Here is a 130,589-nt window from a genome sequence, read left to right on the forward strand (position 1 = left end):
CTGTCTGTATTGTCGTTTTCCAATATATATTATTCATGCATGCATGCTGAGCCCCGTAACGGGTGTTTTGCTGGAGTGGGTTTATACCGGACCTAACAATGCATTTAATATAAACTAAAATATTAATATGCATGAACCGGTAATGCAAAGTGTATCTTAATTTATCGTATAGTCATGGAGACAAGTTTAGATGAAATGAAGGTATGTTTACCCACATAGATTGTATCGTAATCACATTAGGAGCTGTGTGTTCGTAAATAACCCGAAAGTCAGTCACGATATCAAAAGCCTTTGGCAAATTTTCTGCAAAATTGCGCCTAGCGATTCACTAGCACGATGCAAGCGAGCAAATAGGTCTAACAGTTATGTATTCCTTTAGTGATCCCACGCTAGTTGAAAAATAGCAATTTAACCACTATTAGAGACTTTGTCGTAGCGGATGAAGTTATGTCTCGCCTTAACTGCTGGTTAAAAAGTGTTTGGCGAGATTTCTTCCGCATTACTCTATACTGTGCCTGTTGGTATTCTAATTTGGATAACGTATTTGCCCCATGGAAGGAGAAGGGAAGGAACACTTCGACAACACAATGCCCACTGTGTTGCCAAGGTCGTTTGCTGCTGTCCGCGCCCCCTGGCGCTATTGATTTTTTTTAATTGTGATGCATGTTTGTCATCTCCGTCTTGAAGTATATGGCTATTGCTCTGTGGGATAGGCACAGGTAGGCGTGTGTGCGATAGGGCCGTCATGTTGAGCAGCGCACTTCGTCTTCCTGAAAGTCCGAAAGCTGATTCCTGAACCGGTGATTAAGCTTGAAACATATCCGTTCATTTTCGTTGCTACCAAGGTCTTAATTACAACCATCAGTTTCAATGAGCCATTTTAATGGAGCCAGGGATTCTGATTTAATGAAATCGTTGTAAGCCTAATCAGCTCGTCATGAGTAAGATCCCAGTTTCTCTTCGTGAAAAGGCAAGGATTTGAAATAATCGAGAGAATCGTTCAAGTGTCACCGACAAGCATATTGGCGTTAAAGCTCCAGTGAAAAAAGCTCCAGCTCCTTTCGTTCTTGTGCCGTAGTGCTGAATATGCTATCTACATTAGCATATCAACACGCCCAACATCCAGGAATGCTGCAAAAGTGTTTTCAAGTCTTCTGTACCACAGATGAGCGAGACATTTAATGATGATAACTAAAAACAGCGCATGGCATCCTTTCTTTGGGAATTTTCGCTGAGGCATTTTTGTTGTTTCGCACTGCTTTCAGAAGTAGAAATACCGCACCACATCACCTTTGTTCTAATATTGAAATACAGAACATAATCATGACTCCTGGAACAATAAAATCCTTTATGGACCATATTTAGACTATGACCTGGTCTTGATGCGTGTGTCTTAAGGAACTGAAAATGACTGAGCTTGCTATACGCGGCAATTCAGCCACTCGTTTACAGCAGCTTATATCCAGGGCATGGTTTCCATGTTATCTCATTGTATCACTCACTGTTGTCATATTTAAACTTACAGACTTATTGACTGATGCAATCACTAAGCAAGTTCTTTGACAAGCACATGTTGTGAACTTCCCAAAAAAGTAACTTCATTTGTTCTCTGCACGGGATCGTGCACTTACTCGCTTTTGCAAAATGCAACTTTTCGAGATAATTGCTGAATTGCAATACGCTGTTCACTACATACAAGAATTTTCTGCGATATTTTCGATATTTTCTAAGGATTTGGTAAGCTTACTCAGTTACGCCTCATTAGCAAACTTACAGGTCCTAATACGAATAGGAAATACCTTTTCTGGTCTAACATTTTTTAACTTATACCAATACGGTTTCGTGAGTGAAAGTACGTGCCCGTCAAACCACGGTATAAGTAGAGTACAACAGAGTTCCCCGCTTCCGCGTATTGTGTCATTTTACATTTAAGGAATGTTTATAGTGATGTTAAAAAACAACGTTGTAGAAGCTTTTCTTTTTCAACGCTGCGCTAGCCCACATCTCCAATAGCGCTCTTACGGAAAGGTAGTATGCTCAAATAATTAACTAACATCGCAACGAACACAAACCACACACGACATAATATCAATAATAATACAGTGGTTTAACGTCCGAAAACCACGACCTGATTATGAGAGACGCCGCAGTGGAGGTCTCTGAAAATTTCGACCACCTGGGATTTTTTAACGTGCACCTAAATCTAAGTACACGGGCCTCAAACGTTTTCACCTCCATCGAAAATGCAGCCGCCGCGGCCGGGATTCGATCACGCGACCTTCGGGTCAGCAGTCGAGTGCCATAACCACTAGAACATCGTGGTGGGGCGAACCACACACGACATATTTTCTGCGGTCGACCTGCTTTACTCTCGTTCGTTCGTTTTTTGCCACGCGCAAGCAAAGTGGGCGCCCGAAATAAAATGTGCATCTCTGTCTGAAAATTCCTTTGCGACTTCGCATACGAATTCTCAGTAAAACCTCTGACGGTCGGCGTTAGCTTCATTGTAGTAACACTCGGGAAAAGCTTGGTATAAGAAAGTGCCAAAACAATTGGAACTGGCTATAGCGTGGAGGCGGCTGGTTTTGCAGAACAATGTATGGTCGCTGCTGGGAGAATGGGACAGGCGCACCGGGGTACTGAACGCTGAAACGCCGTCTGTCGCACAAAACGGACTTGTTCGCATTCGTCGCAATCCGCCGTAGTGCGTCAGCTGGGGTAGCCATCTACCATGTGTCCGCGCCAAGAAGGCAATACTTCGGCAATGTGCTAAGCTATCCGTGTGTTCTCAATTTCAAGGCTTTGGCCTAGCGCTCGACGCTTATAAAGGAAATTATGAATACCGGCAGCGTCAGACTTATGAAATTAAAGAAAAAGTTCAACGCTGGAATGAGGGCCATCTTTCAATTTTTGCTAGGGCAACAATGAGTAAGTTTTTTTAATAAGGAAGATATTTTATGTGGTGCAGATCGTACACTGTTCTCGTGTGAGCGTGCAAAAGACGAATGTTTGCTGTCTTCGTGTGGGCTCCAAGGTGGAAACGATGCAGCCGTACTAATATTTTCACGTGTGTCAAAAAATGGAGGACTAACACTGAACCACCTTTTTATAAGCCAAATTGTCAACAGATATATTTCGTTTAGATGTTGAAGATCTTTCCCTGCGTGCTATGCGCACGGAGAAAGAAGTATTCTTGCTCCGTGCTATGCGTTAGTTAAGGCTACAAGCACTTTCTCGGCTTATGATACGAACAGTTGGTATGTCTGGACCAGTTCCCGGATTCTTTAAAGGGGCCCTGCGACACAATTTGAGCATGTCTTTTTCATCGGTTCTTCTGGTACTGTGGAATGCACCGATATTATTGCGCAAGTGGCAACGCCGAAACCGAAGCGGTTATAATTTTAATTCACGGGATAAACTACCCTGATTTAGGACTATGGCGACACGCATCGGCTATTTCTGTTACAGGAAATGACGTGATGTCATGTGATAGTGACGACAAAGACCGTTCGTTTTTATTGGCTTGACGCGACACGTGACGTGCAATATTCATATGGTGGTAGCAGTGCTGGGCAGTATCGAAGATACATGTATCTTAGATACTATCTTAGATACTCTTTAGGTATCTTGTATCTGTATCGCGATACGTCTCGAAAGATGAGTATCTGTATCTGTATTTTCGATATATTCGAAAATGTAACGTGTATCTTAAGATACAAGATACTTCTATCTCAACACAACCATGCGACACAATAATCACTAGCCAAGCTCCGCTTCTCAAGCTGGTACTGGTGCCACTAACCATCTGAATAAGTCTAAGGGCAGTGACGTTATTTTATTTTTACGCCAGAGTCATCCAGTGAGGGTAGAAGATCAGAAGACAAGCGCGCGAACGTCTACGCCCAGCCCACCTACCTTTTGTTTTCTCGATTTCTTTTATTTTTAGTTGCGCCAATGCCGCGACACTTGCTCTTAGCCACTGTCCTGCGCCACGTACTCCACTGCGTGCGGCGTCTGTCGCGCAAATTCTGATCTTGTTACAGTATCGTTATTGAAGATTCTCTTGAGTCTTGCTCCGTAATGAAATGTGATGCGTGCAAGAATGGGGTTGCTTTGCGTCGCATGGATTTTACATATCAGCGATTTGAAGGATCTCGTGCATGTAAGTTTGACTTGCATGCAATGAATTAACATATATGCAAATAAGATTCCAACAACTTTAGCACCACTGGTACTGATGCTAGATCTAATAGAGCAAGCGTTTACCTAACAGAAAATAACTTGGCGTACCATATTTTTCACTTCCATCAACATTTATTCAAAAATTTATGACATCATAATTAGATTATTAGCACAAGTGCTTCCTTAGCTGTCATTTTGCATCACATACATTACCTAGGTCTCTGCACTGTTTTTCCGGTCTGGTCACTGCAGTATATGTCTTTTGTAACGCGCTCCCAAAATAAGATTTCTGCTTTATTCTTCTGTCTGCTTTATTTATACTACTCTTTACACAATTACACATTGCCAAGGCGATCTTGTAAGCAATTATATAAATATGTAGGCTTGCCTTGAGTTTAGAGTACAAAATATTCTGTTTACCGCTTAAGAAAGTAGCGAAATTGAGTTTGAATAATAATAATGGAAATCATTAGGAGCCATCTTAAAGATGTTAGGGAATTCGAGAAACGTTGCTTTACTGAATGCTCCGTTTTGCTCATCAGCGTCTCAACGAGCCGTTTCAGGCAATGTTCCATAGGCAATGAGTTTTCTATTGTCTCAACAGGTAAGTTGACAATACTTCATGCTCATAGCTATTAAGGGCGCCGTCTGTATTGTGTTTCTGTACTAATTTAATGTGAATGTTTGATACACAACCACCTCTATATTGTACTTATATTTATTTTCCTGTTTTAGGCCTTAAATATTTTTCTTATTACTAATCGCCACGTAATGGGAGCTATAAGCGGCAATAGCGCAAATAGCGGCGGTTTCCTGCGACGCTTTGTGCAACTCTACATTACGTCTGAGACATTTCTGTGTTGCACATGTTGTCTCGTTGAAGAAAAATTGCTAAAAGATTGAACGTTAGTGAGTGTATAAACAAAGAATCCCTTACGCTAGCAGCTAAGCAGAACATGAAAATTCATTGCTGTTTTACGTCATCTACGTATACACCAGGGGTCTCAAACTCAGCCTATAGCCGGTGGGCCGCAGTCGCGAAATTTAGCTCCAAGGGCTGGGACAGTGAAGATGGTGGGGTCGGAGAGAGTTTGAACAAAATGACGTTGCCACTTGAAAGGAAGCCTCTCCCATATCTTATATAAAGGTCATTTCTGAAGGGGATTTGGAGTCAGGATTCGAGAAACATCGATGCCGATGTACACAACGAGTGAATTCTGGACGCGGATTCTGAAATATAGAGTTTTTGCTTCATGATTATGTTTCAGCACATGGTGAACACATGTTCCTCACGAAACAAATGCTTGAGACCAGTCATGTCTGTGTAGCTTACGAATATACTTGTTTAGAAAAAAAAAAGGTGGGATGGAGACGGTCATGTGTGCCGGCCGGGCCCCTAGCGTATGGTCTCAAACCCCGTATACGCCATGCGCCCCCCCCCCCCCAAAAAAAAAGTCTACCAGCGTTGTTGCTGCTGTACACCTGTCCGAATATACGGTATTGTGCAAACAAGGTAAAAGTCCACACCGGTATTTGCGCCGTCGTGCGAAGCCTTCTTATTGACGTTATTGGGATTATATGGCAACCCGCTAGCTGGTCGGCAAGTTGAGCAGCGACTCCCATCAATTGCAAAAATGACAAGCAAGAACCGCTAACAGCGAAGTGTATAAAAGAGTTGTCCTGAGAAGAAGCTAAAACAAGCCCCATAAACTGTTTTGGAAGGCAACTAATGCACTTCGAGCAAGAAGGGCAAAAGTTTTGAGATACTAACAGACATTTCATTCATGTGAAACAAAATAAGTCACAGTCAAGAAATTTTCAACAAGACATTTTCGTGTATAGGCGTTTGCTGATACATTATATTGATCTATAATAACAAATTTGAGAATGTATCGAAGTATCTTAAGATGCAATTGCCAAGTATCGTATCGCATACAATTATTGTGGCAGTATCTTGTATCTGTATCTCCAATACTTCTGGCCTGAGTATCTTGTATCGTATCGCGATACAATTTCAAACTATCTTTGCCCAGCCCTGGGTGGTAGCTAGGTCATATTACGGAGCCCTAAGAGGAACAAAACCCCTTTTTATGCTTTCTCAGAAACAAATGATTCCTGTTTCTAACTGATATATTTCCAAAACAACGAACACGACGCTAGGTGCGCTGTGGCACGGCCGCTACATAGAAAAAAACAGGTGCGGCCTGCTGCGTGGCGCCGAAACGGCGTCCGGGGCCTAGTTCTCCTTGCGCCCGCTCTGGCGCCACCACACCGGCCCAGCTGTTCACGGAGAAGCGCTTCGACAGCCGCGTTTGTACGCGCGACACTTACTCCAATCAGGCCGTAGATTACGCGTTTTATAGCTTCACATTACAGGTTGAATATTGAAGTCGTTATTAGAAATGCCAAGATATGCGCAACATCTAATGTGGCTTGGCAGGCCTTATCTACAGGAAAGCTACGTTCTGTGCTTGGTTCTGAGGCCGACTGTGGAACGAACGCTTCGATATCGTCTTTTCACAGGGTGCGAGGAACTTTTGATCTGAGGGCTTTCTCCTGAGCTTTCACAATCACCTGCCCCAACTAGTGCGTCATCCCTGCATTCATTCGCCGGCGTTTCCTGGGCTGCGCGTTCTTTTTTTTTCTTTTGCATGTAGTGTGGATAACCGGGAAACACAGTTGGGACCGCAGTCGGAAGCAAAATGCTAATCTTCGTGTTCTTTTTATAGTCATCCTCAGTGAAATGTAATGCACATACCAGCGACCTGTCGCTTGGCTCCCACTTACTTGCTTTCCCTGATGGCCCTTGCCGAGAAATATTCTTCAGCCACGCTTCGCGACGCTGCAGAGCGCTAGGGAATTCGTGGTACTTCATAGTAGCGTCTCTTCTCGCGTTTGAATTGCACAGCGGCACACAACAGCTTCGCGGCATCTCACCGCTGGAAAAAAACCGTCCGCCACAGACGCGCACACCAAATAAACGCACTCAGGCGCAAGAAACACGAGGAAAGATGCTCACACACACGATCACACAAAAAAGCACACGAACAACGCATAAATTCCGAGCCGACCACATTGTAGCACCACGGCCGCTGCATAATGGTAGCACGAACTGGCCTCTGCTTTGCGGACCGCGCTAGTGGCGTCCTCACCAAAAACTGCGGCCGCAACTGCGAACTCTACCGGGACGCGCTTGCCCATTGACGGCCACGCGACGCAGCAGGCCGCACCTGTTTTAGATGCGAAGTATCTTAAGGCGGAGCTCAATCCGGTGGTGGTGGTGGTGGTGGTGGTGGTGGTGGTGTGCGGCGTGACCACCCTTACTGCGCATGCGCATACCCTCTCCACACACCTCATCTCCCCTTCCCCTCTCCACATTCCCTTTCCCCTTCCCACTTTCCCTCTCCCCTTCCCCTCTCCACTTCCCTCTCCCCTCCCTCTCCTCTCCACTTTCCCTCTCCCCCTCCTCTCTCCACTTTCCCTCTCTCCTTCCTCTCTCCACTTTCCCTCTCCCCTCCCCCTCTCCCCTCCCCCTTTCCACTCTTCCACTGAAACGCGGGCTAGACATGCCGAAATTCTCTCCTGCACAACGCTGCGATGACCTCGAGCGCATGCGCGTCCCCTCCCCTTCTCCCTCCTCTCCTACGCTGCCCCCCCTCTCGCCCGCCTGTCGACCGCGTTCCCCGCTCGCCCTATGAGAATTAACGGCCGGGCTAGATGGAAGATACGACGCGCGTAGCGTCCCTCTTCGCGTTCCACGACGCGAGGTCGGTAGCATGCCCAACGAACGCCAACGAAACGCGATCGTGCAAGTGCTCCGGCTTCGCATCGCCTCATGGTCCCCTTTAGCGGGAGGAGGAGGAGGAGGAGGAATAAACTTTATTAAGGGAAACCAGCAGGTTTAAGTGGCCGGGCCTAGGCCTCCCATGAGGGGACGTCAAGGGCTTGCCTCAACGCCGCCTCACGGGCGTGCTGGGTCGCCCAGGTTTGTTCGTCAAGAGCGGAGCTCCGCAGAGCCTCGCGGAGCCTCGACGAAAGGGTCGTGGTGTTAGTGTGTGTGTACTGTGCCGGGCACTCCCACAGCATATGCGAAAGCGTCGCCGGGTGAGTGCCACAGCACCGGCAGTTGGGGGTAGTGTACACGTCCGGGATGGTGTAATTTTTTTTTTATGTAGCGGCCGTGGCTGTGGAATGGTAATCACTAGTGTGCCTCGATGCGTGCGACAAAACGCGCAACAAAACGCGCATCAAGGCACCCTAGTAATCACACGATACTCTTCCGCGTTTTGCCTTTTGCGGCATCGAGCGAAACCGGCCACACCGGCACTTGCGAAACACGCAACGCTCAGTTCGGCACGATACTGTCAACGAAAAAAAAAAAATTCTAAACGCTTACCGGCCGACGCCTTCCGCGTCATCGGGCGTTAGCGTTTCGTCTGGGCCCATGGAGCCATCCTCGCGTTGCGCGGGGCTCAGCGACGCACTTTCAATTTGTAATGGCATGCACGACATGCAAGGAATCACTGCGTCGCAAGAGCTCGCGCTCGAGGTCTGTTAGGTCTTCCAGACTCATTTTGTGCACTACACGACAAATCATGGGAGCGTATGCTAGCTGACGCACGTGGTTTGTCGTAAGCATGGTAACAACGCCGTCAAAAAGAGGGGTAGCAATGTACTGTGTGAAGGCCACCATGAGGTGACATTTCCGGTATGTCTTTATAAGACGCGCGCGGTGATTGGAACCGACCTTTGATGTCAGCGGGAGAGTGAAATGCGAAAGGGAACGTTTCTCGTCGTCTGCTTGTGTTTTGAATTTGAGGACTAATGCCTTCACTTTTCGTGCACCAATTCGTATAATTCTTTTTGCACATATTTGCGGTGCTGCATAGGGCAGTCGCAAAAGTGTCGCAGGGCTTCTTTAAAGGGCCCCTCACCAGGTTTGACAATTTTGAGCTAACGAGCGCAATGCATACACTGGGCGTTCACGATCACGTCTGCCAAAATTTGCGACGCTACGCGCCGCAGAAATGGATCAAATTTCAAGGTGAACGCTGCTTGCCCTTCCTCTCGCGGGCGCGCGCTTTAGAGAATGAGGGGATGACGTACGTGAGAAAATGACCCTACGTAGATGGTAGTGCTGTGACGTCGCTCCTCTACGTAGACGACTGTGCTCTGACGTCGCCAACAGTAGCACGTGACGCTGCGATAATTATTTGACACGACATGTGTAGTTTGTGTAATTTGTTGCTTGAATAGATTAATAAAACTTGAGAGAAATAATGAGACACACAAAGGGAATGTGTGCGTCTTTTTCATTTTTTTTTTCGTGAATTGCAGCGACATGCGGGGCTAATGTGCCTCCCTTTCCCATGCGTTCGTGTCCCCGCGGTTAGCGCATCGAGCAGACGCCAGCCCTGGAAACGAAAGTAATGTTCTAGCGCGTTCGAGCAGTCATTATGCCCGCTTATTCTACGGCGTCCAAGGAAACGTTAATGCGGCACTGGCTCATGATATCACCACTCTCGTGCCCGTACAAATGTCTCAACTTTTCATGCCCGTCCCGCAGAGACGGGCAGTACACCACAGAGAACGCCGACAAAACGCCCATGGCCGCTACATAAAAAACAAGGTAGCGGCCGTGCAACGCCGCTCGCGCGCTCCGGCTGGCTCCGGCACGTCATGCGCACGTGACCATGCATGCGCATGACGTGTTCATGCGTATGTGTCAAGTGAAGAGGGCAGGTAAGGGATTTGGCTTGCGAAGGCTACACGGGGCGAGTGGCAAGGGTTTGAAACCCGCCTCCTCGCATCATGGTTTCGCGCCGCTACAAATTATTGTTTTTCTCAGCTCGTAATGAACCGATTTGAAAAATTCTTGCGGCATACTGCTCTTCATTCGGCACACAACAACTTCCAGCGTCTAACTAAAATTTGCTATGTGGCCTGGTGAGGGGCCCTTTAAGGAAGCTATAAAAATGTCAGTTTCCTGAGTGTGAGTTTTTCGAATGAGTGTTTGTGCAGAGTTCAAAGAACGAAATGTATAATGACATACGAGACAGCATTTCGCCTGTTCCAATGCACAGAATCATATTTAGTACAGGCCCATCCCTAGACATTCTGAAATTGCTAAAGAGAATGCCAGGTTTACCTGCAATCAATCTATGACAAGTGCAAAGGGCACAGGCGCAGCCATTACAGCATCATGTTAAGTGCAAGAATAGCAACACTTTTTATTGATACCACAACTTATAAAGGCAGATTCCAAGGGCTGGTGTATCGGCCCCCGAAACGCACCACTGAAGCACGGATATTTTAACAATAGGTCGTTTTTGCGCACCAGCGGACGCCCGTTCTGGTCCAAAGGCCGATTCAGAGCCAACCGTGGATAGCACGAACAAAAGTATATTCTTAATTAGGACAGTACGCACATCTCACATAGACTTGGCTGGTTAAACAACAGTACAACTCCGATATTAATGAGAAAATAACAGACAATAATGCCAAATAAAGTATAGGGCATGTTATTCGTTGTAATTAGGATTAAGTGTGAAGAAAGTAAAGTAGCCGAAAAGATAACTTGCCGCCGGCAGGAGGCAAGTTAACAACTCAGAGGAGTTTACCAACAATGTATTACAAGTGATCAATTGCGCACAAACACAAACTTAGGCACTCGAGAATACAAACGTTTTCCGCATAAGCCATCGGTTTGACTTCTGTTGACCGCACTCTCGGGCCGCGGATAGTTTCCTTTTCAATAATAGCCAGACAGAGCATTTCTGTGTAAATGGCAAATAACGGTGGGCTGGGTGGGCAGCCCTGACACACGGAATGACTGATATTCATAATAACCCTCAAAATCAGATTGATTATTTTTGTGGTAGAGCAATTCATGTACGCCACGGCCACCGCGTCATTGATTATGGGACGGAAATTAATATGTTGGACAACGGATAGCGATATCTCCTGTGATACATAATCGAAAGCATCTTCAAGGTCAAGCTGTAGTACCGCAATGCATTCGTGTCTGGCGTCAGAACACTCCAGCAAGCACCTCACCTTGTGAATATTTGAAAATATGGACCTTCCACGACTACCGCTGGTCAGATGGGAGCCACCACTTCTTCGTTTATAGACTGTACATTGCATGTCAACACTTTCATATATATATTTCATATGTTAGTCACCAATATTGGTCTGTAAGATGAAACTTGCGTCAACATTTCTGTATTGTCCATTTTTGGAATAACTATCATATGAAAACGACTGAACCACGGTGATGGCCTTTTCAAAGCATAAACTTCCTTGTAAATAGCTGTCAGAATAGGCAACACGTAACTTTGCAAGGTCTTGGCCCATGTGGCACAAAGAACGTCTGGGCCAGGAGACTTTCCAGCATTTCAGACCCTCGATTGCATGGCTACCTTCCTGTTCTGATAGCGGTTCTTCTAACGAAGTTTTTACTTCGGACAGCTGAAGCATGCCACTAACGAAGAGCTGTTTAAAACGAAGAGACGCTCAAAGTGCCTATAAAAAGCATTACCTTTCTCATTGTTTCCAGTCACACCCGCTCCAGCATATTCTATTGCTTCGATCTGCTTTCGGCGTGTGTGCTCTATTTCCAGTCCCAAAACTCCCTTTGTAGGTGTTTCTACGCTTCTCATCGATGACCTCAAGTTTCTTCTATATATTGCGCATATCGTCATGATAAGCTCCGCGCTCTCTACGCTCCAGTGCCTTCAATGCAGACGGCGTGTTAAGCGCTTTTTTCCCCGCAACCTTGAAACGCTTTTTATTGAAATAAAAAAGTCACAATTTTGCTGCAAGGATGAAGAAACGAATGCGATAGCAACAAATTGCAACGTCGCGCGAAGAATGGCAAGCATCTCGAAACGTGCTGCGCGCTGCTCAAGCACAAAGGACGCGCGAAAGGAACACGCACAGGATGAGCGCGAACAACGTTCACCGCTCGACATTTAAAGCGCGCTGCTCAAACACAAAGAAGGACGCATGAAACGAACGCAAAGATATATACAGGACGAACGCGAACAATTGCCACAGCTGTTACTTTTTTGCGTTTGTGCATGGCACTCCTTTCGCAAACGCGGCCACTGCTGCGAGCGAAGTCACCTTCGTGCGCTTTGTAACTTCAACGTATGCTTCCCGGTGAAAAAATTTTATTCTTTATTTTATTTGCTTCGTTCTCGATTTTTCGCTCACGGACGATTTTTCGCTCACAACCAACGGTCCGACACCGACGCCGACGGCGGAATTTCTGCGACACGAGCTCTCTAACGCTATCGCGTTGACACAAGACGTACAAACCGCTCCCTTCATGAGATAAGCGCGCGCGCGCGCGCCCACAGGCGACCACGCCTTATAGGGCAAAGCACAGGTGGTAGAGGAGGACGCAGCATCGTAACGATAGCGTCGACGACCTTTAAAATTAGTAACTCTATTTAAAATGCGTCCTTCGCGCCATTCGGTGGTAATGCAGAAAGCACGCTGAAATGCCTCCGAGCTCTTCGCCCAGCCAGGGTTAAGTTGTTTATATGAATAGGTTGCCGTTAGTACACTGAACGACGTACGTTCCGTGGCCGAGCCGTCTAACGCCGCGCGCTGCGGAGGGTTCGAATCTGCGCTTCGCGAAATATTTTTCTGAATTATTTTTTTTAATTTTAAATGTATATATGCGTATAGTCGTGAAATATATGAACTGAAACGCAGAAATTATCTTTTAAAGATCATAGTGGCTAAACGCAATTAACTGCAGTGGCTGAACGCAGTTGTATTTGCTATATTTTTATTGTGCTTTGTTTTTGTTTGCCCTGTAAGTGATAATATAGAGTTCTATCCACATCCTGCAAAAATCCCGTAATGGGATTGCAGTATTTCTAAATAATAATAAATAAATTAGGCACAAAGGTGTTCATGACACTGAATGCTCAAGCAGATAGGTATCTGGAAATTCAGTGCGTCACATTCGTATGAGTACATTACACATAATCGGCGTTCCAGCTCATATTGCTCACGATAGTACATATACATATACGGCACATGACGGCACAAAACCAGCTGAGAGTCTCCATATTATTGCTATCGTAATAAAATAAGTGAGCTTGTTCTTGTAGTTCTTGTCAGTATTCCTTGGCGACGACTACCCCTTTCCATTTGGTTGTTAGGATATAAAATATGAAAACAAAAATAATATACATACTTATATACAGTCCTACATTTTGAAGTTAAAGCGTTCTCAATTAAACAGAGCACACATAAAATCGCGCCGCACACTTTCCATGCCGTGCGCTCAATATTCGTCACAAACATTGGTCTCTTCAGAAAAAAACGTTGAAACAGCCTCATTGCTTTGTCGTATATCCTAGATGTCGCATGCAAGAGATCGCATGCAAGAGGTCCGTGGTTCGAATCCCGGTGCCGGACAATTCCCAACCGGATTTTTTAAAAATCCGCGTGATGGTGGAATTGTGTAAAAAGGCCTGGGGTGCAGCCTCACTGGCGACCACAGCCAGCAATGCACTCCCTCACCAGAGCAGGATTGGCCACCCTGGTGTAGTACTTGGCCACTACCTCCCACATGAATACACCAATTAACCCTCGGCCCTCAGTCCCCAGCGGCTGCGAAGCAACTGACCAAGGCGGTGGTCAGACCTGCGACGAAGGAGAGTGTGCTAAGAATCTCTGGGTCCGAACAGGCCGCCATTGGAATCTAAATTTGGCTACGTATAACGCTAGAACTTTATCTAGTGAGGCGATTCTAGCTGTACTATTTGAGGAATTAGAGGGTGTTAAATGGGATGTAATAGGGCTCAGTGAGGTTAGGAGGCCACGTGAGGCTTATACAGTGCTGAAGAACGGCCACGTCCTATGCTATCGTGGCTTAGCTGACAGAAGAGAACTAGAAGTGGGTTTCCTTATTCATAAAAATATAGCTGGTAATATAGAAGAATAATATAGCATTATTGAGAGGGTGATATTATCGTAATTAGGTTTAATAAGAGGTACAAGATGAAGGTGGTACAGGCCTACGCGCCTACATCCAGCCATGATGATCAACTGGTTGAACGTTTCTACGAAGACGTAGAATCAGCAATGAGTAAGGTAAAGACACAGTATACTCTACTGATGGGCGACTTTAATGGAAAGGTAGGCAAGAAGCAGGCTGGAGATCATGCAGTTGGGGAATATGGCATCGGCTCTAGAAACGCCAGAGGGGAGTTACTAGTAGAGTTTGCAGAACGCAATAAATTACGCATCTTGAATACCTTCTACAGAAAACGGGCTACTCGCAAGTGGACGTGGAGGAGTCCTAATGGCGAAACTAAAAATGAAATAGACTTCACAATGTGCGGCCACCCGGGCATTGTACAGGATTTAACAAGATCCGATGCAGTGACCATAGAATGGTAAGATCTAGAATTCAACTAGACATGAGGAAGGAACGGAAGAAACTGATACGCAAGAAGCCGATTAATGAACTAGCTCTGAGAGGGAAAATACAAGAATTCAGAGTTTCACTTCAGAATAGGTACGCGGCTTTAACCGAGGAAACCGACCTTAGCGTTGACGCAATAAATGATAATCTGACTGGTATCATTAAGGAGTGTGCAGTGGAAGTCGGGGGTACAGTCGTTAGACAGGACACTGGTAAGCTACCCCAAGAGACGAAAAACCTCATTAAGAAACGTCAAGCTATGAAAGCCTCAAATGCAACAGACAAAATAGAGCTGGCGGAGCTTGCGAAGTTAATCAATAGGCGTAAAGTAGCCGACATAAGAATGTATAATACGGAGAGAATTGAGCATGCTCTAGAGAACGGAAGAAGCCTCAAAGCTACGAAGAAAAAACTGTGCATAGGCAAAAATCAGATGTATGCATTAAGGGACAAGGAAGGCAAGGTCACAAACAATATGGATAGAATAGTTGAGGTAGCGGAAGAGTTCTACAGAGATCTGTACAGCAGCCGAGACAGTCAGGATGATAACGTAAGAAGCAGTAATAGCGCAGAGGAATCTGACATCCCACCAGTATTGACAGGAGAAGTAAAGAAAGCCTTAACGGGAATGCAAAGAGGCAAAGCAGCTGGTAAGGATCAGGTAACATCAGACCTGTTGAAAGACGGTGGAAAGATTGTTAGAAAAACTGGCCACCCTGTATACGAAGTGTCTCTCGACGGGGAGGATACCAGAATCTTGGAAGAATGCCAACATTATCTTGATCCATAAGAAAGGGGACGTCAAGGACCTGAAAAATTACGGGCCCATAAGCTTACTGTCCGTTGTCTACAAGCTATTTACAAAAGTAATTGCTAACAGAATTAATACGACATTAGGGTTCAATCAACCAAAGGACCAGGCAGGATTTCGTACAGGCTTCTCAACAATAGACCATATTCATACAATCAATCGAGTGATAGAGAAATGCGCGGAATACAACCAACCCTTATACATAGCCTTCATAGATTACGAGAAGGCATTTGATTCGGTGGAGACATCAGCAGTCATGCAGGCACTGCGGAATCAGGGCATTGACGAAGCCTATATAAACATAATGGAAGAAATCTACAGCGGATCCACAGCCACTATAGTCCTCCATAAAGAAAGCGACAGAATCCCAATAAAGAAGGGCGTACGGCAGGGAGACACGATCTCTCCAATGTTATTCACCGCGTGTTTACAGGAGGTTTTCAGGGCCTTAGATTGGGAAGAATTAGGGATAAGAGTTAATGGAGAGTATCTCAGTAACCTGCGATTCGCTGACGACATTGCATTGATGAGTAACGCGGGACACGAATTACAGCTCATGATTACTGAACTGGATACGGAAAGTAGAAGAGTAGGTCTGAAAATTAATATGCATAAAACTAAAGTAATCTGGAACAATCTTGGCAGAGAACAGCGCTTTGCGATAGGTGGCGAGACACTGGCAGTTGTAAATGAGTACGTCTACTTAGGACAGGTAGTAACCGCGGAGCCGAACCATGAGAGTGAAATAACTAGAAGAATAAGGATGGGATGGGGCTCATTCGGCAAGCACTATCAAATCATGAGTGGTAATCTACCACTATCCCTCAAGAGGAAGGTATATAACAGCTGCATCTTACCGGTACATACCTACGGAGCAGAAACCTGGAGACTTACAAAGAGGGTTCAACTTAAATTGAGGACGACGCAGCGAGCGATGGAAAGGAAAATGATATATGTAGCGCCACCGACATCGACGGGATTGCACAGTGAAGAAAGAAGAGGTCGGACGTGACCTCGTGCGGTGCGGCAGCAAGGCTGGCGCGAGGGGCGCAGAAAAATAAAGAAAAGTTAGTTGGTTTTAGGCTTCGGCGCTAGACGGACGTGTCGAGTCGTTTTCTTATGTGTGCTCCACAAATTGGTGACCCGGACGTTTGGATCAAGTAGCAACTTGTGCCTGATCATAACGTGCAACACGAAACAAAAAGACGTGGAGCCATGTCAACCACCGGCAACGAACGCCAGCAAGCCTCGTCCAACTCGGCCAACGCCGAGACCTCTTCAACCGCTGCGGTTATTTCGAACACCATCCGACTGCCAGAGTTCTGGGAACGAAATCCCTCGGCGTGGTTCATTCAAGCAGAGGCCCGTTTTGAACTCTCGCGGATTACGTCCCAGACTCGCAAGTACCTCCTCGTGGTCGACGCGCTTCCAGCGGCCGTCATCGACGAGATTTCCGACCTTCTCCATTCGTTCGCGCACGACCTACCAGAGTCGCCTTACGACGTAATTAAGGCTGCTATACTGGACCGCACGGCAATGTCGGAACGCACACGGTTGCAACAGCTACTCTCAATCGAACAACTCGGCAATCAACGGCCAAGCCAGCTTTTAACTTTAGAAACAGCGCTAAAAGACGGGACAAAGAAAGGACACAAACCACGGCGCTGACTAACAACCAAATGTGTTTTATTCTTCCAGTCTGCATATATATACTCCGCCACAATCTCAAGGAAACAAAAGCACAGAAACAAAGAAAAATTGATTAGCCTGCGCAGAGGCCAAAAAATCCTCAATCGGACAGAAACGTCAACTCCTTCGGAAGGAGGGAGATCGAGGGGAGGCTGACACATGCTGACACAAGAAAGGCAACACTGTAAAGCTCCGCTCAGCGGTTGCTGTCCTTCGAGAAGCCGACCTGAAGCTGCTCCTGTCTGACAAAGAAGGAGGATTCGTGGTGGTGCCTCGTGGTCTGTACAAAGAAAAAGCGGACGCGGCCATTGACGGCAACTTCAACGAAGTGAAAGGAGTGGTTCTTACGAAGGTGAAAACAAGGGCTGTTCAGCTATGCGAAAAAGCAGGACTTGAAAAATTGGCATCATCCGTGAAGGCGTGCAAAGGAACCAGCCTTTCAGCCTTCTTTAGCGCCAAGACTCACAAGCAACTTTGCCCGTTCCGGGCGATCGTTTCTGAGCGCGGAACCTGGCAACGAGAAGTTGGTGTGTTCCTGCAAAGGTTTTTGTGCCTCCTCGACATCGACGACCCTTTCCTCATAAGGACCCCAGGTACCGTTTCTGCCTTTCTCCGGGAAGACTGTCCAGTTGGTGCTTGTGCTTTTTCGGTCGATGTCAAAGACTTATATTATTCGTTACCTCAGAATGATGTGTGTGCCGAAGTTGGTAATTGCATTGACAGATACGGTGTTGTTAAGTTTCAGAACGCATGTGGAATCACTGTAGACAAGTTTTTAGAGTTTTTAAAGTTTTACATGCAATCCACCTTCATCAGTTTCGACGATAAGCTTTTTATTCAACGGAAAGGAGTCTGCATAGGCTCATGCATCGCCCCTGTTCTCAGTGACATTCTACTATAGCCAGCTATGACCGTAACCTCGAGAGCCAGCTCAGACAGACTAGCACGGTAAAGGTGATGCGATACGTGGACGACTTTTTAATTTTTTATAGCACTAACTCTCATGACCTGCAGCCTGCTGCGGAAATTTTTGGCGTGTTCCTCGCGGAATTAAGTCCATTTGAATTGACCACTGAGCATCCTTCAGACAATAGACTACGCTTCTTAGACTTGGAACTTTCGTTCTCAAACAGCCATGTATGTTGGTGTTATGCGCCTAGGTCTCAAAAGAGCCTGCTCCCTTTTTCCTCTGCGCATTCAAAAATTGTCAAGCGCGGTATTGCAAGGGCTTACATGAAGGCGGCGCTTGAGAGGTCCTGTGATCACCAAGTCGAAGCGAGCTTTAGTTCTCAAGTAGCACGCCTGAAGCTTGCAGGTTTTCCAGGAACGCTTTTGACCAGTATCGCAGAAAGCCTCGTGTCCGGTTTTAAAAGCAAGTGCTCACCTACTGTTCAATCAATGACATACCCGCACAAAAAGTAGTGGTCATTCCTTATGTGCACAAGGTGGCACATAATCTCAAGAAAGTGGTCAGCAGGGTAGGCGTTAGACTGTTGTTTTCTGCCAAAAATAAGCTTGGTAGCCTGTGTCAGCAAGTAAATCGAGAGACCAAGACGAAAAGATGCAGCAAGAAGCATCGCCAGAAGTACGTTGAATGTTGTGATAGTGTTGTGTATAAGATACCTCTTTCTTGCGGCCGTTAATATGTTGGCCAAACGGGGCGGTGCGCTAATGACCGCATGCGCAAGCATGCGAACAACGTCCGTAAACAAGCCAGAGATAGTCAATTGTCGCTTCACTGTAATGAATGTGGTTGCCAGCCATCTTTTAAAGATTCCATTTTCCTGTCGAAGTACCATGACGAACGGGCGCGTGTCATTTCTGAAGCGTATCATATCTATAATGACGGAGAAGCATGTGTCAGCCCCCCCTCGATCTCCCTCCTTCCGAAGGAGTTGACGTTTCTGTCCGATTGAGGATTTTTTGGCCTCTGCGCAGGCTAATCAATTTTTCTTTGTTTCTGTGCTTTTGTTTCCTTGAGATTGTGGCGGAGTATATATATGCAGACTGGAAGAATAAAACACATTTGGTTGTTAGTCAGCGCCGTGGTTTGTGTCCTTTCTTTGTCCCGTCTTTTAGCGCTGTTTCTAAAGTTAATCATGAACCAACCAGCCCAAATGCGTACCTTATTCCAAGCCAGCTACTGCGTCGATTCCTTAATCTGCTCGGCCCACGCGTTTCCACTACGGACAGCACCTTCGTCCGTGAGCTATTTCTTCAGCGCTTGCCCACCCAAGTCCAGATGGTGCTGGCAACTGCTTCAACCCAGAATTTGTCAGAGCTCGCTACATTGGCTGACAAGGTTATGGAAGTTGCGAATCCACTTCCAGTGGTTGCAGCTGCGATTCCGGCTTCAGCATCGCACGCCGTCAGCCCTTCACTGACAAAGCGGTCCGAGCCGGAATCACCATCATTTCCCGTCGCTGATTTATGCGACTGACTGGAGAAGCTTCTGGTTGCCACTACTCGTAGGGGCGCTTCTCCTCCTTCACGTCGACGTCGCCGTTCTCCATCTTATCGACGTTTCCCATCCATCGAGAGCCAGCGCAACAGTGCATCACAGCAGTCTGACATCTGCTGGTACCACCGCCGTTTTGGCGCTCGCGCGCGTCGCTGCCTCCTCCCTTGCACCTGGTCGGAAAACCGTCCGGCCGACCGCTAGCGGCGACAAGCGGTCACGGGCCTACCCCATGTCGCCTCTTCTATGTCAACGACAAGGTGACTGGGCAACGCTTCCTAATTGACACAGGCGCACAGGTCAGCATTCTCCCTGCTACACGAATGGATCGCACCGCTACTCCCATGCTGTACTAGCAAGCTGTGAATGAAACGCGGATTCCAGTATTTCGACAACGGTCGCTCACCCTCAACCTGGGACTACGAAGACCGTTCCGCTGGCTGTTCATGGTCGCCGACGTTCCTTCTGCCATTATCGGTGCTGATTTCCTCACCGACCATGGCCTCATTATCGACGTCAAGCGACAACGTCTCCTAGACGCGACAACTTACCTCTCGGTGAAAGGCATTGCTGCGCCGGGAACCACAGATTTAGCCCTCTCTTGTGCTACGGTATCCAATGAACCCTTCGCGGCTTTGCTACGAGAATTGCCTGACATCAGCGCACCGCCTAATTGGAAGGAAACCAGTGTGCCACGACGTACGTCATCACATCGTCACTGTCGGACCTCCTGCTTTCTTCCAGCCACGTCGACTTGCTCCGGACAAACTCAAGGTTGCACGTGCAGAATTTGAACATATGCTGGAATTGGGAATTATTCGCCCGTCCGCAAGTAACTGGGCAGCTCCACTCCACATGGTGCCCAAGAAATCGGGTGACTGGAGGCCATGCGGCGACTACCAATATCTGAACACTAAGACAATTCCGGATCGGTACCCGTTACCCAACATACAGGATTTCACTGCCGCTCTGCACGGCGCCAACATCTTTTCGAAGATTGACCTTGTCCGCGCCTACCACCAAATTCCCATGGCCGAATCAGACATACCCAAGACGGCTACTACAACACCATTCGGACTCTTCGAGTTTTTGCGAATGCCGTTCGGTCTCAGGAATGCCGCTCAGTCCTTTCAACGTTTCATTGACACAGTCACGCGTGGTCTACCCTTTGTTTTCGCCTACGTCGACGACTTGTTGGTGGCCAGCAAATCTGTGGAAGAGCATTTACAACACCTTCGTTGTCTGCTACAACGACTATCTCACCACGGCATCGTCATCAACGCCTCGAAAAGCGAGTTTGGTGTCACTAGCTTAGTCTTTCTGGGACATCGCCTGGACACCAGTGGCATCCGCCCACTTTCATCAAAAATCGAAGCAGTTCAGAGCTTCCCTAGGCCCACAACGATCACGAAGCTGCGGCAATTCCTCGGCATGGTTAACTTTTACCGCCGCTTTATCAAGAACTGTGCCGACATAGTGGCGCCTTTGGACCGTCTGCTTACCAGCAAGAACAAGACGTCCTTACTCCCTTGGGACTCCACTGCTGAAGACACCTTTATCAAGATCAAGGGCGCGCTCGCCAACGCTGCCTTGCTTGCCCACCCCAACCCCACGGCATCTCTAGCCCTCATGAGTGACGCGTCTAGCATAGCCGTGGGAGCGGTTCTCCAGCAGCGTGTTGACAACTCATGGCAACCATTAGCGTTTTTCTCCAAGAAACTCAGCCCCACACAAGCTCGTTACAGCACCTTTGGTCGAGAGTTACTTGGAATTTACCTCGCCATCCGACACTTTCGCCATATCGTCGAAGGTCGACCATTTACAATTTTCACGGACCACAAGCCGTTGACATATGCGCTTAGCAGAGAGTCGTCGACGCACACGCCACGAGAAATCCGCCATCTCTTGTTTATATCTGAATTCTCTACCGACATCCGACACGTCAGCGGCGACCAGAACATACCTGCTGACACTCTCAGCCGGGTGGACGCTGTCACATCACCTGCAACTCCTACGCCACTCGATGTGCCGACGCTCGCAGCACACCAAGCTAACGATCCCGAGCTCATACAACTGCGCTCATCTAAAACAGCACTGCGATTGCACGATATCCTGCTTGATGGCGCCAACCTCGTCTGTGACACTTTTACAGGCACACCCAGACCATTTGTCCCTCGCACGTTACGCAAGCAGCTTTTCGACACGCTGCACCAGCTCGCTCACCCCGGCGTTCGTGCCTCGCAACGCCTTGTTTCATCGCGTTACGTATGGCCCCGGATGAACGCAGACGTACGCGACTGGGTACGTGCATGTACACCCTGCCAACGTGCCAAAGTCCACAGGTACCCTGTTCCCCCAACACGCCAGTTTCTCCAGCCTGACCATCGTTTCGATATTGTCCACATCGACATCGTCGGACCACTACCACCGTGTGACGGATTTCGCTACCTGCTCACAGCTGTCGACCGATATACTCGTTGGCCAGAAGCGACCCCGCTTCCAGACAGCTCTGCTGCAACCGTCGCAGCAGCATTCGTCACAACATGGGTTGCCCGCTTCGGATGCCCTACCAAGATCGTGACTGACAGAGGACAGCAATTCGAGTCTGCCCTCTTTCACGAACTCCTACGCTTGCTTGGCACGCATCGTCTTCGCACGGCTGCCTACCACCCCCAGACCAATGGCCTCGTGGAACGCTTCCATCGACAGCTCAAGGCAGCACTGATGACCCATGGCACGCCATCGCAATGGGTTCAACGTCTGCCACTGGTACTTCTGGGTATCCGCTGCGCTTTGAAATCGGACTTCGGGTGCTCGAGCGCGGAGCTCGTCTACGGCACTCCGCTCCGTCTGCCCAGCGACTTCTCCTCAGAACCACCCTCGGCAGCTCTGTCTACTCACGAATACGTACACCTTCTTAGGGACCTCTTCCGGGATCTTAAACCCTGTCCGACACGTCCTCCTCCAGACCGCACACCGTACATTACATCCCACCTGACCAATGCAACCCACGTTTTCGTGCGCTTTGGACCTATTCGGCCTGCTCTCCACCCACACTACCTCGGGCCCTTTCCGGTACTGGAGGAACGCGAGTCGACATATGTCGTAGATGTTCATGGCAAACCTGACACCATCGCACTGGAGCGCCTGAAGCCAGCCTACTGTGAGACGACTCCCACAGTCGCCTGGCTCAATCCAGTTCCACATGTCTCCGTTCCCGTCGCTGCGGACACTACTTCAATCCGCAGAGTCTCCTGGCAGTGCTGATTTCGTTCGCAGACCATGCTGCTCTCTAGGGGAAGGAGCTATGTAGCGCCACCGACATCGACGGGACTGCACAGTGAAGAAAGAAGAGGTCGGACGTGACCTCGTGCGGCGCGGCAGCAAGGCTGGCGCGAGGGGCGCAGAAAAATAACGAAAAAGTTAGTTGGTTTTAGGCTTCGGCGCTAGACGGACGTGTCGAGTCGTTTTCTTATGTGTGCTCCACAGGTGTAACCTTAAGACACAGGAAGAGAGCAGAGTGGGTCAGGGAACAAACGGGGGTTAATGACATCATAGTTGAAATCAAGAAGAAGAAATGGATATGGGCCAGGCACGTAGCACGTCGGCAGGATAACCGGTGGTCATTAAGGGTAACTGACTGAATTCCAAGAGATGGCAAACGCGTGAAGGGGAGACAGAAAATTAGGTGGGTAGATGAGATTAAGAAGTTTGTAGGCATAACGTGGCAGCAGAAAGCACAGCACCGGGTTGATTGGCGGAACATGGGAGAGGCCTTTGCCCTTGCAGTGGGCGTAGACAGGCTGATGATGATGATGATATCCTAGATGGCCATGAGCCTAGTATTTTAGCCAACGAAAACGTTCACTCCGAGTCCAGCGTGTGGAGTTCCTGTTCGAGTCGCTGTCTATGTGTGTCATGTTTGGGACAGTCGAGCAATAGATGATGCACGCCCTCGTCGTTGTGGCCACACGAACGTGTTGACGATGGTGCACGCTGCATCCGAAATAGAGTCTTTTGTGTAAGCAGTTCAATCTTGGGAGCTGAGGGTCTAATTGGCATTCAAGAGTAAGGTCAACAGCACACAAGATCGATTCCTTCATGCTGTCTGAGAACCAGGTGGATAAGCATAATTCAACGTTTGCTCTGTAAAACTCGGGGTATGTCGCATTGTGACATAGGAATGAGGCGGGTTTGTGCATAAAGAGGAGTGGCTTTCGCCTACTCATCTGCCATTTCATTTCCATTAACCCACAGAAATACCACGTCATATTCTGACATTGTAGTTTTTGAAAGCTCTTTTAAGACAGCATATACTATACGTATATCTATTTATCTATTTTATCTATAGAAGTGTAATACACATTACACTTGTATTCCTATGATTCAGGAAGCTATACTCAAGCGTTGCTTGACCCCGGAGGAATATGCTAACGAAAGCTGCGTGTGATATTCCCATCATCGAATCGTAAAGTGCACTTTGATAATACTGACGTCTGTGCTAGAAAGTGAACGCTGGCAATACGTCAGTCAATAAGTTACCCTTTAAACGCCAGTGTAGTCGACGTGCCTGGTAAAGACACGATGTGCACACAACCACTACGCTTACAAAAACACGTCGATTCACTTCGTAACGCTTCGCTGAAAGCCATAAAATGCAGCATAGACATGTACTCGCTGATTGCTTCGCATGAAACCGATTCCCAAAAGGCGTGGGATCTGCCCATTTTTTCGCTATGGAATTCTTATTGATTTTATGATTCCTATGAACTCCACGTATAATTGAGTTTGGCAGTTTCTAAACCCCATGACTTCCATCGCACATAGCAATGCATATTCGGTAGTTGAGCGATGACAATTCAAAAATAATGGACAAAGAACTGAATAAGGGACGACGGCGTGACTGATTCACTTACGTCAGACCGAAAAGTGCAGTAAGAGTACAACATTCCATTCAAAAGTCTAAGTGCATCCTGCTGCATACTTCAGGAGCATGCTATGCCATATCCAGGAACGGAGTATCACATTCACCGAGCTGCCGATCTCACTCATCAAAAACTTGACTGAAGTCATAGATTTTCAAATGGCAGCGCATATTTTTACACCTTTGTCTCACACAGATATGCGAGTTATCTTGCTGTTGCTCGACTAGCCAAGTGTGTTCCCCATGTCGTATCACTGACACTTGCATTAAAATGATGTTTTGGGATGGCAGGTCTTATTTGAAGCCACAAAAACTGTCCTTGACATGTGCAAATGCGGTGACCATTCTGTGTTCTACGTACACACTTCGCACTTGACTGGTAATGAAGGCCCCTGTGCCAGACCAGCTGACCCAATAACTTACAGGGACTCTGAAACGGTTTTTGAAATTTTGTCAGCGTTTAGGCAACAGCATCATCAAATCATTCGCACCATAAATTAAGCGATTGCTGGCCCGAAGGCCGCGGGATGGAATCCCGGCCGCGGCGGCCGCATTTGCGATGGAGACGCAAATGCCTGAGGCCCGTGTGCTTAGATTTAGGTGTACGTTAAAGAACCCGAGGTTGTCAAAATTTTCCGGAGCCCTCCGCTACAGTGTCCCTCATACTCATATCGTGGTCTTGGGACGTTAAAACACAACAATTGTAATAGTATTACAATTTAAGGGACGCACCGTATACCAAGGCAGCTAGTTACCCTCCTCGTCACTGCTTTGCCTCCTCAACTAATCGAACAGCCAGCCGTCGCTGGCGACCGAAGCGCACTCGAGGGATTGAGCTCCGTCGAGTGTAAGATCCTTAGATTTTTCGCTAGAAAAGCAGGGGAAAATCTAGGGATTTTAGTCGAGTGCGCTCAGCGTGCCCCGTCTGGCAACAGAGACAAAGCGCGCGGAGTGGTTTAGATCTGCTCCGCCAGGTGCCGCCACACTACCAACCGTCGCTATTTTATTGTCCTGTGCGGGGACCATGTGCAAAGGCATGGGGACAAACAAAATGTATTTCAAAACGATCACCGATATGCATAAACTCGGGCAATGTGGTTGTGTCCTCAAAGCTGAAGTTGTAGCCGCAGACCCGTGGATTCTGACGTTGATCGGACAGCGAGAGCCCGGCGCTCACTGTAGCGACGAGCTGAAGCGACTCCACTCGCCAGGTGCCTTGCAAACCTTACACGATGTCGCAGCTTTACAAGTCACCAATCGCTAAATTGGTGGCACGCGACTCAGCTAGGACAACTCGTGGTGTCCGAGAAAATAAACCCCGAGATAAACACTGTCGCGCAGCTCACGTCCACACGGAGTACGTTGTAACACAAGCAGACGATGATTGCTCCCCACCGGAGCTTCAGTGGCATGGACTGGACATATCCAATCAGATCGGTCGCCGGTGCTACGTATCACGGAACAATGCTATATAGAATGGACGCGGAAGGTTGAAAACTCGTTCAGTTGAGCCGCTGCGATCTGTAGCGATTCGCATGTTTTGTATTGTATTGTCGAAGACAATACAATACAAAACATGCGAATCAAGGCCTGTCAAGTATCGCAACTGCAGCGTCTTATCAATCTATGTCACCCATGAAAGAAGTTCTAGTGCTGCCAGGTGTGTTACGCATCAGCTCAGCGAAGGACTCCTGGTTTACTTCGGGCCCTTTCATGAATACGGGCCTCATATGAGGACATATATTTATCCTACTACAAAAGTTGTCCAGTTACTTGTAGCGAGTCATTAGCCGCGTGGTGTCCTCAATTGAGAACCCGCCAATGTTCCTAACTTGTTTCACAGATGGCGCTTGCTGCCCATGACTGGTGCGCACAGTGGTGCTGCTAGAGGACGGACGTGTTTTTCGTGGGCTCCGGAATGACAGCGTCAGATAAGTGCTTTTTTTTTTTTGCATGATTCGAGCTTGTTTGTTTAGTTAAGCCACTAGATTGCAGCTTAATAGAGCTTACAACTTTGTGCTGTTGGTACAAAGTGGTGTGACAGTCGCTTCGGGTGTTTTTTTTTTTAATATTTGTTTTTTTGGCCACCACGTGGCTGAAAGGTGCACAGGTGCTTTGAAGTGTAACATACTTGCGGAGTTTTGTGATATCGTTTGGCTTTAATCTAATCTGCCGCGTGAATGCTCTATAGCCATGGTCAAAAAGACCGTAAAGTGTTCAGGATGCGGAATGGGGCGGAAAATAGAGGTTTGTGAGGATGAGACGACAGAGAGAGCTGACGCCAAGTGTAAGCAATGCGAGTTAGAGGCGAAGATGGAAATAATGATGGCCGCCCAGAATGAGCTCAAGGTGAGAATATCCGAGCTGGAGAAAGCGGTAGCGACAGAGCGGGAAAAAACGATGGCTATGGCGGAAAGGCTTAAGTCAGCCGAGGAGGGATTGGCAAAGGTAGCCATGCCAGCAAATGTAGCCACGGGGAACAGGGAAGCAGGCGACAGCGGGAAAAATGGGGCATCGACCCCCACAGTGGTAGGCGCGAAGGGGGAAACAGGTTTGGAAAAGACAGGTGCAAGGGACACAGGACCCACCTTCCGCGAAGTAGTCTTGGGAACGGGAGGGGACAAAACAACAGCAGTAGCACGCGCTAGTAACAGGTGCAGTGGCCAGGTGCGGGAGAGTCCACCAGAAAAGTCGGATCACGTGATAATCGCCGGGGACTCGAATTTAGCTACATGCGCAGAAGCAGTCAAGGAAAGGGTGAGAGGCGACAAACGAGTTTTAATAGGAAAGTTCCCGGGCCATAGGCTGGGATCAGTGATGAGACAAGCTAACGCAAAACTCGCAGCTAAGTCTAATGGACGTAACCTCGTGATAATCGCGGGAGGTCTAAACGACGTCTTGAGTAACGAATCAGCCGAACAAGCGACCACATTGGCGAAAGGGGTCGATGACATGCGCGCCATTTCCCCTCAGGTGCAGATAGTGGTATGCACAATACCGGAGGTACCGGTGCGTGACGGCAACCTGCAAAGAGCGGTTGTCGACGTAAACAAAGAGATATGGCAGATGAGTAGAGAGAAAGGCATCGAGGTAGTGGAAATAAACAGAGAGGTGCACAGGTGGGGTGGTTTTCGAAGAGACGGAATACACTTCGAGAGGAGGCTTGGCCATGAGGTGGGTTGGCGTCTTGCAGGACGCGCAGTAGCTTTTTTGGGGGGCACGCGGGCCCTTCGGTGCCCATGGTAGCTTGTAATGAGGAAAACAACCAGGGGGACTCTTTGACAGGTAGTATAGCGAAAAAACAGAGAAAAGGTAAAAGAAGGGAGAAGGCGCGTGTTGCAATTAGTTACATTAACATGCAGGGTGGCAGAAAAAAGGCAAAATGGTTAGAGATTGAGGGACAGTTAAACAAGGAACAGATAGGTGTTTATGCGGTTACAGAAACACACCTTAGAGACTTGGAAGAGCCACCACATATTGAAAATTATGTTTGGGAAGGATGTAACAGGATCACATCAGAAAGGAGAGGTGGGGGGGGGGGGGGGGGGGTTGGAATGCTAATTCATAGCAGAACAAAATGGGAGAGAGTGAAACAAACGTGTTCAGAGCACATGTGGGTTTCGGGCACAGTAGGTGGAAAGAAAACGTGGCTAGGTGTAGCTTACTTGTGGACAGGCAATAACTGCAGAGAAAAGAATCTGGAGATAGTGAAATGCATAAGCACCGATATTAAAGAATTTGGTCATGATGCCGAGATAATCCTTCTAGGGGACATGAACGCTCACATTCATGACCTTGACGGATATTCAGACACCAATGGCAAGTTATTGCTAGATCTCTGCGAGCAACATAGTCTTGAGATAGTTAACGTGGGGCCTAAGTGTGAGGGGCAGATCACGTGGGAAGTCAGAAACAGGCAATCGAGCATTGATTACTGTCTCATGACAGAAGGAATATATGACAAACTTAGAGAGATGAGAATAGACGAAGAAGGCATTAACAGCTTGGGTAGTGATCATAAACGCATAATATTACAAATGGGATATAAAACTGAAAATAAGAACATAGAATCAAAGTTTGGTAGCTCGTATCTAAATGACAAACAAATAACAAATATAGCCGCAAGAGTCGAGGATAAAGTAGACGAACTACCAGGCAAAGACTGGAAGTATAGTGAGCTGCTACATGTAATCACGAAAGAAATGGAAATAGAGAAGAAAACTATTTGTTGGAAAGGAAAGAAAAAGCCAAAAAGTTGGTGGAACAAAGAAATCCGGGAAGCGATCGATATGCGACGTCAGGCATCACGGGAGCACAGACAGGCAAAAAAGGAGAAGCGGCCACAGGACGAAGTCAACCAAATATGGGAAATATATTTAGAGCAAAAATCCATTGTGCAGAAATTAGTCGAGGCAAAAATTGAAGGTGAAAGTGAACGCTGGATGACAGAGATTCGCGAAAAGAAGAAGGCCGCGCCTAGGATATTTTGGAGCCACCTAAAAGCGCTGGGTAGGAAGTCTGTCACAATGCAACAACATATGGTAGATGAAGGAGGAAATAAATTGGAAGGATATGAAGCGCTAGGTTATATCCGAAAGATAACAGCCGATTCGTTTAAAAAGGTCCCCCAGGGGATTCCCCCGGTGAGTAAAAGTACGCAAAGGAGTGCAACCGACGAAGATGTAGTACTAGAGAATTTCAATTGGAAGAAGGCCGAAGGAAAAATTCCTAAGCGCACTACTCCGGGCTTAGATGGGGTTCCCGTCAGCCTCATTAACGAACTCGGGCATAACACTAAAGAAGCACTGCTGAAAGCCGTAGAAAAGTGCTTACAGGAGAGGGAAATACCAGACAGTTGGAGAAAAAGTAGAATGAACTTAATCTATAAAGGCAAGGGAGAAAAGGATAACATTCGCTCGTATAGACCGCTAACAATTACATCGGTGCTATACAGGTTGGCGATGCAGGCAGTAAAATTAAAAATAGAAGCGTGGGTAGAACAAAATGATATTTTGGGAGAACTTCAGAATGGATTTCGAATCGACAGGCGGTTAGACGATAATCTGGTTGTTCTTACCCAGTGTATAGAAATATCTAAAATAGAAAACAGGCCCTTATACGCAGCTTATCTAGATATCACCGGGGCGTATGACAACGTTAATCAGGAAATTTTGTGGGATATATTGAAGGAAGTGGGCATAGGTGACGACTGTGTACAGCTTTTGAGGGAAATATACCGAGGAAATACAGTTTGTATAGAATGGGAAGGAATAAGTAGCAAGGACAGCGTTGAAATTAGCAAGGGGCTGAGACAGGGATGCCCTTTGTCCCCGCTGTTATTCATGCTGTACATGGCGAGGATGGAAAAAGCGCTAGAAGGTAGCAACATTGGATTTAATTTGTCACACAAACAGGTCGGAGCGATGGTTGAGCAGAAGCTTCCAGGTCTATTTTATGCTGATGATATTGTCTTATTTGCGGACAGTCAAGATGATATACAGCGACTGGCAGATATATGCGGAAGGGAGTGTGAGGCTCTAGGACTAGGATTTAGTGCAACAAAATGTGGATTGATGGTATTCAATGATCACGGAGACCATACGGTATTAATACAGGGCCAAAAAATACCGAGGGTAAGCGAGTACAAGTACCTCGGAGTATGGGTAAATGAGGGGGATAGATATATGGAGGTACAAGAGAAAACATCGGTAGCAAAGGGAAAGAGGAATGCTGCAATTATGAAGCACAGAGCTTTATGGGGATACAATAGGTACGAGGTGCTTCGAGGGCTGTGGAAGGGTGTGATGGTTCCGGGGCTTACATTTGGGAACTCAGTGGTGTGCATGAAGTCAGAGGTGCAATCAGGAATGGATGTAAATCAAAGGACGGTGGGCCGCCTCGCGTTGGGCGCTCACGGGAAGACGACAAATGAGGCGGTAAAGGGTGATATGGGATGGACAGGCTTTGAAGTGAGGGAAGCGCAGAGCAAAATGAGATTCGAAGAGAGGCTGAGGAAAATGAAGGAGAGTAGATGGGCAGAGAAGGTTTTCAGGTATTTGTATAGAAAAAGCGTTGACACGCAGTGGAGAAAAAGAACTAGGAGGCTCACCAGTAAATATACGGCTGGCATTGCGGGCGATATGGCAACAAGGAGCATTAAGCGGAAGGTCAGAGAGGCGGAGAGGACTTATTGGATGACAGCGATGGAAAAGAAGCCGGCTCTGAGTAACTACCGAAAAGGAAAAAACGAAATAAGGAGGGAAAGGTTTTATGATAATTCAAGGGGAAGCGCTTTACTGTTTGAAGCAAGGTCGGGCTGCCTTAGAACGCGTAGTTATAGAGCGAGATTTAGTAACGAAGAAGAACAATGTACATGCTGCGGGGGAACTAAGGAAACGATGGAACATGTACTGATTGAATGTGGCGATATTCACCCAGGTATACGTGTGGGCACGAGTCTACATGAAGCCTTGGGTTTTAGGGACAACAATGGAAAGCTGAACACGTCCGCGATAGAAATAAGTAAGAGACGGTTAGAGTATTGGTGGCAGAAAAGTAGAGATAAAGAACAAAAATAAATAATGGGGGAAAAATAAGGTCATTCTGCCTTAAGAGGCAGAGAGATGGACCGTGAATTTATATTTTTTGGTATAATAACATAGATTTAATCAATGTAGATAAGGTATTAGGCCAACATGAAACAAGGAAGCTTTTTTTTTTTTTTCTTCGAGCCTGGTGGCAGACATGTCACCGCCCCGTTTTAAAGGGGACGCTCATAGCATCCATCCATCCATCCATCTTGACAACGTTACTAGGTCTCTTGAAGCTCCAGGTTCTTACGGAGAGTAGGCTTGTTTGAGGTCACTGAATGTTCGTAAAAAACAAAAAAAAATTGCGCGACAGGATATGGTGCTTTTGAACTATAAAAAATATGTGTTGAAAGAACAACTCTTGAATTGTACCAGCTCCTTTTGTTGACGTCTTTTTTCTCTCCTCAAGTGAGGACATTATGCATGAAAGTTGCAGACTCATCTGCAGCGCCACTAAATAAAAACGCGCCCGCAGAACGCCAGGCCTGAGCTGAAAGCGCTTGTACTTTCCCGCGCCCCTACGTGCGCGGTTGTCTGCTTTTGCAGGAGTTTTTGGATGGGCATAGGTCTCGCACTTCCGTAGACCGATGGAAAAACGATACTTTTCTAAAATGTCTTCTAAGAGAGGACTGTCCAGGGAAGAAATCGATGCTCTCTTGTACCGCTCATCTGACTCTCATGACGATCCCGAGGCGGATGATTAGGAGCAGCTACTGATCGACCTTGGAACTTCCAGCAGCTCAGAAGAAGAGAGTGATGACAGCGAGCCCGTGCGTGCTAACGGCGCTTCAATAAGCCCTGGTGCAAGGACTCCCTCGAGAACATGAAGCGAAATGTGCAAGACCGATCATCAGCATTTCAGTTTGAAATGTATTTGTTTCTTTCAGTGTTCTAGATATATTTCATGTGTACTGATACCAAGGACTCATATCGGCTTACGGCATATTGTCCTCATATGGGGACACATCAGAAATCTGATACAGAGGCTTTTTATTACTTGAAATAAATTTCTTTCGTGATCTTTGTGGCATCTAGCACTTTTAGGCCAAAAATAATCTTTTTATCCCCTGGATTTAATTCATGCATGACAGGATTAAAGCGAAGCAGTCCTTGCCTCTCCAAGCGGCTTTCCTTGATGCTGTTGTGGCCTAGGGGGCACGCGCCTCCGCAGCAACGGTGGCACCGGTCGTGAGGGAGCGAGAAATGGCTTTCTTCCTTCACTCCACATCGCTATGGGTGCAACTACGCTTCGCCTTCCTATTCTTATGAAGTTCTAAGCATTCCCCCTGTAATTATTTTTCTGACTTCGCAAAGTTTTGTGGCTTTCTGCGTAAACATCACTAAAAGCTTTGCCTTACGTCGATTCCCACCTATGCGTGGGACTCACCTTTTTTTTTTTCTCGGATATATGTCGAAGTCGACGGGGCTAAAAACTCAAGTGGCCTGGTCCATGAAGATCGCTGATTTTTCATTTCGAGGCTGCAGGCCAGCTTCGAGATGTTTACGCATTTTCTTTGTAGACAAAGCACGTAAAGGTAGCTAAAAACTTTGTGCGAAAAATTTCCCCCACTGTGAAAGTGTACTCTCGTTTTTCTAACCGTACGTGTCCTGATGGCGTTTTCCAACCAAACTGGATATGACGCAGCTTATCTCTGAAGTTCCAACTGCAGAAAGTTGAAGCCTTTTCGCAAGCTTTCAGCCAGCCTTCTGCAATCCAAATGGATGAGTTATGGAGGCTCTGCGGCTGCCTATTTTGCTGCAGCGCAACCGCTGCAGGCGGCAATGGGAATATCAATGTGGCTGCTGTTATCATCACACCCTTCCTGATCTCGGAAGACATCTGCATTCAGACAATAGTCCTGCATCCCCTAATCAGGCCGTCTTCCCTAATAACGTAAGGTGGGGGACGCAAAGAGTGCCACATACTTTTACTTAGTCGGGCCTGTCATTGTTTAAAGAACATGCAGGGTAATGGTCGCGCTGGCTTTTGGCGATAACCGCGGCCGAAGGCCCCTCATGTCACATGCCATGAACCATTCACTTCTCATCTTTACTCCCGCAAAGCCAGGGACCAAATGAAATCCATTGTGAGAAGGACGCCATCGTTTCATCATAATTTTTTTATCCATTATGAAGCGCGTTGTCTTTTGGACGCGACCAACAACAAGGGGGCGGGGGGTGCGCTTGCGCTGTGATAAAACTCCCCCCCCCCCCCCCAATCTGGATCCCTGCGCACGCCTATGATTACCAGGAACCAGTGGCGTAAATCCAGCAAAAGCTCAAGGGCGGAACACATCTTGATGCAATGCGGGCATTTTGTATTTCATAAATGTGTTTTCTTTTTCATTATATCAAAACCAAAACACCTTTTCAAATAAATTGTCTGAGCAGCCGATAGATGGCGAAGTTACCAAGTGTAACTCGTAGGTTAGGCTCTAGCATATTTCTAGCTAATATGTTATTAGGACTAAACCATCAACTGAAAATGATAGCACTTTTTTTTTTTTGTAACGCGTAAAGGATAGCTTATCTTTTAAGTTCGGCTCCAATCGTGTATACTGTTAGCCTCCCATGATTTACCCCTGGAATCTTTCTTGTAAAACGATTTTATATTCACCAGTGATTTTTTTTTTTCAAACACAATTATATTCGACCAATCTACTTGTCAATGGCTTCCACCAAATCGTCTGCATAAATAACTACCGGTAGAGATGATCGGGGATTGTTTACTTTGCGCTTTAAAGGCCAGCGTAATAGACATTTGCCGCACAGAAGTCACCTGTAGCATTCAGAAAGCACTACCTCTACAGTGCCCTCTGAAAAAAAAACATGGCTGATTCCAGGGGCGTAGGGGGGGTTCAACCCCGCCCCCCCCCCCGAAATTTTTCAGTTTTGCATACGTATATATACAGGCACACATACAAACGCACGCAAAAACATACATACAGCATGGTTGAACCCCCCCCCCCCCCTAAAAAAATTTCTGGCTACGCCCCTGGCTGATTCCTCTGTCATAGGAATCGGTATAACACGAAAGTGAAACGTGTCTTCACAGACGTAGTTGAGCGTTTGTTGGGCATTCTTTCGCCCCACAGAAATAGCAATAAATTGTAATGTCACGCGAAGAACGGCAAGCAGCTCGAAACTAGCAACGCGTTGCTCAAGCAGAAAGGACACACGGAACGAACATACACAGGATGATCGCGAACTGTCACAGTTGTAACTTATTTTTGTGTGAGCAGCGTGCTCCTTTCGCAGAAGCGGCCGCTGCAGTGACCTTCGTGCTCTCAACCCAAACTTGCGGTGAGAGCCCAAGACGTACAAACCACCGCCATCAAGAGATAAGCGCGCGCACGAGCGACCACGCCCTGTAGAGGCGCGCACTCATCGCGACGCGTGGGGCGTCGATTCTTAAAGCGCGCTCTTCTAGAGTTACTGTATATGCTACCTTTAGGTAGCACAGTTGCGCATAGGTCTGGCTAGCAATCACAGCTATGCGGCGAAGAGGCGCTCCGTTTTTGCAGGCGACATGCCTACCGGGTCACCGATCGGCAAGTTTGGCGTGTCGAAGACCGGTGATTAACTTTACTGTGAATGACTAGTGTTAATCCAGTTCGCTGCAGCGGCGCGATCGAGAAATACAAGAATTCACCCGAGCGTCAACTCCTCCGCAACGCATGGTTGCTAGCGGCGTTTGGAAGACGGATGCGCAACTCTGCTACCTAAAGGTAGCATATGCAGTAACTTTACGCTCTTTGAGCCCTTCGTGCCATCTCGATAGTGATAACGAAAACACGCTGATGTACCACCGATCTCTGAGTACCGCCACCGGCAAATGGTGTATATAAATAGCTCGCCGTTAGCACGGCGAAGAACGTGCAGTCTGTGGCCTAATCTTTTCGCGCCGCGCGCTGCGGAGCGAGGGGTTGTAAGTTCGAGTGCCGGGGATGGAACGTTTTTTTCGTTGCCATCTGTTAGTCTTTATATTTTACAACGTGATATCCGTGACGGAAATACGTCAGTGAAGCAGTGGTAGACCACGGCATAAGACACTTTCGTGTTAAAAAAAAAAGTCGCAGTTTCGCCGCAACAGCGAAGCAATGAATGCGATAGCAAGAAATTAATGCTATACGAAGTGAGGCTCGCCAATGGATACTCTCAGTTTGAACAGCGCTCCTGTTGCAAAGGCAGCCGAAGCAGCGAAGGAAACTAGCGTGCTTCAAGTGTGGAGCTATGACACTCGATAGTTCGCGCTCATCTTCTGTTTGTTCGTTTAGCGGCGTCCCTTGAGCTCGAGTGACTTTCGTATGCTCCGTAACATGAGCGCGGGCATCACGGTGAAAGCGTGAAACATCCCTCTTCCCCTCACCACGAGAAAACCGCGCAGCAGACAGCGGAAGGGCAAGGTTCTCCCTGCACAAATATAAGAAGCGAGCGAGCTCGCCGACGATTTTTAAATGTGCCCGTCGCGCTCCTAGAGCGCACACTTACAAACCCGCTCACACTTACAACCCCGCGCTCTGTCCTGACTTCTTTTCTGAAACGTTTTGCGCACGAAGAACGTATTTTCCCTTTTAGAATGCAGTACCAACCAGCCCAAGTAGTCACCCTACTGTACTATATTTCAAGTACATCGGGATTTTTCCCTTACCCCCCTGTACTAGACAGGCGTACATAAGTTTGATCGCTGATGCGACGCGCAAAGCCAGGCTTTATGCCTTTTCAGTGAAAACGGTTGCAAGTGTGCGCACTGTCCTATCTGACTTCTTTTCTGAAACGTTTTGCGCGCAAAGAACGTATTTCTCCTTTTAGAGATCTATGCATTGACAAGACGGGCCCTGAAAGTGCTATGCACTAAACAGCTTCTGTCTTACTTGGTTCCTAGTCATTGGAAAGGCTTCAAACTTCAGAATTAGCCGCCACGGTGGTCTTGTGGTCATCGTGGTCGGCTGCTGACCCGCATGTCGCGGGATCGAATCCTGGCCGCAGCGGCCGCATTTTCGGTGGAGGCGAAAATTCTTGAGGCCCGTGTGCTTAGATTTAAGTGCACGTTAAAGAAACCCAGCTGGTCTAAATTTCCAGAGCCCTCAAACACGGCGTCCCTCCCAATCCTATTGTTGTTTTGGGACGTTAAACCCCAACAATTATTATTCTGATAGCAATTATATGGACAGTCTCGGCTGGTTTTTGCCGCCGCCGTCATGCACCGTATATGTATTAGTATGTATGTATATATAAAAGTCCCAAAGCAAAATAATTCAGAAGAATGCTTCCGAAGCGCGGAATAGAACCACTGACCGCTCGCTCCGCAGCGCGTGGCGCTAACCACTACGCCACAAAGCGCAGATCATTCAGGTAACTAACGGCGAGCGTTATATACAAACCCTTTACCGCTGGCAGGACTGGGAGACGGCAGGTGCTTATAAGCGTTTCTTCATTACCAGCAACATGGCACAAGGAGCGCGACGGGCGCATTGAAAAGTCGTCAGCCAGCTCGCTCGCTTCTAATATTTACGCAGGGAGAACCTTGCCCTTCCGTGTCTGCTCGCGCGGTAGTTGCTGCCGGGGGGCAGATCTTTCTGCAGCGTAGCAGCACGTCCATCACGGGCCACTTTTCTTGCTATCGCATTCATTACTTCGCCCTTGCGGCGAAACTGACTTTTTTTAACTTCAGAACTTATATTAACCCTTTCACACGCTATGTACACAACTGTGTACACTCCTTGTTTTTGCCATTTGTAACAACTATAGGGGGCTTAGCGAGAGCAAGATGCGTTCAGCATCGGATGAAATGAAGCTCTTGCATAATAAATCTGTCTTCATTTCACTTCATTTTGCAGTGTACTCTTGTATAAGACCAGTTTGCTGAAGTCACTACACCGTTCGACGAGTCGTTCGACGTGCTTCTTCCCACGAGCCACGTCAAAAGTATAATTTTCCTTTGCTCCAAGTGGACATACACGAAAACAAATTTTCACTATATTTCTGACGTAAAATTTAATTCTATTAACGCAATAACGGAGCATGAATGCCTTCACAATAAACAGACATTTAATTACAATTGAATTAGAAATAAATATTATACCACACATAAATTAATGCATTATCACATTATTTTTGTTGCAATACAATGTAGAGTGCCTTGAAATAACGTTTTATCGATTTGACGCATTTACAGACAGTTCTTCATATGTGTCGTCTGAAAGGGTCAAGGTGAGTGCGTTATGCTTAACTGCCAAGCAATTCAAATATGATACTTCAAAGGTAAATCTCAAGGAGGGACTCTTGCAAGGGGTGTGTCCCCCAGCATGAATACAAGGGAGGTCTGGACTCCCCCTCCCACCCTCCCCATTATGGTTTGCGCCACTGGCAGGAAAACAGGAAGACGTCACACTCCGGAGTTTCGCAAGACGCGTAGCGCCACCTGTCGTAGCGAGAAGGAAGTGTTGACTCCCTAGCAAAGTTTGCTGTGGAACCAGGTGCAACTAGCGAGTGCGAAATAGAGCACTGCACGGGCCGATTTTTCCAGCCCGGGCCCGGCCCGGCCCGAAAATGCCATGTCCGGCCCGCCCGAGCCCGGCCCGGTGTTCTTAAATGTGGCCCGTACCCGGCCCGAGCCCGAAAGGTTTGGGCCCGGCCCGGCCCGTTTCAGCTAGTTATGCCTTGAGCATAAAGGAGGCACTGTCCAACCTTCGCTTATTGTGAAGATACCTGCGCACACAAGATATTTTCTACAGATTGTTTTAGGAACTTCTTTCAGTGTCACGACTTTCACTGGCACTGTGTATACTTTCGGTGAATTACGCGCGTAACACTCTTGCGAAATGATTGCATGGCAATATAAAATATAATTGAAGTCATAGCTGGCTCTTTCATGTACGCACGCAGTGCTAACCACGCCATCTCATATTTGCATTTCAAAGAACAACTACAAAATATAATACCTGCATAAAGTGGAGAAAAAAAGCATGGCAGACATTTTTAGGTTGTGTCTACATCAACTCCATACGAGCTAGGGCTGTTGAGTAAAAGTAGCAAGTCTCCTGCAAACTTCATTTATTGCACAATGCAATGAAAAAAAAAACGTGCTCTAGCTGCTTCTGGGAGGATTACACCAGGCTGGGCAGCGTTACATAAATTAAAGCTGTCGTGTTGACTCCTCGGCAGGCAACTGCACCCAATCTACACTACGTTTTCGTTCTCAAAACAACAAGGTTCTTTGTCCCACCCTTCTTCCCCGAGTCACCGCCACCGCAGGGCCATAGATCTGTCAAAGCAAGGCACACCCGTTAACGAGCGAGCCACCGTCCTCGTGTCAGACGTGTGTACAGTAACGGTGTGTTGAATAAAGGGTGCTTTAAATAAAACTAATCAGTCTGCGTGTCGGTTATTCCCAGACTCCCGGATCGCTTCTCTAGCCTGATCACTCCAGTTGTGAGCCACACTCGGGGAAACAAGTGTCTCTGTGGTCTGGCGCCTCACCACTAGTAATGGCAAAATCAACAACGACGTTCGCCCTGTTATAAGAGTCGCTCCGCATCTTGCACTCGAAATGCACGAAAAACAGCCCCTGAGTATTATTGACTCACAAGTCGCGCTGGCCAGTTTACGGGCATGCGAGCGTAGCTGCATACTCGGAATGTTTCCCTAGATACGAACGCGCAGATCTTATATACACTAATCTAGGCAGTGTACCGTTGCTTTCCTTACACGGTACCCAAGAACGTCTTTCACTCACTATAATGGCGGAAACTTATATTAGGCGTTTCTTGAAATCTCGTGTAGCATACCGATGGAGCAAAATTGTAGACGTCTTGTACTGTGCAATTTCTGTGCACGCCAATGCACTCCAAGTTGTTTAAATTACCCGGAGCCCTCAACGACGGCGTCTCATATAGCCTGGGTCGCTTCGGGAAGTTAAACCCCACAAAACAACAAAAACAAAGCCACACAACGTACACATGCAGTTATACATATACGTATGTGACCCGGGCCTAATACGGGCCTGGCTCAGGCCCGAGCCCGACCCGAGCCCGAAGATCATGGGCCCGAGCCCGGCCCGATCCAACAACCCCTTACCCGGCCCGGCCCGACCCGCGGGTCGGGCCGGGTCCGGGCTTTCGGGCCGGCCCGGGCCCGTGCAGTGCTCTAGTGCGAAACAACGATTTAGCTTAATATATTGCGTGTGTTTCGGTTCCCTAATACCCAGAAAGACAGCTATCAAATTCTATCCGCTGTGTCAAACACGCCAGAGCGATGGCGAAAACAAGAGCAAACGCGACAGCTCCGCGCGCTACGAAGAGATGCCACAATCGACGCTACTGTTGCGTTCAGTGATGCTACCGAGGACATCTGATTTGGAGCAATTTTCGGAGCAGTAAAATTTCCGTTTTGGAGCACTTTGGAGCAGATAATTTTGCATCTGGGAGTACTCTGGAGCAGCAAATTTTACATCCTGGAGTATACTACAGAAGCATATCGCATTAACATTCAAGCACCTGAATAATATTATGGGGCTCTTATGAAGGCTAGAAATATTTCGATTCATTGCAAATCTCATGGAAACAATCATCTCAGGAGAACTACATACTTCACTCGCTAATGAAAAAATAAGGGCTCATGCAGTTGAGTGTTCTGGATTAACCTCTTCGGTGATTATTTTCGACACTAGTAAATAAACAGAATACCGGATCAATAAAATTGCCCTTTACGAAATAACACTCTAAATACATCTATGTGGTTATCAGCAGACATGGTAGACAAACGCCGTGATGTACAGCAGTGCCTCAATGGCAAAGAGCCACACTGTCCCTAATGCATTCCCCTAAGAAAACTCCAAGGAGAAAGCCAGGTTCTTTTTCTTCTCGATCGATGTGTGCTGATCCTCCCCCTCTCTCTCTGCATGCTTTCTGCACCTCACCTGGTTTTGCACTAGCTCCATGATCGGCGCACCGATCACGGAAGCAGTGTAAAGCGAAGATGTCATGTGATGACGTCATCACGTGACATCACGATATATGACGCCATGATGACTTCACAAGGTTTGACGATCTATGACGTGATGATGACGCCATCGCATGATGATTATTTATTGCATCAATCGATTGACGCCGCCGACGGTCAATTTTCGTGTTTGATAAAGCATCCGAGGCTTTCGCATTAAGATTGCGTATTGAAGGTTAACAGCCTGGCCGTTAACAACCTGGCCTTACATATCCAACTGTCCTCCACGATGTCACCTCTGTGCCATGCGTGAAACAGCTTCGCTTATCATCCACTTCACAGAGTGAAATGGCTCAATTTTTTTTAAATTTTTATTGTGATAGCAATTATATGGACACTCTCGACGGATTTTTGCCGTCGCCGTTGCCGTAATTTTCCGTATGAAGTCCAAATTGATAACATCACTACGAGCATTCTAGCCGCGGGTAAAAGCTCGCGAGCGCTGGCGACGAACGCGGCTGAAGCGGAGATTAAACTAGCCGGCCGGCCGTCTGTCTCCGTCGCACGGAGAGCGCATGAGATAAGATCTTCACGCGTGCGGGCCTGCCGTCGATTGCTCATCAAACAGAGAGGAAAACGCCCCGCCAGTCTTTCGTAACTAGCATGAAGGGACGCCAGGGGGGCGGTTGGGGGACCGCATCGTTCGAAGGGTGCAGTCGCTAGCGCGCGCGCTATCTCGAGGCATCAGGAGACGGCTCGTAAACTTGCTGTGCTCTCAACGCTTATACTTTGCGATTAGAGAACTCAGAGCACGAAAACGCTTCGGTTCCTGGAGCGGCCATATTCCCTTAAACCAGCGTTTTGTTGAGTTACGCGAGATCGAATCCAAAAGCGTTAGCTGCTAGCCTTACTTCGTTTATTAATACAATTTGTTGGTATCGCATTGATTGCTGAGTTTTGTTAACCGTCAGCTATTGACCCTCGAAAGTGCGGGGCGGACGTGTAACATGGCGCAGCCGCTTCACTGTGGGCCGTCAGCGACGGGCCCGCTACTGACAGCTGCGCATTTGCGGCTGGCCAGGAGATATGCTTTTATTAATGAGATGGGATTTTTAAAAAAACAAGCAAAAATTCGAATTAGAACCCTAGCACGTGAGCTCGAAAGGGCAGGGCCTTTTAGGGGGTACTTACCGCAGAGTGATTACAAACTCGGATGCGCTGGTGGAAGGAATTACGAAAAAGCTCTTCTAGATGAAGATCCATGCATAAAGTATATCTGAGGAGAAGTGTCAACGCGTTCCCACAGTTCACGTGCTGTTCCAAGCAAGGAAAGTTCGATATCCCAGATTTCATTCCGCGATGTCCAGAAACAGAAGTGACAGACATTTTAGCGGCACGAATGTAGTTATTTTTATTGCTTTCCTTACGTGCCGTGCGACGCTTGAAACGAGCTATCAGCAGCGTTTCTGGAACAGACGACGTCCGCCGATGAATCGCCGTCGCACTTTCTCGCTACCGATAGGCCTAGACGTACAGAGAAAGAAGTATTTGAGGAAGAGAATCTCTAGGCCGCGGCAGCGCGCGAGGGCGGCGCGGTACATTTCATTTCTCGGCGCCGCCGCTGCAGCGAACTGAATTAACACTAGCCATCGACAGCCAATGTTTATCGCCGGTCTTCGACACGCCAGAGAGGCTTGTCGGCGACACGGTAGGCATGTCGCCTGCAAAAACGAAGTGCGACTTCACCGCATAGCTGTGGTTGCTAGCCGGACCTATGCGCTACTCTGCTACCTAAAGGTAGCATATACAGTGACTCTAGTTAACATCTTTTGCATGCTCTTCTATGGACGCGACGCATAAAAATCGTGATAGCGCCTCGTACATTGTACAATTTCTAAGATTTCTGTCTGTAGCATCAATCCGAAGATATGACAGATATTTTAGCTGCAGATACTAATTGATACTGCCGGAATTATAGGCCGTACAACGCTTGAAACGAACTGCTAGTAGAGCCCCTGAGCAGACGACGTCTGCCGCCGCATGCACGCGCCCCTTGCTCTTCACTCGCATGTTGTGCGCGCGCATGCTTAGGTGGCCTTGGGAGGGAAAGTTCCCTTCGCGATTTGCTGGTTTCTTTCTCTTTAGCGCTCTCAGTGGCTTCCGCGCGTTGCGCCGGCGGCGCCGACTCCTTGATGTTTGCGCGCGCTTTTCACGTCGCGACAAAGGAGAGTGCTTTGCAGATTTCGACCAGTGCTTCTTCAGGATAGGGCGGAAATGTGTCGTGCCGAACTGCAGCAGTGGGTACGCGTCCTGCAAGGAGAAGGTAATTACCTTCAAAGTTCCTAGTTACCTAGTAAGGTTGGAAGCGTGGGCTCGCGCCATACCAAGAAAAGACCGACAGCTGAGGCCTCATGACTACGTTTGCGAGAAGCACTTCTCGGACAGTGACATAGCTTGGTGGCGAAGTTCTCCTTGACAAACCGAAACGGGCAGTGTTGTTAAGACGCCGTGCCTTCAATCTTTCCGTGCGCTGTCCCAGCTACTTGTCTGCTGTTCTCAAAAAAAGACAACATGGAATTTCGACCACCTGGGGTTTTGTAACGTGCACCTAAATGTAAGCACATGGGCCTTTAGCATTTCACCGCCATCTAAATGCGGCCGCTGCAACTACCTAAATCTGAATTGATGTGTAAGTCCCACCAGTCGTTGAAATAAATTATACCTAACTCATTGAGTTCACCTTATCAACAATTAGAGATTTCGCGTTGTACAAAATATATCACGCTGGTAATTTTCCGGTATGTGACGCCATTTTTCTCGTTAATTTACCGAAAAAACTTCGAATGCGCTTGAGCTTCGCCTTTAAGAGTAGAACGCGATAGCGTAATCGGGCCCCGTGCGCAACGTCTTCTCAATAGCTAGCCTCACAGACGCCGACACCGATATTCCTGCGAAACAAGCTCTTTAACGCAGTCGCGTTAAAATTTGGAGCCGGCGAGGACCGTAGGAGAGGAGAAACATCTGGCGTCTTTCGTTAAGCAGCTGGCGTCTTTTCGTTTTGCTTTAAACATCTGGCGTCTTTTCGTTTTGCTTTTAGAAAACATCTGGCGTCTTTCGTTGGTTTATTTCATCAATCAACGGCGTTTTGAACAAAATTTTTATTGTTTAATCACGCACAGGAGAAATCTCACCAGGCACTACCTTGGAGGTAAACAATGGCTGCTAATGGGAATGAGAGACAGAAGTCGGCTTTTAGCTAACACTTACACTTCTACTTCTACTAACGTTTCCTACTGGAACATGCCAATGGCTGCTAATGGGGAATGAGAGACAGAAGAATTCGGCTTTTAGTTAACGCGCACGCTGCGAATTTTTTATTGTTCAACAACGCACAGGAGAAATCTCCCACCGGCACCACCTTGGAGGTCAAGATCTGGTACTAGCGTTAAGACTGGTTACGCGCTACGACGGGGACGAACGGGTGCCGCTTTAAGGAGCTTCGCCCCTAAAAACACATCCATTCGGGCGTGAAGCGCGAACGGCGAATCGGCGACGAATAGCCTTGAACCGACGAGCTTCGTCGGAGAGCGCGGTGAGAGGGACGCGCGCATTTTTCCTTCTCCGCTAGCGGACTCTCACGACCACGGTGTAAGAAAAATAAATTATTTTTCTTACACCGTGCTCACGACAGAGGGCGCGTGAGCGCGGTGCCCGATTCCGTGACTTTATTAGGACGCCCGAGCGAGCGCAGTTTCGCCTCCTCAAGAACTCTTGCTCCGTGCCTAGACGTCACGAGCCTCTGCGGAGAGCGCGTTTTGCTGTCGAGCCGACTTGCAGAAGAGAAGCTGCGTCGGCACCGTGCATGGCATCATGGCTTACTCGGGACGCACGCTTGAGTGCTATTTATTCAGCGGAATAATTCTTGGTCCATGGTTGCGACTTTGGCAGCCCCAATATCAAGCTGCACATGTTCTGACACGCCGCCCCAAACCCAAGACTTTGGCGCAGTTTGGCGCAATTTTCATCGAGATTATCAGGATGGCGCAGTAAATACATTTTGGCGCACTTGGCGCAGGAGTGGAATCACTGGCGTTGTGAATTGCCGTAAAGGACTTTAACCTGGTCACACATATCTTTCTTTACTCTCAACCTAGGCTTCCCAGAGGTCAGGTGCCTATTATCATTTGTCCATACAAGAATGCAACAGAGCGTGCATATTAGGAGCTGTGCAAAACGAGAACATGTGGCTATTGTTTTTACTGTTAAAAAGGAAGAGAGAAATAGCAATGCATCCAGGAGGAAAAACATTTATTGAACAAACGTATTCATTTCCAGACATAATCCACACACTCAAGTGACTATGATAGAATCCACATGCTTATCACTCTCTCTCTCTCTGAAGGACGTCAAGGGTATGGAGCAACTTGACAGGCTGACAAAATACACGATGCATTTAGTAACACAGCTTAGTGCTGCAACGATAAATACGTGCCTGTGAAATGTGCTTCATGCCACACAAAATATTTATACTGTTTCAAAAGGAAAATGAAAAAGCTGGCTGTGCATGCACCTCCTTTTACATCAACATGCATTTCTTTCAGCATTTTATGTAACCAACCTAAGACAACAGAAATGAAAACAATCATTCAACGCTTTGCAAAATGGCACCAGTTAAAGTGTGTCAGGAAGTTCGCATGAGCCAGTCCCAAGCAAGGAAATGAGGACAATGTGCTAGAGCTGAAATGCTGCCCCAAAAGTTCAGTTGTTTAAGTGTCATGACAAAAAATGTTTGAGTTTACTTAAATCTTGGTCAGACAAACTAAAGTATACAATGACAGTTTTTAGTAACATGTGCCACAGATAAGGCCTCTGTCCTGTTATATAAGCTTCCTGCTTAAGATGAACAAGTATATGACTTGTCCGAAAAAGTTAACACAAGCTCTTTAATGTCTGATGTATGTAACGGAATCAGCCACATATTCCAAAATGCACGCAAGAGTTTTGAAGCAAATTACTGTGGTGTGCTGCGTGATGGCAGCAGTTATTAAAATGACTACACAATATGTTAGACTGCCATTTTCAGAAACCTCAACAAAAAGATGTGAGGAATTCGGGGATGAGAAGGATGTTTCACCTATGTATATTTACCCTATGAGCAACGTGCATTGGATTGTGCAGCACCAAAACGAGCATTCCCCTAACTGTATAATGACGACTGTGACTACTAATGAAGGGAACCGCTCTCTTAGTGTTGTGACGCCACAGTAAAACTGTTCCTGCCCCTGCCTGAAGAATATGGCTTCACACAGTCTGTGGGCTACGAAAGTCGGTAGCAACAAAAAATTTAAGCATTCTTTTATTAGAAAATTGCTGATTTTCAGAAAAACATTATGTATTGCATCCTTCCCCATTTCCGTATTTTTAGAAATTCCCAGTCAAAAGGTTGACCACTAGGAGCAGAGGTGCCCCGTTGAAGGTGCACTTTAACGATGACTTTGAAAACGTAATCTGACAAGATTGCTTTTCAAAGGACAGCCTGATCTAGATGCTTAAGATTTCCAGCAATGTTGTAATCTTTAAGAAATAAAGTCCGAGTTCCTCAGTTAGGCGACAATACTTTTCACGCAATTAAACACACAACTAGCATTTCTTTTATTTTTGAGAACTGGGAGGCAATGCACAGCCAAACAAATATAAAACAACGAAAGTGATGCGTGCACACATATTTGCCACAAGCATTAAAACGCACATCCTGCCAGCTTACAAGAGTGGCAACAGTGGTGGTTAACCTCTCAGGGCTTGTCGACGGCATCGGCGTCGTCCTCGTCGAGTCTTCGTTTCTTGCGGACAACCTTGGGAAGCCGTGGGGAACGTTCCAGCCATGGATCGGTCTGCGTGGCCCGATGTTTCAGCATCTTCAGATCCCCGAGTTGCGCAACCTGAGTCCCTGCAGATGACGTGTGTGTGAAGAGAGCATGTCAGTCGGCACATAAATCAACAAAAAAATTTCAGACAAACAGAAAAACGCCAGGCCTGCGCTGAAATTGCAGCACAGCAGGGGCGTAGCCAAGGGGGGGGGGTTGGGGGGGTTCAACCCCCCCCCCCCCGAAATTTTTCAGTTTTGCTTGCATATATATACACGCGCACATACAAACGCACGCACGAACATACAAAAAGTATGGTTGAACCCCCCCCGAAAAAGATTTCTGGCTACGCCCCTGCAGCACAGTCACAGCGAAAGCTGGAAGAGCGGCGTTTCAAGAGCCCGTTGTAAGTTCTCTTGGGCCTACAATACAAGTACACTAGAAAGCTACCCACTACGCCATAAATCACAATTTTTGTGAAGTTGGGAAGCACCTACTGAGCCATTATTCGTCATTCTACGGAGAAACGAGGCACCAGCTACACGTCTGTAAGGCATTATGTGCACTTTGTTGACGCGACGACTGATGACGATGAAGAATTATGGCTCAGCCTTTGTAATGGGTTGGAAGCTTTAAACGGCCCACCAGTTATGTAATTTGCATTGGGTGACGCCCGGTCGCTATTTCCCTCTCCCATCATGCTGTATAACATACGTTGACGTGGGAGAGAGACGGGATGGGGGGGGGGGGCGAAGAACTTCACTGAGACCCCGAGGAAATGGATCATGCGCTTATGGGCTTCCTTGGCAACCAATACAAGTGCACTTGCGAGGAGCCCACTACGCTCTAAATCATTGTAATTTTACTGAGACCCCGAGGAAATGGATCATGCGCTTATTGGCTTCCTTGGCAACCAATACAAGTGCACTTGCGAGGAACCCACTACGCTATAAATCATGGTAATATTTTAGAAGTAGGGCAGCAGGCACTGTGGCATTTTTCGTCATTCTACGGAGAGCCGTGGTACCTGCTAAACGCATGTAAGGCATTATGCGCACTTTGTTGATGCTGTGCCTGATGACGACGAAGAATTATGGCAGAGCCCTTTAGAATGGGTTGGAAGCATTCAACAACCTACTCGTTGTGCAATTCGCATTGTGTGATGCCTGGTTACAGAATTCGCGTTGTGCGACGCTTGGTGCTTATTTTACTCTTCTACCACGCTATATTGCATATGTTAATGTGGCTCCTTCCCGACATGAAGCCTGTATAGGATCTTTTTGCGAAGCAGTTTCAAGCACCGGCATGGCTCAGAGGTTGAATACTGGGCTCCCATGCAGAGGGCCCGGGTTCGAACCTCGTCCCATCCTGGAATTTTTTTCTTATTTCGTTTTTTTTTTCTTATTTCGAGCGATACTGGTTACGGACACCGGCGGCGGTGGCGGCGGACAACTACGGCGCCAAAAACGGCCTGTGAAATGATCTCATAACAGCTTTCGCTGTAAAAAGAAATATGACAACATTAGGAGCTCCTAGACTGGAGGGGTACACACGAAAATTTTTTGCTTTTCTTGTGACAAATGAAAGACCAGCTTCTCAAGAGCCAAGGCAAATGTGCTGGTAAGCGTGAGTGCACCCTGAAAAAGTAATTGCAATATGTTTTTATAAGCTAGTTTCAGTATCTACTGCACCATGACGTCATGACATGGTATGAGCTGCTTGTTACGTGCTCACACAAGACGTCGTGATGTTTCCACGGCCGTTCCGCTGCGTGGATCTGTTGGCGACCCACAAGCAGCCATTTTGAATATTTTTCGTGATGCACACGTGACCATTTTGAGTGTTTTTGTGCCTGACATCGCAACTAGCCATACTGGCGCGTGAAGTCACCAGAATTGACACAGCAGCCTCACATCACACTCGTCTGGAGCCATCTCTGCGCACAGGAATTTGTATCACAAAGTAAACTCATCTTCGAAAATTGGTGCTAGTACCCCTCTAATACATCACAATGAAAAAAAAAAACACTTTTTGGTAACTGAAGCACCAATTCCAGTGAGGCTTGGTGTTATTAAGAGAAAATGTTAGAGAAAACTCATGCCATTTTACCATTGTGAATATTCTTGATGGTCGCGACTTAATAAAAAATTCAGGAGCCCGTCCCCTATCTGGAAAATGGGGTCAAGTGAAGCTTGGCGTGTGCATACCTGAACTACTCATTTTCTTGCTTTCTTTCTGTCTACCGCACTGCGCAATGCTCCCTCCTAAGTTATTCCTTTCTCCGTGCCGGGCGCAGGACCTTCACCCACGTGCTTAGCGGTGCAACACTTCAGTTGCTACAGGCAACAAAGACGGTCGTGCGTTCTCATCCAGGCAACAATGAAATGTGGCAACATGAAATGACAAGCGACTTCTATAAAACATCACATTGGCATATCACAAAGCTGTTTATTGTCGACAAGCCCACAATCGAGAAAGCATCAATTATTGGAAAACGGTGCATGCAAGTACACGTGACTGGAACAACACCTTCAATGGCCGCATTTCTCTACGCTTGTGGTGCAAAATTTTTTGTGCATGACGCCGCAACCGAAATCTGTGAGTCATAACCTTTGCTTGAAAAATGCCAGATCTGTGCGGAACAACCAGCACAGACACAGCATAAGCTGGAGGAGTGGCCTCATACGTGCACATCCGAAAGTTTCAGGACACTCTCTGCAAGTACGGAGCCAGTAAATTAGTGGGTTAACGTGCAAATATTTATATACTACAGTCAGAAGAGCACTAAGTTGGGCTAATTGGTTGGTGTTCATTCTGTATTGGTTTTAACTGTGACACGTCAATAATATAATTGTTGGGGTTTAACATCCCAAAAACCACGATATGATTATGAAGGACGCCGTAGTGGAGGGCTCTGGAAATTTGGACTACCTGGGGTTGATTAACGTGCATCTAAATCTAAGTACACGGGCCTCCAGTATTTTCGCATCCACTGAAAATGCGGCCATTGCAGCTGGGATTCGATCCCACGACCTTCGGGTCAGCAGTTGAGCGCCATAACCACTAGACTGCAATGGCGGCTCTGTCCTTGTTTTTAGCGTAGTTAAAACCATTACAGAATACTACAGTCAGCCATGCGTTCTTTTCAAAATGAGGTACTTTGCAAGGGACAAGCAGGGCATTAATTGGCATAGCGGCCTTCTTAGAGCTTGCTGTAAACTGTTACAGCAGCGCAGACGAGGCAACGCACTGAAAGATAGAAGGTACAGCCGAGCCGCAGTACCAAAAAGCACAGCAAGTTAACGTAACTGCACCCAGTGCATCTGACAGCGACTTGGTGAAGCAGCGACCTTGACCGAACGGCTCACTTAACACACTTAGTAATGCGAGTCCTCTCATCACTGCTCCTTACAGGGGCGTAGGCAGAAATTTTTTTCGGGGGGGGTGGGGGTGGGGCACCTCCTTCATCTGAAGTGGGGGCCGGACAGGCAGATGGGGTCAAGTCATTTTGTGCTCTGTATGCCATGGCAAAGGGAAGCGGGGGGGGGAGGGGGGCATGGGCCCGATGTTCCCCCCACCCCCCGGCTACACCACTGGGTCCTTATTACAGGCACTGGTAGCGACAGCGGGGTGAATCCGCAGCATTTCTCCTCGCTAATCACCAGGTGAGCCGAGCTGCAGCGCCATCATACCAGCGCACGGTGCATAGCGATGCCACCAAAATCTGCTTTTGCCGTGAGCTCATATCAGCTTACGCTGCAAAAAGGACAACTAAACAGTTGAGCTTACAGCTCCACAACTCAGCAGTGTTCGCAGTAGCGCGTGACAAGTCATGGCATTGCCGGTAATGCCAGTAATTCTTTCAGTAACTTACTAATGTACTCGTTACCATCTCGAAACTAACAGGTAACATAAGGACATTAAAAAATTTTTCTGCTAACGTGAGGTGTCACATTACTAATTACTTTTTGCTCCAATCATTCAAATTATCAAACTATTCAAACATTCACCAGGTCTCCCAGAAAGTCAATACAGGAGTGCTGGCAAGTGTGTCCGATGAGCGTCTATCTAGCATAGGTGCGGATGTATTGACCGAGTAGAGCAAGCTGTGCGATGACAGCTTTGAAATGCAGCTGTTGCTTAAATTCAAGAGCAAGTTGTAGTTATTACAAGGTTGTCGCTGCAATACTGTAGCATTTATCAATTAACATTGTTTTTTTGTTTTTAATTTTGATTCCATCTGCAAGTGCAGGGACATTTTTGGTTATTGAATTCCCGAGCGAGCGAGCCTCCCTTCGAAACGTTCACATAAACACTCATTATTTTTGTGGTAAATATACAGGTTAAAGCAAAAAAATGTTTTTTTTTTATGTACGCAGACATTTTTCGCCCTGGAGCCATGCCATTTAAGCATTTCTCTAGTGCTACAAATTTACGCGTCTATTTTGTTAGTAGAAGCATGCCGTCACAATTACTCTAAACTTGTCCAGAGTTCGGTGGCATTTTTTTTACAGAGTGTTGATGATGAAATCTCATTTTGTGTTTAATGTCACAATGAGAAAAATTGCTTCACTAGGTGCCGCAGGGCTTGAAGCCATCACATGTGACTAAAGGCAACTTTAGGCCACTATAATATTGCAAAGGTCCAGAACAACTGCATAAAATATTCTCGTTAAATTAGTATTTCAGGTAAAATTGTTTAACTATAGGAAGGCACAGCGCGACTGGGATAAGGAACGAAGAACACACACAACACACGAGTGCTGACTAACAATTGGATTTATTTGGCACCAAGATAGTCTTATATATGCACAATCGCCAAATGACACATCAATTGGCAAACAGGAATGGTCATGCGTGGTCTATCAAACAGGACACACCAAGTACAGAACAACATGATTACTTTTTCTCAAGAGCCATATGAACAAAGTAACAAAATCAGAAAACCTAAGAATACACACTAATCAATGACAGATTTCTAAATCACTTATCACACGGCTAAAGGCAGCATCACAATGCAAACAGTTCAAAGCTCAATGAACACGCAGGCGCATGAAGAAAAGGAGAAAGTATGAAGAAACATCCAATGGTTAAACACTAATGCACCTAAAACTTATCAAGAAACTTGATCTCTGCGTCATTCAATAAAATGGAAGACCTGGTTGTGCCGTTGTTCGCCAATTTTTTTAATTAAAAAAAGGAAGCTTCAATAATTTCTCGCTTCATCCTGTCATTTGATCTCTTTAAGAACTTTGTAGCATGAAATCCTGACGAGCAGCTGCACAACTTGCAATGCTCCACTAAACAGCCCCTGGACTTGTTTTGAACATTAAGGTTATACTCTTAGCGTGCTCACTGAAGCACCTTCCCTGTTAGGCCAATGTATCAGTGACTGCAACTCGAAGGAATTACATCCACCACATTTGCCACACATTCTCTGAAGCAGTTTCCTGTGCTGCGTTGTGCACTGCAGCAGCTGATATTTTCTTGTCACTGCACATATTTTTGACCATTTACTAAATTGTTTAAGCAAGGAGTTTTACATGAAATATAAATATAAACTTTATACAGTTGTCATTGTGAGTTACTGCAGTCAAGGCTCACCGATTAAAATTTCTGACCATGGACTAACTGCACCACGTTACCTTTTATTGTAGGCATAGTAGGGCTGTAACGGTTTCCTTTTTAGCGTAGCAAGTCACATATTTAGGTACTTTTCTGCAGTAATGTCTACAAGACTACAACTCAGTGACAAGAATATCAAATTCTGTATTCATTATAAAATTAAATCCTGGGTTTTAGGTGCCAAAATTAAGAAATGATCCTAAGACATGCTGTACTGTGGGACTCTACATTTATGCTGATGCCCTGGGGTGCTTTAACGTGTCATAAAATAGAGGTAAGAAATAGTTTGAGAGCGTAAGCTGTTATGAGCTCACAACAACAGCAGATTTTGGTGGCGTAGTTGTCCACTGGTGCTGCAGCTATCACACATATTGAGGGACAAAAAAAGCCAAAGTTCGAGTAGGATTTGAACCTGGGCACTCTACATGTCAGTTGAGCATAGCACCGAGCCATGGCAGTGCTTGAAACTCCTTCGTAAAATGACCCTATCCAACGCTAATGCCAAACTGCAGAGCGCAAATTCAGTGCTGGACAAAGAACACACACAGCACACCACAAGCACTAACTCGCATCTGTCTTTTCTGTGAAAAACATACCTACATATATACACTGTACAGCCAGCATGCGCAAGCACACTACCCATCATAACCACAAAAAGACACATTGCCAGAATGCAGATCAGAGCATCAAATCTAAAAATTCCTTTTCTTTTTTTGTTACACAACACAAGAGAAGTATCACTGTCACAATCACTTCCTTTCTTACTGATATGATACGCTTCCATAAATTCTCTTAATAACCATATACAACGAAGTCAGGCAAGGAATAATGTTAACAGATGTAATACAGTAATCCGTGATTATAAGGAAATCACTTTACTCGAAATATCGCTTTATTCAAAATTTTTTCTGGTCCCTACCCAAGCACATGCATATTAGGCTGCATTACTTGAAGCACACAAAGAGCTTGACCAATTTAGAACGAAGTGGTGAGCGCAGGCATCGCCGAGAGGAGCGTTCAGTGTTAATGCCGCCGATGAACTCTCAGGCAGGCACACAACAGGCCACAAAAGTACCAAGCCCACGACCGATGACTGCCTAGTAACGGGTACCAAGCGAATGCCAACTGCTCCCAGCTGTTTACTGCAGAGCAAATGGGAGTTGTGAAATTCAATGGTGCAACAGGCCCGAACCATTAATCTCGGCCGTAATCACATTGCTGGTGTCCCCCATGACAGAATCTACACGAAAATAAAGTTTTCCTGGCACTTTGCGACGCCAGAAAACTGCGGGCTGACTTGCGCTGTAGCATTTCATGGGGTGCACTCAAGCAATGTTTTAGCACTCTAAGGAGCACTTCTGGCTCTGAAACACGCCATCCGACTTAAGCAAACGGTCCAAATGCGTGCTAGGGTCATTAAATTTTGGTCCTAGACATTTCTCAATGGTGTGGACACAATGGAGCGCAAACACCAACACTCGAACCGTATTATTTGCAGTTTCGTCGACAACTGGTCAGGGAAAAACTCGTTTTGCAAAGTTCATGGCTACACGCCTCGGGAAGAAAAATCGCCCAGAGATCATGCACAGCCTACTGCAAAACTGGTCAGTTTTCACAATTGTGCTGTGTACCCACAATCTGCATTGATTGTGGGTACACCTCTGGCATTGGTGTTTTTGTTTTGTCATAGTCATATTTGTGTGTGTGTGTATATATATATATATATATATATATATATATATATATATATATATATATATATATATATATATATATGTCACATGTCGATAATAAATTCAGCTGGAAGTTTGCGCCCGTCCGTGTCTGTTTCGTCCGTAGTCTAAGAAAATTTTGCGCAAGAAGTGTTGATTATGGAGTACCAACTAGCTCGAACCCACACCTTGTTAAAGTGTACCCACAATGAGCGGTTAATGGTTTTTTGAGCACAACCAACATAATTTCAGACAAAAGCCACGGAATTTGCAGTGCTGCTTTCCCTCGTGAAACTCTCACAGTGTTCTGTGACGTCCACACTCCCTTAAAAAGTGGCCACTAGCTACCCCTCCTCATTCGCTCTCTAGTCTGCGAGCTGTTTGGATGCCATTCACTGCTCTCGCTCGCATTCATGTCAACTCCTCGCCTCCTTGTTGATAGTTTTGACGCCACTGCTCCTCCAAAGCTGCTCTCTTGAGCACAACCTTCCACCAACGAGTGCCCTTCTGCGGTTCCTGCTTCTCACACGACTGCGATCGCCTTTCATCTGCAACAGGCGAGGCCGAAGCCAAGCCCATCACCAGCGTGCACGATGAAATCGAGATGCCTTGATGACATTTTGAAGCTTCTGTGTCACCTTCAGTCCTTAGTCACTTTGGCACCAATGGTGTGTGCCTTTAGATCTGTGCAGCAGGCCATGTGATTGTGTTATTCAGAGTGCTTCGTTAGGCGTGCCTATCGTGTTTTTGTGGTCGACAGTGGGTAATGGCTATGCCAGGCTCCTGGCAAAAGTGTCCGACTTTAGAGCAGAAAGTTCAGCTGATAAAAGCAGTGGGAAAAGGCAGCCAGCCGAAAACTCACATCACGAAAGAATTTGGCCTGCTGCCGTCTATTTAGTCAAAAAGGAAGCTGCGCTGGACGGCTACGAAAAGAGCTTCTTGGCGAAGAGGAACTGAGATTCGAAATACCCCGAAGTGGAACGTGCACTTCTACAATGGCTGAAGAATTCTAGGAGTGCGAATCTCCCCGTGCATGGACCTGCACTTACTGCAAAAGCCAAAGCTCTCGCCCTCCAAATGGGCCATAGAAATTTCAAGTGGAGCAGCAATGGCTGGCCTTGAGCGGTTCAAGAAACGGCACGGCATGACCTCAAAGCCTATCATTGATGAAACAGCAGCAGTGAACTGTGACACTGCAGATGTACGACGGCAACACTGGCTCCAAGCTCTACTTAAAAAGTATAAGGACCAAGACATCTGCAACATAGATGAGGCTGCATTTTCTCTACACAATCCTACCAAATCGCTCTTTCACTACCACTAGCACATCCTCACCTGACGAAAAACAGAGCAAGGAGCATGTCACAGTGCTGTTTCGTACCAATACAACAGGCGAGGACAAGCTTCCCTAGTAGACAGTGGGGAAGGTGGAGAAACCGCGGTGCTTCTGAAATGAAACTATTTCTAAGAAATGCATCTACAGAAGTAACAAGCGAGCATGGATGACTGCTCCTATTTTGTATGACTGTGTGCACCTTGTGGATAGACAGTTGGAGGCAAAGAATCGGCAAAGTTCCTTTGATAATTGACAATTGTCCAAGCCACGGGAAGATCGACGACCTCAAGGCGATCGCTTTGGAATTTTAGCCAGCACACACAACCGCGGTACTGCAACCGATGGATCAGGGCATCACCGAAACTACACGGAAGCTGTATCGCAAGGCTCTATTGCAGTGCATGCTCACAGTGTATGACGCCAGCAAGAGGTACAACGATTTGCTTGGTGCGATCCATTTGCTGAACTTTACATGGAAAGAACTCACACCTTCGAATGTCGCCAACTGCTTCATGCACGCCGGCATATCCCGTGCCATCGTCAGCAACCCTTACGATGATAAGCCTGACAATGACCAGATCTGCAGCGATCTGTATGAGGGTGTTTATAGAATTGCTGGCAAATAGGTAGATTGAAACTTCGAAATGCTCATGTTGGCCGACGCTGCTGCTCCTGCGATCGCCTCAGCAAAAGATGCGGAGATAATTGACACTGTTGGTGACCCTGACGCGGACGAGGACGAAAAGCAGGTGGACAAAGAGCCACATTAAGTGCCAACTATGGTGCAGACACGGGAGTACCTATGCCTGTTGCAAAATACAGTTTGATGCATGGGCAGCGACTACGGCTTCATGAAATGCTTGGTCAAATTGGAGCAGGGGCTGCCCGCATCCAGCAAGAACTTGTAACAGTCAAAGCTGACTGCATTTTTTGCCCCTGAATAAAGTTTCGCTTCACTGAATACATTGTTTTGACTTTCTCGCCAATGTAGCGCAATTAAAGCTAGACTGCTCTAGCTTTTCTTGAGCGGTCACTTATATTGAAATACCGCTTGTAATGCATTTTTTGCCATCCCGCTGACTTCATTATAATGATGGATTACTGTATTACATGACAGAAAAGTAAAATAACACCAGGCACCACACAATGTGAACTGCGTAACGAGAACGTGGTTGAAAGCTTCTCACCATCGCAAAGTGCTCAGTAACAATTCCTTATCATCATCAGCCACAGCATCATACGTAGGTGCGCATATTGCCTTACAGATTCATAGCGGGTACCTCGCTGCTTCGCGAAATGGTCTATCATGGTGTAGTGGATACTCCCATACTTTGCGAAACAATGATTATGGTGCAGTGGGTTCCTCACAAATGTACTTGCAGTAGTTTCCACAGGTTGGCAAACTCACTCATGAGTCGATTCAGTCAGACTCACTACGGCGCAGATCGAGCAGCGATTAAGAGGGAGCGAGTTCGGCAGGGCAACATGAGTTCGGCAGGGCAACATGAGTTCGGCAGGGCAACATTTTGGCGAGTGCGAGTCCGAGTGAGCCCTAAGTGAAAAATATACTGCATTTTCAAACATATGACCCGCCTCTGCTTATAACCCGCATACCACTTTTTAAGCACATTTTCCCATTTTTTGCTGCGGGTTATATGCCAGAAAATATGGTATTTCCTGAGTGGGTCTCAGTGAGCTCCATTTATTTTGCCAACCTAGGGTAGTCCCCCTAAGAGAGTTCACGGCGGGCTCTAGAAAGCCTGCTAGCGCAAGCCTGCTAGCGCTGTGATTGCTGCACTATCCGTGCAGGCCTGGCGTATTATTTTTTTTTCGTTCCCACTGAAGTGCAGCCACCATGGCTGGGAAGCGAACCCACATCCTCGAGCCTGGCAATGCTAAGCTCAGACGTTAACACTTCTGTGACCGCGAAAAAATCTGTTGTTTATATTTATGGTTGTTTATTCAACAGAATGCACTGCAATAATACAATACAAATGCAAAATAAATGTAACACCAGGAGGAGGTCCCAAAGTAAAAACTGTCAGGGGGACCTCCTGTTACCACATGTATAAAAAAGCGGAACAAAGATTGGCACCTAAGGAAAAAGCAGCAAGCGAATAGAAAGTTAACGTAATGAAAGTAATATTTCAAACTTGTGGTAGTTTAAAATTATACATGTAAGCAAAAATAATTTTCTGTTCTGAATAACATAATAATACATACATATCACTAACACAGTCTGTCACATCATACACACATACATACATACACATATATACACACACACATTTATACAGATACACATACACATGCACACATAGTATATCTATTTATCAGGTTGTGCATGTGGTTAGCAAGAACCTTTTTAGATGCTGCCAGAAACAATGTAACGAAGAGCTTTATTTAATAATTGAGGGTAGGGAATTTCAGGATGAAACTGAAAAAAAAAAAAAAAAACAAGGCTGTCATTTTACTACAGTTAGTGTTTACTTTTCTAAGCAGAAGATTATTTTCAAAAAACCATATTTTATTAGTATTGTAGATATGTGTTAGGGGAAGTATGTCCGTGGGAATGTTGCATATTCCCCCCCCCCCCCCCATACTTCTGAATAATAAAATACCAAGTGTGAGTAGAAATGCGGAGGTTAATGGTAGAATTCCGAGAGAAAAAATTCCGTGAAAAAAAGGGTGCTGCCGATCCTGTGTGTTATAATTCGGACTGCTCGTTTCTGAAGGTGAATGAGGGATGTCAGGTTTGTGGTGTAGGTGTTGGCCCAGAACGAAATGAAGTGAGGCAATTGTTAATGAAAGCAATGTAAGGCGATTTTGAAATATGCTGCTGAGAACAGTGTCTTGTGCGAGTGAGTACGCGAATGCCAAAAGCAGTTTTCTTTATGACAAAATTAAAGCAAATGTAATATTTAATTTGCAGGTCTAATGTGATACCTAGAAAAGCAATAAAGTTTGACGAACTAATGATGCAGTTATCGATGTATATTTCAGGGGTTATTTTCACATTATTTTGGGATGAGTGAAATAACAAAGAAGTTGTTTTAAAAGGGTTGATTTTCAACAATTTATTCTTGCACCAGGAAGAAAGACTTACGACAGCGTTTAATTCTGTAAGCAGATTGTTGTGATCTGTGTCACTGGAAAATATTGTGGCATCATCAGTATGAAGGATGCAGTCAGAATAATTAAGGGGAGATGCGGGTCGAAAAACGAGTTTTCTAAAAAATTATCGATTTTTTGTTTTCACCTGTTTTGTTAAGATTAGTACCTCTACTGTTCTGAAAAAAAAAATCAATGCCGAGACTCAACTGGAAACGCTTTAAAATTGCGTCTAAAGAGCACAAGGTGGCTGTCAAAAGGCCGAAAGTGTGTCATCTTCGAGCACCTTGCCGCCGATAATGCGCCGCCGCTCGCCATTGTCGACCGCATGAGGCGAAGAGCCGAGCCTCACTGTTCAAATAATGACGGTTTCCCGCGCTGCTGCAGCGCAAGAAATAATAAAGACGCACGCTTTTGCCGCCTTTTTCGAGCGCCGCGACTGGCTTTAAATCACGTGGTACGGATCGGGAGCCGCCATTGGCCGCTGCGCGCCTATGTGTGCTGTGAAGCCTACTTGCAGGATCCATGTCTCGTTGAGCAGCGCAGCTGAACAACGCTTTTCTCGAGTGCTTATCCGTTATGGATGAAGAAAGCCGTAGGAAGCGCGGTCACCGGCCTGTGAAGTTTCACGCAACGCACAAATTTCGAGGACGCCGGCGCAAATCAAAGCCGAACACTCAGACCACGAAAAGGGCGTCTGCTGCCGCAAGGCGTAGTGGCAGTGACGCCGATGCGTCCGACGAGTTTGCCGCGGCATTCGAATATGTGAGTGCCTCCCAGAAAAAGATCGGACTCTTCGAAGACGAAGAAAAATCACAGGACGACGAGTCTTCGTTGATTGCTGATATGACAGTACTGAACATGTTGGTTTAATCGAGGGCACTCCAGTTTTGAACGTGTTCTGGAAGAACTTGGCGTGCTCCCGCCTCATGATCTGGTTGCTCTTGGCAAATCACGGGACAGCACACGCCAGAAAAAAATGTCTCAAAAACTAACAGGAGAAGCAAGGGCTCGTCGGCGTGCGCTGAAGAAAAAATCTCTTGCCGAGGAGTCAGCTCGAAAGAGCCGTGAGGGCCAAACCTACGGTGCTAGCGCATTTTAATGGCAGTGGCCACTACAAAGAGGATTGCTCTTTCTTGTGTACAAATTTAGTCGCATTCAATGGCATCTTTGATAAATAAACATGCAATTTTGACTTTAAAACTCGTTTTTCTCAAAACGCAAATTTTGCAATTTTTGTCAATGTGCCCCTCCTTTTTCGGGTACTTCTGGTGCTCAGATCTGCATGAAATTTTTCCCAAATTTTTTCCAAAGTACGTTAAATGCAATTATCTTGTTTAAGTTTCAATATTCTTATTATATAATAAAAAAAAGTTATGTAAACTTTTACTAGGGTAGGAGAAATATGAACTTCCCACGTTAAAATTTTTCACGTCTAGTACATATTTTGTATGGACTTCCTAATTAGTTATTTGCATTCCAGACTTTATTTGAAACATTATGAACTATCAAATGTAAAAAATTATTGAAGTTTAGGTCTGAAAAGAGGGGGGGCAAAAGGCTTAAGTTTTTCACTTTGTCATGTTGCAGAACTAAAAGTATGCAACTTGCAAGAAAACTAATTATATATTTGAAATCAGCATAAAAAGTTCTATAAGCAGCTCACGTTTCATTGCTCTAGGGTGAATATTAAAGAAAAAGTGTCTTCGAGTAGCATCTCCCCTTAAGTGATGATGGTAAGTCATTAGTGTAGATAAGGAATGAGAGAGGTCACAAAATTGAGCTTTGTGGAACTCCCTGGTTAGTTGTTATTAGAGAGGATAAGGATAAACCATAGCCATAGTTGAAAACTTGGGTTCTGTTAGCGGAGTAGCTTTAAAAACTGGCTAAAGCAGGCTCACAAATTCCCAGGGATTCAAATGTATGTCTTTTTTTTTTGGGGGGGGGGGGGTGCTCAGGAAATATCTTTTCTGCCACAGAAAACGACTGATCTTAAAGTGTAGGGTATTAAATGATAGAAGAAGGATTGGTCTTTAAAAAAGTATTAATTTCAAAACACAGATTTATAACAAATATGATAAAAAAATCATCAGCACAACATAATGCAACAAAACGAGAAAAAAAAATGAAAAACATCAATGCTGCTGTGCACAGGATCATCATAAAAAAAAATTGAAATATACACTTGGAATACAGGACCCTTATACAATAACACGGCAAGTATCAGCTCTTTAAGTACAAAAGTTATTTACATACATAAAAATTATAAGCACTAGTGCTTATCATGCCACCGCGCGAAGCAGTTTCTCGATGTGGTGAAACACAGACTAACTGCACATGTTTCGCAGAAAACATTTGTTTTCTGCTCATGCTTTTTTTCCTCGTAGCACACTTTGCAGTTGCGGTATCTATGAATTCTTTGTGGCTGGTGCTTGAGACCCTGCGGTGCAGTACTAGCTAGGGACACAACGGGAGCGATTGTGGATCTCGCAACCTGTTGCTCGTCACGGCCCAGAAGCTGATCGATGAGCTCAAGCCTGAAAGCGTACTGATCAAAGTGAGAGCTCCGCAACAGCTCCGGAACTTCGGGATGCTGCTGACGGTACTCCTCAAAAAGAATGAAGCTATTTACAACGGCAATATCTACACAGTGGAAAAACGGGGTTTTCCACCACCACACAGACTTCATGAGAACGTTGTTCGATGCGATTAGCTGGTCGGATGTGTCCGCTCTTGGCATGCCCTTGTTGTACTCGTCAATAAGCATCGGTTTTTTGACTGACAATTCGGTCCACTGATTCCCTATTTTCTTTCTTTGATTTGCAAGCACGAATTCATTAGCTGTGTGGGCTGTTGACATCATGTTCACGACGTGCTTGTCTTTCCACTGCAGGTACAAAACTCCGTCCTCCCGCAGCCAGCGAACATCTCCCCTTCGTGCATTTTTTGCCCACTGACCGTCTTTTAGTACGCTCGGAAACCCACGCCGATCTGTTTGCGTCCTTCCGCATGCGAGTGTCTTGCGCTCCAGTAAATGAACAAACAAAGATGTTGATGTGTAAAAATTGTAAAAAAAAATTATGTAGCCCTGATCAAGATAATTTCCACACAGCCGCGTCACCTCATCAATTGCCAATCCACGCACACTAGGACTTTCGTGCCTTCCCGTGTGTACGTCAAAATGAAGAGTGTACCCCCTTTCCGAATCTGCCAAAACCCATGTTTTGTACCCTCGTTTGACCACCTTGTCCCTCATGTACTTCTGAATACCGGCGCGACCTTTAAATTTCACCGTCCTCTCCTCAACGGAAAGGTTCTGACACGGTTGAAAATGTAGCGCGAATGAATTGTTCATGTGTTGCAGAAGAGAGGTCATGCGGTGAAGGTTCCCGTGGGATGCGACAGTCTTCTCCGGATCAGAGACGCTCAAGAAGGCAAGCAATGCCTTGAACCTTTTCCATGGCATCACTGACGGCAGAAGAATGCCTGAAAATATGTGTCGTTCACTCCAATAACAACGCAAGCGCGGGACCTGGACGATTCCCATGTACACCAGAAGCCCGATGAACTTGCGCATCTCTTCCTCAGTGACCTCGCTCCAGGATCCGTCCCTCTCACTGTACGATGGCTTTTCAAAAATGTGCGTCCCAGCATACTTATTTGTGTAGTTGCATATCTCTCTGATGACTTCGGTGGTGAAAAACAACATGAAGATATCGACGGCTCTGACGTGAAGATATCGCTGTGTGGCACTCCAGAGCGTTAAGTCAAGGTCCACTCCGGACCGTCTTCGCGGAGAGAACTCCACCCTTTGTGCAGCGGGCGTCAAGTGGTCCTGCCCGAAAGTAGTCGACACCCTGCATATAAGAGCTGTGACCTTTAGAACATGCCGGATATGTTTACATCAATGCACGGCAACGATGAAACGGCCCGAGGAGAAAACGAAACTTACCGGCGGATACTTGCTGATGTGTCGGGGCAGTTTGATGCACTTTCGCTGTCCGTACTAAAGTCTGACGAATCGGAGTCGTCTTCCGTGTCTGTGCTGCAACCATCATTCAGAAATTGCAGCTCAGATTCATCGGAATCCGTCGAAATTCGCCGTTTTCGTGGAGCACCCGTGAGCGACGTCGACGCCATAGAAGAGACCACGAACATTTGTCTCCCCGACTGCCAAGGATCTTTAAAAAGCGGAGAAAAGAAACTCAAAAGCGAAGCCATAGTCCTCCAATACTTTTCCTGGTCACGAAACTTTGTCGTCACGCTATAAGGCAGCTTGATATGTCACACAAAGCTGCTGTGCCGTGGCACCAATGTAACTTAGAGGCCACCTTTCTCCGGATTCATTACGCAGAGACCGTAGTGCAACTTTCACGAGCGGAGAGTTCGCACATGCACTTTGTATCTGTGATTGCTTTTTAGATAAGAGCCGAATTTACGTACTGTACAGCTGAAGCGGTATGTTCGCGTGGCGATACCGTTCAGGTGCTGTGTGCCATTTCAACGACAAGGGCACTAAAGAAAAGGTATCGCCATTTTGCTTGCCAAGTGTGTGGCCAGTTCGAGAACTGGAAGTGAGTCGCAAACGTGTCAAGAAACGGACGCCTTCAGCTTCGATTCGAAGTACGTGCATGTGTGGGCAAAGCACTTTTGATTCATCAGACATCATCCGTGCGGATGATTTCGCGATAAACGGTGATGCCGTATCGTCGCCAAGAGTCAAGCCGCACCTCAGGCCTAACGCCATTTTGCCCGTTCCTAGTGTTTTCGACGACCTGGCAGCCTACTCTACGAACCCGAAGCCGCCACCACAGTCGCTGACAGTTCCACCGCCACTGAAACCCCTGAAACAACCTCGAGAGCATTTGTGTGCAAGGCAGGTTTCCAGCTGCGATAAATGCATACCTGCCAAGTTTGGAGAAACGGAATCCGGGAGATCTACTCAAAGGGGGGAGGGGGGCGGGTATGAAGTATGCCGACCGCGGGGGTGGGGGGTACTGCAATAGCAATTATATGGACACTAGGCAGTTTTAGAATAGCGTACGCAAAGCTTTGCGTTGGCTTTTCACGCAACTGCGCATCCGTCGTACGCTAACCGCTAGCGGGCTCCCGTTAAGTGACGAAAATAGCGGGCCGCAAACGCTAACTTAGCGTACAATATTCTAAAACTGCCTACTCTCAGCGGGATTTTGCGGTCGCCGCTGATCTGTACAGAGTCCAAACCAATAACATCACTTACGCATCGTCTGTTTCACGTGCGAGTAAATGCGCGCCAGCGCAAGGGACGAACGCGGTTGAAGAAGAGATGAAACGACCCGGCCGTCACCGTCGCGCGAAGGGCACATGCGATAACATCGCTCCGCGTGCGAGGCCTGTCGTTGCTTGCTTACCAGTTATTTCGTCGGGCAAGGGACCATAAGGGGCGCCGTTGAGACGGGGACGGTCACGAGCGCTGGCGAACACGCTATCTCGACAGACATCGGTAACGGCTACCCTTTTAAGTGCTGGGCTATCCACTTAAAGCAGTAGTGACACAAAATAATGAAGGCAAGATAACTTGTGGGATAGATTTGTGTGAACAAACGCAACATCTACGAAATATTAACGGCTGATATAACCTATAACACATTTAGGATCAATTTTTAAATTGCGTGCAGCGCATCTGTACGCAAAACGTCCCACCTCGCGTCACCGTGAGGCACGGGGCGCGCAATGCACTGGACGCGCGGGGCAAAACTGGATTTCCGGGAGATTTTGCTACGACCCGTACAACCGGGAGAAACGTTCAGAATCCGGGAGTCTCCCGGGTAATCCGGGAGACTTGGCAGGTATGTAAATGGGTCATTAGCAAATTATTGCAACAGAAAAAAGAAGATACAAGATTTCTGTGTTAATACTCCTTTAAAGGGACACTAAAGTGAAACATTAAATCACTTTATACCAATGGATTCTTTCAAGAGTCTACTGTCATTATGTTTCCATCATAGCTTAATTATTTAAGGAGGAAGTGAAAGTCAAAGTTTCATGTTTTGAATTTCCCACCAGAACTCAAGTAAGTGAATGTCAGTGTGATGTCATGAATTTCAATGTCTTCTTGTGTATTTTGGCCTCTGTGATGAGGTGCCCTGATGTCGCTGAGACGATGACGAAGCAGCGCTGATAACGTGCCACAATGTGCACCGTAGGAAGAGTGGTTTACCCATGTTGATAGACGAACTCCCTGCATGTGCCCACATGGCGCGAGAATAAAAAGAAGAAAAAGAGAACAGGTCATGTCGGCTGAACAGACGTCAACGCCCGATGGACTTCGAGAACGACACATCTTCTGCCCCGGCGTTCAGCAGACGCAGAACCTGCGACACCTCACCTGGTCCTTCCTGTCCAAGAGCATCAACGCCGCCGCAACTGCTTTGTCGAGCCTTAATGCGTAAGCGCGTCGTTTGTTTGAACTTATTAGATTATAAAGCGCTTTATGGATTCATTGTGCTCGCTGTGCTTTTGCGTTTATGTCATGTTTGTGCATTTTTATGTCAGAATATGTGTTTGTGTGCCGTGCCAGTTGTGTCCTCTTCCTTGCGGCCCTAACAAGCGTCTCTGAGACGACTCGTTAAGCCTGCTCGTTAAGACCGCTCGTTAAGCCAGTTTGTGTTGAAAAGTGGGGAGCTCTGCCTCTAACATAAGCATTTTCAGTGAAGCAAGCCTCGTGTTCTAGCTCGAGCCTCCGTATAGCAGCTTCCACCTCTTCGCGTTGACCAATAAGTGCCTTGAATTGAAATTCATGTGCTTGTGCTCTCTCTACACGAGGTCTTTCTGCTTGTGCTTCTGCCCATGCCTTAAGCTGCACACCTTTAAACCAAGTTTTTCGCCAGCTTCGATTAGCTCTACCATATCCACCTTGCGTGCAGCTCTCAGCTATGCTCTCTGACTGCACTGCTCTGACCTTCTGATGTTTAATAAACTAATGAGAAAGTCCTGCCACGGACGCTATTGTTCCGATATGGGTTCGGGGAGCAGGCTTATTGAGTGGTCTCAGAGACGCTTGTTAGGGCTGCAAGGAAGAGGACGCAACTGGCACGGCACACAAACATATATTCCAACATAAAAATGCACAAACACGAGATAAACACAAAAGCACAGCAAGCAGAATGAATCCGCGAAGCGTCTTTAGAATCTAATCAGTTCAAACAAACGACGCACTCATGCACTCATGCATTGGGGCTCAACGAAGCGGTAGCGGCGGCGTTGATGCTCTTGGACGAGAAGGACCAGGCGAGATGTCTCGACATCTCTCGGGCGTTGACGCTCGACCAGGTCCCTCAGACACATGTTGGCCTCCCGAACGTTGACGTCCGACCAGGCCAACGAGTCTTCTCCACTCCAGCTTCTGGCCCCGTCTGTTCCGCCGACGTGACCTGTTCTCTTTCTCTTCTTTTCTTCTCGCACCATGCGGGTATGTGCAGGGGGTTCGTCTATCAACATGGGCAAACCACTCTTCCTACGGTGTGCATTGTTGCGTGTTTTCAGCGCTGCTTCATCGTCGTCTCAGCGGCGTCAGGGCACCTCATCACAGCCTCATTGATTCAATGAAATTTTCTGAAACTTGCTATGTTATGACTTAAGGTCCCTTAGAACAGAATGCAAGTCATTCTTAGCAACACACAATTACATAGGCATTAGCAGACGGCATCAAAATCTATGACCACAACAAGCTAGTGCAGGAACTTCAAGGTGGCATTGCCAGCTGTATTTTCTTCTTGTGTGTTTTCTAACTTACCAAGCGTCTCCTGGAGGTAAAAGTGGAGCTTTCGGTATTATGAAATTGTAATTTATTAATACGAGAAAAATAGTTTTTCTCTTTAGTGTCCCTTTAAGATTTCTTTTGAGCGCTACACTACCCCAGTACTGAGTGAAGGCAAAAATTATTTCTCATAAGCATTCGCACGGTTCCATTCCCTTCGAAGAAAGCTTGCGATTACAATCCTATAAAGCGTCCTGGTTCGCCAAGGAAGTATGGCACTGAATGCAAATGTGTGTCAATCCTCGTCACCCTGCTTGTGCGAGATAGAGTTAGAAGCACAATGCACAGTCGTGCCGATATGTTAATCTATGTGGTATTCATAGGGGATATTGACAACAAAAATCGCGCTGCAACTGTTGCACAATTGGACCAATACGCACACAAACTAGCAAAGCTTTCGTGCTAGGCCTGAAAATGGCAACAGTTTCCATCAAACAAGCGTTTCACTGACGGCTACGATCTACTGATGTACACTCTTGTCCACTCTTAGCGTGAACATGGCTCAGTGTGGCCGCACTCCGCGAAGTGCCATTGCATCGAGCACGGGCGCACATCGAATTGAAGCTACGGAGGCGCACACGAGCGCACCACTCTTGCTGTAAAACAGCCAAGCAAGAGCAGCGGCACGGCCATGGTGGCCACTATACGGAATGGCGTGCTCCAGCGTTATAGCAGACGTGAAGTATCTCCCGTGGGTCCCTCTGCTCATGCGCTGCTACGCTTCCATGTGCGTCAGCGCCAGGTGCACTGGCACGCAGCCACGCTGCACCGTGTTTGCCCTAAGAGTGGACGGCACTGTACTTGTTCCAAACAGATTATCAACAAGTGCAAGCTCAGGCCCTAGAACTAGGGGTGTGCGAATAGTGAAATATCATCTCGAATCGAATTCGAATCGAATAGTGCCGAATAGTGGCCGAAAATATCGAATATCGAATAGTATCGAAGCGTGCACCACCAGTTACGGCAAGACAAAAAAAATTAAGGAAGCTGGTGACACCTTTCGCGCTTGTTCGCGAGTCTTTTTTTTTTCTCTTTCCAGCTTTTGTGGGTGTGCAACCATGCTGATAGAAAAGCCGCCATTCTAGTCAGCAGCGCCACTTTTAACCTCCTGATAGATAACAGAGGGTGGTACGGTAGATAGCTTTTTTTTCCTATGGCCATGCAATACGGCTCATCTGAGAATGGTCCCATTATTGTGCTCCATCGCCATGGGTGCTCTGTGCCCGAAAATTTTCGGGCGCCTGTTCACAGCAGCGTTTTGATTGCGCGCCGAAACGATGGGAGTTTCTGGCAGAACGGAGTTTCTGAACAAGTGGTCAGTGCAGCACTGGCGACTATGCAGCGTGAACAAATGCAGCGTGACTGTGCAGCGTGAACAGCGCATCTGAAACCAATCATCAATGACTTCGCGGGCCAAAGTCGGGATGTATTACGGCCCTAGCGGCATATGCGACCGAACTATGCAAGGAGTCCAGAAGTGAAGTTGAGAAGGGCTTGCCACTTTTCTTGTCTTTCTTTTTTTTACGTGACGAAATAATATAATCTCCTCTAAAGTAAACATGCGCTCGTTTTCGAACCAGGAAATCGGTGAAAGTTTTAACGAAATGCCTATTGTAATGACGTTGGCGTTAGTTTTAGCCACCCCACCTGCACCAAGTTGCACCATTGGCCTTTGTCGCGATTTGATATTCGTCCTGTCGAATTATTCGAAAGTTCGAATACTAGCTATTCGAAAGACGAATCGAATTATTCGATTGGATAGTATTCGATTCGAATTCGAAACTCGAATATTCGCACACCCCTACCTAGAACCTTTTCCGTTACACAAAATAAGAGTCCATCACCATTGATGGAACAGCATGCATCCAATGGGAATAACAGTGCACCGACCTTGAGCTCAGGTTGGCATGCGTTTACTAGCGCCACTGATATCTTATTCTCTGTACAGTACATCACAGCTGCGTCAAAAGCTTCTTATTCGAGGCCTGTTGGGCTGAATAGACAGATTTCACACTAAGAAAAGATCTATGCGCGTTGTCTGCTGGCACACTGAGCCGCCAGCTGACTCAGACTTATTGCACATGCATTGCCTTCAGTTAGAAAACATTCTCAAACCTTCAAGTTTAGTTAGTATAATTGCTACAACAAACTAGAATGTAAACGACGTTGAAAAAGAGCGGGGATTTGGGCCGTGACGTGCCAAAGAAGAAAAAATGTAAGTATCGCCTGCGGCGGCCGCTCGGCTGGTTGGCCTTTTTTTTACGGTCGTGCCCCTAGCGGCCGGCGCTAGCAATAAAACTGAGGCGGCAGTTTCGTGACCAGAAAAGCTATCGAGGGACTGACTACACAGAAACTAATGAAATACTTCCTCTTTCAGCCTTTCGAAGGCACGAGCTGTTGAGAAGAGAGAGCCAAAATTTGAATTTGCATTCATCAACAACATACCATCGATGGGAATAATAATAATAATATCTGGGGTTTAACGTCCCAAAACCACAATATGATTATGAGAGACGCCGTGTTGGAGGGCTCCGGAAATTTCGACCACCTGGGGTTCTTTAACATGCACCTAAATTTAAAAGTACACGAGCCTCAAACATTTTCGCCTCCATCGAAAATGCAGCCGCCATGGCCAGGATTCGATCCCACGGCCTTCGAGTCAGCATTTGAGCGCCATAAACACTAGACCACCACGGCAGGTATCGATGAAAATAGGCCCAGTCATGAAAGTGGTAAAGTACAATTGCAGATGTGATTAACAATATACCTAAGATGATCAAACATGATTTATTATGTGCCAATCTGAAGTGCATGAGGAATTTGTAATAACCTATTCACTCAATTGGAATGGTTCTTTTATTTTTTTTTTCCCTCAATTTCCATAGATTGAAGTTGACCCTTGCGTTATCATTAATAAAATATTAACCTGAAAAATGATCCAATCTGCTCAATTAAAACTGATCACTCCAGGTTCAGCGGTTTCCCAACCAAACCTTCAATATGCACACATAAAACTTATATAGTATGCAAATCCATCATAAGCCAAACATATTTTTTTGTTATGCTAATCCTCCAGTTTATGTGGTCATACCAACGTTATTTGTTTCCAACGTTATTTGTTAGACGTTAATTTGTTTTCGGCTGTCTTTCAAGAAGTAATGACTATGCTTCAAGCTAAGTACGTAAGCAGTTGGCCCAGAAAACCTGTTTGGCCTGACACCCCGAAGCAGCGTTGCACAGTTTCTACATAGCTTTTAGCTGCTACAAGGATAGCACTGGGCAACGCTAGAGGTGATAAAGTCTGACATGGCGTTCCACATTGCTAGCTGCCATGTGGAAATAATTAGAGAAACTGGCAACACGACACATCATCCAAGTGTTACAAAGGGATAAGGAGTTGTCCTAGGCACAAGAGAAGTGTGCAATTGTGGCGTAATGGTTGGAGCATCGAGCCAATGTGTTGGAAGATGTGTGTTGGATCGCACGGTCGTTAACGCAGTTATTGAAGCCTAAAACGAGGCGAGATGGGAACCTACCTACTAAAACGTGCTCAAAGCAGGTAGGTCACAAAACGCTCAATAAAAACTATTTGTTCGCATTTATAACTGAACTAAACAAAATTGTAAGCTAGTGAAATTAAACAATAACAATAATTGCTAGGGTTTTAAAGGCGTACTGACACAAAAATTTTATGTTTTTTATTTTATATATTTATCATGGAAGGAAACCTTGTTTGCTCAAGCATGCGACGGCCAATTATCTGGAGACAGTTTTATAGCGCCCAGTCACAGTTTCGGTTTCAAAGACCACCAAGTGAGGCAGGACCCAGAATGGTTTTCATGTAAACGTAGCTGGCTATGAGAGCACACTAGGCATGAGCACGTTACCAGTAAAAAGTAACAGAGTTACAGTTACCTAAGCCAAAAAAGTAACTCTGTTACAGTTAGTTACTGTGAAAAGGTAACGTCGTTACTTTTCCGTTACTGTATAAAATAGTAATAGATCACACGTCAAATGATAGAATTTATTTATTAAAAATGTACGAAGGCATGCGGGCAGTAAAAATTGCATGTGGCAAAACCCAAGACGAAGGAAACTTAAAAGGGGCCCTACACAAGCATTGGTTGTGTACGTCTCATTTTGTTGCACAAATTTTTTTGTTCATGCACCGTTGGTGAAAAGAGAATTTATTAGCAAATAATAATAATAAACGTCCTAGGATAAGTGGAAAACGATCCTAGGATGGCAGGATCCTAGCTTTACCCAGAAGCGCAAGTGTAGAGGAACGGGGAGTGCGTCGCGAGTGAAGACTATGTTCCCTATGTTCAAGGTGTATCAGACCCTACTCGGAGAGCTTTGCGTCCGCTGGGCATACAATTAAGTCCCGTTATACCTTGAGACATGTGTTCGCCAAAGCCAGACACCGCACACCTGCGAACGATCACAGCGCGGTCATCTGGAAACACGATGCGGGAATTGCGACGTGACTTATATCGGCAAAACTGGCAGGAAAGGATCAACGAGGCTTAGAGAACACTAACGGGATGTTGCTACAGCAACCCATGGAAAGTGTTCTAAGACGGAGCTTGTTGAACACTGCTGGACAACAGGCCACAGCTTTGACCTAACCAATGCGACGACGCCGGCTCGCGAACAAAGGTGGTGGGAGGGCGAGGGAAGAGAACTCCTGGAATCATGGTTCATTCGCCGCGACGTGTCGGCTGGATGTCAGGAGCATCCCTTTGAAAAGCTGCCTAGCTTTTTATTAGCCTTCTTGGCCTCTGCTGCTTATGCTACTAACGAGTTTGCAATTGTGACTTTTGTGGCCATAGTGTTACACCGCAAATTTTCCAGCCTTCTCTTACTTGTCAATTAGGTACATCCATCCAGGTTCCCAAAACTGTCCTTGAATCCCAACATCTCGGGCAGACCTACTGCTTCCTTGGCTATTGGTTTGACACCTTGACATTCAACTTAGTATATGATCCATGGTTTCTGGTCCCTCCCCACATATTAAGCAGGATTCGTTCTCATTAGAAAATTTCCTTCTGTAGCTTCACGTTATCACGCATCCTGATCTGGCCTCAAGGAGCAGGGAACTTCCCCTTGAATTGTCATAAAACACACATCTTTTTATTCCACTCTTTCCTGCCCGATATACTCCCATTGATCGTTTTCTTTTTTTTCATTACCTCTATCCAGCGCTCTGTTTCTGTTCTCCTGAAGCAAGACGGAAAGTTGGGCGAGTTGGTGGTACATTATGAGAAAAACCACGCGCAAACGCACAGGGTAAAGAGAGGTAACAGAACTCCGTTCTTCTGACTTCATGTTTAACCCCTTCTATTGCTATTATCAGCAACCTTGTAATATTTACTCAACGTTTCCCTGTCCTTTTCCTCCACTGTGTGTCCACATTTTTCATACATAATTACCTAAATATTCTAACTACCCATCTCTTTTCATCTATGTGTCTCAGCCTTTTCTCATGTCCATGTCTCTAAACAGCGGCCCCCTGGTTGACCCCTGCTCATTTTTTTTTCTTTTTTGTTGCCACTGTATACTCAGGATGCCACATGCATGGGAGGTGAAACGTCTACGTCATTTTGTTAATAATTGTTGTGTTAAGTCAGAGCAAACCTTTTTACGACCCGTTGCAAAGAGGCTGAAAAAGATGCTTCGCTAGTTCACGCTATTTCTGGCTCTCAACCATTTCGCGCTCCCTGCTTTCCAGCCGCATGTCAAACACGATTAGCTCAGAGCCTCGGACGAAGGAGACTATAAACTTGGCGTCCTAATGCTCCACCAAGAACAGAGATAGAAGCTCAAGTGACTAAAAGCATATATAAGGCGGAAGAAAACAAAAAAAAACGGACGTGAACTTAGCAAGCTGTTCAGCTGCAACATGAGAGATTTGCGACATGTAGTTCACAAATAAGCTTGAAGTTGCGTTAAAGATTGACAGCCGACCTTGCTCGTCTGCAGAGAAAATAATCCTCTTAGCGGCCTCCTCTCCTAAACTGCGACGAGAGCCATGAAGTGGAAAGGTAAAAGGCGGAGAGGATATGGGAAAGTAACTAACGGTATTTCCCGTTACAGTTACTATGTAAAAAAGTAACAGTGTTACAGTTACAAGTTTCTCTAACATAAGAGTAACTAGTTACAGTTACAAGTTACTGAAAAAAGTAACTACAGTAGAACCCCGCTGTTATGTTCCTCACTGCTGCATTTTCCCGGCTGTTAGGTCGTTTTCCGCCAGTCCCGGCATAGCTCCCATAGGATACAATGTATTGGGAACCCCGCTGTTACGTCAAAACTGTCGGACCGTTCCCGTATGATATGTCGCGAAGTGCGCTCGGAGCTGACCGAGTGACTACCGAAGAGAGCGGTCATTGGTGCATTTTCACGCAGCTGGCCTGGTTTGACCGTAACATTAGCCGCATAAGAGGTGCAAGCAACAGGATCTTTCGATTGATGCAAACAAATGCATCGCCTTCGAGATTCGTACTGCAGACGGCGTCTATGACGTAATTGCTCGCGAAAGCAAGGCCTTCGAGATTGGCATTTACTATTGACAAAAGCATAGCCTTTGAGATTTGTATTTCACAAACACGGCGTCTATGACGTAATTGCCTGCGAAAGCAAGGCCTTCGAGATCGGCATTCACTTCTGCCATCGTGTTGTCGTAGACTCATCATCGTTATTTGTCGGAGGACGGGAGGAGTTCGAGCTGGTTGGAGCTCGCATGGTCGTGCGCGCGGTTCGCGGTCAGACTCGCAGCGCTGGTCGTGATTGCGTGTGCTTAGTTCTTTCATGCCTACAGCTGTTGGTGTTAAAAAAAATCACACACGTTGATTACATTTCTGTGGGTGAGGCCGTCCCCAGCTCCGCGTTTCTATCCGTCAACTAGATCGTGGCTGAGCGCGCCAATTTTCGTCCTGCTCGTAAGCATTGAAATAAAATTCTGTACCACTAAATATTTTGTCGTTTTTCCTGTTTTTCGGCTCTTGCGTTTCCCGTCTCTTACGTTTATTTCCTACGGTCCCTTCAAAAACGTATCAGCGGGGTTCTACTGTAGTTACCGGTAACGTGTTACTAGTAACTAGTTACTGCCCAAGACTAGAGCACACAAAACCTCCTCGACTTCAACACGACATTGACAGCTTTTTTCGATGTAAGCTCTCTGGGTGCTGCCATAACCCCCTCTGGGATGCTGTAGATATGTGTGACCCCGCAATAATGCAGAGTTGAAGGCAAGGAGGCAAGCGCATGAGCCTTCACACTCCCGTGCAAGTACATAAAAGAGGTGCCCCCTCTTTCTGTTGAAAAGGTCTCCTAGGAGAGAGCGCCTGCAAGGATTATGGGAGCCAGCACAAACTCGTGATGCAGGTGGCCGTTGGTTGTTCACATTAAAACCGAGTTGGAGTAGATGTCGTGAGGTGGGGCGTTTCGTGCGCAGTTGCGCAAAACGCACTTTAATATTGATTTTAAATATGTCCTAGGATAACATTAGATGATGCGTGTGTCTCCACACAAATCTAACCCAAAAGTTACCTCACCTTCAAAATTTTGCGTCAGCACTCCATTAACCCTTTGCGGTCCCAAAATTTTACCCACTTTCCGGCTCTACCGGTCCGAAACTATTTTGCCAGTTTCTGGCGCCGCGAAAAAAAACACTATCCGTGGAACAAAAACTCAGAGGATATTTATTTTTGCTCCTGCATTCTGCAGGCAACTCCTTTAGCGATATTTGGGCAGCGTATGATACCGCTCAAAGCATTCTCCTGGGTGCAGGCCAGGATTGTTACTGCAGGTTTTGCAGAAAAACACAGTTTCCCTCCTGCCTCCTTTTGTTTGCCTATCGCTACAAACGGCACAATCCTTGCTGCTTCGGCCTGGGACCTTGTAGATGAAATGGCTCCTTCCATCTAGCCTTTCGTCGCACTCTTTCGGTGCAGACGGGCCCCGCTTTCGGGCTCCAGCCCTCACGTCACCCACAAGCTGTTGGATGAGGTTGTGGCGGTACTGAAGGTGTCGCTGTTCGTTCTGGCCATGATTCTGCAGCTGTATGCACCTCAAAATAAAACTGTTGACAATAGAAACCTCCAGAAGCCAGAAAAAAAGCTTGCGCCACCATTCTATCGTCTTGCGACAAAATGCGTAGCTCGCACAGTAATGATCCGCACGATCAACTGCACCAATGTTTTCTGTGTAGTCACATATGACCACTGGTTTCTTCACCGTCACTTTCTTTCCTCCTGCTTGTGTCCTTGTGACTTCTTTCACAGATACATTGTGGGCGGAACTAAGCATCGTGACTTGACGTTTGTCTCTCCAAGCAAGCACCATGCAGGAGTCTCCTTTCCTGTAAGCTGCCACTTCACCTTTCTTCAGCTTCTTCTTGACCTGCTGTGGCATTTCCTTGCGATTTGGCATCACGGTACCAGTCAATAATATTTTCTGTCTTAGTAACTCCTCGGCAAGCGTTGGCGAAGTGTAAAATCTGTCGGTGTAGAGGTGGTAGCCACTCCCCGGCGTATCTTGCTGCACTTTCTGGAGCAGGTGCAGAACAATCCGGCAGGTGAAGGGCAGCTCGGGGCGGCTGAGACTATCGGTTGTTGTGCTGCCGTAGTAGGGCTCAAATGCCGAAATGTACCCAGTTTGACAGTCGGCAATTGTGTAAATACGCATGCCCCATTTGGTTGGCTTCTGGGGATTGTAGCATTTAAACAAGACACGGCCCTTGAATCCAACGGTGCTCTCGCTGATGCAAATTTTGGGGCCGGCTCTGAAATGCTCACGGCATTTCGCGTCAATGCATTGCACAACGTCCCTGATCTTGCTTCCATGAGCTGGCGGCCGACCTGAAGAGGCATCATGGCATGGGGAAACATGCAACATCCAATAGATTTGCAGAAATCTCTTCCGGCAGAAAACGTGCGGAAAGAAAGGCATCTTGTTTACAATATCTTGGCTAAAATACTCCTTCAACTCCGCTTTTGGATTCAAGGCCATGTTCATAATTACACCAAGAAAAGCTTTGAATTCTGTCAAAGTCACGTCTTCCCAGTGCTTCCAAATGGACTCCTTTGGAAGCTCACCGGCACTTGAAATTTTTTCATGCGCATAGCGGTTTGTTTCGCGCACAATACTGTCCATCAGCTGGTCTGTAAAAAACAGCTGAAAATAATCCAGTTCACTGTTGTGATTGGAAGCGCTTACTTGTGATCCTGGGTTCATGACAGTGAAGGGAAAAGGAGTGAAATCAGGCAGTGAATTATCCGCGTAAACCTTCCAGTCCGCAGCACGTGGTTGCGTACTGTTCCCCCGTGTGTCAGCAGAGGTGTTGTCTCCACCACCGCCGTCATCATCACTCACTTCTGTAGAATCACTGTCATCACTGTCTGGTGGAGGCACGTAATTCTCTTCCTCATTAAAGTCATCCTCGCTTTCGCTAAAAGCACCACCGTAAAACGCACACGGTGGAAACGTGGCCATGCTTCTCAGCGAACCGCCCGCGAATGGGTACGCTCTGGGCTCCGTGCTGAACATAGTGCTGCACCCTAGTGTAAAAAAAAAAGTAAACCTCAACAAACAAAGCTCACTTATTCCTCAAGAGACGGCACTTCATTTATACAAAAAATGTGCACGACTCGCAGAGAGAAAACAGCGAAATTTAAACCACAAATACCCTTGTCCGGCGGTGCCCGACAGTAGACCGCTACAGCCATGTTGCCAACGGACCGCAAAGGGTTAAGTTCCAAAGCCTCGACGCCATTATGAGCCATGCTGTAGCAGAGGGATGCCTATATTTTCGAACATCTGGGGTTGTTCAACGTGCACTGATATCACACAGTACTTCAGCCTCTATTATTTCCCCTCCATCGAAATGCAACCGCCATGGCAGGGATCAACCTGCGTCATTCAGGTCAGCAACCAAGCACCATAACCACTGCCCCACAGTGGAGACTTGTCAGCCAGTGAAATTAAAACCACTTGTCTGGCTGTAAGAGAAGCTGAAGGCTAACAACCGATAGCAGGGTACTCCATGGTAATTGTGCATGCAAAGATAAGCAATCTCAAATTACAAGTTCCGGTTCCAAGTGGCCCACCACTCTGCACGTGAGTGATTCATACCTGCCAAGTTAAAGAAATATGAATCCGGGAGATTTCTGAAATGGGGGAAAACATGGAAAGAGGGGGGGGGGGGTAGGTGCGCCGAATTACTTCCCGCCCTTTTTTCGCACATACACACACACAAAAAAAACATCCCGGAAACACCCAGTTTCCCATGTTTTCTCCGGGGGTTGGGGGGCATTCCCTAACAGCCCCGTAAGCTTAAACATCGGCGTTTCGGTCTTATAATGACTTAGAGTGGCCAAACAAACAACGCAGGTAGGGTTTCCCAACTACGGTAGAATCTCGGGGATACGAATCTCAAGGGGGATCGAAAATATTTGTATATCGCCTGAAATATTGTATCATCAAAAAACTGGCAAAATCTGCTTTCAAACCACGATATACGCACAAGTTGAAAGAACTCGCGCATGTCTTTCTGGGACACACTGAATGGACCAATAAGGGACGGCGCAGCTCGCTGCCGTGAAAGCGCGCATTACAGCTTCACTTGAGGCCAACTGTAAACTAAGTGCCAAAGTCCGCTCCACTGCAGTCATAAGCATAGGTCGATGAACTCACTCATGAGTCGACTCGCTCAGACTCAGATCGGGCCGGGAGTCTGAGTGAGTCCGGGTGAGTAATGTTTTGGTGAGTTTGTCTGAGTGAGTCCGGTTAAGGAAAATATTGGTGAGTCTGAGTCCGGGTGAGCCCCAAGCGCAAAATAATTTCTTGCGTGAATCTGAGTGAGTTCCACCTTAAAGTGCCAATCTATGGTCTTATCCACTCATCCTCAGCATTGCTATCAGCCTTATATCGGTTTACGTTTACACTCGCGTCTATTCACACATACACCAACGCACTAATCTTCACGTGCCACCTCAATATTTATTAATCAGAGGCTAGAGTTATGAAGGAGAGGAGGGGTGCCACGACAACCCCTCCCTACAAACTCTTTTATGGGAAGTTCCTGATAAAAATATCTCATGTGAGTCGCGTATTTCGTAAAAATGTCCTTACTGGATCAAAACAACTGATAGCTCCTAATTCAAGGTATACATGCTGAAAGGCGTAGACACCGATTATGTGAGGTATTGGCATTAATGAGCATTGACACTATGATCGAAAAAGCCGATTTTATGCTGACGAACTAGTGAGTCGACTCACTGAGGCTAAAGCCAGCGCCTCCTATTTTTTTCAATGCCAGCCAGATGCGCCCGATCCGACTGTTCACCACCCTCTCCTCTTGTCCTTGCCTACTCTCCTCCGTCGGCTAGCGTTCGCGCCTGCTTTGCGTTCTTGGGGGAGAGTACCCATTAGGTGGCACCTCACAAAGGAAGTCAGAGGAGTTAATTTGTTGTTCAGTTGTGTTTATATCCGTGGAACGGCATCTTGCATCCCTCATGATTACTATGTATGCTGTCACGCTGGCTCACAAAAAGACGTAGCGTTTTGAGATGGCGCGTCTCTTTCCGTGGCGCTATGGGCACTATCAACTTTCGTCGTCGCCATACATGATCACGTCAAGGGCAACAGCGGTTTCGTCCACAGCGGTTGTGGCAAACGATAACCACAATTCTGACAGTGTGTGCGCTGGTCGCGAGCATACTTCTGAAGCTTCCGGCACGCTGCTCTCGGCCGTCGCTCGATGGTTTCGGTACCGAAGTTGTATCACCCACCGCGACGCAGACACGTGTTCGGAACATCCGAATTTTGGCCCATTGCACATCGTGGCATTTGGCTGGGGCACTTCACGAATTTTATCAGCCTGTTTCGTATCACTACGGTTCTATTGCACCTTTACATCAACACCTCCTAAATTGGCTTACATAATGTCATACGCAATGGGTTCGGAAAAAGGCCTCGATCGGATCGCGTTGGATTTTTCTTAATGTGGCCAGATGACACACAGAAATTTCGATTTCTGGGAGATTTTACCGCCAACCGAACAAACGCAAGAAATGGTCGAAATCTGGGAGTCTCCCGGAAAATTCGGGAGACTTCAAAGGTTCGGTGGCACCTTCCAACATAAACCAATGCCTTCAAAAATACTGCAAATCCACAAGTGAAATGCGGACAAGCCGCCAGAGCAAAATGGTGAGATAGCAGAAGACAAGAGAGAAGCAAGGCTCTCAATGAGAGTAAGCTGAAACATGGAAAAACAGCAAGGAATCACATGAAAGGAGCAAAAATATGAAAAAAGACAAGAAATGCGAGAAATTAAAAGGCTTGGACATAATGAAGGCATACAAAAAAATTGTGTAGCTCGTTGTGCCTTTACAATGATAATATATCCACCACGGTGGTCTAGTGGTTATGGTGCTGGACTCGAATCCTGGCCGCCGCGGCCGCATTTTCGATGGAGGTGAAAATGCTCGAGGCCCTTGTACTTAGATTAAGTTGCACGTTAAAAAACCCCAGGTCGTCAAAATTTCTAGAGCCCACCACTACGGCGTCCTTCAATCAAATTGTGGTTTTGGGATGTTAAACCCCAGCAATTATTACAACGATGATATGAAAGACAATAAAAACGAAAGGGTGACAACGTACAGACAGTCCGCTTCTCTGGCTCCACGGTCTGCGTGAAGACGGTGCGTGTCGGCATGTTCGTGCACGTCGACTTGTCGCACCTCTCCTTGGCCTCGCCGTTGATGCACTTTGGGCAGTGGACCACGTCCTCGGCAAAACACTCCTGGGAACTGGTGCCCGAGACCGACTGCACATTTGAGATCACGATGCCTGTCTCACCCATCAGGACACCGTTGCTGCTAGCCGCGAACGCCGTCGAGCCCGTCGCCACCGACGAAGAAGGCTCGCTGACGAGTCCCGGCGGCATCAGGATGACGGAAGACGGGTGGCCTCCGACACCTGCCTGGCAGCCCTGGTCGTGCGAGAGGCCGTTTGCCATGACGTCGGGCGGCTCCGTCTTAATTCTCACCGACGACGTAGACGGAATCGCCGGTGGAACAAATGTGGGTGTGACCCCATCTTCGGTCTTTATTTCGTCCACCGGGATCTCGCCGAACTCTTGAATCTTGAAGGCGCACGCCGACGACGAGTCTTCGCGTGTTACTACTCCGCAGCCAGAGCTGGGTGGGGGAGCTGCGATTTCGACGCCGTCTTCCTCGTCGGGGACCTCCTCCTTGACGGTGTAGGAGGTGACAAACCGGAGGAAGTGTCCGTCCTCGCCGTTCTGGGCAGAGTCGTCGCCGTGAACTTCCTGCGTCGAGGAGGAAGTCAGACCTTCGGTCGAATCGTCTTCAACCTCCCTCTTGATCGCATGAACCGGGATGAGTCCCATGTCCGGCTGGTCTACGTCCATGCTTGATTCATCGTTCTGTGCAAGAAAGAAAAGGAGGAGACAACTGAGCACAAACGCTTCTCAATCACACAATTTTGTGCATTCGTCGGTTTGAGCTCCACTCATACAACTGACAAGCACAAACCTGGTGTCAACATTTCAAACAGGAAGGCAGGTATTCGAAACTACTATGAAACAAACCTTTTCACACTTTATTCTAGGCATAGTAAAGGAAGCACATTTTGCTTGAGCCGCTTTTCCATGCAGTCTATGCCGAGACACGCTTGATTAATAAGAATGGTGCAAGCTATGCTATTTGTGTGTAGGAAATATTAGCGCATGATATCGAGCATGTATGACTGCCATACTTATAAACACGTACACGGTCGCTTGTAGAGGAAACTTTTCTTCGAGTGAAGCGTTCTTTGCCAAGTGCACAATGGTTTCACAGCCACTAGTCAGCAGGTAAATACCTCTCAATTCATACGCATGCATGTGCACAACTGCAAGAAAACTGGCCCCCACATGAGCATGCACCTCTGTTGTGTGTAAAAAAAAACTATGTACGGCATAATAAAACAGATACACATTGTGTCACCTCGTAGGCATGTGCAATGCTAACGGAATTCTACTCTGTATGACTTACAATACTCAACAGTTCCTTAGAATTTTCTTATGTGCTACCCCCAATCCTCGCAATTCTCTTCGGCAGCAGCTAGGGCCTTGAGATTGATGGAACAGAAAGACAGGGCACTGATATGAGACGACGCATCAACTTCATGATTTTCAGGGCTATACATGTGACACCAAGCTTACAGAAAGCTTACAGAGAAAGTGCTACAGTGAAGCTCTTACATTCTTTGTATGAGGAACAGCTCTTCCTGAACGTGGTGTGATCACACATGGATGTCAGCAGGCCGGAAAACGTGTAAAACGTTCTAAAGAGCGACAGACAGCACACTTGTTTGCCCCCGAAGGTGCCGTAAATATGCTTCAGAAGGCAGCAGGTGTTTGCAGAAAAGCAAGTGGTTTTCCACCAGCAGCCCAGTTTAACTGGCCGAGGCGTCGACCATATGGCAAACTGGAATGTGGGGCAGCAGATGAGCAGCAGTGTCATCAGCCACATTTCCGTGGCACAAAAAAGAAAACGGGCCCTGCTGAAGGCACCAAAATTTGATGGGCCCCAGAAACTTTTGGAAAGAAGTTGGAGATGAAGTGATCGAATTCCAACCCCTGCAATTCAAGCTGCACAATGCCTTGCAGTGACATGTGACGTCCAGGGAAATCCGGGGTCCACATGTCGAAAGTGCGTTGTTTTTAGGCTTTGGGATCAGGCTGTCTTTGTTGAGATGCTTGAAAAGAAGGTAAAGGTGCTCTTCTTTTGCACTGTCTGCAAATGAAAATGTTGTCAAGGTAAACAGAAACAACCAAGTCCTTGGTTCACCTTGTCCCAGACCCTTTCAAATGTCTACACTGCATTCTATGAGTCGAAACCCTTAAGGTAACCTGAATGAGGCTGAACAGGGTTGCTGTTGCAGTCTTCAGTATCTTGCTTTAGCCAATTCTCCCTTTAACTCATAATTACTACACTTTAATTAAAAACAAAAAATAACACACCCAATTTATCTGTTGGCTGCTTACGGTTTTGTCTGAAAAAAAAGAAAAAGTTTTGTCCCAAGGGCAAAGCAATGAACGCAATCCAACAAATAGGAATGTTATATGAAGTAAAGATAGCAGCCAACTCTTCTGGATCTGATCTTGTGTAAATCAACAAAATGCTGGTTTAAGGAAATACGGCTGCTCCTAGGACCGAAGCGATTTTCATGCTGTCATTTCTCTAAAAGCAAAGTAAGCATTGAGAGCACAGCAAGATTACAAGCAGTCTCCTGATATCTGTCGAGATAGTGCGTGCACCAGAGCTCACAGACACACCCTGATGAGAAAAGTTTGCAGTTGCTCCTTGAGCAACGCAGCGTCTCCCCCCTCCTCCATTCCTCGACTCTCTTTCAACCAACGAAAAATGGATGAGGCATTTTGTCTCTACTCGAGGAGCCATCGACTGTAGGCCAACACTTGCGTGCTTCTACTCGCGCATAGAATGTACAATGTGTGGGGCGATGTTATCGATTTGGACTTCATAAAGAACTTGACGGCGATGGCAACAACCCACTGAGAGTGTCCATATAACTGCTATCGCAATAAAACATGGCCTAGATAAATTCTCCTTTTTTCATTCATTTCACCTAAATGTGTTGGGTACACTTGACCGCACAACACCATTGCATTGTGGCGAAGCTTACTATGAGAACAGCTGCAACTGCTAGCTTTTTTTTTTTCTTTATTCTTTATCAATGATTACCCCGTTTAGCCCAAATGCACAGCAGCAGGGGGATTACAATGTCAAGAAAAACCCATCTTCATTGGTACACCACACTTGCCGACTTGGTAAGTCATTCCATTCGCTGATGGAACGAACGAAGAATGAATTAGCATACAGATTAGTTCTGGTGCGGTATTCTAAAATCTTAAAACAATCAGAATCTGAGAGTGCTCATTTCAGACTATTATATAATCACCAGAGCAGCTGCTGTGTCCTCAAGTAATGCTGTTTCAGATATCGAATCATGAGAAAAAGTCTGCAAAACTGAGCGCCAAAGGGTTCCAGTGCCTCAAATCTCAGACACACTTATACACTGGCTCTACGGGGTATGCGGCAGTTCCGCACAGATGTCCAATTAGCCGCCTTGCCGAAAAATCTCTGGTTGACTTCATAACAGTGATTGCGAAGATCATAAAAAACTTGCAGTGTCCATGAAACTGCCACAGCAATAAAATGCTCTGACACTGACATATCTCTGACCATTAGCAATGCCTCTGAGAACTTGCAAGACTGCTGTTTTTGTACGGACATAGTGAACACGGAGAGCTTCAGCATTCTAGTCATTACGAGTGCACTTTCTGCTGTTGTGAACCTCCGTGTCTTTCAGTCTATTTCTTCGAAGCTCCTTCCTCTTTATGGGCATCGCTACCTTTTAAGGTGGCGGTCGCACTCCAGTGTAGTTTCTTTTTGAGCCACCAGAAGACGCCACCAAGTCATGTTTGGAAAAAAGGGAGGAAAATGCACTCTCCGCATGTCGCAGCAAGCGACGGCGAAGAGCCTGTCCCTGCTGCAGCTAACCCATTCTTTTCAGGGGCGCCGCTGCTTCCACAATCTCCTTTGAAACGTTTCAAATGTGCATGACGCCCTCCCCTCCCCCCCCTACCCCCAAGAATAAAAGAAGCGCGGCCCAGAGAGCCTTTGCACTCCCGTGCAACTGTCCAGAAAAGAGGTGCGTCTCTCTGCTGGAAATGTATCACCGCACTCCTTCGTATAACTATTTACAATAGAGCGGTTAGGCGCTGAGCTACGCTACCGCAAGGGTTGCTGGAAATAATGGTTCGGTTTCTGAACCGACTCTTTCTCTCCCTCTCTAAAAAAGAATACAAGATCGTTCGGTTGTGCAGTTATTTCTCGAGAAAGTTCGTCAGTGGCCCTGAACACCGGCAGTGTTGGGTCGTGTGGAACAGCCCCGACCTTGTGCACGTGCATAGTAATGAGAGATTCCTCCACTGTCACCACCTTTGGTTCGACTGTAAATGTAGGGCGGGTGTCGCGCATGGTCTGCTTGATATTTATGTCACTACATTCAGAAGCTACCCAGAAAGCTCCTTTCCACTACTTCCTGGCTATCAATACACAAAGCCCCTTTTCCGTGCCTTGCACTAAGCCTAAAAATGGTGATCTTATACGCATGAACGACGGAAGGGCTTTGCCTTTCTCCCAGCTAAAACACTGAGCCTCATGCATCCCTAAACAGATGTATGGGGCGCCGCTTTCTTTTTGTTTGTTACATAGCTATTTGAAATCTTCAAGAATATGAATGGTGATTAGGATGACATCGGCCATGTGGTGCAAGCGTGGCAAGCAGGCAGAGAGCGGAAGATGGGGTCACAGAACACGACATACATACTTGGAGGGCATGTAGTGCTCTGCTTTAGCGATATGAGGCAATTTTTTTCAGATATATAAAACGAGTCCTCCTAGCACCGCAGCGAATAGCACAAGTCGTAACACAGATGCGAATTGCGTCCTTTTGAGAGTATTGAAAAATAAAATTTCTCAGCAAAACCCAACCTATCTGTATAGGCCAAAAGTCGAAACCCAAAAACTAGGTCAGCTTTTCGAAGACGTGTCTATGGCGGCCGATGCCGGCGATACTGAGACTGTAAATGAGCTACGTCACGCGCTCTGATCAGTGAAGAGTGCCTAGAAATTATCACATGATCTACATCAGCAAAAGGATTATTTGCTAAATTTAGTTTTCCTAGAGGTTGTTAGTTCATATTGCACAAATTGTGCACGTGTTGTCGAACTATTTCGTTCAGTCCAAGCTTTATTCCTGCTACCTCTCTGCTATATCAGTCGCCGTGCAATGCAACAAGCAAATGGCAGTCACATCAATGATTTTCGAGGATACAATGATAATTCGCAAAGCAGATGTGTTACTGTTATGCGAGTGTAATAATTACGCTTGCAAATACATCTTTCATCGAGAAGACGACGTACTGAAAATCATGTGTTTCCACACTTCAGTAGGCGTCGGGACGCGTGACGTTTGTTTTGCTGCACGCGGCTGGGAACGCTACAGCTCACGTAGCCATCTGCACTTTTCGCTGCAGTCGGGGAAATATGGCTCGCTGACGGCTTCCAAAATAGTTACTGCACAGATGCGAGCAAGTTTGTTTTCCATACGAAAGCCTCAACCACAAACTAGCAGACGAATAATTTTTTCCCATTCGCCACTAATCCCTGCCTTTTTTTTCATTTTCCCCTTTCTCTCGGGGGAAGAGGAAACTTACAATGAGGCATGACATCCCTGAAGTACACTGTGAGAAGCCTTGGTGCTGATCCTGCACCTTCGCTGGAATGTGGATGGGTAAACACGCATAGAGCGAGAAAAGCAGTCAGGGAAGGAGAAGTTTTACAGGTGTTTGCAAAGTGGGCGCCAGGGGCAACACCCTCTACGACAAAGTTGCTTTGTCCCCACACTACGACAGAGTTGCTTTGTCGGCGCTTTCGGGTGACGTTGCCGCGGAAATGTGCCTGTCATAGTAGAAACTAAACGCACGTCCATGAGCTAAACAGTGCAACGCATAACCCGCTAAGGTGTACCATACACGGCGGGTCGGAGCCAGCGTATCCTGCCAAATTTCTGCTTGTAGCCTAATCTAGCAATATGATAGTAGAACAAGCGCGGTTGAACGTAATGGGCTACTTTCACGACACGCACAGTTGCCGCGCCGTTGTTTTTCCTGGTCCGAACGCTGACGATGCATAAATGAAGGGAAGCCCACAGAAAAGACATTCGAGCAATCTACATGTGATCGAAGTGGAGGTCTACAGAGTAATTGTGTTTAATTAAATAAATATGCAGCAACTACAAAACAGTGTTCTTGTTATTCCTTTAGGTGTGCTTCGTCTCGTATTTGTGCTGTTTCTGCAGTGGATTCATGCCAACTAGCCCACCTAACCATACTTCTGTAAAACTGTACGTTTGACTGCAAAAAAAGGAAAAGAAACAACGAGATGATAGTCAAACATACTTCGCCCACGCTCGTATCACACGTGCACTGTCCCTTCATCTGCCTTCTTTTGCCTGTCGCTGCACACCCCTCACTTTTTTGTGGTTGCCCAAGAAGGGCCTCAGACACAGCAGCCACAAACACACGCACACACACAAAAGGGACATCACCTGAAGACATTCACCCCATCCGTAGAGGGTATTTTGGTAGAGGGTATTTTCAACGGAGGGAAGGGTCACCTTCTTTCTGAGCTGTTGCACAGGAGTACAAAAACTGAGGTGGATTTTTGGGGGGTCACGCGTATTAAAAAGTCCAGGTGAGATCACGCCACACAGGAGCCTTCATTGACAGCGTGCATAATCCTATTCCCTAGGCTATCCCTAGTAGAAGCAAAAAGAAAAGACTTACAGATGGTGGTGTGTGGTTCGAAGTGAGAAAAGACACTTTCCCCTGAGGTAAAATGTTTTTGCATGCTACACTCTGAGAGATGGGGAACTTTCAAATTCAACGATTTCGTTTTGTCCGTCTAGGTGGCACTAGAGGAAGACTTACGTTGTAGCGATAAGGATAATGTAGATTTCGCAGTATTCTTGCAGTATTTGTGTTTGATTCGTGTGTAAAACTATATCAGGAGACTTTAACTGCTATATTTTAAGCAACAGATGCTCAGACTTCAGCACTGTTTGAAGATTACACCGGTTTTGTTGACGTTTGCAGCATGAAAAAAATTAAGACAGTTTACGAACTTCGTATCGCATTTCTGCTTGCTTTATTGAAAAACACTACGTTGAAGAAATAGATCAGGGAGGGACTCTAGTTTCTCTACGTGCAAATTCAGCCACAGAACTTCAGTAGCTTTCCACGAAAATGGGCCAAGGTAGGTCCCTATATTAAGAGTATTGTCGAATTTAGATGAATACAATTTAAAAAGTAGAACATGCACATCGATGAAATTAAGCATTCAGACGGAAAATCTTATGCTCAACATACACCCCGTAAATGAACTTTCTCTAGTGAATGGTGACTGGACAGTCTGCTGCGAAAGGTACTAAATTCGGTTGTTTTCATAAGCTAAGCAACAAAAAAGTAGAAGTCCAACATGAATTTGCTATGTTGAGGAAATAGGTAAATTGGTCTTGAAAGTGCTGCGCAAAGAACAGTGCTGTAACTGTAGCAGATTTTTCAAAAAATGGTCACTGCTGAGGCAAAGTCGGCCAAAACCGTGTAACTTGCACTTAATCTTGGCTATCCATCCCCAAGTACTAATAGCTGACTTGTTTTTAATAAATATATTTGAAATGGACAAAGACCAAGCTTTTCAATGGTATATAAGTCAACTATATAAAACACGGAGAACAGCCGCCTCATCAGATGGAAAAGTGACAAAGACGATGTGTTCGTACCGCCGGAGTGAGACCGCCACCTTATACCCTTGTTACACAGGCAAGTTAACCGCAGTTACGACCAACCACGGTTAACCGCGTTGAACCACGGTTAGCGCCAACCACGGTTCGCCGATGTTACATGGCGCACAAGCGACCTCGGTTAAAGCGGACTTGTTTGGCGTGAATGGCTCTGCGTCTGGCGGCAGTCCGGCGTTCCACTCGGCTGTTATTGCCGCGTCCACTTTCGCATTCCTTGAGGTGCTCCGCAGATGACGGTAATTGTTTTCCCAAAGTCTAATCAGGCTTTATGTGGTTCGTGCAGTCCAATTCGTTCGTTTTTCACGAACGCTCGCAGCGTACACACGTCCATCATGGAGGCCGCCATTTTCTCGGTTAGCCGGCTAACCGAGGTCGCAAAGCTCGGTTTGGTACAACCGCGGTTAGCGGCATAACCGCGGTTCGCATACCGTGTAACATAAGTGAACCGCGGTTACGCGTAACCGCGGTTACACTAACCGAGGTTTAGGCTGTCCGTGTAACATGGGTATTAAAGGGACCGACAACTACCCAGAAAATGAAATGAGATGACTGCACTGATAGAAAGATTGTCCGTCGCATTGACTCAAACCAACCCTGTTTATCTCGTGAGAGGCGGATTTATATTTTTATTTCTTCATTGAAAGTCGCGAAAAATGACCTCTGGCGGCAAAATCATACACGGTCCGATGAAGCCGGTCACGTGACCATTGATTGGTTTATGCGTTCGATGAATTTTCTGTTAGTACTGAAATATTGTTGATTTCTTTATATTAAAAGACATTACTCCATAAAAATGTACATATAGGCCTGCGTTAGTTGTATGCAACAAAGTGGCGCTGCCTTCGCTTGGCGTAATGATCCCATGTAGGGACAAACCATCCATGACACAGGCGTGGGCAACCTTAGGTGCAGGCGCACACAACGCTGTACAGATACCGAGAAGGTGTATAAAGCCACATCATCTCATTGTAACAGTTTGCTATTTTCAAAAATGGTTGGAAAGCTCAAAATAAAGGTGGTTAAGCATAGCTACAGTAACTCCTGCGAAAGCAGAACGACGACAGCTTTCACAAGGGCTAGCGGCATCGCTATCAATTCTCAGCGTTGTTGGAGCAAGCCTTCATGCGTGTTTGGAGCCTTTCAGATCGAAAAATACTGCTTATAAAATAACTACGTGCTTTTAGGATAAACCACTGCAGCTGCGAACGCTACGAAGGGTAAGCTTCCTGTCGCGGCGTAAAAAACTGGGTCAAGAAAAATCAGTTGACGGTCCCTTTAAGTCACTAACCAAGGCAAATATGGTAATCTGTATTGGACACAAGGCTTGCGGTGCAGGTATTTGAGCAGAAACCATTCCCGGCCAGTGCAAGCATGCCCATGCACATTAAGTTTTTGTTTTCATAATCTCATTCTTTTGGCTTAATGACATTAACAGTGTGCCCACCACATGACCTACAAATGTGTAGCAGGGCCAGTTCCCTTTAAAATCATCAATTTAATTTTAAGGCTGTACACGCCGAAATCACAATACGACTAAGGGGTACACCATAGTGGTGGACTTTGGATTGATTTTGACCTTTTCGGGCTTTAGCGTGGACCTAAATATAAATACATAGGTATTGTTGTATTTAGCTTCGACCTAAACAAGGCTGCTGTGGCCAGAACCGCATCCACAACCTGACTAAATAACAGACCTGAATTACCTCCCCTCGCCCCAGTTTTTTTTAAAAAACATACTGAAAAAGAAAGGGGGGGACGTGGAGTCCCGAACAGCTAGTCTCAAGGGGGAGCGAAAACATTTGTACTGCCCGAAATTTCGTATCATCAAAAACCGAGCAAAACCTGCTTTCAAACCACGATATACGGCACGAAACACTTATTTCCGTCGAAAGAACTCGCTTAGTCTTTCCAGGACACACGTGAACGGACCAATAAGGGACGGCGCAGCTGACTGCCGCAAAAGCACACACCAAAACTTCGCTTGAGGCCAACTGAAAATTAAATGCCGAAGTCTGCTCTACCATAAGCAAAGATCAACAGGTAGCCGCTTTGTGCCTTTTTTCTGACTATATTGCCTTTAATCTACCGCTGCGTTAGCCACGTACGTTCGGAGCTCGTAGTTGCTATCGATGATCGCGTCGTTAGCGACCGCAGTTTTGTGCGCGGTGGTTACGGCAAACGGTAGTTGCGATTTCAATCCACGTGCCTTCAAAACTACATCATTTGTTGCTATGATCGCAACTGCCGCGGTTTTGTCCGCAGCATTTGCGGAAAGCAGCGTAGCTTTGACTGGTTAAGCGTTGGACGCGCGTGCACTTTCGGAGTTCCATCAGTTTCGTCGTCGCCTGACATGATCGTGCCAAGAGATATCGCGGTATCGTCCACAGCGGTTATGACTGACGATAGCCACAGTCCTGATGGCGTGCGCGCTGGCCGCGCACGTAGTTCCGAAGCTTCCAGCACGCTGCTCTCGGCCGTCACCAGATGGGTTTGGCACCGAGGTTCGTATCACACCGCCACGCGGCAAAGCATTCAGAACATCCGAATTTTGGCCCAATGGCCACAGTGGAATTTAGTTGGGGAATTTCTTGAATTCGTATCAGCCAGTTTCATATCACCAAGATTGTACTGTACATTTACATCAACGCCCCCTAAATTGGTTTATTTAATGCTATATGCGATGGGTTCGCAAAAAGGCTGGATAGAATTGGGCTGCATTTTTGTGAATGTGGCCAGATCACGCACTGAAATTTGAATTTCCGGGAGATTTTCTTGCCAACCGTAGAAACGTAAGAAATCAAACATCAAAATCCGTGAGTCTCCTGGAAAATCCGGGAGACTTCGCAGTTATGCATTCGTTATTTCTCCTACGTATTGCGTGACTCACCCAAATCCACTTTCTCATAATGGCAACAAGGGTTAACAGCTACCCATGTGTGTTCCCTGATCCACACTGCTTTCTTGCTTCCTATCCTCCAATGTTACAGATATCATTTCTCGTTCCATCACACACTGTGTAGTCCTTAACTTCTCAAGTTTCTTTGTTGTCCTCTAAGTTTCTGCCCCGTATGTTAGTACTGGTAACATGTGGTGGATGTATGCTTTCCACTTAAAGGAGTACTGACACAAAATTTTGAATTCAAGATGGCTTGTGGTATAGATTTGTGTGGACACACACGCACCTACGATATACCAACTGATAACTACAAAATAACAACACATTATCGTTGTAGGAGAGGGATGAGGTGTTCATGGGTGATGATGTGGTTTTCTGATCTTTGCTGAATGATAAACAGGCATGAATTCAGAGAATAAACTTTAGCTTGAAGTTAGCGCTCCTCTCGTGTGTCTGTTCCTCGCTTCTGCCTTCGTTTTTTTGCCCTACCTGCTCAAGTCTGCAATCTTACAAGCTTGCCCAGATTTCAGTTCTTGTAAGTATGCATCCTTGAACAGATTGTAGGGTCCAGATGCCAAATGTGAAATCTTGTTCTCATGTCAGACTATTGAACATTTTTTTTGGATTCCGCATACTTATCTTCAACACAACTTCCACATTTTTCAGCATAAGCCTTCATTAACTTTTCCTCCTGATCAGAGTGAACGAACAGCAAGTGTTGATCTCATCTCATGCACAAAAATCTAAACCGCAATTTGGTGCCACTACTGGCATTCCTCATTGCTTTCAACTCAGACACTTCTAGAAAAACGTTGCTTACGTTCAGCTAGGCACAGGTTAGTGTGCTGAGCCAGTGTGAGAAACTGTGTAGATTGCCTCTTGCCAAGGCGTGGCCAGCTTGGCCACAAAGTAGCGCAACCAAGTGCCCTATCACACTCTGCTGAATTGGCTTGAAAGGGGAGCGAGAGATGCATTGCACGTTCCGCCTCTCGCACAGGTGTCCTGCGCAAGTGATACCTCGCCCAATATATGCGTTCATGGAAATTGTTAGCATCCATCGCTTCAACCGGAGTGTAAACAGGCTGCTCAAGCTCTCTTTAACTGTCTTTAACTGTTGCTGTTTTCTTCCATTTCAGCACAGGTTTCCAAATCTAAGAAGAGCTCAATCTTGTCTCTGATGCAAGACCATACTACATTGGAAACAAGTGCGCATCGTGTTTGTGAGAGACGGACAGTACCCAAAATTGCTGTCAATGCTGAGCTCTGTATATCTTTTGCATGTGTGGTCCCAGTGTTAGTAATGAGACGTACTGGTTGGCAGATGGTTGTCACGATAGCTCATGGTGACTAACAGTGTGCATCAGAAACAAGGATGACACAGAACATAAGATCTTGTCTATTGTAATGTTCTACATCATCCTTGTTTCCAATGAGCTCCAATGAGCACTGCCATAAATGATCAGTGTTTGTAGTCACTCGTGTCTGCCTGCCTGCAGAAGTATCTTATTGCAATGTGCATGTGTCGAAAACGGAATTCCAAGGTTTTACGCCAAAAGCCTGATACGATTACGAGGCACACTATAGCGGGGGACTCCAGATATATTCTGACTACCTTGGGTTCTTTATAAAACCTGCGCTTACATATAGGCACATGGCCATTTATTCCCTTCACACCCGTCGAAATGTGACTTCCGTGGCCGGGAATCTAATCTCCGTCCTCGAGCTCAGCAGGGAAATACCTCAACAAGCACGGCAGGTCTCCCACTGTTCACATTATACAGCCATGTTTGCGTTTGTTTTCTTAAATGAGTACTGACACAAAATTTTGAAGGCGAGATAACTTGTGGGATAGATTTGAGCGGACACACATGCATCATCTGCGAAATATCAATGAATAATATAGCCTAGAAAACATTTGAAATCAGTTGTAAAGTGCATGTTGCACGTGTAAACAACCAACCACCACCTGCGTAACGAGTTTGTGTTGGCTGCCACAATCCTTGCGAGCGTTCCCTCCTAGCAGACCTTTTCAGTGGAAAGAGGGGGCAGACTTACACGCGGCAGTGCATTTTTGGGGGGTCACGCATATTTGTAACGTCCCAAAGGGGATTACAGCAGCACCCAGGGAGCCTTCACTGAAAAGAGATGTCCGCGCGGTGCTGATGTGAACGCGATTTTGTGTGCTCACGTAGCCAGCTATGTTTACGTGACAACCACTCTGGGTGCCGCCTCACTTGGCGCTCTTTGTAACCAAAACTGCGACTGGGCTGTCTCCAAAAAATTAATCATCACATGCTCGAGTGAACGAGGTTTCCAGCTGGGATAAGTGGTTCATTAGCTACTTATTGCAACAGAAAAAACAAGATGTAAGATGTTGGTGTCGGTACTCTTTTAAATGCCCTTTTGGTTGTAAGTCTTTGCCCCATTTGTGACAGCTCACATTAGAGGCAATTTTGTGCATTTTGGGCACCATGCAGAAAAATATGCCCAGTACACGTGCACAAGTTGGGGAATTTATTTGATAATCATTTCTCTATACTCCTGGCTGTCAGCAGTACTCAAGCACAGTATGGTAATGCTTGAAGCAGTCACCAGGGTGGAGGCCAGGATGTGAACTACAAGTTTCGCAGTAGAAAACAGTTTCAGTTTCCCTCCTGCCACCTTTCTTCTTTCGATCACTGCACACGGCACAGTCCTTGGTGTTACCACTCGGGTTCTTATATATGAAGTGTGGCTTGCCATCCAAGCGCTCATGGCATTGGGAACTTGCAGGTGGGCGCCTCTTTTTTTCGTTTTGAATGCATGTCACCACCAAGCTGTTTAGTACGCTTTCGTCGATGGTATAGGTGTCTCAGTTCCTCGATTCCATCAGCAGCCAACTGCATTTTTATCAAAAGGTGGCTCTTCACAACAGAGACTTCAATCGGGCACAGCTTCCTCCCACATTTCAGTGATTTATGTGCAAGCACAGCACTCGTGCAGTAGTGGTCACACCCGTCAACAATACACGTTTTGATGAGAAAAATTTCATGATAATCAAGGACTTTCAATACCCTGTAAAAGCTTTTCTAATGGTGCAGCGCAGCATTTCATGGAGCACATCTTTGCTATAATCAACGTCTCCAATAGCACTAGAGAAACAAAAATTATGTTGGGTATGTCCAGCTTTGCCGAGACTCTCTTGTATTGGGCAAGGCCTCCAGCTTTACTTTTTGGACTATTCAAGTGATAGGTACAGGCGTGACTCAACCAAACATCACCCGCATGTCTACATAGTCCAAGTCATCTTTGCGGCATCGCATGAGTGAAAAAATGAAGAAAGCACATGAGCATGCAAGCTGCCTGCGCGCTTGGTCTTTGCACCGTGTCTGTGAGCAGCAGCACAGTAGGGGTGTGAGGAAGGGTGAGACGCGTGCTCCACACCGGTCTTGCAGTGACTGCCCTGCCAAGCATGCAAGGTTTAGACAGGGGGAGACGCGCCAGTCACATTCCCTTCTAGTTGGGGGCCTGGCCCAGTTTGGCTGCTTCTGTTCGCTAGGTTTTGGGTTCTTGTGCTGCTGATGCATTTCAAAAACTCCATTGCTTGGCAGCTCTATGTTGTCGTGTGGGCTCTTAGCCTCATTCCACATCGTTATGGGACCAACTAGGCTTTCATCTTCGCATTCTTACAAAGTTCTATGCATCCCTCGTAATTTTTTTTTTCAAGGACACAGAACAGCATCCGAGGTATGCATTTTTTACCATAATGTTTCTAAAGCACTTGGCATTAGCTTGAGCGCACTAAAATGACAAAAATTAAATAAGAAATATCTGCTTTTTTGTGTAGTTATCTAGTGGAGCAATCAAAATAGCAACGCTTGCTTCATTTTTCCTTTCTCTTCGTCACGTCGACAATTTCATCCTTGGAATACTTTCTGACAACCTAGAGCCATCAAGCTTCTGTTCATGAGCTCTCTCATGGACAGAACTGGATAAGAATCAAACAACTGCGAGTACTTGCCTGTATAGGCAAGTACTCGGCGAGTATCCACTGTCAATGTACAGTCAAGATTTCTGTATTTCAGAAACAGCAATACAAACACCATGCAAGACCCAATCACCGAGCGTTAGCCACCTCAATCAGAACTCTTACTAATGTTAGTAGGAGAAAGCAGATCGACAGCCAGGAAAATCTAAAAAATGTTACTACAAGCCCCAAATAATCGGGTCTCAGGTCTACCAAAACGGCAAAGGCCAGCACTGGAAAATGAAAATGCGGACTGCACGGCCAAAACTGCATCACCGCAGGGCCAAGGCATTGTTTCGTTGTGCAAAGGACCAATCAACGAAGTCAGTGTTACGCAATGTTACCCGCGGGCAAGATTACATCACTGCATGGGTGAAAGGAACTTGAGAGGGGCACGGGAATTGTTTTTCAAAACGGAGTGTCTGCGCGGTGCACAACGCTGCGGTATTCGCAAAATGTGCTCGCCGAGGCCTCCTGCACGAATTAGCAAGCTAGTTTGGGAGGCGTAAAAAAAAGTCGGAGCCTGTGTACTGGCCCTTCAAGGGCTTTCTAGCATTTCAAGGACCTGTACCCACCCTGTTAGAGTCAACATGTCCACAGATAAGCAGCCACTTCACCTATCTTGATCTTTCTCTCTCGTTGCACGACTATGCGTGTGAGGAACACATATTTTGAAAGCTGTTTCTCGGCAAGCGTAGTGGTGACACGTGACACCATTCAGTGTACGAGTAGTACCCAGAATCACCACTGACAAGGAGCACTTGATCTAAGAGGTGCAGAAGAATTCGACATGTGAATGGGAGGTCTGGTCGACAGAGATGCTCCATTGTAGTGCTTCCGTGATATGGCAAAAAGGCCGAAACATGCCCAGTCTTGTAGTCAGCCAGTGCAACTACACGGAATCCCCACTCCATCGGCTTTTATGTACGATTACATTTGCATGACATTTTGCTTTTGAAGCCAACACACAGATTTCCTGTTCCGCATTGAAATGCTCTCGGCGCTTTCTTTCCTTGCACCCTACAGCATTTCCGATCTTGGTGTGCCACGTTTGCAAGCCAGACCAAGATTCTTCAGACAGACAAACACGCAGCTTCCGAATATGTTACAAAATCTGGTGCGAGTGAAGTTTTCCGGATGAAATACTCCTTGATGTCAGGCTTTCGATTCAGCACCATCTCCATATAGCGACCAAGGATGTCTTGAACTCTGATATGGATACCACATGCCATGTTTTTCAGCTTGACTGCTCTCGCAGAGGATTCACACTTTCGATTTCGTCGATTCCATACCAATTCACTTCTTGCACCATTTCTGTGAGCTCATCGATAAAAAACAGCTGGAAGTACCGTAGAAACACACATATAGTCAGAGGTTTTTTTCTATATTTTATGATGTGAAATTTCTGCCCTGTACTATATGCGGACCCCAAGAATTTTCAGCCGGAATTCAGTCTTGGCTTCAGTACTGCACGGCGCTATCATCACGATCAGACTTCTGCGTTAGGTAGCGTTAGTCCCACTGGCCACAGCCGCCACTGCAACCGCTTGGCGTGCTTCACGAGGTCCACACGCCATGTCAGGATTGCGAAAGAAGTATTCGGCTGCCATTAAAAGAAAGGTGGTCTCAGCTGCCGAAACCATCGGCAACTGTACTGCGGGGCGGCAGTTTAGTGTAAACAAGCGAAGCATTCGTGGTTGGGGGAAATAGAAGGAGGCCCTCTTTGTGTGCAGCGGCCTGAGAAGTAGTTTGCGGGGGCCAGAAAATGGAGTGTTTTCCGACGGTTTACGGGAATTGACCGAACTGACCGACTTCGTTCGGGAGCGACGAAGTACTGCTGGGGCTCCCATCGATACTCTTGCTCGACGCGTTTCGGTGTCACCTCCATGCAGCGACTGCTGCACGATTCACGCACCGAGCTCCTCGTTCGGGATGACATCGCAGCTGCAGCCGCTTGATACATGCCTCAATAAACCATTTAAGGCCCATATCAAGTGCCTGTATATGGGGTGGATGAGGTCCAGAGATGGAAGTGACCCCTGCCCAACGGCTGAAACAGGCCTCGCTAGCGATGCTGTGCGCATGAATCACCGAGGTTTAGGCCTGTGTTTCCGAGGCGCTCGTTCATAGTGCCTTCAAAAAGTGCTCCATTTCAACCCCCCTGATTGCACTGAAGATGAGGTGCTGTGGGAGGACATCTCTGATAAGCGAGTATCAGAAGAAAGTGCATCAGACAACGATGAATACGTGTGTAAATAAATGCATTCAGTTTCTGTTTCCATTCGGCTATAATTCGAGTGAAAACTTTTTTTTCTCACATTGGCTATCCCCGAAATACTCCTCAAACTAGATGCAAGCCCAAGTTATACATGTGTTTCTACAGTAATCAAGCTCCCAGTATGAAGGAAATATTTCTGTAATCTTGATAGAATCAGAGTTCAGTCTCCAGCTGCCTGCAACATGCCGTAGGCGATCGCCACTCAAAGCACTGCCTCCATGGTCACCACGGGCAATGTCTTTTCACATGCTGTTATCCAAGGACATTTGACCCAAAGGCAGCACATACTCCTCCACATTAAAGTCCCCCCCCCCCCCCCCCATCATCCAACTCACTAAACTCAAGCGAGTTTCATCCATAAATCCATAATATACACGGGCAGAAGATGTCACTATCTGGTCAGCAGTACAGATCCCAAACTGCATGCTCGAATCACCACAACTGCACGCTAGAACCTCTTCATTACGTTTGAAAAAAAAAAATGCTGCCCTCATATGGAGACAAAAAGAAAACACCGCAGTCGACAGCTTAAAAATGCTGCTGAGAGATGGAGCAACCAACCCAAAAAACACAAATAAGTTGCATCTCGAGTGCCTTCCAACATGTGATCGGAGCAATATTTTCGCATGGCAGTTTGGGTCCAACACTTAGCTGCAAAGGGCCAAGGTTTTTGTTTTCCTTTCACACAGTATGTTTAGTAATGTACTACCCTGGGGCCAAAAATTTCTAGCACACAGGCCTCACAGCAAATGTGATGTTATGTCCTGTTTTACAAGAGCCTTATAGTAATTTAATGAGCCACTGTGTAGGTTGCAAAAACTACTACAGGCTGAAACTGTATTCGAACCTGCTATGACCTCTGGCTAAGCAAGAATTGACTTTCTCGCAAATCTGGTGTTGTGGGCACTTTTGGCCCCTATATAGCTTTCAACTACTCCATGGCAGCTCTGCGTCACAGACTCCAACCATGTGCATTGGAGATGTACACGTAACTTTAAAATGCGCATCATATCCCTCAGTGTTCCACATCTCTTAGCAAAATACTTGCTTCAACGAGTATTGAACAATGCCGTTCATGACACCAAGAGCTAACAGCAGGCACCACACCCAGGGATGGATCATTAATCAGCTACTGCTGTAATTTTATTACCTCACAAAAGCCCTGTACCATATTTAGATTTCAAAACTGTTGTATTTGTATTTTCACTTAGTGGATCAGGATACTGATTGTGTGCTTCGCTCCCACTTCCTTGCTGTCAGGAAGCAGCTGCCAGCATTATATAAATAAAGCAAACAGTACACTCACAGCAGAATGAGCGACATTCGCAGATATTTGGAGGTACACAATAAACTGTTTGCACATGAATAACAAGGTTCACGTAGTCTATGCACATGAATCTAGGCCTGTGCATTCATACTCTTCTAGATCCTTTTTACAAAAGCACTATCGCAGTGCTTTCAGCTTAGTAGAGTTATTAGCGCAAAACGCTAACAGGCTCAAAAAAGACATCAATCCAGGCACCTGGATTTTGTTAGAGCTCACCTCAAGTTCACCAGCGCTGTCAAAGTGCTCACTGTCTTCCATCTTAGGAGATACCTGTGCCTCTTGCTCATAGTCCTGTGGCAAGACAAAAAAAAAAAAAAAAGTTTAATGGTGCAAGTTGTCATTACAGCAGAAAGAAGTCAGACATTCTCATCAGCGATACATTCATGGGCTCCGCGTAAAACCGAAAATGAACGCTTCACACGCATGCTGGAAGGAGCATGCATTTTGGCAATTTCACTTCCACCGCTATTTGGCCCGTGTGCGTGTTTGCAAGCAGCAGCGCCTTCCTTTGATAACGTTTAATGCCGAGTTGTCTTTTGTTTTTCATAGTTTCATGCCATCACAAAAACATGTTCATGCGGCCATTATTTCATATCCACGAAAACTGTCACCCTCGCATGAGAGTAATATCAGTAGCCCCAAACTAACACTGCAAAGGGGGACTAGTTCACAATGCGTATTAAGTGTTAACAGCCATCCAGTTTCACGTATTGGTTTACTCATGAGATTTACCGGTGCAAAACTATAATAAGCCATGAGAGAAACCACGGATGGATCCTGAACTAAACCAACTGAATAACATTGTGGTCCCGCGCTCACGCAAGGGTGCTGCGGAAGCGCCAACTAAGTTCACCAAAAAAAAGGGGGGCAAACGGGCACCAACGCTGGTTTGCCCTTTTTGCCGGGAGTCAAAACAACAACTTCATGCTCATCAGCAAAACACCGCGCCCACTGAGCCCCTGCAGGGAACAGCAGCCAATGTGTACAATGCTCACAAAATGAAAAGCATAAATTTAGGGCAAAAGAAGGGGGCTTTTTTTTTTCAAGAGGCTCGTTTCCTTGTTCGACACACCAAATGAACCCAACAGACAATTAGTAGGTCAAAAAAAGCAGAGGGGCCATTAATTGTTGTCTTTCAAATATAGTGCAGCAATTATGGCATTAAACAGAAATGGATTAAAGTGCATGAAAAATCACCCTCTCCGTCGGTGAGATCCTAACCCACAACCTTCAAATTGCACATCTAATGCTCTACCAATTGAGTTACGATGAAAGCGCTCCCCTGCCCACTTCGTTGGGTATTTCTGTTCATGTAATCCCTGGGAGTGTTAGCTGCTAGAGCCACTCATAGCCAAGGTGGGGATTGTGGAACAAACTTTCTGCCTTGAGGGTGTCACATGGCATGTGATTTCTCGCACAAGGTGGCAGCTGACTAAAAACCCCCATGTACAGAAATACCGAACAAAGCGGACAAGGAAGCGCCTTTCATCATAGCTCAATTGGTAGAGCACTGGACTTTGCAGAATTCAAAGGCTGCGTGTGGTTTCGGATGTAACCAACAGAAAGGGCGACTTTTCGTTCATTTTGTGTCATAATTACTAGACTACAGGTGAAGACAACTATTGTCCCAAATGCTTTCCTTGGCCTAATTGCCTGCTGGATTCATTCGGTTCTTGTCTAATTCAGGGCAATGTGATGCACGCAGTACTTTCGTCTCCACCGTTTTCCATTCATGTCCAATCGGTGTAATACTAGCTTGTACACTTACATCAGAGCTAACGCAACCTTTAACCCCCAGATTACGTGATATGACGTGGTTATCTCGAGCAACAGCCCGTGCAAGTTGTACTTGAAGTTATGATGTGTTTCGGTCAGTCAGGACTGTACGTTTCCCAAGGCTATGGTCCAACTCCAAAAGCCCATACATAACACACATAACAATACAAATAACAGACATAACATACAATACACATAACAATACAAATAAACATGGTGTTGTGACACCATTCCTACTCCTACCTTGTACCACACATGAAACAAGGTTAGCTTAAAAGGACACTAAGGAGAAATACAATGTTTGTTATATTAGTAAATTACCCATTTAAGATACCAAAAGCACAACTCTTTCCACGTGAAGATGCCTGGTATTCATGAAAACGCTCAAAACCAAAATGCACGTGGCGACACCACTTTGAAGTTCTTGCACCAGCTCATTTCTGACGTTGCAGATTTTGACAGCGTCTACAGGGGTCTGCACAGTTCTTAATTTGTAAAAATGTAGTACATTGTCCTCTGAGGGGGCCATGGACTTAAGGTAGGTCACCACCTTCGAGAAAAAATTTTGCAATTTTAGTCCAAAAGTTATAATTATGGTTTCGGCTTGTTGGGCTTAGGTAAACTTAAACTTTAAAATGACGAAATTGTCAAAAATGTAAAAAATTAAAATTACAAAAATCAAAATGTGCCAAAATATGCATGTTGCGCCAACAGTCATAACTAAAAAACTGTTGGTGCGATTCAAACGCCACTTGGCAGGTACGTAGTGAGGACAATATCCTGTGCATCTAACCTCCACGATCACCATATCTCTAAGCTGAGGCGTGTTATCATAAAAATACTTAAAAAGCTAATATTTGGAAGGTTTGTTTTGCGCGCAATTGGCTATAGTACAAAAAGTTACCGCTAGTTTTTAATCATTCTGCTTGAATGCACAGCTCTACATATAAAGAAACAGCACGGAAACTTTTATGTAAAAATATTTATTAGAAAGAAAGTTATCACTGTTCGCGTAACTGTAGCATGCAAAAAATCACGTTTTGAGAAAAATTGCTTTGAAGATTTGAACCAAATGTCCATATAGCAAAGAAACATTAGATATGCCTGAAATTCACCAGGCTCATAGCTCGGGACTTCCTTTGAAGTGGCACAATCTCCTTTTGGGCGAGCGGAAGCATGTATTTTTTTCCTAGCTCGTTTCGCGTCTTCAGCTGACTCTCACCCACGTGCTCCACAGTGGGTCCACGCTTGGTATATTGATTACCTAACTTGCGTTGACGCTTCTTTTTTGTGCTATACTTCGCCATATTTGAGGAAGTACTATAACTTCCTCCTTGAAAAGCCAGAACTAAGTCCAAGAGCTCGAAACGGCATACAAACAAGCAGAGACAGCCGAGGGAAAACACGCGCAACTTAAACAACAGAGTGCCACAGCCTTGTAGTGGAAATTTTTAAATAAATCGAAAACAACATGTTCCACAAGCTTTGGAACGTACTTGGACAACTTAGCATTACGTAATATATATACAGAAACACATGTATGACGAGATGGCAGGTGTTGTGGAAACGGAAACCTTCAGTTTCGGTTTCGGATGCGTCTAGGAGGGGTTGGAAAAATGGTTATAACTTTCGAACGGCTCAAGATAAATACATAATTATTTTTGCTAAATATCCTTGAATAGACAGGGGTCTCTAAAATATTAAATCCCAAAAAAGCAATTTTTTTCAAAAAATGCGTTTTTGAAGGTGGTGACCTACCTTAACATACCAAGTTTCTGGAAATTTCCTTAACACAATGCAGCCAAAATATGAAAAAACACTTTGATACCTCCTACATGACACTAATTTCCAGATTTACAGGTTTCAGCGGGAACTTTTGAAAAATGTAACTTTAGCCTTCATTTTCTCTTCCATTAATGAACCTATGATGGCAAAATTAATGACAGTAGAGCTTTCTAAGAATAATTTGTCCATTTAAATTTATTGACAGATTCAGTTCAGTGTCCCTTTAACAGAAAATTGCCATCCTCAAGTTTTGCAGCACATAGATAAAAGGCAACCCTCAGAACAAAAGATGCACAGTAGCAGAAAAATTTATCCCAGTCTGTGATAAGTAGAGGACGGGTTTTCAGGCATTAAAAAGCACGTTTTAGGCGCCACAAATAGGCAGGCAAAACAACCTTTTAGGCCTCCAATATCGTAAATATAGGCACAATAAATTTTTACATCAATGCAAATAATTTCAAACGATGATGGGCGCGACGCGACCTCTATCTACGACAGGAAAACAAAAATATTATTTCTTAAGATGGCACAAAGACGCCAACAGTTGAACATAGCCATGCCATTATGCTTTGTCTCGCACGGTTCGGTCTCTCCCGTGTTCTGCACGATGAGTCAAGTGTCCACTGTCGAACCAACACACTACTGGATATCTTCTCGGCATGAGTGAGAAGGGCAGAGCAGGAGCAGACAGCCAGATCTCTCAAAGACAAGAAGGGAGGGATTCCTCCTATTGGCAGAGTCGAATCGCGTAGAGCCAATTTCTCCCCTGGCAGTGAACCACTGGCGTGCCAAGCTGAAGAAAGCTAAGATATCTCAATATCATGTGCAGCTGACCACGGAACAATATCGTTCGCCGCAATGCAGACGCTTGCACAGCTAGCTGCTTGTTGCATCACGGCTCGCGAGTGAACCAGTGTTGCCTGACTCTCGGGCCGCTCGTGTGTTTATAAATATATTCGATTATAAATTAAGTGCTCGACCAAATGTGCTAAAATTTCGCCAGCTTATTTGTGAATGCACAAGGATTAATCCACATAACACAGATTATGATCGAAAACTGTGTCTCGGCCCCTTTAACCACTACACCTAAAATATGAGAGATGTAGGCTTTGCTCCCATCTGTGCAAGGCTGTCTCATGGGCCACTTTCACCTGCCTAAAGTTTACTATTTTAACATATGCATTAAAGGGACATTAGTTTGAAACAATAAATCAACTTAAATTTACAAGTTCTTCTTTGAAATCTCCAGTGTTTAATTTCAGCATTCCAGGCTTATTAATAGAAGAAAAAAAAGCCAGCTTGGCCCAGCCAAGCTGGTTGATGCTCAGCTCGTCATGCTGCAGCACGGGAATCGCAACGCCGGTGGAGATTGGATCCAGCGTGCTTGGCTGGAGAAGCAGCAGCCAGGAGATGGCGACAGGCGGATTCAGAACACATGCAAGGCTTGCCACTCTGTGTGTGTTGAAATCAGTATACCTGAGCCATGGTGTAAGAAACTGTGGCGGGTGCTATGGCGACGGTACAGCGGCAGCTTGGCTATTTCTAGCAACGGCGCAGCAAGGGTATTTTGTTAACGGACATCTTACTGCCAGCCTAACAGTTTTGCTGTTATGAAACGAGGATCAAAATTTTCCTTTTGAATTTCTCGCACTGAGATCTCTGCATGTGAGCAACAGCAGGATGTCATCAAATGGAAAGTGTTTTTCATATTTTGGTCACAGTGACTCAACAAAATTTCCTGAAACGTGGTTCGTTAGATCTCTGGTCACCTCAGTGTATAATGTACTTCATTTTTTACCGGTTAAGAACTGTGTAGGCCCTAGAAAGTGCCATCAAAAGTTATGACGTCACAGTGAGGTACGAGAACTTCCAAGGCAGCATCACAACCTGCAGTTTCTTTTTGCACATTTTCTCACCTAGCAAGCGTCATCTCGTTAAACATTTGCACTTTTGGTATTGTGAAAAAGGTAATTCAACTAATACAAGAAAATTCATTGCTGTCTTTGGTGTCCTTCTAAAGCACAGGTTTAGTTAGTTTAGTAATTTAGTTAGTCATTAGCTAGTTTCCACACAAACAATAAGTACTTTTTCTCAACTAATGTAAACACTACACACATTAGGAGTTAAAGGCCTGTCATTACTAACTAAAACATTATGTTTGGCTGAGCAGCAATGCCAGAATCTGACAAAATTTACCAGGACATTCAAGTTTCGGACCTAATACCCGCGAAACAAAAGTGCATCTGTATGGGAAAGTAAACTATCTGAAACTCAAAAAGTGCACAATCAGGAAAACGAGTAGATGCTATTGGATGGTGCATTTATGCAAATTCTCTATGGGAGGGACAGTGATGGCTGTGGGACGAGCTCACATTTTCTTTTACGTTGTAACCGAGTATAGCATAAGTGTGTGCACTGCGGGGCTACCCTCTAAGTTGGAGTCTGCAGACGAAGGGTGGGCATAAATTAGGTCTTGTAACTGTGGGTGCATGCGGCATGCACGCATATCATCATGGCCAGCAGCTGGCACGAGATAGGGTCAGCGATGGCCAGAATGGAATGGTAGTTGTGTGTAGGGACTCAAGTGAAGGTTGGGTTCTTCATGCTTGCTACATCCGTGTCATCTTTGAGAGCTCCAACTGGCCACAGCTCTGAGCCCACATAACGTAATTAGTTACATTATGTGGGCATTAGCCATTATTTAATCGTGCAGTTGTGCCATATGTGCGCCTGTAAATGAAATGAATGTCTGGATGAAGGGATTGACAACTTGATCTTGTATGTTTGTTACAGAAAACAACAAAAGTTGTGCGCAGCTTCAGCTGACCTAATGTTGCATAGGCGGAGCTGGTGGAAGGAGCGCACCTTTCCTCCGCTTTCACCAACGCTCTGCGCACCCTTCCTCCTCCCCAACAGCACCACCTGTACCTAGCGCATACTACCATTGGTCAACTCCTTTCACTGGCACAGCCAATGGCACTCCTGCTCTCTCCATACCACCTGCTCTGCTCCTGCCATAGCTTGCTCTCCTCCTCTCCACCTCGCTACTCTTTCTCTACCAGGCTCAACTCGCTATGCTAGGCTTCCCTCTCACCCACTTAGCATTACCCATGCTCTCCCTCTCGTCAGGAATAACTCTCGCAGCTGGGCTAGAAAGTATGGACGATGGATTCCCAGGGCTCTACCTTGGTCTTAAAGGGCAACTCTGGCGATTTTTTGGCCATGTCAAAGTAATGGCGCTTTTATGTTCCTGAGACGCTCCTGTTACGGGCCCGATAGCAGAAATACTCGGCAAATTGGAAAATAATTTTAGATAAGCAAAAAAGCGTAACACCGAAACCGAAACCCAACCAAGTGTACTGTCTACGTATGACGTAGACGTTGTTGCGAACGAACCGGAAGTCGTGCAAGGCATGCCGGTCACGCCGGCGCGGAGTATGAAAACTGTGACAGCCGGGACGACCAGCGAAGCGCCGGCCATACCAACGCTGTCTGTCGCCTTGTGCACAGGAGACGCTCGCTGCAGCGGCCGAAGCGCCTAAGTTAGCGGTGCCCTCGGCTGCGTCACTTCCACCGCCTTCCCAATACTGACGTCACAGACGCAATGTTGGCAATAATTGTGGGAAGCCAAGAGGGCGTTTGCAGACAATCTTTAAAGTTCATTTGTAAACAATCTGCGCATGTCTCAAGCCTGTAATTTGGCATAAATGACGGAAACGTGCAAAGGAACGTACCCAGCGAATTTCGTTGAGATCCATCGACCTCGAAAAATCACCGGAGTTGCCCTTTAAACAGCTCCGCTGTTAAAAACAGAAAATAAGTAGTCACAGAAGCATATATGAAAGTGACTTGAGGTCTTAATATTTCGTTGGCCCTTTTCTGTCAGCCACTACAGCAGCCACTCTGTAGGGCACTCTTTCAAACAGAATGGCAGCCAAGGAGAGCTTGTCAGGTTCGGTCATCCTTTTTCTGCTGCAACCCAGTGGTTAACCATAGAACGCTTATGCAGCAGGCAATGAGAATGAACCTTCTTAAGGGGGGACACTGTACTTGAGAGAGAAATGCTAAATTTTTTCATGTATTTAAAAAGAAACTTAACAGTATGATTCAGTTTTTAATGCTGATTTTGAAAATGTAATTATTTTTTTCCTATGTCAATTAGTTTTTGAGATATCTTAAAATTAATTACCCATTGTTTCCAGGTACAGTACACAAAAAAAAATTATTAGAGAGCTACTATTGACACATGCCTAGATACTAATGAACATAAGGCACACAGGGGTAGGAATGCTTTTTTGATCTGATGATCTTTAGCTACGTTGTAGCACCTTGAATTTCAGTGTTGCAGACACACCCACTTTATGCTCCAATTTTGTGCAAAATATAAAATGTTTGAAGATATTATTCAAAAATTCACAACTACCCCTGTGTGCACTACAGATAGAGCTACATGTCACAACAAAAATGACAGTCCTAGCTGCTCTGAAGGCAGAGATATCTTTCTGGCAAGTTTGCAACCGCAGCAAAATTTGAATCCTGAGAAATCGTGAAAAAACACAACAAGTCCATTTTGGGCAAACTCTAGCATGGAATAGTCGTGTATTTACAATAATTTACAATTTCAGCATTCTCAGTAGGCACCAGGCAGGTAGTCCTTCTGCCTTGAGTCCCCTAAATGCCTTTTTTTCAACGCCCGCTGCATGTTTTCTGCAGAGGCACGCTTGCGAGCTGATGCTGTTGATCTGCGACGGTCTTTTTCTGCCATGCGTTTTTTAGCCGAGGGTCCAGGTCCAGACACATTCATTGTAGCGAAGATCTCATTCAGCGCTGTTTGCTGATTGCCAGTGGTCTTCATAGCGCGCGTGGCAAGAATGTTCACAACGAACGGGTTACACGTTTTTCCGCTGTTCACGCGCGGCGAGCTTCACACCGGCGCGTTATCACCGCAGATCTCGCACGACGTAACAATCTTTACGGCGAGGCCGTATTCGCGCTCACCTATGCGCAGACACATCGCCGTCGCACCCTTTGCACTTCACGTTCGACTGCAGAGCGTTACGAGCGTCGAGGCTCACCAGAGCGAAGCGCGTCTCCATCACATCATCACATCCGAGCCAGCCGCGGCGGCGTCCGTGGCAGTGTCGTTTGCACAAGCGAGAAGACCCGATTTTCGCGTGGTGGCCGGCGTTGATGCTAGGTTCCGGAGTTTTGCTTCCGCGTCCTTCTCGATCTTCAACAAATCAGCGGGCTCCAACATGACGGTGTCGCGCCGAAACGTCTGTCGAACGTGGTCGCTGTCAGAGCCGCTTTCACCCGCTAGGCCTAACCCACAGTCAGCGTCTTCGGGGGCGCTTGGCACGGGAGGCAAACTACCGTCGACATCTTCTGAAGGTGATCAGCGCTTCTTTTGAGAGTTGTACACTTTCCGTTTCTTTGTCCGTCCACCGAATTTGTACTTCGTAGCGAACTTTGGCGTTGAGTTCGGCATGGTTGCGCGTTTCAGCCGCTTTGTCCGACGCGAACTCCCGCGGCCCGAGCAGACGACTGTGGAAATCTGCCAATGGCGTGCGCGCTCACTGTCACGTGCACTGGTAGACCAATAGGACCGCGCATCGGGACTAGCTTTTCGCGGGCTTTTTCTTAGTGGCCGCTTGGCGTATGCAGTAGTGGTGGCGCGAAAAATAAAAAAGAAACGCGGCTCTTTCGAACGGGACCAAGATGGCCGCGATCAGAGACGTAGAATGGCAGCTGCGCGTCCTGCAAGAAAGCCCATTTTTGCGCGTCCATCGAGAAATATTCGCGTCACATGCATGATATAAAACGCTACTGCGGCTAAAATATCAATCCAGGACGCGTGAAAATTTGCCAGATTATGCATCAGTCACTGCAAAATCCGAAAATAACATTTTCAAAAAACCGATTTTTTTCGCGATTTTTCGGTTTCTAAGACCCGTGTCCCCCCTTAAACCACGCTCAGATTTTCCTGAGTGGACAGCTAGGGAGATATTAGGGCATACGATTCCTACCACACATGCATGCTTGCGACTGTTTTTTTGCAATGAACATATGAAAATAATGTATAGCAACACTTCATCGAAACATCAGTTTTGCTTACAAGCACATGTAAGGTACAATCAGATGCCTCGAACCCCAGTCTTGCTTGCATGGCGCATGTGCCGTACTTGCAAATCACGCTCAGCATGCACGCAGCATTCATAGGGGTGCACAAGTAGACAATCTTTCCTAACTTGCAGCGTACACAGCCTGGCCACTTCGAGTGCAATACAAACATGTGCCAAGCTTGAAGCTCCCCAAGAGCTTTGGGGAGCTGCTGGGGTGAACCACACAACAGCCCACTGGTGACAGCAAGCACTAATGATGCTCCAAAAATGCCCTCAGGCCTGTGGCAAACAATGATGTAACACCTTGCTCCCATGCACAGGCATCGCTGAATAAACCAACTGTCACAGGCTCGCTGTGCTGCGTTTCCAACACATGTTCTGTTCCATGTTAACACGAAGTTTTTTCTGGCGGATTATAGCAAATGTGAGCCATACAAAAGATATCAGGAAATGAGATTCAAACTTGGAACATTTGTAGGTAACACTCAAATGCAGACTGAAGAGTAATTAGGTGTTAACTGTCATTGTAAGGGGTATTTACAGAGGTGGTGGTCAAAAACTATTTTCGAGAAGGCCAAAAAGGTAAAAAAAATGGAACTGTCTACGGTGCCGGCAGCCGGCAGAGCAGGCTGCACGGGATAATGCCGGCACTTCGTCTCGATTGGCTGGCTGCAGTCATGTGACCAAACTGCCGGTATTTCTGCTTGTGCATTCTACTTGTGCATTCTACTTGTGCATTCTCTGCTTGTGCATTCTACTTTCTGCTTGTGCATTCTATTTCTGGCATTGTGCATGATGCCCGTGTCACTGAGGCGCTTTGCCTGGCTTCGAGAGACGTTTAGTATATTTTCCTGTTGCTCAGTGAAGGCCCTCTGCGCCCGAAGGGCGCGGAAAACTAATCGTGGCTTCGCCCTCGCTTCGCGAGTGCGGCCATTTCGCTATCGCTCAATGGCCGGTTGGCAGGGTCACGGTCACGCGCTACTGGCCGCTGTCGCGGCCACGCGCTGTTTAGCCCGCGCGCCTGCCCCTTCGGGGCAGGCGCCCGTCCGTGCCAGCGTCCGTGGTGTGCCCGTGTCACTGGGGCGCACGTAACCCACGAGCCGGTTCGCGCTTCTCAGTCTGGTAACAGACTAATGCAACACCAAACAATACCCTGCCGCAAAAAAAAAAAGAAAAAAAGACGAAACTGCAGCGTGGTTCGAACCAACGTCCTAGCAGTTCCGAGCACGACACGCTAACCGCTGCGCCACTAGGGCCAATCGGTCACGGCCTCCTCTAAGGAGGTCGTGCAATCGGTTAGGTAGGTTTAACGGGCCGCATTTGTACTGTCACGCTGGACGTAACTTTAAGACTCGTTATTCTTACGTCCAGAAGTAACTGCAACGGCTCCTAACACTGCCAAAGCAGAAATACCGGCAGTGTGGTCACATGACTGCAGCCAGCCAATCGAGACGAAGTGCCGGCATTATCCCGTGCAGCCTGCTCTGCCGGCTGCCGGCACCGTAGACAGTTCCAAAAAAAATACCAAAACAATTAAAAAGCAGCGTTGTGGGGTGCCTTCAGGCTGCCGGTTGTGGCGTCCAGCCCATGCCTAGGTGATGCACTTCTAGTAAAACACCAAGCAGCCGTAGCTTCACGCATCACAAAAACTGCTCAGCACTGCCAAAGTTACACGAGTGTTACTGCGCGCATGTGCAGCTAGGTGCTCTGTCTAGGAACTGCAGTAAGGACAACAAGCTCTGAAACATTCGTCGAAATGACACCGCACCAATGGCAACACCAGTCTCAATGATCGGCCAGCAAGCAATACACAACACAAACGCCAAAGGAATCGCCCCACCTAGCACCGAAGTGATTTCAGACAGTTCGGCTGTTGAGACAAATTAGCCGTTTCGTGTCATCCGCTTGCCTGAAGCTGTCAAACGTTACGCTCAACTCCGGATTTTATTTGGCCCATCGCGCGCTCAAGACGCCGCAACTGTGCTCAATCGATAGCGACACGCAGTGTTTGACTGCTCCTTTCAAAAACGCGTGCCCGATAGGGAAAATTCCGCTTTTTTTTTTTTTCGCATCCGCAACCATTTGAGACGGTGTGTATCAGTTGCATGCATCCGCAATGAACACAGTCAAACGCGAGATATGCTTCCAGATACACATGTCGCAACCGTCACTTTTCAAAGGCAAGGCTTCAGGTCTTTCGCGTCAGACATGGCGGAGCCCCCAAACCAAAACACTACAAAATCGCGTAGTGCTTCGCTGGCACTTCACACTTTCTACCACCAGGTAAGCGCGTACTTACGTCAACGGGTTCCTCCTTAATCTTCACCGCCGGCCCGACCAGGGTTAGCTCGCCGACGAGCGACGTGCTCGGCGCTGGTGGTGGTGTGGGCGCGCTGACCGTGGCGGCGGGCACCGAGACGGGCACGGGCGGGAAGATGGTAGGCACGATGTCGCCGCTCACGTTGACGCCGTCCGCGAAGTGCAGCGAACACACGCATAGCCTCTCGCCCACGTCTCTGAGCGAGACCTTTGGGATGACGGCCAGCCATGCCTTGCACTGGATGTCGTCCGCCGTGCAAACGTACAGCAGGTGCGAGGGATCGCTCAGGCCGAACTCGTTCGGGCAGCCCCTGATGTTGCACGTGATGGCCGACGCGTCCTGCTCCATTGTGCAAGGTGTACACCTACTACTGAATTTATTTTTTGTCAACTCACAAGTAATGGCGATTCCTCGCGAGATAGAGCTACAGAGCGCGCAGCAACACACACGGCCGCCGCAACAAAGCCGCCATGAAACGCGCAGCAGCCATGAACGAACGGAGCAGCAACTTTTTCCACTTCTTACTGTGTACAAAGAGGGCGCTGCCGACATGTTAAAAATACATTCACCCCACCAGCCTCCGCGACGGGCAGTAGATGTTTGTAATCACGGAGGCTACGCCTAAGCGCCGTAAAGGTCTGCCAAAAATCGCGTAAAGCGCGTAAAGGTAGTAAAGGTCTGCAAAAAATCACTATGTTGCCAAAGCGGGCAAACGCAAAGTGATTCTGAAAGTTCAGTGGCTGCACTAACTAGTAGAAGGTGCTAGGTGCACGAGAAACAAATTCAACATGCCAAAATCGACGATTCAAAGCATCGATCATTGGTGATCGATTTGAATAGGCGCGGTAACGAAAGAGTTAAAAAATTGGGGGACGCTTAAGCTTCGCCTTTAAGAGCTGAACGCGATAGCAATATCCTGCCCCTAGTGCGCACTTCGAACACTACGATTGTTGAACAGAATGCGCGCAATAAGGTGTGTGCCTTATGTAATGGGTAGCATGCTTTAAACCAGGAGGAATTATGCGCGAGAACCTTTTTCGAAGCTGCGATGCACCCACTACGGGGTCTTAAGGGAATACGCGCAGTAATGTGTGTGCCTTTTGTAATGGGTGGCTCTCTTTAAACTACCAAGTCGTTATGATGTTGATGACGACCGATGGCAATGTACGCTTGTACCACGCACTATTACTGCCATATTACATCTCGTACTGTGACACCTGTATACAGGACGCGTGTTTTTGGGAAGCATCAAAGTTAATTTCAGTGCAGCCCCAAGCAGAGGCGTGGCTGTGTGCTAGAACACCTGCTTACCACGCAGACGACCTGGGTTCGATTCTCACTCGGACCCAACATTTTTATTATTTATTTTATTTGCAGCTTTTTCGATTTTTCGGTCACGGACAAGATGATGATTTTTCGCTCACAACCAACGGTGCCGACGCCGACGGCGCAATTTCTGCGATACGAGCTCTTTAACGCTATCGCGTTAACACGAAAGTGTTTTATGCCGGGGTCCACCAAGGAGGAGGAATCAACTTTATTTACACATATGGTGCGGTCTTCAGGGTGGCTCCACGTGGGCAGCGACCCTTTCGGCCCAGGCAGCAATAGCTAGCTGGGAGTTTTAATAAGCTCCTCCCACGTTGACTGTGAGCGAGCTGGCAGGAGCGTTCTGGGGGGAGGAAAGCATTCACAGCCCCACAATATGTGATTTTGTGTGGCCAATTCTTGCGCGCTGCAATTTTGGCAGATTGGGTTAACCGATCCGCACGTAATTAGCGCCAGCCGATGAGGACCATGAAATGAGTCAGTTTGAATGCGGCGAAGGATCGTGGCCTGCGCTCTCGTGAGGGTTTCATCGGGCGGAGGGTAGACTCGCCGTTCACTTTTATAGATATTCGTTATATCATTAAAAGAAGTCGGTGCCTCACCAGGGTAGACCGGGTCCGAGAGACGCGCCTCCCGGTTTGTTAGACCTCGGGCTACGCGGTGCGCCTCCTCGTTCCCAGGGTTCCCCGAGTGGGCAGGGACCCATACTAATTCAATTATTTTGTCACGCTGGCAGTTTTTTAAGATCCTCGCCGCACTGATGTTTATGCTCCCTTTCGAGATATTGATGATGGGGTGTCCACCAAGATTTTCATGACGTAATTGCGTCACGGAAATACGTCAGCAAAATAAACGCCATCAAATGGCAAAGAAAAAAAACTATAAGAAAAAGCTCCGTTGACAGGAGCCGAACCCATGACCGCTCGATCCCCGACGATGGCTGGCGGGCGTTTAGCACACTGAGCTACCTCGAAACACATAACGGAAGCTGCATGAACGCGGCTTTTATATTTCACACTTTCCTCTCGCAGTGCTCTTGTATGCATGGATGGATGGATGCTATATGAGCGTCCCCTTTATAACGGGGTGGTGACACGTGTTCCACCAAAGGAAAAAAGAAGTCACAGTTTCCCCGCAACGGCGAAGCAATGAATGCGATAGCAACAAATTGGAATCTAACGCGAAGAACGGAAAGCAGCTCGAAATTGCCAGCGCGTCGCTCGAGCCCAAAGGACGCACGAAAAGAACGCACACAGGACGAACGCGAACTATCATGCGTCACAGCTCGATACTTGAAGCGCACTGCTAAAACATAAAGCAGGACGCACGAAACGAACGAACAGGTACACACAGGACGAGCGCGAACTAAATGTCGCAGTTGTTACTTATTTCTGTTTGAACAGCGCTCTCCTTTCGCAAACGCGGCCGCTGCAGCGAGCGAAAGACCTTCGTTTAAAGTTACTTCGTTTAGGGTGCCTTGATGCGCGTTTTGTTGCGCGTTTTGTCGGCGCACACATCGAGGCACACTAACTTCGTTGCGCTCCTCGCGCCATCTCGCTGGCAATGAAGAAATGCTTATAAGCGCCTGCCATCTCCGAGTTAGGCCAGCGGTAAAGGGTGTGTATATAACGCTCGCCCTTAGCTCCGTAGGAAATCGGCAATTCATGGACTAGTGTCTAGCGCTACGGGCTGCGGAGCGAGAGGTCCCTAGCTGGTTCGATCCCGCGCTTCGGAAGCTTTTTTTTCTAAATTATTTTTCTTTGGGACTTTCATGTACGAGTATATATATATATATATATATATATATATATATATATATATATATATATACGGCGAATGACGGCGACGACGGGGACGGACAACAACCAGCCTAGACTGTAAAAGAAACGCCGTTGCTGCGACCATCCCATTCGGCGCGTTTCCGATAGAAGTGTAATTTTGTGCTCGCTCACAGCATCCATCCATTTCGAAAAATAGCTCTCCGACGCTCGCCTGGCTGTCGCACCGCGTTCCATGCTAGCCTTGTGAGAATTAACTGCCAGGCTAGAGGGAGGACACGACGCGCGTAGCGTTTCTCTTCGCGTTTCACGACGCTTTGGAGGAGGAGTGCATATCGGGCATCAGTGTTCATTATGTGCTTGTTGATGCCACATTTGCGCGGGATTTACGATATGCGGTGTCCACGTATATGTTAAGAACTTCAGCTACCGCAAGGGTTCCCACGTAACACAAAAGAAGCTATTTCCCGTCTAAAAGACGTCTTGAACGGCTACAAAAATGGCTAATAGACGTCTTGGTAAAGACATTCCCGTAGCCGTAGACGTCTTTTCGACGTCTGATAGCTGCGCTAATGTCCCGCTAGTTGACGTCTTTAAAATACGTTTTGAAAAGACCAAGATAATACGTTTTACAGACGTTCTTGTTTTTTCGCCGTTTTCGAAATTTTGGACTTTCGAAATATAAAATAAACTAATAGAACTGTCTTTGCAGCATGTTTGGTCGGCAGCCTGACGGCTACCATAGGAAGATAGAGATTGAAGGGACCGAAAGAGCTCCCGCGAGAGCACTTTCCTGTTTTTCTCCCACTTCCTATGTCAGTCGTCGAGCAAGTGACCAAGCAATCAAGCAAGATCACTAACATACGTACATACCTGTTCACCCACGCATGTCCTCACTGTTGCATATATAAATTTTCGACGCTGAGTTTACTCGCGTTTATTGCGGACCGAATCAAGTCGTTGCGGTCGCTCATATATGCCGCGTGAATTATTCGCTACTTCAGAACACCATACATATCCAATTTTCATATAAAAGACATCGGTTTATAATAAATTTGAACACGTACGCAGGGGATCAACACGTATACTGTACTACATAAATGACGTTTAGCGGATGGCGCGCAAATAAATAATCGCACTTCTCAGCAACAATAAATTATCCCATGATGTTGTGAAATCGGCTTTATTAATGAATAAAGCACAACCAAATGTGGCACAAAACACGTCGGAAGGTGACCGCACAAGGTGAAGCTGAGTGGACGGCAGCAACGTAAATAAAATTCTGCATGAATGCACTCCAAGTCTCGTCAAAGAAACTGCACTGGCTTCCGCATTAGCTGGCGTGGTCTCAGGCCCAATATCTTGCACAAACAGCAGTGAAGAAAAGCTGCATACATAGAAAGCAAGTAAGCTACGCAGGATTTACAACAAATAACAGATCATCAAGTCACTTTAAAGAAACATTTCCAATTACAGATATGATAAAATGCTGTCATGTATTAAGAAACGACAATCGATCATAACCGCACCTACAGGCGAGGCGCCTACGGTAGAAACTTTGCACTTTGTCAGCGACAGGCCGGCGTAGTTGTAAGCATGCTTGCTTAAACTATGTCGGCCTGTCACTAGCGTGCGTGCGTGGAGCCACGAGCTGCAACGCGCAAAACATAATTACTAGGGGTGTGCGAATATCAAATTTTTCGAATACGAATCGAATACGAATATCCACCTTCGAATATCGAATATCAAAGGAAAATGCCTCCACAGTAACAATATTTTATTTAACATGTAGCTATTTGGAAAAAAAAAAAAAACATTAACATCCTGACTGGCAACAAAACATACTGACGTGAACAGCGCGTGTGATACACAAGGACGAAGAAACGACGAGGACTAGCGCTGACTTCCAACTGAAATTTCAGTTGGAAGTCAGCGCTAGTCCTCGTCGTTTCTTCGTCCTTGTGTATCACACGCGCTGTTCACGTCAATATGGAATACCAACTAGCCCGGTCACACACCTTGCAACAAAACATACACTGTTATCTCCAGAACACAATGTTCAATCTAGCACAATGCACATCACAATACATGCAAATATCACGGCACAATGAAAGTGATGACTAGATGTTATCATGAAGAAATATGAGTTGCTCCACATGATCAGGCAGCAGGCGCTCCCTTCTAACAGAGACAACCTCCCCAGCCACTGAAAAGGCACGCTCGCTTGGAACAGAAGTGACTGGTATAGGGAGGTACATGGGGCAAGGGTTTGCCAGGCTGGGGTATCTGAAGGTGCCTACAGTCCGCCACCAGTCACATGGGTCACTGTCTTTCTTCAGAAGTGGTCCCGCATAGTGAACGAGTGGTAGTGCGGCACGTTACGGCCGCATAATATTGAAAATGTACGGTTACATGATCGCCAACAGCGCTGCACGTCGGAGATGCACCAGCAATAAATCATACGTATTGGGGCGCTCGTCGCAGGCAGATGTCGTGCCTCCGTGTACTTACGATGACAGTTTATCGCTCCTCTCGGCAACGTTTTTAGCTATACGAACGCAGCCGAAATGTGGAAGACGAGTTATTTTATGCATGATAATCGAATCGCTTATTCGAATTTTTCGAATAATCGAAACTATTCGAATACACGATTTTCGAATCGAATACGAATATTTAGAATGTAATATTCGACGAATATTCGAAACTTTCGAATATTCGCACACCCCTAATAATTACTCAAAATAGGGCGAGTCAGTCTGGCTTACGATTCGCACCGGCGCGTATTGGCCTCGAGGCCCACCACTGGAAACGCCGGCGCCACGGTCGGCGTGACGTGCTTGGCAGGATCACGTGGTCTCAGCGGCCGCGTCGGCTGCTTGTGGCGCACTGCCGCGTGCTTTGAAAACGAGTTGCAAGTCCCACATGCGCTGCTGTCTGATCAAATTCGGAAGTTTTCTCTCATTTTCTACTCAATTGAAACCATTGTAATAGAGTGGCTGCCTCCGAAGGCGACGAACATGGGGCTCTACCGCTCGGTGCCGCAGTGCCGCGCTTACGCAAAGGAGCCCAGTGTCAGCCTGCACTGGTAACCGCGGGACAAGAAACAGCGTGAAGCATGGGTTGTAAAGCTAAGAACCAGCAAGTAGCCATCCGCTACGAGTCTTGTGTGCAACAAGCACATCCGCGACGAAGACTTTTGTTACTGCTTTGGGCCTGCGATGTTCGGTGAGTAGCATAATAATAATAATATCTGGGGTTTAACGTCCCAAAACCAAGATATGATTATGAGAGACGCCGTAGTGAAGGGCTCCGGAAATTTCGACCACCTGGGGTTCTTTAACGTGCACCTAAATCTAAGTACACGGGCCTCTTCGGTGAGTAGCAGACAGCGCGCACTGAGACGATGGCTCGCGCGCGCTTCCCGCCGGCAAATGATGCTTATCTGCCACAGGATGGTAAAAGCGCTACCTTTTACCACGTGCGATACCATCTCAGAACCCTCCAATGCGACCTCTTGATCGTCGGCCCCGTGCTCAGCGCCCACAAAATCGGCTGCAGATGCGCAAGTCATTCTTTAGATACGTTGAATTAAAAAACGCACAGGGTCCCTTATGCATCCGTTAAAGATGACTAGAAGGCGAAAGCCATCTTCTTGTCAGTCGATGTACTGATTCTCCCGCGCCCCCCTCCAAAAGCGTTCTGCGCCTAACGCGGTTTTGCACGGCCTCCGTGACCGATCAAGGAGGCAATGCAAAGCGACCATGACGTGTGAATACGTCATGTGACGTCACATTATGTGACGTCATAATGACGCTACATATTTTGGCGATCTGTGACGTCATGATGACGTCATATGGTGACACCATCACGTGACGATTATTTTTTGCATCACTCGTGTTGACGCCGCCGACGCGGGACGCCGACGGGCAACCTTCCCATTTGATGAGGCATGCATTGCTTCATAAGCTACATAAATTTTGCATTGCCTCCGTGATCGGCCCACCGGCCAACCCCATGTATTTTCTTGGAGCCTCATTTATTTACGTGGGAAAGATGCCACCCTGTTGGCGTTAGACACGACACTGCTGCCAAAATTGCTGGGGTACATGCCAAATAAATACTATCCTGTTTTGCGGCTGTTGGTTGCTGCAATAACTTCTATTTTATTCACCGCTATTTCAAGTTCATGTGGGTCCTAGTTCACAGCCGACGTTTGCAGAGCAAGTCCGCAAACGTTACTGTATTTTCTTTCTTTTCCTAGGCGTCTCATGCTACTACATGCTCGGTCTCGTAGACTGGTTCTTCTTCCACCAGCAATCTCGAAGTGGTGAAGCTTTGGTCTATGAATTTGTTGATGACAGAGAGCGGCAAGTTCACTGGAATGCAAACGGAACGATAATTAAGGAGCATTAAAAAAGGCGTCGCATTTGCTCACGTTTTGTGTGAGCACCAAACGAAACGAATGCACGGAATAAAGAAACATAAGCAGCGGCATTTGCCCGCTGAGAAGACCGATCAATACGCAGTGCGAGAAACTTGTCAAATGACATTGAAACGTACCCGAATTTAGACCAAAAAAAGAAAAAAAAAAACACTGAATCGTCGGGACGGCAGATCACAAAGTTGCCATGCGCACCGAAGCCGCAGTTGTAAGGAAATTGTTTTTGAACTGCTCTGATAGCGTCCGCGCAACAGTAGTTGTTTGTTTACTCACAAATTCTCATATTTTGCGTACCGTCGCAAACAGCACAGTAAACAAGCTTTACTGTGCTTTTTGCGACGGTACGTTCGTCGGTACGTTCGTTTCAAGAAGCGATTGTTCTGCTCACCACCTTCGTTGCAGCCAGACAAACAGCTAAGAACGTGTGCACGTTCGGATAGAGTGCTTTTTTCGGTAAGTGCACCTGACCTTTCGTCGTTTTTACTGAAAGGTTTTAGCATTGTGATTAAACTGTGAACAGTTCTTTGCTAAGTTGAACCGCGTGGTCGAACGCGAAACTATAGTATACGCGCCGGTGCGAATCGTAAGCCAGACTGACTCGCCCTATTTTGAGTAATTATGTTTTGCGCGTTACAGCTCGTGGATGCACGCACGCACGCTAGTGACAGGCCGACATAGTTTAGGCAAGCATGCTTACAACTACGCCGGCCTGTCGCTGACAAAGAACAAAGCTTCTACCGTAGGCGCCTCGCCTGTAGGTGCGGTTATGATTGATTGTCGTTTCTTAATACATGACAGCATTTTATCATATCTGTAATTGGAAATGTTTCTTTAGAGTGACTTGATGATCTGTTATTTGTTGTAAATCCTACGTAGCTTACTTGCTTTCTCTGTATGCAGCTTTTCTTCACTGCTGTTTGTGCAAGATATTGGGCCTGAGACCACGCCAGCTAATGCGGAAGCCAGTGCAGTTTCTTTGACGAGACTTGGAGTGCATTCATGCAGAACTTTATTTACGTTGCTGCCGTCCACTCAGCTTCACTTTGTGCGGTCACCTTCCGACGTGTTTTGTGCCACATTTGGTTGTGCTTTATTCATTAATAAAGCCGATTTCACAACATCATGGGATAATTTATTGTTGCTGAGAAGCGCGATTATTTATTTGCGCGCCATCCGCTAAACGTCATTTATGTAGTACAGTATACGTGTTGATCCCCTGCGTACGTGTTCAAATTTATTATAAACCGATGTCTTTTACATGAAAATTGGATATGTATGGTGTGCTGAAGTAGCGAATAATTCACGCGGCATATATGAGCGACCGCAACGACTTGATTCGGTCCGCAATAAACGCGAGTAAACTCAGCGTCGAAAACTTATATATGCAACAGTGTGGACACGCGTGGGTGAACAGGTATGTACGTATGTTAGTGATCTTGCTTGATTGCTTGGTCACTTGCTCGACGACTGACATAGGAAGTGTGAGAAAAACAGGAAAGTGCTCTCGCGGGAGCTCTTTCGGTCCCTTCAATCTCTATCTTCCTATGGTAGCCGTCAGGCTGCCGACCAAACATGCTGCAAAGACAGTTCTATTAGTTTATTTTATATTTCGAAAGTCCAAAATTTCCAAAACGGCGAAAAAACAAGAACGTCTGTAAAACGTCTTATCTTGGTCTTTTCAAAACGTATTTTAAAGACGTCAACTAGCGGGACATTAGCACAGCTATCAGACGTCGAAAAGACGTCTACGGCTACGGGAATGTCTTGACCAAGACGTCTATTAGCCATTTTTGTAGCCGTTCAAGACGTCTTTTAGATGGGAAATAGCTTCTTTTGTGTTACATGGGTTGCCTGCGTTTGCTTCTGTTGTCGTTCGCTGTTGCGCGAGCGTTGCGCGGCCTTAGCCGCCTTGGCTTGAAAAGAATATACTTACCACACTGCTGATAGAAACCTGCGTTGCGGAGCGAAACCAATTATTTTGAGGGCTTTGTTTTCTGCGTCGCTTCTTTCACTAAAGCGACAGTCACCGCTTTTTAGACATGCCGTTTTGGCGTCTTTGCGCTCGTGTTCAAAACATTTGAAGAATCATTTAGACAGTCGTTGCGCGCGCACTTCCCCCACCCACGAAACACGAAACCTCATAAAGCGTTTTATAGAGGCTTATAGAGGTTTTAAACGTTTTAAAGACGTTTTATAGAGGTTTTGTGTTTCATGGGCAGAATGTCTAAAAATGTCTCAAAGTAGACGTTGTGGACTTCTTTTGGCAGAATACACTCTGGCTATGTCGTAGCTGTTGAAAACGGTAATAAACAGTACGCAGGCATATTTGAGAGGCAAGTGCTTTATTTTGCAAAAATGTCTATTATTGATCTTCTCGTAAACCAAGACGTTTATAGCCGTCCGTAGCCGTTTCGAGACGTCTTTTAGAGGTTTTGTGTTACATGGGTTGAATCATGATCATGGGCTTTAGTGGTCGGTACGGAGATGTAACACTAGGCGTCAACGTGAGTGCGTCCACATCAGGCGGTGCTACATCTGCCAAACCACAATAGACATTATACAAGCTCTAGATATACCACTGCACTAAAGCAATCAACTCCTTCTGTGACGACACGTTTCACTTTCGTGTTATACCGATTTTTATGACAGGGGTCAACCATCTTTTGTTTCACTTTCGCGGTAGCGTTCGTGCAATTCGGTTCTGTAACTTTCGCTTTGTTGTCAAGGAAAGTTGTCCGCGAGTATAAAAATTATAGAACAGACTGTATATACGGCCACGACCGATGCCAGGTCAACACCACCTGGCCGGTGCGTCCCAAACGTCATAGAGTTTCATACCAGGCCCGTAGCCAGGAATTTTTTTCGGCAGGGGGGGGGGGGCACTTGCTGAAAGTCTTGACTATATGAGAAAAACGCCTATTTTCATGATTTATTTTCGATGAAACACCATGTGCCATCAAAATTGCGGGGGGGGGGGGGGGGGGGAGGGGGGGCACCCTGCCCCCCCCGCCTGGCTACAGGCCTGTTTCATACAGTATTATAGTAAGAAACTCCGTGCCAGACGCTAAATGTGCGACTGGCGGCATCCCACGCTTTGAGGCCGCAGAGAGTCTTGAAGGACGCATTGATTACGAGTTCTATACTATAGCTATATACTTTAGCTATAGCTGCATACTATATACTATACTATACTACATACTATACTATATACTATATACTATATACTATATACAATAGCTGCATCGGACTCCAGCAGAATAAAGTCCATGAAAGGCGTCTCTGTTTCATCAAATCGAAGATTCTTAAGTGATATAAAACAAAAGGTCAGAAGAACCTTATGTGCAAACACTGTGCGGCAAGAGGGACCCTCGACCACATAATCTGGGAGTCCGATAGCTCCTCAGGGGCTAAATCAAATATAAATTGTAGAGAGGCCTGGGAAGCTCTGCTGCGGAGCGAATTAAGACCCTGCTTCACAGCAACAAGCCATCCGCCTGGCGGAAGAAGCCGCGGAGAGTCAAGACCTCTTTGCCTGCTTCGAATCGCTGAGGTGCCGGGGACGGGGAGTAGGGGACCTCCTTATCGGGTGGAAAATAAAGTTGTCATCATCATCATGATGACGGAGCCTTTGTTGCCATTTAGTCATTTCACGACCGCAATATAGCTGGAAACTCTCGCGCATATAATCGATCCTCTGAAAAAACCTGACGCAGGAGCAAATATTACCGAGAAGCAATAGGGATATTTCGCTTTCGTATTGCTAACATCGCGCCTTGTTGCTGTGTTCACGTTATTTACAAGCGCCGCCACGTTTCCAGCTGGCAATAGTGTACTAGAATTCTATTCTATAGTACACTATACAGATGGCTGACTGCACAACCGTAGCGTTCCCTAGCACTACAATGCTAAAAACAACTGACGTGGCCTCCGCGATTAGCTCCGGCAGCTCATTGTTCGACGGCACGCTGCCGGAGCTAATCACGGAGGCCATGGTACGAACTACTGTAAAGACCATTTGCTGCAGGTATGAACACCTGAAAATGAACTCACGCAGCCCGTACTCGTAACAAAATTCCATTAGTAAGAAATGCAGTGTCCTTCTACTACTAGGAAGATGGAAGCTGCAGCAAAGGTGCGACTATGGTGGGGCACCGTCCACTGACCAGAGGGAGCTACGTAGATATCAGTGTCTCAGTGGACGTCCCAGGGTCGCTGGCATTAGCCGCTAGGGGCACAAAGAAAATGAGACGCTTGTACGCGTCCCCTCTCGACCCGGTAACACCCGACCACTCAGGCCAGGGGGCAGCATCGTAGCTAGTAATTTTTTTCGGGGGTAGTCAACAATTTTTATGCGTGTTCATGCGTAAGTTTGTATGTGTATATATAAACATGCAAAAGTGAAAAATTTCGGGAGGGGGTTTAACCCCCCCCCCCCTGGCTACGCCACTGCCGGGCGGAGACGCGCGCACAGCGTTCCCATCTTGTCCGGGCCAGACTCATTTGGCAGTTTTAGAATAGACGCTAAGTTAGGGCGTTTGCGGCCCGCTCTTTCCGTCACTTAACGGGGGCCCGCAAGTGGTTAGCGTACGACGCATGCGCAGTTGCGATCCCACTGGAAAACTCCACTGCACGGTATTGATATACTGCAGTTATGTATTACTACTATACTAAGCAGATAAAGAGACATACACTTAAATATTCCGGTGCTGCCGATGTAGTGCGGTTGCGACGCCGTGCGTCGCGCTTGCGTTGCGCTTCAATGGCCCGATCCTCGTCGGTCCTATTGGCCCGCCGGCGCCGGTCGCACCGACGCTTTTGCTCACGTCGGCGCTCCAGGCGGGCGAGCAGCTCTTCTTCCGTGAGAGAGTCGCGCCTTCTCGACGAGGTGGAAGACGAAGCACCGGCTACGGCTGTACGTTCTGCGGCAGCGGCTTTACGTCGTTTTCGCGCCCATTCGCGCTTCTGTGCGCGTTTGCGCTCCTTCAAGTACCGCTCTCCTTCCTCCGAGCGAACGAGTCGCTTCCGTCCCATGGCGAGTTCAAAAGGCAACTGCTGATAACAGTGCTAGAGTGATCGCTACGTCACGAGACAAAACGGCGCGATGATTGGTGGCAAGTACCACCGCCGAGTATCGCGACGCTTGTCAAAGACGCATTGGCGGTGACAAGGTGACGAGGGGCGTCTGGGCTAAGGCACTTTAAACATAAGGTGATATTCATATGGCACCAAAAGTTCTTGTTCTCCGCGTCGTTTTGTACGCGGAACGCTATCCGCCAGAACCTATAGCCATATGGGCACCGTGCGGTGGTTTCCCAGTGCGACTGCAGCGCCAGACAACACAGCCTGGTGGACAGAAAACGCACAATTCAACCGTGGTTGGACAAGCGAACGCAAAGCGTGCCTCCCCTTCCCCCCTCCCTCCCCCATCCTCTCCGTGATTGGCCACACTATGGCCGGAATAGAAGAGGGATGCTTGCAAGCCCCTCTAAAGGGACATTGCGCCTCTCACCTTCTTCGTGCCCCTAGTGGACAACGGCAGCGACATTGTGTCGCCAATGAGATCTGATCTACGTAGTGCCATCTGGTCAGTGGACGAAGCCTGCTTAGCCGTCACTTGCCTTGCATGGGTGCTCTTCTGCACTCGGTCGAACGTCAAACAAGTGAAAGAAGACGTCGCTGGTTTGGGGATATCTCGATCCTCACCTTCGTTGTGGTCGCTGGATGGGGAGAAACGTTGATGGGGAGATGTCAGCATCAGCACGGCTGCGCCGTGCAAGTCGGTGCGGCACATTTTCACGACGCCGACAGGTGGTGCGTCCGCGTCGTCCCCTCTAGAATGCTTTGATGCGAGCGCGCGGACATCAATGCACCCTACTCCCCTCCGTGATGCCATTTGCGCTCGAACTGCTTGAACAGCGCCCATGGAGCAAAGAAGATGACAGCGCTGATGCGGCGGCGCTGCTGTCGGATTCGAGATGCCATACGCGCCGCCGCATCGTCATGAAAAAACGAATGGAACGCGGCACGCGCAGAGGATTTGACGACCTTTTTTTATACTAGAGATTCGTTCAAAAGGGGACGTCACCACAGCGTGAAGATATTCCCAGTTTTGCCTAACCATGACCGTACTGGAGTGGCACGCGTGCGTTATGTCCACATGCCTCTCCAGCGCGGCCATGGCCTAACTCGAGCCAACCTGCATAGCACCCAGTGAGCGCTGGCTGTCGGGCACAGGACCTGTAATGCATACGTGATAGAAATAAGGTTGTATAATTAACAGTTCGCTCGTGTTCCCGTGCCCGATTATTGACGCATCGACTAGTTTTCAAGCGAAGCTTGTCATGACGCGCATATATTCGGTGGCGGTGTCGTACGCAAGAAACCTGGCACCGGCGAGCGTGCTGAAATGCGGCCCTCGAAGGTGCGCCGTCACATAACGTATTTGTATGCGCCGTTTTTCAATAATTGCTCTCTCTATCCTGGCCTTGTCGGCGGTCAGCCGTTTCTGATGGCAATGTGATCTTTCATCGAGGTGACTTGTGATTTTCACGTTGCCATATTTCACTGTTGCCTGGATATGAACACATGACCGTCGTTGTTGTCCCTCGCAAGTGAAGTAGCTCTGCTAAGCACGTGAATAAAAGTCCAATTGCGCTCATGGAGGAAGGAAACGGTTAGGAGGGAGCATTGCGCAATGCGGTAGAAAGAAAGAAAGAAAGAAAGAAAGAAAGAAAGAGAAGTAGTACGTTAAGCCCGCACACGCTTCGCTTGCCCCCATTTTCCCGATGATAAGAGCTCCTGAATTTTTTAAAAGCCTGTTCAATTTTATTTTTACTTTCTCGCTTACAACGCAGTCACGCGTTCGAGTCACGTCGTTCGACACAGTCGGATCTTTGGCGTGCCATGATATCTGGACCCTGTAGCGTCGCACCCGAAGCCGGCCAACAAAGAGGCCTAGCGAACAGGAGGCCAACGCAGGACCTTAAATTGAGGCGAATACGCTTCTTCCAGTGAAAGGGTCTGCCAACGTGGCGTTTATCCATGCTTTTATAGGGGTCAAGCGACAACGTCATTGGCTGTTACAAGAGTAGTATGACAACATCTGATTGACTGTACATGTGACGTGGTCACGCCTGATTGGTCCAGAGAATTCATACAAACGCATCGATGGATGGATGGATGGATGTGTGCTATGAGCGTCCCCTTTATAACGGTGTTAGGGCGGACAAGTGGGCGTGTTGGTATTGCATGATCCGATGTAGAAGGTGCGGAGACCACGACAAATAAGAGAGAGAGACACACACAGGGCACCCTGTGTGTGTGTCTCTCTTATCCGTCGTCATCTTCGCGCCTTCTACATCGGATCTCTATACACTGCAAACGGGTTTGAGCCTTTAACGGGCGGTGACATGTGTGCCACCAGGCTCTCCAAAAAAAAAAAAAAAAAAAGCTTTTTCTTTCTCTCCCCTCCCCCACTTTTTGAGGGTGGCGTAATGCCTTGTCTACAACGATTCATTCAACCTTGCTATAGAGAAAACCAACAACAAATTCCTAGGCCAGTTCCCTGCCCCTTACGGCAGAGCGTCCTTGCTTTTCGTACTATTTATTTCTGTCCTTTCTCTCTAGTTTTCTGCCACCAATACTCTAGCCGCCTCTTACTTATTTCTGTCGGGGGCTTGTTCAGCTTTCCATTGTTGTCCCTAAAACCCAAGGTTTCATGTAGGCTCCTGCCCAAACGAACACCTGGGTGGATATCTTCACATTCAATCAGGACATGCTCCGTCGTTTCTTTAGCTTCCCCACAGCATGTGCATTGTTCTTCTTTACTGAATCTCGCTTTATAACTACGTGTTCTTAGGCAACCCGAGCACGCTTCAAACAGTAAAGCGCTTTCCCACAAATTATCATAAAATGCCTCCCTCCTCATTTCCTTTTTGCCCTTTCGGTAGTTACTCAGACCTGTTTTTTTTTTCATCGTTGCCATCCAGTAAATCCTCTCCGCTTCTCTGACTTTTCGTTTAACGCTCTTTGTCGCCATATCGCTTATACTGCCAGCCCTATATTTACTGGTGAGCCTCCTGGTTCTTTTTCTCCAGTGTGTCAATGCTTTTCCTATACAAATACCGGACGAGTTGTGCAAAAAATCATCATCACGCGATGATGTCACCATATGACGGCATCATGACCTCGCACATTCTGGCGTGACGCTATGTGACATAACGCCACATAATGCCGTTGTAGCGCCCTTCTATGATCGGCGAACAAAACCGGAGAGCGCGCGACCTCGAGAGAAGAAAATAAAGACGGCGCTTCGCAGCTAGTGATACGTGAAGCCACGGCTCGCGCTCCCTGCTGGCGTCAATTCGGGTTCAGCCGTTACGTTCTTTCGCTCCTGTGGCAAAAGCCTACACCGTCATCACATGACATCGTAGCTTGGTCAAAGGTGGGCTGATCCCGGAGGCAGTGCAAAACCAGGTGAGGTGCCGCCGATCCTGGAGGCGTGTGAAACCACCCTAGGTGCAGAAAGCTTTCGGAGGGGGCCGGGGCAGGATAAATACAACTAGGGAGCCTACATGACCGGCTGTTCATGTAGGCTCCCTAATACATCGACTGAGAAGCAAAAAAATTACACCATCTCCCGCTAAAGGGGACCATGAGGCGACGCGAAGCCGGAGCACTTGCACGATCGCGTTCCGTTGGCGTTCGTTGGGCATGCTACCGACCTCGGGCATGCTACCCACCTCGCGTCGTGGAACGCGAAGAGGAACGCTACGCGCGTCGTGTTTTCCCTATAGCCTGGCCGTTAATTCTCACAGGGCGAGCGGGGAACGCGGTCGACAGGCGCGCGAGAGGGGGGCAGCGTAGGAGAGGAGAGAGAGGGGGAGGGGACGCGCATGCGCTGGCGCTCATCGCGGCGTTGCGCAGGAAAGAATTTCGGCACGTCCATCCCGCATCAGCCTTCATCGGAAGCATCAACGGAGTCAAGTGGAGTGAATCGGAGCAAGCGCTGAACAGAACGCGCGCAGCGCTCTACCCGCTTTATATTCACACTTGAAGGAGAGGAGACTAGAGGAGGAGAGCAGCGCATGCGCCGCGAGAGCAGTAGAGAGAACGCAGGAGAAGCGCAAGCAGGTGGTAGGAGAGAAGTGGAGAGAGTAACGCGCAGCTGTTGGAGATAGAGAAGGAGGAGTGTGTGTAGTGTAGTGAGTGCGGACGCCGACGCTGCGGGACAGGCAAGAGATGCTTCGCATCTAAGAGATGGCTTTCGCCTTCGAGTCGTCTTAGATGAATGCACAAGGGACCCTGTGATTTCTTTTCTATTTGTTTGCTTAGCAAGGGTCCTGTCTTGGCAAGAGTAGAGTTCTATCGGTTATTTTCAGTTCAGCCAGTCATGGTTCCGGTTGGTGCCCAGTTAGCTTGCAACTGGAACAAGCTGATTCACCCGTTGTTTCCACTTTGCCTGTAACTGGGACATGTTGATTTTTAACCGGGTCATGTTGGTTTCCAACTGGAGTCAATCCGTATCTGTTGATACCAGTTGAGACCAGTTGTATACCTGCAGTTACAAATTTTCATCTCGGAATTGGTATTGTACAAGGATGATTTACTATTACGAGTTTTTGGTCCTTTCATCTTTAGTGGCCCTTTAAAGGGGTCATGAACCACTTTTCCAAGTAATGATCTAATGACCTTAGTATCGGAGTTTACTGCCTCCCGAATCGATTGCCGCAAGAATTTCTTGAATCCGTCAAGAATCAGCGGAGTTACGGGGGTTTGGCGCACGCTCCCAGCGCTTTCTCTCTTTTCTCGTGCCGACGAGCGCACTCGAAGCTAGACAGGGAGGGATGACACGGGGGAAAGAAGTTACGTCAGCGCACGTCATGAAACGCGATCGCTCTCCCGCTGTGATTCGCTTGCGCGAGTGCGGCTACCGTGTACTGAGGAGTGCGGCGCCGGCAAGTGGCGGCACCCCGCGGCAAGAAGCGCATCTGATCCGAACGCCGCTCTCGATTTACGTCGGCTATCGTCCAATAAGCATGCTATGTCTCTTGCGACGTAAACTGCCAGACGCCCCGCCCACCGACGAGAGTGAGAACCGGCCTCTGTTTGAAAAGAGGGCGCCTGGGGAAACGGCAACTTCGCGCTCCGCTTGTGGCCTTTACGCGGCGCGCACGACTGTAGTATTTGGCAGAGCAGTTCATAGCCGTGTCAGCTTTCCGCAGGATGTGTTTTTTCAACAAGCCCAAGGGGTGCTTCATGACCCCTTTAACATGTATAAGAAGTGTAGCGTATATCCTGCCGCGTAGTTATGTTTCTTTCGCGTTCCTCCCCTCCCACCCTTTTTTTTCTTCACTCACCCGCACACTTTAGCGCAAACAATTATTCATGCTGGCTTCCTTTAGAGTTGCAGAAACTCGAAGAGGAAAAAAGCCGGCAGATCCCACGCATTGTGGGAATCGATGTAATGCGAAGCAGCCAGCAAGAGCTGCATACATCGTCTTGTATGTCATTGAGGAAAATGCGTGTCATGGTTTTCATGTTAACTCCTATTATTTATGTTCGTCACACAGTAACGTCGCGCAATACCAACTTCGGGGTAGATCAAGCTAGCGAAACGGCCGCCAGCGCACCATGAGCGTGGCACGTAAGTCATGCTGTACATGACATGTGTATCATGACTTTCATGTTAACTCGTGTTATTTATGTTCGTCCCACAGTCACGTCGCAACATACTAATTGCGGTGTATATCAAGCCAGCGAAACAGCCGCCAGCGCACCATGAGCGTGATACCTAAGTCATGCTGTACATGACATGTGTATCATGACTTTCATGTTAACTCGTGTTATTTATGTTCGTCCCACGGTCACGTCGCAACATACTAATTTCGGTGTATATCAAGCCAGCGAAACAGCTGTCAGCGCACCATGAGCGTGACACCTAAGTCATGCTGTACATGACATGCGTGTCATGAATTTTATGTTAACTCGTGTTTTTATGTTCGTCACACAGTCACGTCGCGCAATACCAATTTTGGGGTAGATCAAGCTAGCGAAACGGCCGCCAGCGCCCCATTAGCGTGGCACGTAAGTCATGCTGTACATGACATGCGTGTCATGATTTTCATGTTAACTCGTGTTATTTATGTTCGTCACACAGTCACGTCGGAAGATACCAATTTTGGTGTATATCAAGCTAGCGAAACGGCCGCCAGCGCACCATGAGCGTGACACGTGAGTCATGCTGTACATGACACGTGTCATGAATTTCATATTAACTCGTGTTTTTATGTTCGTCACACAGTCACGTCACGCAATACCAATTTCAGGGCAGATAAAGCTTGAGAAACGGCCGCCAGCGTCCCATGAGCGTGACACGTAAGTCATGCTGTACATGACCTGTGTGTCACGAATTTCATATTAACTCGTGTTTTTATGTTCGTCACACAGTCACGTCACGCAATACCAATTTCAGGATAGATCAAGCTTGAGAAACGGCCGCCAGCGTCCCATGAGCGTGACATGTAAGTCATGCTGTACATGACCTGTGTCATGAATTTCATATTAACTCGTGTTTTTATGTTCGTCACACAGCCACGTCACGCAATACCAATTTCAGGATAGATCAAGCTTGAGAAACGGCCGCCAGCGTCCCATGAGCGTGACATGTAAGTCATGCTGTACATGACATGCGTGTCATGATTTACATGTTAACTCGTGTTTTTATGTTCGTCACACAGTCACGTCACGCAATACCAATTTCAGGATAGATCAAGCTTGCGAAACGACCGCCAGCGCCCCATGAGCGTGGCACGTAAGTCATGCTATACATGACATGCGTGTCATGATTTTCATGTTAACTCATGTTTTTATGTTCGTCACACAGTCACGTCGCGCAATACCAATTTCGGGGTAGATCAAGCTAGCGAAACGGCCGCCAGCGTCCCATGAGCGTGGCATGTAAGTCATGCTGTACATGACATGCATGTCATGATTTTCATGTTAACTCGTGTCATTTATATTTGTCACACAGTCACGTCGCATGATACCAATTTTGGTGTATATCAAGCTAGCGAAACGGCCGCGACCGCACCATGAGCGTGGCATGTAAATCATGCTGGACATGACATGCGTGTCATGATTTTCATGTTATGACTTGTAATTTATGTTCGTCATACGGTCATGTTACGCCATACCAATTTTGGTGTACATTGGATTAACCAAGCGACCAGGAGAGGACAAAGTCGTAGGTGGCTAGATAGATAGATAGATAGGTAGATACGCTCAAAGTCGCAGAAGTTCGCTAAGAAATGCTTCGCATTTAAAAAAAAAGAGGAAAAAGGAACTAAACAGCGAGGTGAGGTGGGACATAATGGTGATATTTTTGTGACGTGCTGTAAAATTTGGTAATGTCTTCCTGTTTGTATTATGTAGTAGTCAAGGACATTCTTATCTGCATTTTAGACTAAAAAATTAAAGTTGCCATTTTGCTTTCCATAGAACGAGAAAAAAAAAAAGAGATAGAGAGTCCTGAAAAAGCCGCGTAATCGTTCAGCTAACACAGTGGCTCATTGTGGCCACTTTGTTTCTCTATTGTTTTTTAAAATTGCCACAATGAAATAGCATACTCTGGCGCCTTTAGGTTGGCAGGGGCTGTTCCTTGTCGCTTAGCACTCGCTCGGCAAGAAGAAGAGCGAAACGAAAAAAGTAAGTAAAAATATGGAGGACGCCTGAGCTTCGTCTTCAAGAGTAGAACGCGATAGCGTAATCGGGCCCCGTGCGCATCGCTTTCTCAACTGCTAGCTGGGCTTCGGTTCTCGGTGCATGCCTCAACCGTGCCGTATGGAAACGAACGACTGTGCGCGTAACATTGGCCATTTCAAACTATCCTAGAATGCCTACTGCAAGTACAGTTGTTAAGTGTCCACTACGCCATAATTCTTCCTTTTGCGAATCAGCGAAGGGCCTATATACTACGCGTCCGTAAGGCAACACGCGAACCTACGCAGCTGCTCACTTTGTAGATGCTTTTGCGGCTGATGATGATTAAATATGTCTGAGCGCTTTGTAATGGGTGGGCCTTTAAAACACCCACTCGTTGCGCAATTCACATGTTTCGATGCCTGGCGCGATTCTACGCTTGTGCCACGCAATATTACATGAGTTAAAGACACTCCTTCCACTACATGACGTTCATATAGTGTTTCTTTGTTTAAGCTCAGGCCAACCTCTCTGCCTTCTAATAAATTCGCTCTGTCTAAGCAGTTTCCAGAAATAGCGTGGCTCTGTGGTAGAACACCTTCTTGCCACGAAGGCTGCCTGGGTTCCGAATCTCACCTGAAGCGATGTTTTTTTTTATTATTTGCATCCTTCTCAACTTTTCGGACACGGACAAGGTGATGATTTTTCGCTCACAGCCAATGACACAGACGCCGACACCAAATTTCTGCTCGGTTTCCTTGGCTTAGTGCAGGGAAGAACGGCGTGATTGTTCGCGCGATGGGCTTCGCGAAATCCACAAGCTGAGCGACTTTTCAAGTGATTGGTAAAAAATGTCGTAACCGCTGTTTTACTGTGCGTTTTATTATTTTACAATAAGCAGAATGCTTCGCAATTATCAGTCGCATAAAACATTATTACATTTATAGAGCTGGATTACTCGAGCAAGCGTGCATTGCCTACACTGAAAATCAAAATGCACAGTTCACTTATTATAAATTTTCTCATATAATCTTGTTGAACACTGTCCTGCACGTTTTACATCACATGATTTGAAGTCTGAAGCTATGCTTGAGAGAAATTGATAAACATGTGGTAAAAATGAAGTTTATTTTACGATCTTTTAACACAGCATCTTTTTTTGTGCATTTAACCTGGAAGAATACAGAAACTCCTAGTTTTTTTATTTACTACCTTTATTCAATTCAGACCAACAATAAGATTCTGTCAACAGATAGGCAATAAGTAAACCGCGAGATAGTTGAAGCATTCCATATTAGAAGCATGGGAGAGAAGTGGTTAAGCCAAGCTTCCATCACAATGTCCGATAAGGAATTCGACTTCTTGAAATGCTCGTGTAGGAATCACGCCACAGATGTGTGAGGTTAGCCTCAAGTGTGTGTGTTTTTGTAGCGTTAGCTACACTTGCCTAGCCGGAGCCGATTGCGCGTGGATCCTCATGAGCCGTGCTGCGCATGCGCGAGGATCATTGATGTCACACAGCTGGCTCACCGGAGCCGGCATCTCACGCGCTCTCCGCCCCCGCCGCGCGCGACTCGCCGCTGCTGGTCTGCGCGTTTGGGAGAAGTGGCGTCGTAGCCGCGTCAGACACACTGGCGCCGGTGCGCGCGCAGACTCCGCCACCGCCGCGCGCGACTCGCCGCTGCTGGTCTGCGCATTTGAGAGGAGTGACATCGTAGCCATGGCAGACACACTGGCGCCGGGGCGCGCGCAGCTATTCGCCTCCGCTGTGCAGTTGCCGTCTGACACTGCGCTGGAGCTGCTTGATGGCGCCTCTGACTGGCGTTTGCAGGGGGGTAGCGCCATGGAGAAGGAGAGCGCAAATGCTGCTCAACGGCGT

At 46.8% G+C, this 130,589-nt stretch overlaps 2 protein-coding genes across 2 annotated transcripts; both read right to left on the bottom strand.

Moving 5' to 3' along the window:
- Nucleotides 1–44,338: 44,338 nt before the first annotated feature.
- LOC119373678 (uncharacterized) lies at nt 44,339–108,944 on the bottom strand. Its single transcript, XM_037643741.2, has 4 exons — nt 108,443–108,944; nt 96,677–96,751; nt 78,157–78,943; nt 44,339–45,994 (listed from the first exon to the last, which is right to left on the bottom strand). The coding sequence occupies exons 1-4, from the start codon at nt 108,809–108,811 to the stop codon at nt 45,840–45,842; spliced, it is 1,386 nt and encodes a 461-aa protein (XP_037499669.1). The 5' UTR covers nt 108,812–108,944; the 3' UTR covers nt 44,339–45,839.
- Nucleotides 59,595–62,589, bottom strand: LOC119373677 (piggyBac transposable element-derived protein 2). The gene is made up of 2 exons (XM_037643740.2): nt 61,648–62,589; nt 59,595–61,552 (listed from the first exon to the last, which is right to left on the bottom strand). The coding sequence occupies exons 1-2, from the start codon at nt 61,914–61,916 to the stop codon at nt 59,968–59,970; spliced, it is 1,854 nt and encodes a 617-aa protein (XP_037499668.1). The 5' UTR covers nt 61,917–62,589; the 3' UTR covers nt 59,595–59,967.
- Nucleotides 108,945–130,589: the final 21,645 nt, after the last annotated feature.

Source organism: Rhipicephalus sanguineus, chromosome 11 (assembly GCF_013339695.2).
Source record: "Rhipicephalus sanguineus isolate Rsan-2018 chromosome 11, BIME_Rsan_1.4, whole genome shotgun sequence".
Lineage (NCBI taxonomy): Eukaryota > Metazoa > Arthropoda > Arachnida > Ixodida > Ixodidae > Rhipicephalus > Rhipicephalus sanguineus.

Bases quoted from the DNA above. Each gene is read 5' to 3' on its own strand.
- LOC119373677 (XM_037643740.2), bottom strand. From the start codon at position 61,916: ATGGCTTCGCTTTTGAGTTTCTTTTCTCCGCTTTTTAAAGATCCTTGG. The intron at 61,553-61,647 runs GTAAGTTTCGTT...TCTTATATGCAG, and splicing joins ACATCAGCAAGTATCCGCCG to GGTGTCGACTACTTTCGGGC.
- LOC119373678 (XM_037643741.2), bottom strand. From the start codon at position 108,811: ATGGAGCAGGACGCGTCGGCCATCACGTGCAACATCAGGGGCTGCCCG. The intron at 96,752-108,442 runs GTAAGTACGCGC...GTCTTGCCACAG, and splicing joins TTAAGGAGGAACCCGTTGAC to GACTATGAGCAAGAGGCACA. The intron at 45,995-78,156 runs GTACGTTGTCAC...CGTCATCTGCAG, and splicing joins GCCAGAGAAGCGGACTGTCT to GGACTCAGGTTGCGCAACTC.